Here is a 144,179-nt window from a genome sequence, read left to right as displayed (position 1 = left end):
GCCATCAAAGGTATCATGAGGTACCTAAAGGGCATGGTAGCTATGTGCATATGTTATGGTAGCCAGGATGCAAGAGTTATAGGATACACTTACTCTGACAATGTAGGAGACATGCAAATAGTAGAAAGTCCACCTCTGGCTATGTCTTCATGTTTGCTGGAGGTGCTATTTCGTCGATGTTTAGGGTGTAAAAATGCATGCACTATCTAGTACAAAGGCAAAGTATGTTTTAGCCATTGAGGCTTGCAAGGAGGCTCTCTGATTGGGCAGACCTTGGTATTACTAATGTGGTTCTTGCACTGCATTCAGATTCTATGAGTGTTATTCAGTTGGCCAAGAATTTGGTCTTCCATGTAAAGACAAAGCACATTGACGTGTGTTACCACTTTATTTGAGATGTCATTGAGGACAAGTCTATTAAGTTTGTCAAGATCTCACAGTCAAGATCTCAACCAACCAAAATCTTACAGATCAACTCACTAAAAGTCTCTCAATGGAGCATTGTTAAGCATTTTTCCGTAAACTAAAAACCCCTAGAAAGACATTAGATAGGTAGGATTTTTGTTAGCTTAGTTATTTGTGTGCTTGTTTGTTTATTATTGTGTAGTTGGTTTTTTTGTGTTTGTCTACATCAGAAATTGTTTTTATCATTTTGTTTGGATTTTTTGAGTGTGAAACTTGATAGCATTGGCTAAGATTAGGACAGATTTGAGCAAGATTTTGAAAGTGTTTGCAAATCATTTTGAAATATGTATATTTCCTTGTCGATACTCTTATATTACACGAGGTTGTACTTGTTTAATGCACTGCACTCGAGGGTTGTCTCTTGATTTTTATCAATTATTTCCATGTCGTGGATTGGACAAATTTGAGCAAGACTTTGAAAGTGTTTGCAAGTCATCTTTAAAGACGTATATTTCCTTGTCGATACTCTTATACTACGTGCGGTTGTACTTGTTTAATACATTGCACTCGAGGGTTGTCTCTTGATTTTTATCAATTATTTCCATGCTTTGGATTGGGTTAATGCACATTTTGCACCATCATTGAGCACTAGCATGGCATGATGCCCATTGTAGCTATATGTAGTAAATTTTAGATGCACATGCACTTGAGAGAGCACCTTTCAACTGTGCACGCACAGTTCTTTATACGCATGAGAGTTGGGATGTTCATCACTAAACTAGGAATCTTTGATTGAGTGGGAAAGGTGGTTGGGTGAGTTTGAGGGTCGTAAAGGATGCCCTTAGTTGTGAGATGGGTTGTTTTTCTTAGTCAACATCGTGAGGACCATTATTTTCTTGAGAGACTATGAGAGTTTGGGGGGTGGAGCGGAGTATAATATTTTTTGTCCCTACTAAGTGATGAGATGTGAGGTCAAGGATCTAAAGTAATTAAGGAATTGTGTTTGCATCTTGCATGACGCATGGGCACATGTGGATAGGTTAGGCACTATATTTCCAATGCATCCATATTTTTTGGTGTATTGCATGGATTGTGTGACTGCATGGCATGGATTCTTGGTCTTTCACTTCTTCAATTTGTATGTATGGCTGAGCATGGAGTTTATTTTCAAAAGCATATTTATAAGTCTAGGACATAATACATGAGCAAAGGCAAGTACATTTGAAACAAAAACTAGTTTTCGAAGGCTCAAAGGGTGTGTACACCAATGTGGTGGATTGTTTGCCATGAGTTTGTTGGTAGTTCAAAAAGTAAAACAATTTCTGCTTTTGAAGTTGCTCAAAGATATATTCTTTCAGAGCTCTTGTTGAGATGTTTTGAAGCCTTGGTCAAGTCTCTCTTAGGCTTTGAAGGTTGTCCAACTATTAGGATGGTAGATACTGGAAGATGACTAATAATTGCAGAGCAGCTAGAAACTCACTTGAATGAGTATTCGAGTCTTAAATCGGAAGACGGACTTTCTTTTAACTCGAATAAAGAAATGCCTAAGCAGTGTACAAACTTTGATGGAAGTGCTTAAATCTATGCTCCAAAGAAAAGTGGTGGAGTTCATATGCCAAAGGATGTCATTTGTCAAACTATGTTTCAAGAATTGGATGATCCTGTAATCTGCACCAATGTTTGAACACCAACTAATGAAGAATGGTTGCTAGATGCACATATTATTTCAGATACCTGAAGTGGTTTGAAAGGAAGGGAAGGGGGGGTGGAATGGCACCTGCATGGAGGAGTGATCGTCTATGGCGGGCACCGAGTGATAGAGAGCTACTCATGAGCAGGCAACAACTGTAATTCATAGTGAATAGCCATGCGAGCAACAATTATGGAGGAGGCCGACTGACACAATGTCGTAAGCTAAGATGGCAGTAGTGTGGAAAGTTGGTTTTGTTGATGGCATGAGAGCCTTGGACAGACCTGACATGCCATGCCATAATTCTCATGAATCGTCAACAGATGGTGGTCTGTTAGCTCCATGGGTGCTGCATCGTGCAATATGGATTTCAGACTGTGAACTCAATAGGAGAGTCAAAGGATAACATCATGTGAAGCCCTTACTATCCCTGGGGCAACAACAATGACTTCTCATCAAGATGTAGAGGAGTGGTTTCACAGTGAAGTTGGTGCTTGCAAAGGAACTTTAGACTCAAGACTAGATAGTAAAAGGACCTGCATATAGTAAATGAATAAATTTTTATAGTTAGCAAGTAGTAATTTTTATATTCAAACTAGGTTTTTAATTTTACTACATAGAAATGAAGCTATAACTAGTACTAAAATGACTCTTACTTAGTAAATGTATGAATTTTTTCTAGTTACCATGTAGGAAGTTTTGGATATAAACTAGTATTTTAATTTTACTAGATAAATATATACAAAGTCAAAAAAACAAAATAAGTGTCTCTATAGCAAAGCAAACAAATACTTTTTTAGTCATAGAAAACAATAATGTTTATATAACCAAGCTAAGAAGTTAACACTTGTTGCAAGCATGTTATGCTAGTGTGTTGTGCCTCAACCTATGTTGCCAAGTATAGGAGAGTTATTAGTGTAGCTTATGTCTCAATCTCCTCTTGCATGTTTTTCATCCAGAACACACTAATTCATGTATAGGTAATGATGGAATAAGCTTTCATTGTAGCCATTGTTTGCACCAAACATACTTTTGCAGTTCAAAGATGGGGTCTATAGAACATAGTGTGATGTAGTAGGTAATATGGAGATTTTATTATGGAAACATTAGAAATATGCAAAACTATTGGGACACAAACTTGTCAATTCAATTCCTGCATATCTATCTATTCATATTCTCATGTATGGTCTATGTTTGATATCTCAATAATCATACATTAATTGCATGCACTTTCATTTATCAAAATTGTGCATGCACATGGTATGTATTGCAAGAGAGAGATATTTTATACGAATTGACAAATGTATAACTTCAGTGAGAAGCTTGATCTTTGCAAGGCATAAAACTTTTAAATATTGCAAGACGCACATATGAACATGATTTCAATCCTTCATTTCTTTGCATGTGGATGATTAAATATGCATGTGCATGTATGCTATCCTTCTTTAATGACACTTGAACATTTTCATACTTGTGCAAAACTTAAGATAACCTCATCAATGAGCCTATTCAATGCAATCAAATGTAATATATTTACTAAATTAACTCACTTTGTCACACACACATAGAGAATTTTTAAGGATATACCATTACATAAGATTTGTGTTTGTGTGTGGTAGTGTGAAGGCAAACAAAAAAGGAAAACTTACTAATTTATGTAATGGTATATCCTTTAAAAATGTTTGTGTGTGTGTGTGTGGTGTTGTGTTGTGTTAACTAAAAACTTCTAAAGTGACGAGTATGCATGTGCATGTGCTAGAGCATTGCCCCTTTTTTTGTTTGTTTCGGGTATTTAGAAAAGGTTCATGTCTTGCATATTTCTTCAACTACTATATCATTTAGAGAAGTGGCCCAAAACTATCACAATGGCACTTAGATTGACCAATAATATTAGCTTTACAAGATAGGAGGTTTGGATTACATCCTTGCAAGATCTATCACAAGAGGTTGAAAACATTTTGGATTACTCACTATTCTAGCAACATAGATGAACCTTCTCTTTTAGGAAACTATCATAAGATGAGACAACACCTCATTATAAGTTGGCCAATCAAATCATCCGTATTGTTTTCACTACCCATACATACATGGAAATATACTTGCCATAGAATCCCATCAATTCATCTAATGTTCTTCCATAAATGTTGAGTCGGCACTTTTAGTTGCTTTATTGATTTTGTGTTGGTACTTAAACCTAGATAATCCTCATGCACTTATCTCTATTCTATCCTAATACGAAATGGTTCTTTTTTGTTAATAATTGAAGATGTGACTTGATTATTAAAAAGATTAACTTGATTACATTGCTATCACTACAATGACTTTTAGATATAACTAAAAAGCTACATTACTCAAAAACATTATAGAAATTCCCTTTGGATATAAGAGAAATCTTTGTTGAATCAATAAATGTTTGTCATATTTTAGACATTCCAAGCTCCGTTTGCATGGAGCTTATAAATATTTGTTGATTGTGAAGCCTAAAACATAAGAGCCAGTGTGCTAGCATGCCAATCACTTGTGAGCCTATGCTCCAAGATGACACCTAGGCTATCTGAAACCTAATTGCCCTTCCACTTGCACCAAGGGGTCGCATGATAATCAAAATCACTATGCAATTGGCCATACCATCAAGAACCCATATGAATATCACTCCCCTCAAAATTATAGGAGGTAATTGCACTCTTCCACTTTAACCAAGAGTAGGTGCTTATCAATTACATCTGGTCCCCCTCCAGTCATCAGCAGTTCACTAACCTATATGCTAATTCACATGAAGGAACACCTACTCACTACAACCTTCCAAACTAAATTGGCAACAATCAAGTGAGTTAGCAACAAGGTAATATTATAAGATGAGACCCAAACTCCTTACCTTGGACTTTGGACCTACACTTCTAATGATCATTGAAGATACAAAGTGCAAGCATGTCAAAGTAAAGGTATAACAATAAACATAGTCTTAGCACAAGAAAGGAGGGCAAGATGAGCATATAAGGAAGAAGAAAAAAGATGTGAAAAATAAAGAATGTTGATTAAAAGAGAAATCAAAGAAAAGAGCACACTCTCAGTGTACATTATGCAAAAGGTCGTCCAGGATGAGCTCATCAAGTACCTCGGTACCAAGCTTTCTGTGAGAAAGGAGAAGCTTGAAGAGAGGCATACAAAGGGAGAAAGCATGCTCGATGAAGTTGTTGCCTTGCACTATGGTTCAATACATTTTCTATATTTTCATGGTGCAAAGAGATGAGAAAGAGATCCAACTAAGGACCAATATCAATGATTGCTATTGAGACATTGTTAATGTACATGTCATATGAGAAATACGCCATTGAATAAGATAGTTCTACTCCCATTTCCTAGTCATCAAGCTCAAGTGGCTCTTACAGTATCTCCGTGGCTTGAAATAAGATAGTTGCAATAGTTGTTGGTGATTCTCTCCATGGCCTGATATAAGCTAGCTGCAACAATTGTTGGGTCCTATCTCATAAAGTCATACAATTCCTATCACAAGGCTCCTTTACACATGCACACCATTGCTATGATTCAAGATAATCCTTGCATTTGGATGAAAGACAAAAAGTCTGAAATTATAAGAAGTTTCTTCTAGTATTGAACATAGTCTCTTGGACTGGCTTGATTTGCTACTGTTCAGGTTGATAGATAGAAATCATGATGAAGCTTTGAAATACTTTGGAAAATTTTAGAGAAAACCTCTTCTCAGATGTAGTGACCTCATTGTCTACAAAAGTCATACCTTTGTGGCTGCACATATCTTTGTAACCATATCTTTGTGGTTACACATATCAAACCTACAAAAGGTGATTAGGAGGATAAACTCAAAGGGAGTTGAACCCCAAACACACTATGTGTGTCTACTAAGGAGTTTACCTACACAACTCAAAAAAAATATTTGTAAAGAGAGATACATGATTGCTTGTAAAAGGCAATCATGCATCTCTCTCTCTCTCTCTCTCTCTCTCTCTCTCTCTCTCTCTCTCTCTCTCTCTCTCTCTCTCTCTCTCTCTCTCTCTCTCTCTCTCTCTCTCTCTCTCTCTCTCTCTCTCTCTCTCTCTCTCTCTCTCTCTCTCTCTCTCTCTCTCTCTCTCTCTCTCTCTCTCGTGTACACTTTGAGTAAAAGCATGTGCCTTTAAATACACATACACATGTGGATAGCTCTCAACAATAAGCAATTATAAAATCATAGAATGAAGACTTTGTGAAAAAAAGAAAAATCTAATCCTACCATAAAATGAAGATAAAAATCTAATCCTACCATAAATCTAAATTACAAAAACTCCCTTTGAATATAATAGAAAACTTTGCTAAATCAATCAATGTTTCTCATATTTTAAACATTCCAAGCTTCGTTTACATGATGGAGCTTATAAATTTGTGTTAACTGTGAAGCCTGAAGCATAAGAGCCACTTGCGAGCTTATGCTCCAAGATGCCAACCACTTGCGAGCCTATGCAAAAAAAATTATAGTCTCCCTCCTTACTTTTAATCGGTCACGTGATTAGGCACGGTGTGATTAGGCACGGGAGTCGACATTAAAAACTTAATCGGTCACCATCACCACTCCTTGATAGCTCGGGTACTATTTTGCAATAAATTTCAAGATTCTTCTTTAACTATATTTAAAATATAGTGTGTCATAACAATAAAATTTTATAAAATCATAGAATGAAGATTTTGTGAAAAAAAGAGAAATCTAATCCTACCATAAAATGAAGATTTAGAAAAAGAAATAAGAAATTTCTCATCCTATCGTTAGCCAAAAAACAAATTAGCTTTTCTCCTTTACATTTTGGGGTTCCCGCCTGTTTCTCCAACATACCGCTTCTTTTTCTTTTTGTTCTTTTCACAAGATGAGTTTGTACTTTGCGCTTTGAGCTAGCACAAGGTGCAGGACAAGCAAAAGAAGCAATACTCTAGTTTTGTAATGTCCATTATCTCCAATCTCCATTATCGATCATCACTTGGTAATCTGCAGTCTCCAAGCTTAAGTCTGATCCAAGGTATGAAAGACGTATATCTCTCACTATAATAACGGTACAGCTCATGATAAACTTCTCTATCATGATAGTCATAATAACTAGTTGATCCTAAGAGGTTATACTAATGTTTCTATTGTGTTGTAATCTCATTGGTGTAGCTGTAATTTTGCACAGTGTGATTAGGCACGGGAGTCAAGACATTATAAATTCAATCCGTCACCATTAGTACGGCCACTCCTTAATAGCTCAGGTACTATTTTACAAGAAACTTCAAGATTCCTCTTTAACTGTTTTTAAAATATAGTATGGTTGTAAGAATGTCATGTCCTCATAAGCATAGCTGGGCATTGAGAAACTTACAGTCTCAGAAATTGAAGGCTATAACAAAATAATGGTGCATCTACTAACACATAATTAATGTACATTATAGAAAATGTATCAAAAGAAGTATCTGTTGTTATCCTTCACAGCGCAAGCATCTAATCATGAGTCTGAACTTGGCCATAGTCATCTAGGATTTAGAGCAAGTTACCTGGACAATGTACCTGAGTCCAGCATTTGCACTACAACATTTGATGTAGATTTCTCCAGGTTTGTTCTGAGGGAGTGAGATACTAGTCTTGGGATTGACTATTTTCACAACTGCATTCCGCACAACTGTTCCAATACCTTGCTTTAACAGGAAATGGATGCTTTGCAAATGCAGGTGCAAAATGGCTAGCACAGGCCTTGCCTCAGTCATCCCATAGCCCTGCACAATGTAATCACCCCTCTATTGTTGTGTCATCACCCCTCTAACTTGAGGGTTGTAAACTCTGAGCAAACTTGCTATCTCAAGTTGTATCTCTAAGCAGACTTGCTTGGAATAGCTTATTAATGTATGAATGATATATATAGATAAGCTTATCAATGTATGAATGATATATATAGATAAGCTGACTTGAGGGTTGTAAACTCTGAGCAGACTTGCTCGGAACAGCTTATCAATGTATGAATGATATATATAGATAAGTTGTGCAAGGCAAGCTCCAACTATGTCTACCAACAATATCTTCACATGAATTTTCACATGAATCTAGGCTCTTGAACATTCAAGAGAAAGATCAGCACTGACAAGCAAGGTAGCTGGTAGACCCCTCTTTTGCACATCATTATGATTACCTCAGCCCCATTCAAACCCTATAAGCTGGGCAAGGCATGTATGAAGAATATGTTTCTTCACAGATAGCAGGGAAAGAGATCAAAATTGTTAATGTTAAGTACAGACCTGCCCAATGATTGCATGGGGGACTCTGGCCTTGAATGCATCTTCAAGATCTTTGCCAAGGGGAGCAGATCCTGACATGAGCATTCTGATGCTGCAGACTCTGATCAACACATCCATTGCAGTGATGTGGATGCTACATTGCCACCATAGCAACTAGAGCCTCAACAGAGTATCTCTGTAAAAGACTAATGCCACCTGTAGTAATCTGAAGATGGTGAGTATCTCTACAGAAGAATAATGCCACTTGCAATAATCTGAAAACTATGAGAGCTGGTTTGTCCATTTCTATTGCTAGCCAAGGGTTGTGTGATTCATCACGGGTCATTGAAAATGTTGGAGATGCGATTGATTGACAAACATTACATACTAGAAAATCGTACCTTTGATATTCTTGACAAACATTACATACTAGTGGAAGTCCCTGATTCTCAAAAATGTGACCTGCAAAGCCAAAAGCCAAGGTAGGAGACATGCTTGCCATAGCAGGCCCTAGTGGAGCTACCAACTCCAGCTTGCTTGAGCTTCTGGCTAGCATGATCAAGCCCACTAGCCCCCCTAAGAGCATCATGGTGAACCGGCCGCAGCCCATGGTTGAATCCAGCTCCTTCTGCTTATTGGATGAACCCAAATCTAGATTAGATAGTGCATTAGCTCTCAATGTGGTGGATATGCTGCATTCCATGGCTAAGACACGGTTAAGAACAATCATTATAACTATAGGCGCAATACCTGCTCCTTCACTTGCGATAGTTTGAACTTGCACTTCATCAAAGCCACTGGAGTAGAGCCACTTGTCCATGATGTCCATCAGCTTCCCTTGATCCATTTTCTGTGCTGCCCAACTAGGTAAATGCCATGCCATGTCAATGACTTATCAGGATACATAATCATACTGAGACACACGATTACTGCTCAATATGCTGCTTACTTGACAATACAACTCCCGGAGCTGTTCTCTTGCTAGAATCACATGTTCATTGGTTAGATATCCAATTCATTGTCATCCTTCATCCCAATTCATTGTCATACTAGATTCAACTTAGCCACTAGAAGGTTTTGACATTTCCTAACATGGGAAAAAAAACTCTTTTCCCTTCATAATATAAGCATTCACCAATTCCACATAATATAAGCATTCACCAATTCCCAACATTGGCATTTTATTTTGGTTTATCCTTCATCCCAATCCATTCCTCCTTAGGTCCTTATTAACCAGGATAATACTATAGTCTGTCTTTTATTTTGAATTCTTTCTCATAACAAAACCATTTAATACAAATAGTTGGCAACTTACAGTAGTTGCAGATGTGGCAATTGATTTCAGTCCAGCTGTACAAGCGTGCACTTCAAATAATGTTGAAAAATCATAGCTATCTAGTCAAGCCATTACATCTGAGTAGAGCCATGATAACCAGTCCCCCAAAAAGTGGTATGCATAGGTAGTTGCAAGAAGTGGGAATAGCCTGCTCTACTGTGTCATGTAGTCAATCACCTATTGAAAGCAACAAAAATCTCTCCCAATTAATTTTGTATGGATCAGGTGTTTCGCATGGACTCAATAACCTGGAGATTAAGAAAGGACCACTCAAACCATGAGTCCGCATTTAATATTACATGTACTTCAAGCTGCCCTTTTTGAGATCCAAATTGCCGTCTCATTGCACTATATCTGACTGCTATAGTGACAGCCCTTGAAAGATAATCTGATGCCTGTAAGAGGATGAACAAACTCACAAATACCATTGCCCCATAACCTAGTTGCCGTGGTACACCAAATGGTACATACTTCCCCTCTTTTGTTACTGTTGCCAACCTGCAAGATATGAGTAAGTCACGCATGACACAGCATAGTAATTACCTTACCTACATTGTGTATGCCATAGTCATGGCCATTAGTCAGCAAATGTGCATAGACGATTGCACGTGTTGACACCTTTCTCAAGCCTCCTGGCCATCACTGCCCAAAACAATTAAATAAAGAAGATGATATTCTAAGTTGCATATGTAGACGGCCAGTGCCTGATGATAAAATAAAACAGAAATGCCTGACTCAGTGAAAAACTTGATCTTACTTTGGTAGATGTTAGAGTAGGACTATGTATGACAAACTCATCCATTGAAGGATCGAATGTTGCTGTAGTTTCCAACCCTTGCACATTTGATCCATGGCCAAGTTCTGTCTAGGCATAGCATCCTAAGATGGATTGTTAGCATGTAAGTGGTAACCACTTCTTTTGCTGCTCATCAATTGCCTGACGACTCTATAGAGCCTACATTTGTTCTTGATGTTGGCCATCATTTTTCTCCACCCTTAGAGTGCATATGTGCTCAACAAACAGAGCCGGGTTCCAACGGTTGGGAATTGAATTCACACCCAGATCCATCATGTCCTCATGCACAGGTAAATGAAAACAACTACATTCATCCAATTTTCATCCAGAGAGAACAGTTGTTATCGCACCATAACATCAAACTTCCTGTCGCATGCCCGGATGCTGCACCATCCTAGAGATTGTTTCAAGACCCATATGAATAGCCATACTTCAGTAGGATGCTGAGCTATAGTCACGGTATAGATCTCTTGCCAAGCAGCAGTAAACAGTCATGTATGGAACTAAGCCAGGATAAAACAGGCATGATTTCTAGACCTACCAAAAGATTTAGCCCCCATGCAGAAGCTGCCATAGTCTCTGGGTTAAGCTCATGTAAGTTCTCAAAAGAATCCATTACAATAGGCAAGGGTATTCAAACTGACACAATGAATTCTCTCAAGGACAATGACAACGACTATGATGATATGCATCATCCTCATCAAGATCATGGCCTCCACCTTGTACGCCTACTCCTGGCATGTGTAGAAGCAATGGCTTGGAGATAGAGACACACACCTTGCAAACTTACTCCTGGATGAACTGTTTGCGTGCACATCTCATTCAAGCAATGCCATCTAGCGGGTCACATGCTACTTTGCTAAGGGTCTCTCTGCACGTCTAGCCACGATGTGTGGTGGGCTTCTGAGACCTGTCACGTGGCAGCAAAGAAAGGAAGAACTCCTGCATCTCTATCACTGTAGCCCTTACCTTGCCTTCAGTTTCTTTGCTGCCAATGAAGCCATACAAAGAGGCAGCTGCATGCTGGTATAGTTGGAGCCTACTGATAAATAGGTTGCCCACATCACAAAACTCCACTACTTTTCAAGTCAAAGCTACTGGTAGATGGTGATCGATCGCTGCATGTCTCGCAGAGAGGAGGAGGAATATACTGTCAGAACTGCATGCAGTAGAGTACTTTGCATGTAGTAGTGATCTCAGTGCCCTTCCACTAAAATTGTACCCATGGGCCTACCTCATCACATGTGTCAATAAACATTCCATTTTTTCTTTTGCAAAAGAGCTTCATACCTATCTTGCAAGAACATGCTACACTGCATGTGTAAGCTCTATACGGTTATCTCCAAATACAATACATACTCTTTTAGTCAAGGACCTTCACACGAGTTGCAACAAAGTAAAGAGCCTATGCGACACACTTAAAAAAGCATTCCACTATGTTGAGCAATTGGAGAGAATCATGGAACAATTCAAATGTTTATCCTTATATTCAAATTCTACTAAATTGTCTTATTTGTCAAAGACTTACAAAATTCTCAAAGGCCAACGTATTGTGATGATATTGTGGGCAGTCTAGTGACTAAAGAGATACATAAGAAATCTATGGGCCAAAGGAAAAGTGGTCAGGTGTTTGAAACTTAGGAAGAAAGAGGTAGAAAATAGTATAAAGGGAAGAAACACAATTATGGGCAGTCACATAGCGAATTGAGGTCCAAGAGCTCATATTAAGAATACTTTTATAAATGGAAGTGAGAACGAAAGGATAAGAAGAAGGATATCAAGGATATTGACAAGAAATAGGAAAAACAAAAAGTAAAAATTGAGGAAGTGAATTCCTTTTTTGGTACATGAAGATTATGGTGGTGTGTTTATTTCGTCTTCCTACATGAGGAAAGCAATGATAGGATGTGAGATAGAAGCTATGGAGTGCAAGAGGCTTGAGAGAGAGAGAAGAATAAAAAGAGAGTTATGTGGGCACAAAATCAATGGTACTTGTATCCTTTCTTATGTTCGCTTATATATGACTTTATAGTGAGTACTTATACAATGAGTATCCAACTAGCTATATGTAATTTGTCTTTACCCCAACAACCTCCCAATTGGAGGTTGGTGTGCCTTTATGGGAGTGTGAGAAGAAATGAAGATACTATCCAATTCCCATAAGCACTCTACAATCTACAAACCACTCATAAGGTAAAGACTTTGTGAGAAGTTCTACGGGGTGCAAAGCACTCAAAAGTTAAAGTCTTTGTGAGAAGATCTATAGGGCTAATATCCCTATGAATCTTGAAAATATCAATGAGCTAATATCCCAAGGTCATTCTCTTTATCTGACTTATTTGACCTAATGCCCTCATTATTTGGCAAATTTGGCACTTTACCTACTAAACTATTATCATCATTGTAGGGTTTGGGCTTCCAAATCCATCGCCTTTTAATCTTTGCATGGCTTGATTGGATGCCACCACTCTTCTATTTTTATATTCTTTCATGATTGATCTATGATGGCTCACTTCTTTGTTGCCTATTAGTACCTCTAAGTCGGCTTCTTTTACCAGACCCAACCCTAGGTGGATCTTTACCATCATAAAACCTAGGTTTCCTATCAGCTAAGCTTCCAATAATTGAGATAGGCTCCACACAATAGCATGCATCAACTATGTTTTAGGGAGTCATCTCATTGATATAATCTTTCTTTGAATTTGGACCATCAAGGGTTGCTTAACCACTCCACTTCCCCCATCTACTCTAAACCAATTTCCATTTAGCTCACAGTTTGGAACATAGCATTGGTTGCACTAAGATGCAAGGGTCCTTGGACCTTTGGATCTTCGTAGTTAATATTGGGATTCTCCCTAGTATGCCTCTCATATGCACCTCTAGCATTGTTAACATTCAACTAATGCTGCCAATCCTTATGAAATTCAAGGGTGCAAGGAAAACTCTAAGAGTTCTCCCAACACCTTTCTTTCGTAACTTAGGGTTTCTCATCCTAATTGTGAAATTGTGTGTTTATTTCCAAGACACTAATAGAGACTTCATAAAGCACATATTTTGGCAATTGACTAACTTTCATTGGCCAAAGCTTTAGAATGTCATCAAAGGCTCTTGTGTACATTTTAATGGAGATATATGAATCTTGCGGAACCTGTGCAAGCTGTCCTAAGACTCATCTAGGAATTTGTCACATACTTCCTCAAGGTTCTGATTGACCCTCTTCGAATACTTTAATACCATTTCCTAGCCTCTCCCTTCAGGGTACTTGAAAACACAAGCATCTAATGTATATCATCAAACCCACTCGCAGAACAAGTTAGATCATATTCTTTCAAATGTAGCATTGGATCCTCATCTAGCAACCCATAAAACATTGGGAGAGACATAGAATAAATACAAGATCGTGTAATAAAAGTGATGGTACAATCATGGCAAGATACAAAGGATGATAATAACATAGTGCATAGAAAATACCTACATAAATCACATGATGAAAAAAGAAGAGGATGTGCGCTCCACAGATCCAAGGGCAAGCTATAGATCCTCGCCATCCGAAAGCTCTTCATTCTCATAGAGTAAGGCTCTCATGTCCCTCACGAACCCTCTTTTCTTCTTGCTCTTGAGATCAAGGCTAGGACGAGAAGAACAAACTAGTATAGACTATGATATTAACTACAAAGTATGGTTTTAAATGTAGCTCTATTGCTAAACTAGTATAGACTATGATATTAACTGCACAACTAAAATATGTTATTAACGTAAACTATGTTATGGGTCAGTTTTTTTTGCAGTCTTGGAGTTTTAATTGTGGAGCTCATAATTTCATCAACCTTGGATTGAAGATTGAAGATACTCAAGTAAGGGATGTCTTCTTCTACAAGCACATTAAGAAAATGTACATGTAACTATAAGTGTGCACATAGTACTGAAGGTTGGCAATTAGTGAATCGTAGTACTTATTTTAGATATGCTAAAAATGACATGCTTGGGATTACACATTCTTCTCTAGAAAGATCACATCCTAGTGAACCAAGGGACTCAAATGTGCAAGGAGATCATCTTGAGAACCAAAGGCACGAAGAATCATCTCCAATGCATGGCGAAACTAACATAGATGATTTAAATAGATGACGTAGGTGGTGTGATTGCTTTGCATATTGTAATGGTGGGAGGAGTGTTGGTCCACAAACTTTTTGTAGGCGCCAGGAGTTGAAGGCCAAATATGATGCACTAAGTATGCAAATTGGTCTTACTCCTTCTAATTCCTTCTAATGAAAGGCAACATGAACAAGGCAATGATCAAACTATCAATACTTCTATAAGTCCCCCCTTCAGTCATGACAACAACTTAATTAACCATGCTGAGTCTCCTCAAATAGATCCTTCTATAGACAATCACATATCTATTATTGGGCCATCATTATATCAACAAACTATACAAAAAATAATTGAGCTTCAAGCTCTTTGGGATGAGAACCGAATATCAATTAGTCCACAAGAGAAGATGCTCCAATTATTATTTGGAGACATGGGCAATCCAAGGGCTAGGGATCAAAGAGTTGAAGAGTGTAAGCCAAGTTTAAGTAAGGTATTAGTGCAACTACATGATACATGGGATGGAAACCTTGATGGAGTGAGAGTCCCAACATCTTGGGAGCAACTTGACTCTATGTATCATGGTCTTGGCATGGTCCAACCTGAGCGCTATAGGTTTTGCATGGGAAGTAAAAAACAATGATCATGAAATTGAACTTCTTACACCTAGTAAAGAAGATTATTATGCCAAAGATGTAGTCTTGTGTTCTTGCAAACAAAATATGCGAAAAAGAATACTAAAGCGTGATTGTATTGAATGTTGTGAAAAGTGTAAAAATTGCAATAAACTAAGGAGAGAAATGTTAGCTATTGATTATTTACCTCTAAAGAAACAATTAGAGCTTTTAGTGCGATCCAGGACACTTTGTCATGATTTCCTAAGCATGTGGCATCATAAAACAAGATGGTTAGGGAAAGATATCCATATGCAACCAGAATTCATAAAGTTTTGGGATGGAACAAAGTGTCATGAGTATCAAGATTTTTGGAATCCTGATGCTGAGTATGAGATGGTTGTCGCATGCAACAACCCTACATGTGGGAAAGTATATACAACTTTTCCAAGGTCTTGTTTTTCAATAGTTCTAGAATAAGCTTTTGACCAAGAGATGCAAAAGTATAATTTTGTTTGTAAAAAATGTCAACATCTCAACAAATGTAAAAAGAAAAAGTGTAGAGGTGATCCTCGAAACTTGGCACTTCTTTTACATTGGGATGGCTTCCAGCCTCTGGTACCACTCAAAAGGACTATGGTGTGGTTGAAATTAAGGTCCTTAATGGTGGGAAGGGTTCCATATTAGGCATTATTCCTATTTTATTCATACCTTTTAGTTGCTCTAAATTTATTCCTAATACTTCTGATGTATTTCAAACTTTTTTAAGACCACTTCTTAGTGAGCTACAAGACCTTCACATAAATGGTATGCAAGTGTCATACAACTACCCTGTAGAAAAGATTTTTGAAAATCCAATGGGACAATCAAACTTTTGTGTTGTTAGATCAATGCTAATGATGGTTACAGGGGATCATCCTGCACAATGCTAAAAAGGATCCTTCAAAGATGGTGGGCAATTCTTTTGTCGTAGAGACAATGCCCAAGCTACTCTTGATACTAGTAATCCCTCATTCTAAGGACGTTACCTTTACGATGGTAGTCGATATCAAGCAAGATATCCTCCAACCCAATGGTCCATGGGTGAAATGATTGATGCATTATCAAGTTCAAAGAGGGCATCCACACAAGCTGAAAAGGATGGAAAACTAAAGTTTGCAGGATTAGCTAGAGAGTCTATTCTATGGAAATTGTATGATTTGTATGGTTTTAACTTGTCAATAGAATTGGTATATGATGCGATGCATGTGTTATCTCTAAATATATTTCAAAAATACATACGAGTACTCATGAGAGCCATGTCCAATGAAAAGAAAAAGATGATAGATTTTTGTTGTGAAAAGGCTTATAATCTCTCTCCGCCCTCTATTTGTCATGTACGGTGGCCTCATAATCCAAGTAAGTACTATGAAAGCTTTAAGGCCAAAGAGAACCAAAAGTTCATCCAATGGTGCTTACCATATATTTTAGGTATAGTTGATGAGATACCAAAGTCAATTTTTGACCTAGGTTTGTTCCTCATAGTTATTGCACATGCCTTCTATAGTTATAGTCGATATATTGGTTGGTCAAAAGAATGTTTAGGTGTTGCACGTACTTTGTTTTTTGCTTGGAGAGTTTGAAAGGAAGAAGCCTTTGGTGCTACTTCTTCTCCCTTAGAACACGTTGCAGGAAATGGAGAACTACTAGATGACATATTGAGACATGGATCGCATGATGTGTATTGGTGTTGTGACTTTGAGCAAATGGTAGCATTATATATAGCGGTAAAGACTAATAATCACTTTAATGAAATATCTTATGTAAATTATTATAAGAGGAGATTCTTCACTTCAATATTTAAGTTATTAGAAATTGAAGTAGATGGGCTTTTGCCACATGAAAGAATGCTTATCCAAGTACATGCCTCTCTTGTTTTACCTGATGGTTATGCTTTCACTAATTACCAGACACCGTGTTGTTATTCATTTCATGAGAATGGCATTGTGGAGGATTCTTCAATTGAGAAGGCAAAGGAGATGTGGAAACTTTTTGAAAGAGATGATTCCCAATATCCTTGTAACATAATGATGCATGAAAAATGCATTTTAATCACAAAAAAGAGAAGAGAATGTAGACCCCTTTCATCAGAAGAACAAAAATATATTGTGCAATTTCTTGGTCTTCAAGAGAATGCACTAGTAGGACATTTAGTTACCACATATAGAAGAATTCTTTATAATGGAGAAATGTACAAGATCGCAGATGATGTCATGGTAAAAATTGACACTTTTTGTAGTACATTAGAAAGTATAGGTCATTGGAAAGCAAGACTCACTATTTTTTTTTCCATTCAATGGGATGGAGAGTATTACACCTTTTTAAGTGGAGAATATTACAAGCAATGCAAAACCATAAAAGAAAATGAAGAATGCTTACTTATAGATCTAATCATGGAAATGAGTGTACTACAAACTCAACGACTTCCATTTACATGGGATTGCATAAGACCATTGAGTTATTTATTGCATAAGTTTGTTCATTTACCTTTATATAATAGACTTGTTGCATATGAGGTAAAAGATCTAATTCAAAGAACAAGATTATTACAAATAGGGACAGTTGGTTGTATACCTCCTTGGTTGGAAAAATATGATATTGCGTTGGCAAGAAAACATGATGATATGGATGGGGAGTACATTCATGAAATGATAAGAGAGGTAAATTATGAAGAAAAAAGGTGCAAATTGTCATGGTTGAAGTGTGATCATAATAGAAGTACATGGAGAATTGATATTGATGAAGATATTTGGAGGGATTGGAACTTGTATAGTTTGTGTGTATGTGTGCATGTGTGATTATTAAAGAATGAGAAAATTTCTTGCTTGAAGAAGATTAATGTATGGATATAATCTCTTGTTTGAGGAATACTAGCATATAAAGTTGTAATTTTGATTTTAGCTTGTATCTTGTTTGATTTTAGCTTGTCTCATGGTTTGTATAGTTGTATATTGTATTGTTATATGGTGTTTTTCTTTAAAAATTAAAAGCCCATTAAAATCATTGAGAAAGAGAGAAAAAGAGAGTGTGATCATTGTAGTATCCTTTTTATATGATTGATTGATTCTTTATTGGTTGAATATTAACATAGTTTTTTTATTTAATTTTAGCTTATCTCATGGCCTCCCCAAGTCAACAAACTCTAGATTCAATGATGCAAACTATCATCACTATGCAAAAAACAATTGAGGAACTGAAATCAAAGAATGATAGTTCCGAACAAACAATGAGCATGAGCAAACCAGTTTCAATGCAAAGTAAAAGAGTCCAGTTGCCACCTCAAAAGCAAATCAAGAGTATACAAATAGGGGATGTATCTCTGATGAAGACTCCTACATATGACCAGATTTTCAAACCACCTAAAAGGATTAGTCGAGAAGACCAATATGAGTTTGGAAAACTATTTTTACTAAAATACTATCAAGATACGCAAAATGTTAGGTATTGTGCTAATCACAGGAAAGTGTATAATTGGGTCAAGAGCCATGAGATTGGCAATGATTTGTGGTTTCATAGTAATAAAGATGACAAACATAGAATTTTAGAGATCATAGATCAAAACTATGATCAAATTTTACCCCTTGAGTTTCTTGGTGCTACTTACCTTTGGAAAAAGGAGGATGTATACACTACAAGGATTTGAGCTAGTAGCGACGCCGATTAGTGACAACGGATAGCGGCATCACTATTGGCGTCGCTATTGGCGTCGCTAATAGCGTCGCTATTTACGTCACTATTTGCGTCGCTCCACAGGGAAAAAAAGCGGCCGAAACCGAGTGCGGTTTTTATTTCGCATTTGCGGCTTGTGAGTTTTGAGAGCGAGAGCGAGGGATAGAGCGGCCGTCGTGAGAGAAGGAGAGGAAGAAGACTTGCCGCCGCCGCCGCCGCCGTTATTCGCGAAGGAGAGGAGGAGCCTTCATCCCAAAGAGGAGCCGCCCCACGCTCGCCATATCTCATCGGTGAGTCTCCCTCTCTCTTTCTTTTGCTTGTTTAAGGTTTAAATCACTCTCTTTTGCTTGTTTAGGAGAGGAAATGAGAGAGAAAGAGAGAGGGAGGGGGAGAGAGGGAGAGAAAGAGAAAGAGAGGGAGAGGGAGAGGGAGAGGGAGAGGGAGAGGGAGAGGGAGGGGGAGGAAATGAGAGAGGGAGCGAAAGAGAAAGAGACGGAGAGGGAGGGAGAGTGCATTCTCTCTCTCCCTCTCCCTTTTGCTTGTTTAATGTTTAAACCACTTTCTTTTTTGCTTGTTTAGGAGAGGAAACGAGAGAGTAAGAGAGAAAGAGAGGGAGAGGGAGAGGGAGAGGGAGAGGGAGGAAATGAGAGAGGGAGAGAAAGAGAAAGAGAGGGAGAGGGAGGGAGAGTGCATTCTCTCTCTCCCTCTCCCTTTTGCTTGTTTAATGTTTAAATCACTTTATTTTTTACTTGTTTAGAAGAGGAAATGAGAGAGAAAGAGAGGGAGAGAAAGAGAGGGAGAGGGAGAGGGAGGGGAAGGAAATGAGAGAGGGAGAGAAAGAGAAAGAGAGGGAGAGTGCATTGTCTCTCTCCCTCTCCCTTTTGCTTGTTTAATGTTTAAATCACTTTATTTTTTGCTTGTTTAGAAAATCAGAGAGAAAGAGAGGGAGAGAAAGAGAGGGAGGGGAAGGAAATGAGAGAGGGAGAGAAAGAGAAAGAGAGGGAGAGGGAGAGGGAGAGGGAGAGGGAGAGGGAGGGAGAGTGCATTCTCTCTCTCACTCTCCCTCTTGCTTGTTTAATGTTTGAATCACTTTCTTTTTTGCTTGTTTAGGAGAGTAAATGAGAGAGAAAGAGAGAAAGAGAGTGAGAGGGAGAGAGAGGGAGAGAAAGAGAGGGAGAGGGAGGGGAAGGAAATGAGAGAGGGAGAGAAAGAGAAAGAGAGCGAGAGGGAGAGGGAGAGGGAGGGAGAGTGCATTCTCTCTCTCCCTCTCCCTTTTGCTTTTGGAGAGTGTTAAGATATATTGTGAGAGGGAGAGGAAATACGAGAGAAAGAGAAAGAGAGGGAGGGAGAGGAAGAGAAAGAGAAAGATAACATATATTGGAATGATAGCATATCCATGATTATGGTAATGATATCCACTTTACTTTTTTTATGGGTACCATTACATCGACTCCTTAAGGGGGCTAAAAATTAGTCATACCATTTATAAAGTCTAATTAGGAGATTTAAGATGCATGACAATAGACTTATCAATAATGGTATGCAATGTGCTTTGCCACGGGCCACGTACATTGGTGACTCTTTAAGATGGCTTAAAATTGGTCATGTCCTTCATAATGTCCAAGTAGGGGATCTAATTGTAATATGCATAATTCATTGTTTTGTATTAACTTTATAGGCATAACAAATTAGAAATCATGCCAACTAGTCAACGAAAGGACTAAAAGAAAATGATACCCTAGCTAATGGTCATTATGGTACTTTATCAAAATGAACCCAAAAGTACTGTTATAGAAGAAGAATCCCTTAAATTGAGTATAGGATATTTTCTCTCAGGTCTTATGACTATGAGTAGAATTGATTTAAATAAATTTTATTACTATAGTTGATAAATTTCATAGATGGCATTAATTTTAATATGCGATCCTAGGACAAAAAAACCACATTTCTAAGATGCTTTTTGTTGAGACTGATTTGTTATTAGACTAAGAGATCCTCAATGATGCTCATAAATGGATTACTTATACTCAAAGCCCTCTAGTGCAGTTTTTTACAATAACGAATAATTATCTACCAGGACAAACAAATCCTTGAGCATGATACAAGGCCGAGATATAACATCAAAAAATCTCTCAACTACTATGTACAATGCAAGATTTATGGTCAACTTGCAACTTGACCTACATCTCCATAAAGCTATCCATTTAAGCATCGTTTCCTGTAATGTAGATAAGATGGAAAATGAAGAAGGTCTTATTGTTCAAGATCGTGAGACGTATCTTAATCAGCGTGTTCCATGTCCTTGCTCTCAATGCAAGTTGGCAATTAGACGAAAACGCCGATTGTCTATAGAACACGTACGAGGATTTGGCGAGTTTCAATCTGAGATCATTGATCAGGCGATTGCGGATTTTCAGCAAACGGTAATTTGAAGTTAATATCAATCATGCATTGTACTCGCAAGCTAATTGAAAACCATACACAATAAGATTGGGTCTTGTTGGCAAATTTTCTATCGAGGGGGTGATGTCTCGACCCAAGGGGGAGTGCACCCTTTGCGGCCAATTAGAAGAGTTCGTGGACGTGCGATGGATGGATTGCAGGAGCCAATCCACCACTCGCAAGGCCCATCTATACCGTCAATGCCAGAGGAGACAGACAACCTTCCCGAGCTACCTACAATCTTGGAGCCTGAGATGGAGGCAATGATCGATGCATTGATTCCCATGGATGTTGAGACATCTGACCCGCTTAGAGAGGAAGCATCCATACCATTATATGATGGGTGCCAAGTATCTCGGTTGAAAACATTGCTTGCACTCTTAAGTGTGCAAGCAAAATACGGTTGGAACGATACGAGTGTGATTGAGTTATTCAAGTACCTTGCACATAGGCTTCATTGATTTATTTTTTTTACAGTATTATTGCAAACATTTGTGCTTTTTCAAGGTGTTTTATGATTTTTTTCAGGTTATTGAAATATCATATATTACCACCTGCAAATACCATGCCTGAGTCTCATGATGATGCACGACATGTTTTATGGAAGGTTGGCATGGACTACAATAACATCCATGCATGTATCAACGACTGCATACTATTTCGAGATGAATACGAGACTATGGAGACATGTCCAAAGTGTGGTGCTCACAGATATCGACAGGACTTGCAAGGGCAAACCATCCCTCAAAAATTTCTCAGACACTTTCCGCTCATCCCCCGCATAAACCACATGTTTCGCATGTCTGGTATGGCAAGCTTGACAACGTGGCATGTGCAGAATAGGTCCACGGATGGAGTTCAATAAATATCAGCGGATTCGCGCACATGGAGCCACATTGACTCTACCTTCCCAGGCTTTGTGCGAGAGCCAAGGAATCTTCGGCTCGGTCTCGCCATGGATGGTGTGAACCCATTCGGTCTGTGCTCAACTTCTTACAGTGTGTGGCCTATAGTGCTTGTCAACTACAACATCCCTCCATGGCTTTCTACGAAGAAAGGACATCTCATCCTTAGCTTGCTTGTCCCGGGCCGCTACAAAGTAAAATATGGACGTGTATCTTCGTCCATTAGTCGATGAGCTTAAGATTTTGTGGGAGGAGGGGGTCACTGTGCAAGATATGAGCAGGCGCGATGGTCGGCGATCAACCAACATTCGAGCCATTCTCATGTGGACATGCATGACTTTCCGGGATTGGGAGAGTGCTCAGGTGAGCAGACCTCCGTTCTCGCTGGTAATATCTATATTTATTTCATTCAATCAAGTATTTACTAGGTCGTGGCTCGCCTTACAGGTCTGGTTACCTCAGGTTATCATGCATGTCCATTGTGTGGGCCACAATTAGACTCCCGAAGGTCACGAACCATGAAGAAGATGGTATATCAAGGACACGCCGCTTTCTTGCCGGAGGATCATGAACTCAGGGAAGGTTTTCTTGGACAACTTCCAACACATATGAACGCTGCAAGCTGGTACGAGTTGAAAATGGTAAACCTGGAATCACATCCAAATGGAATGCGACGGTTCTCAGTTTTCTACGAGTTGCCATATTGGACCCACTTACAGGCCAACCACTTGTTGGATCCCATGCATATTTTCAAGAATGTGGGCAGCTTGCTATGGGACCACATCACAGGAAAGAGAGACACTATAGGGTCACGAATGGATTTGAAGGAGGTAGGTAAGATGGAGGTGCTTTGGTCACAGTCGAGTGCTAAAGGGGGAGTGCAGCTTCCTCGCGCTCCTTGGGTTTTGTCCACCAAAGAAGAGCACATTGTGAAGCAAGTAATCAAGTCTATCCGCACTCCGATGGGTATGATGCGTTCTCTCAGGTCCGTATCTTCTAAAGATGACCAATTGTCGGGGCTAAAATCCCATGATTGGCATAAGATATGTCAGGTTTGTGAACAGAATGGATTGTAATTAGCGTAGGCATTTTGCAATTTGAAAAGTGGCCATTATTCATAATGCTTTCTCATTTGTGGCAGTTTGTCCTACCGATCGCGATCGCAGGATGCCTTACTCCAGAAATTCGCGGGGCCATTTACAAGTTGTCGACTTTGGTGCAATGGATCTCACAGAAAGAGATTAAGACGTCCTCTATTGAATCCGCGAGGCGGGGAGCAGTGGAGACAGTCTGTCTCTTTGAGAAATACCTGCCCACTAGCATGCTCACGATACAAGTTCACCCTCTTGTGCATCTTATGGATGAAGTGGAGATTGCTGGACCTGTCCATACGCGATGGATGTTCTTCCTGGAGCACTTTATGAAAACCCTGAAAGGCTTTGTCCGACAACGAGCTCGTCCAAAAGGTAGCATGGCGGAAGGTTGGTTGGTGTCAGAGTCGTTAGCGCATATCTCACAATGGCTACCAACGGTGGAACCAAACAATGAAATGCTATGAACGCTGAAGGACGATGATAGACTGACTGGAGATGTGGTGGTTGGAAATGGGGTAGAAAAAAGAATGGATGCCTCAATAGAAGAGAAGGTGAATCGCTTTTGTATGTTGCACCATGCCTCCATGGAGACGTGGCTCGCCAAGTACCAGATTACAAGGCAAGATCGAGAGGAAGTGCGAGCTGAATTCTGACACAGTACGCGTCATCGACCGATTCGATATCCCGAAGGCATGGAGGAGATGCCGCGGTTTATGTCAACATGATGGTTGCATGGAGCCTTGACCGCAACATCCAGCGAAGGGACAGAGGTCTCAATGGAGGAGTGGGAGTTCTCGAGGGGATGTAGTCCAAAGGTGATGAGGGGTTTAGAATATGTCGTATCTAAATTTTATATGCGACATCTAATTTGAGTGTTTCAATATACAATACAAAATATATAGTGCAGCGTGGTCGCACGGACGGCATTTTCGCATGGAGCGTATTGACAAAATGCGCTCCACAATGGACTGTGGTGTCATGGCAAGGTTTAAGCAAGAGAACCGACAACGAGCAATGGATCCGAACACGGTTGTGGATGAGATGGAGTATTTTGGGAACTTGCAAAGTATTATTACGGTGGATTACCGTAGCTTCTCCATGATACTATTCGATGTGCAGTGGTTCAAAGTGGTACTTGGAGGAGTTGAAGCAACAGTTCGACGAGGTCCATATGGATTTCTCGAAATAGATTCCGAAAAAAAATGGACGGATTTGCGCGACACCTTTGTGTTGCCCGCCCATTGTGAACAGGTACATAGAGTCATTTGCTTGCTAATTGTAATACGACATGGTTTATGTCACAATGGTTTGAACTCGCTTTGTACGTGTTTGTGAACATATAATCTTCTATCCAAACCCCCGACAACCTCAATGGTGGTATGTTATACCTTCAACTCCTCGAAGTGCGAGAGTATATGATCAAAGCGATGGTCCAGGCATAGATGAAGATAATATGCAAATAGAGGGGTCGATATTACTAGGGGTGGAGGCCACCGCAAGCTTGGAGCCCGCATCGGCTAACAATGATGGAAATACAGTAGTCCAAGAATTTTTTGAGAACGAGGCAAACTCGTTCTTTTGTGGTGACATGTCTATCGACCTTCGAGTGTATGCAGAGTTGTGTCAAGAGATTAACATGGGACCATAGAATACTTCATTCTTGGAGAATTGTATTACTCAATTCGTTGTTTAGATCTTCCATAAAGGTACATAAGATAGCATTTTAAGAGGGATTTTTCAAAAATGATTTATATTACTGTGCTTTGTATAGTTTAAATTGATTATTCTAACACCATTTTTTAATCTGTGCAGGTGACATTTTCAGGATGAGTCGAGGGATGAGGGATGAGAAGTTTCAGGACATGATGGCACGCATGTCTCCAGACCAGCTCGCAAGATTCAGAGAGATGGCAGACCAGGAGCTGTCTCGTTCTTCGTCAGGGCGCTCTGCTAGATCTGCTTCAGCGCGATCAAATGCTTCAGCTTCGAGCAGACGATCTCGACGCTCACGACTTGGGCCAGAGGGAGAGACTGCATCGGGATCAGGGGGTGATGCTGTGGAGACACGGATGTGGTGTCTCCATCTCGTCGTTCAGCTGGAGCTATGTCACCTCCAGGATTTGTCACACCTGTGGGGACATCTACTCCAGTTACTCTGGCTTTTGCGCAGCCGTCAGTAGGTGGCACCCCTTTTGGTGGCACCCCCTTTTGTAGCACCCCTTTGAGTGCCACTCCGAGAGAGGTTACCCCCGTCGGTATATCGGATGTAGAGGGGTCTCCTGGATATGCCCATGAGTGTGGACGGAGATGGGAGAGGACCCATCTTAGACAGACTCCTAGGGGTTATGGATACCTGGTTGATAGTAGGTCAGGAGCCATCATCATGAATGATGAGGGGAGGAGGGTGATGGCTCGCATGAGAGAGTTGTGCCAACAAGTTTTTCGGCACAATGTCCTGGATCATTGGAAGAACATACCGGAGGGGAGCAAGGACTACATAGTAGCATCCTTGCACGAGGAGTTTCCGGTGCCAGCCACAGTAGATAGATTCTCTACGGGTTGGATGATGGATTGCATGCGTGCATACATGTCACATAGACGATCCGATGCACGCAAGGCAATCAAGAGTGGGGCTGCAAAGCCCGAGTGGTTAGATGCAGACGACTGGCGCCGACTGAGGGAGGAGGCTATAGATTCACCATGACGTTGGAGTCAGCAAACGGGAGGCGGCGAGGGCACGACTCGAGGCCGGAGTGGTCCATCATCTTGGGAGTGGCGGCCATAGGACATATTTGGAGGACTTTGTAAGTTTCTCTTATGTTTTGCTTGTTTGTTTTTTTGAAATATTCTTTGTACTGACAATCATGTTTCTAACAGTTAGCATTTTGTTTTCTTTGCAGCACTCCATTACAAATCGCGATCCGCAAGGCCTTGAGACTCGATATGCAGAGAGGCACGGTCTCAATGCATTGATCGATCGATTGTATAGACGCGGCGGCCCTGTAAGTCACTCATCTTTCTTGTCCGTAATTACCATGAGATATTTGAATGCATTAGTGTATGGTGGATTGATATGTTATTTCTTTTTTTGCAGAATCCGTTCGATGCTCCTTTGCGACGAGACGAGCTTTCGGGGGACGAGGATTTATAGCTCGCCCTTGGATCCTTGGAGCTCACACATCTTTAGTTTTTAGTCGCCTGATCTATGTAGACATTTTCTATGTATTAGTGATATCCTTTCATGATTGTACTAATCGCATTTTATGCGATCATGTATTTATTTCATGTATCAGTTTTATGATTTCAGTATGCATTCTTTTTGTTTGCAAGTGCTTTGTATGCAGTAGTGCAGAAACTATTTTGTATGGCTCTCATACAGCACATAGTGCTATATGTGGCAGGGTAGCTTGCTGCCCTGCCACAAAAAAAAAATTTCGTGTTACCGTCGCTATTTGCGTCGCAAATTTACTGCTCACGTCGCTATTGGTCTCGCTATGCGCGTCGTTAATTCACTGGTTGCGTCACTATATGGCATCGTCAATAACGACGCTTTTTGCAACGACAGGGGCAAATTTTGTTGTTTGTATTTTCGTCGCTTTAAACATCGGTATAAGGTCTATATCTTGTAGTGATATCTGTACTATCTTTCTATTGCTCAAAATCTCATAAAGAAACTCAAGAGGAAAATATCATCTTTGGTGGATATATCTTTGGTAAGCATACTTATTTATCAAAATTTTCTCACCATAGATTATATACATAAGAAATTGATACTAATTGGCACAACTATGTTTTTTTAATAGAAGAATCATAGCTTCGAGCAAGTAGATATGCAACAAAAACCGGTAAGATTTGCAATTTTCATCTCAAGTTTTATTTTTTCTATTGTATAATTTTTATTATCTTTATCTTTATTATAATCATTTCACTTTAAGTTTCTTAGATATATTTACCTTTCATTATATTTTCTTTAAAATTTTAGGATACAAGTGACGAGGTGTATTATCCACAACTTATGGTGGAAGAACAATGTATCTTTTCTGAGAATAGTGCAACACATGTATGTACATCGTTCACTCATTTAAATATTTAAATATTTGGAGTTTTTAGTTTTTTATGTTGACTTCAATTTTCTTGCTTGTACTAGTTGGAATCTCATAATGATGGTCCGCCTCTTGTTTCAATTTGATCTGCTTCTGAAAAATGTCCAAAAAATAATGAAATTGTTAGTATACCTTGGTTTCTAGTCTTTTTCCATTTGATTGTCTCTAACACTTAACCTATGTTTCAGGACTATTTAAACTCAGATCATAGTTTTATGGAGCTACTACAAGGAATTCCATCTGTATGAGGAATATATACATATATTCTTAATTTTTGTATACTTTTAATTTAAAAGATATTCCATTGTAAGTTTTACTTTTCTTGTATTATAGGATTCATGTAGTAGTGAACACTCTCTTCCACAAGATATGATCCAAGATCCTAAGGAGGTTGAAGTAGCACGGAAAAGTCTTCGTGTACGAAAGGTATGCTTAGCCATCTCTTGATATTTTATTTTAATATATGCATTTAATACATTATATCTAATTACAAAATTATTGTGATAAGATGAGCGAGAAAATGCAGCAAAGCAAGCAATAACAAAAGGAGAGTAAGGGCAAAAATAAGAAATTATCTAAGGTACTTCTTTGCATTTTTTAAAACTAAATGTGGTATAATTTAATTTTGTTAACTTTATTTTCTTGTCTATTCTATAGGCTCTCGACCATGTTGAGCCATCAAAAAGTGTGGATCCTTCTAATATAGAATTGCCATCAAGAACTTTCATCGGTAACTCAATGTTATTAAATATTAAGACAATAGAGTATCTAATTAACTTATGATGTAGTAGCACACTAATCTATGTTGTATTTCTAAAATGCAGGTTGTTAATGCATTTGAAGAGGAAGACCAAGAAACCATTCTCCTCAAATATTTAGACATCCAATCCATTGATGAGCTATATGCATCGTTAAAATCTACATATGGTGTTATTAAGAGAGATCCTACTTTTTTAGGAGGACACAATGAGCAAACATTGCCAACCATGAGAAAAGCTATCGTGGATTGGTTACTCTATAGAGAGAAAATTCATGTCACAAAAAATCACAATAAACCTTTGAGTATTGATGATATATGCATCTTGAATTGACCTCTTTATTAATGAAGATAACATCTTTTAATTCTTTCTATTATTTTAATTTATATTTTTTACCATAATAGTAATTCTTAAAACTATCTACATGATTGCAACTAGTCTTCTTATATATAAAAAATACTATATGATTAGTTCTAACTAGTCTGTTTATATAGTAAAATTTCACTACATGGATAACTAGAGAATTTTGAAATTCCTATATAGGAATATTTTACTATATCACTAACTTGTAAAGTGTTCCACTTTTACTAGTTGAAACTTTTTCTAGATACTTTGATAAGTATCTAGAAAATTTCTATTTTTTTTCTATATGGATAGGTGTCTAAAGTTCATTATGTTGGCTCTTCTAGCCTGTTCCTGGATTCTTTCAACATGTAGAGGGAGGATTACTTGCCCATGCTTGCAAGGTACCTACCTAGGTTTTGAAGATATGTTGCTACCATTGTTGGCAAATTAAGAAGTAGGAGGAGATAAACAAGGAAGAGGATCAACAACAGAGAGAGGTAGCAATTATAAGGGAGTCATCTGTGACAACAATTACACTAAGAAACAATTAAAGGCGACCTGATTCTTTATGGAAAAGCATTGATTAGTGTTTTAAAAAAAACAAGAAAGGCCTTTGAAAGTTTTTAAAGCCTTGGGAAAGCTCTAATGCTAGAAAAGCTAAAAAGCTTTTAATAAATGGAACTTGTGAGAAAACTTATAAGAGGAGGGTAATTTAGAGACAAAGGGCCCTTCTCTTGAGTTTCTGTCTTGCTTCGTAAGAGAGAAGAGAGAAGGGTCGCTTATCAGTTGGCAGGGTTTAGTGCATCGAAATTTCTACAAATTGATGCTAAGGGTTCGATGTTTAATCACATCCACTATGAGGTACGAAGCTCATAAGTAATTGTTCTTTCAAGTTTGTATTTTAAACCTTGTTCAAGGTTTTAAATGCTTTTCTTGGTGCATGTTTTCGATGTCATTGGGACTACAAGAGGCATAGTTGTTCAAAGGGATAATGCAGAGAGGAAAAAAGAGTGTGTGAGTATGCCGGAGAGAGAGAAAAATGAGCACCTATCCAACCTTGCCCAAATTGATCTCTACAAAAGACAATAGCAAGAGTTAGTATTTACATGAAGATATACTGAAAAAACAATAGAAAAGAGGAAACATAGAGAGAGAAAGAAAAGGAGAGAAATTTTGAGAAAATAAAAATGAGCGAACCATTGAGAGCACCAAACATCGAAAAAAAAGACCAAAACTAGCAAGGGGATGGACAAACTTTTCAAATGTTAGCGAGAAAGAATACTCAATTAGCGTCAGCGATTGAGGACCAATTGTATGGGCAAATGCAAAACATGAAATTGGGAGCATTGAGAGGAAGACCTTGGGGAAGAGGAAGTGGGGGACTTGTAGGACAAACCAACTAGGAAATTTTAGAAGGTGGAAGAGGAGGAAATGGAAAAATATAGTTCTTAAGACCAATTGTGACTTGTTTTTCTTGTGGAGAGATAGATCATATAAGCACAAATTGTCCTTATCCACCTAGAGCAGGAGGGGATATGTATCATCTACCTCAAAACCTTCCAAATAGACAAAATGATTTTGGGATAGAAATAAAGGACCATTTCAAATCCCAAGCATCAAGGCCAATAGAAGAAGAGAAAGGAAAAAGTGCTATTAATTTTATTCTTTCGAAAAAACAGAGTGAGGAAAATAAGACAGTTGATGTAATGCCTGCAATCAAAAGGAGGAGAGATGTAGAGAGAGATGAACCTAAGACTAGTAAGGCTGGTGAGCAAAGAGGACAAAAGATAAAGAAAGGAGAGAAGCGAGAGAAGAAAGAAGAAAATAAATCGAGAGCGCCTAGGAAACATTATCATGCTTCTAATATTCCATCGAGGGAAGGAGAAAGTGATTATGACCTAAAAAGAGATAAGATGGGAAAGAAGGCTGATATATCCTTTGCTCAGTTCATGAAGTTGTGCCCTAGGATGAGAGATTGTGGAAAAAAGTAGTGAATTTGAAATCCAAGGAAAGAAAGAGAGGAATAGTGAGAATCTTGAGTGTAGAGGAGTGACCAGATTTTTTCCATATTATTGATGCTTGGTATAAGAATCAGAACATAGGAGAGGCATATATTGATGGAGGAGCACAAGTTAGTGTGATTACTCAGGCTTGTGTAGAGAAGTTTCGACTTTGAATAGTTGAGGGATCAAAGTTTTGAATCAGGATTGTGAATCATACTAAAGTGAGGTGCTTAGGCATACTTCAAAATTTGAAGGTCAAGGTTTACAGTATGTCTATGAAAATAGGTTATCATGTTATGCCAGTAGGGTTGGGAGCTTTTCTTTGCCTTACCTTGATGAAACCTAAATGAGATTGCAAGCCAAGACATGTATTCCCTCATTTTGATAGATTTAGTGGATAGAACTAGGCCCAAATGGCTTTAAAGGGTCAAAAAGCCAAGATGGCCTTCATCACCACCTTAGGTGTGCATGTCTACACTAGCATGGATACAATCTCGAGAATGCACCATCTTTCTCTTTCAATAGAATATGCAGGAGATATGTGATCCCCACTTCACTTTTGAATATTGCATACCACCTAGAACACCTCACTCTTTGCTCGTCAAAAGTGTCAAGAAGATCAACCGAGTCACAATTGGCTCAAAAGCATTTTTAAAGTAAAAGTGTGGTATTCTACTTTTAGGACAACATTCTAAAGATGGTATTGTAGTGGATCCAAGAAAAGTGGCCACTCTCCTACAAGGTGTTTGCCCTGTTCCCCCATGTGTTGACACTTGCTTCCTAGGGTAAGTCTAATCTAATGGCATGTTGGGCATATTTAATTCTTAACACGTGTCACATTTACTTTGAACTTAGTAGCCCATGCAATGAAAGATATTCTCCACTACTCCACCAAATGTGATTTTTCTTCTCACCAAATTTAGTTCCATTTCTATAAAGCCCTTGTGCTCATCCCACCCAATTTGAATAAGGAATTTCATGTCTTTAATGATGCATTTGATATTACTATTTAAATGTGCTCGTGTAGATGGGATTGAATCCTCCAAATATTCTAACATGAGTCAATGAGTTTTCAATGCCAATGAAAAATACTCCATAAAAAGAATAAGAGTGTACTAGAGTCACCTATCCCATCGAGAAGTTTTGGTACTCTTTATTAGGTGAAGCTTTTGTTTTTCATCTAAAAAATTATGCACTTATATTTGGTCAAGCAAGGTTGCCTATTCAAACTACTGTGAGTGACCATGGCAAACATTCCCCCAATAGAGTAATCTAACACATGACAAAGCATTTTTGAAACTATTCATAAGAAGTCTTTCCCATAGTCCCCACAAGCCAATGGACTCAGAGAACTCTAACAAAACTAATTGCAATATCCTCAACAAAATAGTTGTACACATTAGAAGGATTAGGTTGTTATATTCTTTACAACTCTCTAGGCTTGTTGAATGTCTTAGGATGCCACAACCAACCTTAACACATTCAAGATTGCATTTGGAGTCAAAGCCCTCACCTTGCTTGAGTCTGTTGTACCCATTTATTGAATGGTAGTTATGAATTAGCTTGTCGGAAATTTCCTTTCCTTCCACCTCAATACACGCCAAGGTCAACATTTCCACTCTACATTGTTAATCATCTCCACCTCTAACTATACCACTTCCCCAACCTTAAATGACTTTCCCTCTCAATGATCAAAATGAGCTTTGCAAGGTTGGCAACCATGTCTCTATCAATACCACCCTCATAGACATACAATTGCCTCTTCCCTCCATTTACAACAAAGCACTCATTACGAGGCATGGAGGCATCACTCTATCAAGCCATAGGATTGATCACACTTTATGACTATTGGAGTTCCCACGTATGCACATATGGTGTCTCTCTTTCTTTATGTCTTGCTCCATCTGCCATAGCTCTTGCTTTGCTCTTGTTTTCGCTTTGTGTGCTTCCACTTGGGTTCTACCTTTCAACTAGATAAGTCTAATGATAGTAGCATTGTTCCTAGTAAGTCTAGTGTGAAAATTGAGGAGATAAATACCTTGGAGCATGAGTTTGATGATGATTATATCTTAGCAGCTTATTCTCTTGATGCTAGTCAGTTGGTTGATGCCTCATCCACTTTTTCTTAGTGCTGGCTTGATTTGAGGGCTTTTTTTCATATAATCCCACATAAGGATTGGTTCCATTCCTATTGAAGCCTGATATGTTCTGTGGGACTAGGAAATGACTTGGCATTGGATATTATTAGTGCTGGTGATGTTAGCTTCAAGCAACACTTTTGTTTTGCATGACGTGTGCCATGTTCCAAATTTGACCACAAGCTTACTCTCTACTCGATAGTTGGATGATGTAGGATATCATGTATATTTTGGTGATTTTGTATGGAAGATTACATGTGAAAATGTTGTCTTTCCTTGATGTGCCAAGGCTAGCAGCCTCTATCTCTTGGCTGTATCTAGATCTATTGACCATGTTTTGGTTGTGACTAACATCCACATGTATCTTTATGGCATCGTCGCGTTGGGTCAGATACTGGGTGTGAATACATCTCTAAAGCATTTGAGCAGTTTTGCGATGAGCAGGGTATTAAGCGTCAATTGATTGCCCCTTACACCCCACCCTAGAATGGTGTTGCAGAGTGCATGAATAGGATGATTCAAGAGAGAGTCCATAGTATGCTTAACCAAGTAAGCTTACCATAGGAGGCAATTATTACTATCACACACTTGATAAATAGATTTTGATGCATTGCTATTGGTCGTTAGGTTGCATAGGAGGTTTGGTCTAGAAAACCTCCATCATATATTCATTTGTGTGTTTTTGGACATGAGGCTTTTTTCTATGTTTCCAAGGACAAATGCAATAAGTTGAATCCCAAATCAATGAAATGCATCTTTCTTAGTTACAGGGATGTAGGTGAGATGGGCTATCATCTATGGGATCCGTGAGCTAGCAAGGTCATCCCTAGCCATGATGTTGTTTTCCATGAGGAGAAGATACATAAGCATCCTAAGCAAGTAGTTGTGGTATGCAAGTGATATTTCAGGAGGAGCCTCATGTTACCATATAGCCAACTAGACAGCTTGTAGCTAATGTTCTAGTGGCCCATGATCACGATGTTGGATAGGATGTACAATACCTATAGCCTATTTTTCGTCTTATCTATGACGAGGCCATGCACAGAGGCGATAATCACTCTTAGAAGAGAGCCATGTAGTTAGAGTACAATTCATTGTAGAAAAATCATACATGGGATTTAGTTCCCTTGCCTAGTGGAAAGTGTGCTTTGTGATGCAAGTGGGTGTACAAGATAGAGAGTATCCCTGGACACCCCAAGCCATCATATAAGGCCATATTAGTTGCATAGGGTTTTAAGTAGGAGCATGGTGTTGACTTTGAGGTGGTCTTTTCTCTTGTGGTCAAGATGACTACCATATGCTTAGTATTGGCTTTGGTTGTATAGTTAGCTATATACTTTTATTGGATGGATGTAAAGATGACTTACTTATATGGGAACCTTCATGATGAGATTTATATGCAATAGCCTAAGGGCTTTGAGAAAAAAGAGAGGAAACACCTAGTGTGCAAGTTAAGAAAGGGCCTTTATGGCTTTAAGCAAGCACCTAGAGAATGATATCACAAGTTTGATGCTTTCATGCATTCATATGGATATACACGTAGTGATGTGGATCCATATCTCTACATGAAGAAGGCTCGTGATTGCATCCTTATTATATTGGTACTTTATGTGGATGATATGTTGATTGCTAGAAAAGCTCATGATGAGCAGGATGCCTTGAAAAGTTAGCTCAACAAGAGCTTTGAAATGAAGAACATGGAACATGCCTCACATATTATTGGCATGTGCATTATGCACGATTGCTCTAAGGGGCTCCTTTAGTTGTCGTCATCACAGAAGGACTACATATAGAATGTCCTTGAGTACTTCCATATGCAAGATGTTAAGCCTAGTGGTTATCCTCTATCTCCTCATGTGAAGGTTACTCAAGCTGATTGTTTGCAGTTCGATGAGTGAAAGGCCAAGATGGCCAAGATCCTTTATGCATTTGCTATAGATAGTTTGATGTATGCAATGATAGCCCCTCATTTAGATATAGCATTTGTAGTGGGAGTTGTGACATGCTATATGTTTATACCTAGCCAACAATATTGGGATTCCATGAAGGTATCATGAGGTCCCAAAAAGGCACTGCAAATATGAGTATTTGTTATGGTGGTCAAGATGCTACAATTGTGGGTTACACAAACTCTGACTATGTAGGACATGCCGATAGCAGGGAGTCCACCTCTGGGTGTGTCTTCACTTTTGCTGGAGGTGTTGTTTCATGGATATCTAGGGTGCATAAATGCACGGCCTTATCTACTACTACTGGGGTAGAGTATGTTGTAGTCATTGAGGCTTGCAAAGAGGCCCTATGGGTAGGTAGTCCATATCTTGGTACATTGCATTTGAATTCTACGAGTGTTACTCAATTCACCAAGAATCTAATCTTCCATGCAAAGACAAAGCACATTGAGGTGCACTATCACTTCATTAGGGAGGTGGTAGAAGATAAGTCTATTGAGCTTGTCAAGATTTCGCCGACTTATAGATCTACTCACACAAAGTCTCTCGACAAAACATTTTTCCTTCCTTAGGAAGATGATGGGTGTAGGATGAGATTACCTCTATTCCTCACCCTATTGTACTTTACCTACACTTCTACTTTGTCATTTACTTGTTCTCTTGTCACTAAAGACACATTCACCTTTAAATAGGAGGTCATTTACTTGTTCTCTCCTCACTAAAGGCACATTCACCTCTAAGTAGGAGGTTGTTGGGGGTAAAGTGCCTATGCTTATGTCACCTTGTATTTACTTTCACATTGTGACCACATACTTGTACACTGTATATGGTAGGTGCCAACCATTGTCACTTTATTCTTTCAGTGACTATTGAATAAGGGAAAGGCTGGTCACATATTATGATTTCTAGAGTTCCCACACACACACACACACACACACTCTCTCTCTCTCTCTCTCTCTCTCTCTCTCTCTCTCTCTCTCTCTCTCTCTCTCTCTCTCTCTCTCTCTCTCTCTCTCTCTCTCTCTCTCTCTCTCTCTCTCTCTCTCTCTCTCTCTCTCTCTCTCTCTCTCTCTATCCGCTATAGCTCTTGCTTTCACTTAGACTCTATCTTTCAATAAAGGGTATAAGCTTTTATCCTTGTTTTGTACTTATTCTTTGCCAATACTACTATTCACCACGACTCAAGCAATTAATGGTACTTGGTTTGAATCTCACCCTCACCATAAGTGCAAATGACAACTAGTGTGCTACCTCTATGCATAATCAACTCTTTGTCTTGTCCTCTAACACCTCAAAGGATTGTGAAATCTAGCCTTTTATGCATGTCTTATGTATATGCAAGAGTATTGTTGACAACAATAATAGCTTATAAAATGTCCAACAAAAGGTAATCATAACAACATTAAAGCTAATGATGATGATAGATGATGGGGTTGAGGCTTTTATATATCTTAGTATACCTAGCCCAGGGGCAACCCTATTGAGCCTATTTAATGTGACCAAGTCAAGAGGAGACCACAAATAAGGAGGATGCTACAAGAAAGAGGGCGCTTCAAGACACGAAAAAGAAAGAGGTGGATAATATCATGGTGCCATCACTATCGATAAGGATTAACAACAGTGGATGTATCTACATGCTTAGAACACTTTATGATCATGATTACTCTTAGGATCTCTTATTCCTTGATGAGATTTACATGAGTAGCCTAAAGGCTTTGCAGAACCGGACAAGGACCACCTATTATGCAAATTGAGAAAGAGCCTTCATGGTCTTCAGTAGGCACCTAGGGAATGGTACCACAAGTGTAATGCTTTTATGCATTCATAGGGATATTCCCGTAGTGATATGAATTTGTGTTTATACATGAAGAAGGCTCGTGATGGTAGCCTTATGATTTTGTGAAGGGAGCTCTCTCGCTCAACCCTCGAGACCTACAAACCGCTTATTGGTTAAGCGTTTCAAGTCGAGCAGCCATGGCTACCTCTCACATAGCCAACATGCTCTCCTTACCTATGGGGTGTAGTGAGCTTACCTTGATGCTCAATCGAGAACCCTCCTCTTTCTTGCACACCCGTAGCTCCATGATCCTCGATACAAGCTCAAGCAACCTCAATCCCTCTCCATTAAGCTCCATCCTTCATAGCCGCGCAAGAGAAGAGAAGAGAAGAGAAGAAGATGAAGAGAGGAGATGGGGAGCTTCTTCTCCTCAATCCCTTACTCTCACAAACTCACTCCCTCACTCAAGCACACACAAGAATGCAAGAAGAAACGAAGAAGAAGAAGCTTTTTGCCATACACCAAGAATGAGCTCTCATTCACTTTTTGAACTTTATATACAAAACCCTCTTTCCCTTGAGCGGTCATCCCCTTTTTACATGGTCGGCTAGGCCCTTTTGTCCATTGTCCTCCTATCTTTCTAGCTTCCTTCCTACTGCCCATCTACCTTTACAATTTACATAGGAGGGAGCCTGGCTCTCTTTTACAACAATTTCAGGGGTGTCTTATATTTAAAAATGCACTTTTGCCTTTGACTTGATTTTTTAGGCTGCCCTTGCGCTCTTAGTTGTTTTCATTTCTATCTTTTTCGTTGCCTTCTATTTCCTCCTGGGCCACCTCTTTTAGGTCCCAACTTGCACTTTTTCACTTTTTCCTCTTTCTTCTTGTGCTAAGGTTAACATTACCCCCTCCTAGCTTAGTGCCAGTCCAATGGCATTGATGTGTAGTAGTTGGAAGGTGGGATGGGTGTAGCCAAATGGCTTTTTTTGAGTTTGTATACAAGCCCTTGTGGGGATGGTGTTAGATGGGATCGGCCCTTAAAATTGAAGATAAAGTTGGGGAGGGTCCTTTTTTGCTAATGGTGTTGAGAGGATTCGTCCTTTGAAATTGAAGATAAAGTTGGATGCATCCCTGTGTGGAGAGAGGCGAATGGGTGGATCCATCTTTAGAATTGAATATGGTGTTGGACGAATCCCTTCCCTGGCCCTATGTGGTGTGCCTTCTCTTGTGTTGTTCCAAATGAGCTTCTTCATTTACTTTTTGACTAGGGCTATTGCGGTCTGCCCCTAGTTTATTGTGCCTGCATGGTGACATTATCGTATAAGATGGCCCCTTTCTTAAGTGGGTGCTAGTTCCAAGACACTGGCCTTTTGAGTTGGTGAGGGTTTGATGAGGAAATGTGGATGTATGAGTCGATGTTGATGGGGTCCTAGGGGAATTAGGCTTGGGGTGAACAGATCATTGGTTAAGGTGGTGGGGGCCGGGGGCGTATTGCATGGATGATGGGGCTGCCGAAGCCGGTGGTCGGGGCCTTTGTTTGTACTTGGAAAGAAAAGAAGGTGCAGTACATGGGGGTGTTTGCTTTGTGGTCCGTGGTGCACATACTTGCGGAAGTGGGAGACGGGTCTAACCAAACCTTGGGTAACCCCTCGATGGTGTCCCACACTTGAGGACCATGATCGTGCGTCATTGTATGTGTGGTCCGTCACTTAGGGAGACATGTCTAGGAGAATGTCCTGCCCTTGATGTGCCCTAAGCATGTGCAGTGGGGGATGGGGCTAGGTATGGAAACCCTAGGTGTAATGATTGTGGCACTCAAGGTGCTTTTAGGGGGTTCAGTGTTTTCACTTTTCCTTTCTTGGTTTATTTTCCCTTTTTCTGTTTCTTATTCTCCCCTTTTTTTTAATAGATGATTATAACCGTCATTTTGATGCAAGGGGTGCTCTTAGGCTCTACCCTAATCTTCCTTGGACAATTCGCGACGTTGTCTTAGGGACTTAGTAAATAAGACACGGGTTTGCAGGTATTCCTTGATACTAGCCTTTGCATTGAGAGGTGTGGTTGACAAGAAAGGATGATTGCACCTCGTAAGTGGCTATCGCTCTTGTCATCAAGGATCCTCATACAAAAAGAGGAAAGCAGGGTTGCCCTCATCATGATCTAGCCATAGCGCAGCTATCTATTCCTAGGTTAATGTCAAAAAAGAGTGGGGGAAGGTGGGCTTTCTCAGCTGCTGGCTTTTGTTTAAGAAAAAACCTAATGTTCCTAAGGTAATTACAAGTAGTTATGAAGGTTGGGTCTGGGCACGAAGAGAAATCCTTGAGGAAGCGGTTGATGGATGGACGCAAGTCCCCTACTTTAAAGGTCGTGCATTCCTCAGGAGTTTCTGCGTTGACATTGTAGATCTTCGGGAAGTCATACTACATGACATGCACCCCCTATTGTAATCCACTCCATGTGTGCGAGGGTAGGGCATGTAAATAGGATCGTTCCATTCCTCCAGTAGCATGCTGCAGAAGGTCATCCATGCATCAAAATTGGTATCCCAAATCTTCATTCACCACTTTGGTTGTGCCTCGTAGCCTCGGATGGTTTTAGGGACCTAATAGACGTTATCCTGCTAGTAGTCCGCAAGTTCCCACCTCCATTGTGTGAGTACAATGCTCTGCTCCTCGACCCATCGACTCGCTAGAGTATTGCCCAAATGAATGATCCTTTCCACTACCTCCAGAGGTAAGACTCGGTCCAAGGCTTGTGGGTAAAGGAAGGAGACCTCGAAGGGCTGGGATTGGAACTCCTGTTGTTGCCAGATAGTCAGCTCCTATGGCTAGTTGATGGGATGGTGATCCTCGCGTAGTGGCATGGGCTCGTCAGGAAGCTGCTGCAGCCGTGCTTGCGCTCTTTGCTAGGCTTGCTCCAAGAGTTCCCTTATTCTTCTTCTTACAGCAATGACACGCTCATGAAACTAGGCATCCTATGGCTCTTCTAGGGATAGATCAAGCAAGGGAGGACTTGGCTCTTTGATTTGTGGTTCTTCTTCGAGTTCCTGCTCGAAGTCAGGCCCTTCCTTGGTCTCTTGTACTATTGTGTGTTGGATTGGGGTGGATGGGGCTGCTCTTGTTCCTCGAATCCAAGTTCCCTGAGCTCATTGATGGAGAGGCTGGCTTGTCGCAACTAGCTACGTTGTTGCTCCTTGGTTATGCCTATGATGATTGGGAGTGTGTGGTCTTGTAGGCCATACTTTAAAGCTCTGGTTATCAACTCCAGATTCTTTTTCATTCTCTCCATCGAATCCTCGCCTTCAACTTGTGTGACATGAAGCACTGTGCTCAAGAAAGCTTGCCTCTGCGTGATGGAGCACACTTTATTGGCCTCAATTCTAGATTTTGTGAGCACCCTCTCACACTCTACCATTGCCAGGCGCTCTGTCAACCCTCTCACTCTTTCAAAGTTGTGCCTCTCCCACTTCTGTGCCTTCTCTTCTAGATCTTCCTTAGCCCTTTCCATCTCTTGAGACATTATCATTACCACCTGCTGCTACTCATCCCACACATCCAACATTTGGGTCTTCTCTTTATCCCGACGGTTCTGCTCTTCGGCTATTCTTCTACTTTGATCAGCCACCACAGAGAACTGTTGGTGGCCCTCTACGAGCCTTTCTGATAGGTCTTCAGTAATTTGTGTGTAGCTTTCTTGTTAGAAATCGTGGATCTAGAGCATGGCAGATGCTATGGTGGGTGGAAGATGAGGACCAAACTCATGATGACATGGACAAGTAGAGAAAAACTATTACACAAGTGAATTAGGTTCCAAGATAGCAGCTTGGACTCATAAACACAATCTTGTGTAGGACTGACAAAGTCAAGACACTTAATTGAAAGTACAAAGTATCATGACATTGTATTCATTCCATATGAAAGTTATAGTCAAGTACAATGCTTTATAGAAGTTGGGTTGTCCCACTCTCCTCACTGTGCATATGGGATTCAGTACATCTCTTCCTAGAGTGTACATCATTTGTCTATTTCTCAACACCCCCCCTCAAATGATGAGTCCCTATACTTGCTGGCTTTTGCCCCCCCTACATGATAACATGGCCTGGGATACTAGCTCATAGGCAGCCTAGTCAAGTTAAAGCTTGAGACTTGACATCTTTGGTAACGGTTTTTACAAAGCAAATCTACTAAGGGAAGCATAGAGATCCACTATGGGAACAAAGTCCTTAGAACAATCTGTCAGAGTTGTTCATTGTAGTAGAAGTATCTTCTTCTTTTTCTTCATTCATGAATTGACCTTGGTGGTGGTCATTCTGCATCTACTGTGCTCTTTTCTTGTGAAAACGTTCACCGGTGATATAGCCCATCTTACCACAGTAATGACATGTCATCTGACTTCTATTGTCGATGTTGTGTCCTCGACCTCTTCCTTTGGGTCTAGTAGCTCCTTTGGTGTATAGGAGATTTTCCCTTGAGCTGGTCTATTTTACATCTTTGCTTTTAAATTTTCTTTCCCCATCAAGCAGTGAGTGCTCAATGTCTTTGAGTGAGAGACTAGGAACATTACTTAGGGTGGACACAAGGCTCTCATATGGATCCTTATTTACACTTACAAGGAGTACAGCTATTGCTTCATCTTCATCAATATTCTTCTTAAGCGTTACAAGCTGGGTTTTTAGGCTCTTGAACTGTTAATGTGTGTGGTCATAGAAGCACTGTCTTTGATATCTAGTTTATAAAACTGCATGAGTACTTTTACCTTTGAGTCCTTTGCTTGGGTACCAAACATCCTGTCAAGTTCCTCTCAAGCAGTTCTAACTTCTCTAATCCCAGAGATATGATGTAACACATCATCACTTAGTCCCCAAGAAATGATGCCTAGTGCCTTGTTATTTATCTTCTTCCATTCTTTTGTTTTGAGCTGGTCTTCTTCAACGAACCCATCTTCATCGTCTTCCTTCTTACTATATGCATCATCTTCAAACATCTTAGTAGGAGGTCTTACCACGAGAACTCTCGGGCAGTGTCTATCCTTTTACAAGAAGATTGAGATTTATACGAGATGTTATCAATGTGACTTTAAATCATCACACAGACTGAGAATAATCTTCGAAGCATGAATCATAAAGTGAGTTACTTCTTGAATGTGCCAACAAGCACAAGTGATGGGGCAATGTCAAATCCCACTATATAGTCTCAAAAGATACTATGGTTTTGAAGATGATGATTCTTGTTGCTTGATGCTTGATGTTACACCTTCAACTTTGATTTCTCCAAATCTTCCAAAGCTTGATGATTGGTTGGTGAAGTATTTACTAAACACAGAGTGATTACTCAGTTTAGAGTAATAGGAGCTTGAGTGTGCCATGAGGAGTGAGAAAATGAAGAAAATTGAAGCTTTAAGTAATCTTGGCTATGGCTTCCTGGATTAGGGTTTTGACCAATGCCTGGTATTTCACTAATTGTAGGAGCTATAGTGGATCATATTCAAAACTTTTTTTTACGAAAATGAAGCTCTCTTTATGCTCGATAAAAGACGTATGATCATCATATCGATTGCTACAAGATCATCATGCGTAAAGCACATAAACACAAATAGGCGCGATTTTAGATAGAATTGATTTTTGATAATGCTACATTGAACGATGAGCAATGTCAAGCTTTGAGTCTATAGGAGGGAGCGTCTTGATATTAGGAGGATATTCTTAGAAGGAATCTTGTAAAGATGTTGCCTCTAGAGAGAGATCCAAGTCCTCCATGAAGGGTATGTCTTGCAAGCCATATGTTGAGTTTATGGTAGCATCTAAGAGAAGTGACAATGCTGAGCTCCAGAGATAGGGCAATGTCCAGTTCTTATGTGATACAGAGAAGCCTTGGGAGTCAAGGAATAAATCTTTAGAAGGGAGCTTGGAGAGACATGCATTGTAGAGAAAGTTATAGAAGCTTGAAAGGAGATAGGTGCAGACCTGGCTATGGCTACCAAGGTGGAGCAAGTGGAGATGAGTTGAGAGATAAACTCATTGAGCTGACTTGAGATTTAAGAGGGATTGAGAGAGTAGATAAGGGAATCATGCCATGCCCGATTGGGCTCTGATACCATGTTAGAAATCATGGATCTAGAGCTGGCACATGTTATGGCGGGGTGGAAAAGATGAAATAGACAAGTAGAGACAAACTATTACACAATTGAATTAGGTTCCAAGATGGCAGCTTGGACTAATAAACACAATTTTGTGTAGGACTGACAAAGTCAAGAGACTTAACTAAAAGTACAAAGCATCATGACATTGTATTCATTCCATATGAAAGTGATAGTCAAGTACAATGCTTTATAGAAGTTGGGTTGTTCCACTCTCCTTACTGTGCATATGGGATTCAGTACAACTCTTCCTGGAGCATACATCATTTGTCTATTTCTCAACATTTCTAGCTCTGCCAGATGCAGTTTTCTTTCAATCATGGCCATGGCCATTAGTCCCTCCACTTCCTGCTGGGCGTTTCGCAGGTTGTCCTACATGCTCCTAATGGCTTCTTCTATGGCCTCTTCCTTCTCCTTTGACGCAACTACTATCTCTCTCTCTAGCCTTCCTTGCTCCTCCATTGCTAACCATAGCCTGAATACCAGGGCATCCTTCTGCTCTTGGCATTGTTCTTCTAATTTTTGGTCTCCTTCCTGCTGGCTCTCACGTAGTTTTGCATACATTGCTTCCACCCGTGTCATTCGTTGCTAGAGCTCAGCATATTGTTGGATGAGCAACTTGTGGCCCCACTGTTCCGCCACTAGGTCTTGGGCTTCATCCTCTAGCCTTTGCCTTAGGTGATCTTCATTCTCTTGTACTTGCTCTTCTTTGGCACTGAGTTTCTCTTTCAAATTTCAAACTTCTTTCTGATGTTTCATGGCTTGTCGTGTTATCTCTAGCCTTAGAGCCACGGAAACTTCTCTTGCGGCCTCTAGTTCTACAGGTGCGGCCTTCTTTTTCTCCTTGGCCTTCTCTAGATGGATTAGGAGTTTAGCTACATAGGCATCGTAGTCCGTAGCTGGGGGCATTGTAGGTGGTGTTGTGGTGGTGGATGCTTCCAACCTTTGCCTTTTTGGGTCTTGCCTAGACTCCATGCCTGCTACAACTGACCTTTTGGCTCCTGCCCCTGGCACTATCTCTTGTACTTTCATGACCAACAATTGCATCACGGACATGAGCTAAGTGGTGTCCATGATGGCAGACGCTAGCTCTTGTGTTGTGGAGGTGGTGGTGGCAGTCTGAGGTGTGAGAGTTGAAGGGAGGGGATGGAGTGGGGCCTTGCCCTTTCCTACAACAATAGGTGCCGCTCCTGCGCTACCGCTTGGTTTGCCTTTGTGCTGTGGGCTTAAGGTGGCCATCTCTTTGGAATCGTGGGTCTCCTCTACAGACCTGTGCATGGCCTCTTCCATGTCTTCATCCTCCTTTCTCCTTAGCTCCTCAACCTCTTCTTCCACTCTCCTTCTCCTCTCCTCCTTAGCTCTTTGTGATTCTTCTCTCACTTTCTTCATTTCTTCCTCCTCTTTTCGCCTTCGTTCTTCTTCCTCCCTTTTGGATTCTTTTTGAGCTCTTTTCAACTCTGCCCTTTCTTCATTCACCATCTCCTCTCTCCTTTGTTGTTAGGGCTTTGTGGCCTTCTTCTCTTGTGCCTTGGCCTCCTTCTAGGTAGCCTTGCGCTTCATGCTCTCCCTAGTTGTGCTGATGGTTCTCTCATTAGATTGCTCTATATCAGGGTGGAGCGATTGTTGGGGTGTCTCTCCTACCTCCTCTTGAACTCCTTCTACCTCCTTTATGGCCTCTTGGATGACAGTCGTTAAGAGTCCACTGAATCTGATCATGGAGGCCTCTGAGGCAGGCTTCTTATGCCCTGATCAGGCCGTTGAAGCTGGGGACTCCCCTCCTGCTGTGCTGGTGCTACGCTTGTGGCTAGGACGACGGCCGAGATCTTGATGGTTTTTAAGACAAACCCATTCCAATCCACTTCTTCAGGGGACCTTGCAGCTATGCTCTCCAGTAGTGGCATGCCAATCCTATTCATGAACGCGTTGTACCTATATCCTGAGAAGAGGAGGCATGGGCCATCTTTTCTTGCGTCTTCACTTCTGGGTTTGCGATGTCTGATAGAATTATCACATCCACCATGTGCACATCATTCTTATTCACACCCATCATTACATACATGTCTCTTCAATGGCATTTTTCTTTCTTGGGGGCCAAATCTAGGGCATTCTCCACCATTGTAGCACTTAGGGGCACCTCCACTTGGCGTTCTTCTCCTCCTATCCTGACTGTTACTGTGCCACAATTTATTGCATCATTAAAGCTTCTCAAGAATACGCACATGTTGTAGTCAACTGCTTGCCCTAATTTCTCCACGTACTTCTGGAGGGCACATTTTTCCACTAGTTGCTTTACAACCCAAGATGGCTTCGTCTAGGTTCAGTGTATGTTTTAAGGTGAAATGGCTAAATCTCCTTGTCTTGACACTCAGGGTGTACCTAGTCTGCTCTTCTTTCGTGAATGGGAGCTTGCCACCTTTATCTTGCCCCGCCATTGTGGGTACCTTTCGTTCATCATAATCCAACATTAGTATTCCTCGGATGACTTTTCAATAAGTAGGAAATCGGTTTTGCTTCCATGAAGAGAATGAACAAGCTGAATTAAAGACATGGATTTTTCGAACAACAACCTATTCATTCCAAAACATTTTCTACATTTCTTCCAACTTTTCTTTCGTGCTTTTAACTCTAATTAAGGCTTTTTGTTTCCTTCTTTTTTCCTATCACCTTACCCCCCTTTAATCACCTAATCACCTTACATCCTCCCCCCTTGGGAAATGATGAGAATCGTAGAAATCAGGGTTGGAGAGGCAATCGTAGAAATCAGGGTTGTATTCCAAGTGAGCATGACAATCGAGATTACGAGGGGTAATACATACTTGGGTAATGTAAGTTAGGACATCGATTAGAAAATTACCCAAGTTAATGCGGCTAGCCACATGTAGCTCCTCTTCCGTAAGGATGTGATCAATGTAAGGGTGGGCCAAGACCTAGTCATCTAGGTGTTTGTTTCGAGTGATGGCCAAGACCCTGAAAGAGATTGGTGATATGTAAGTTGGGTCATAGTTAGTTGTTTTAATCGCGTGTCACTGCTGGAGACGGAGGTTACACCATTTTTGAAGGAACGATGAGTGAGAGTCAGCGAGGCAAGTGAGTTCCTCAAGCTCAATGGGTGATCCAGGCCTTTGGGGCTTGCAGTATGATGTTATTAGCCATCTGATGAATATGTGCTGTTTTGAGATTTCACCATTATTGATCAACTCCTTTGCGACCTTGGGGAATTTTACGGTTATGAACTCGTATTCTTCCCAAGTGTAGGATAAAGAACGAACATTAGCGGCAAGGGGTTCATCAAGCAAGTTGAGGTCAAGTCTTTCATAGCTCCTAGTGAACGTGGTGAAAGTGTTGTCCAAGAGCTTGATGCAAGCCACCAAGTCATCTCCTATATTCTCAGCAAGATCCTTGGCGACCATTAGGAATGAACATCGCTTGTAGGAAGGTCTAAGGCATGTCGATGGTTGCAGTGGAATTGGGCTAGACAATGATGGTTCTAGTGGCAACGGACTTGACAGTGGTGTGTCTAAGGGTAGCTCCGTAGTGTGATCCATGTGTCCAGTGCTGCTTTGGGGTACTGAGGGTGGCTCCAGTGGCATAGATGGTGCATTGCCCTCTAAGAATCATTGCAAGGCCTCCCCCCCTTTAAGATGAACACCTCCTTCCTTGTGCATCATGAGTTTGCTATTATTGTAAAGAAAGCATGGAGTAATATGATTGTCAATGCTAAATATTCTTTAAATAAGTGGAAAATGTGCATAACTGATGTAACCATTTTTGTGAAAATGGTGGTGTGATGCCCACCTTCCTAATTTAAGGGGTGATGAAGCTTGTCTCTAAAAGGAATAATAGGCTAAAGATAAACCAATGGTGGCTTCTCACCATTTTGAATGCTTCTCATAAGGTAATAGTTAAGATGATAGCTTTGTGTATTAAGTTTGTCCTCACTTGACTTATCAAAGGCAATACAAGTTATACTACATAGTAGGAAGATTTCAAATGATAGAATATAGTTTCTGGGTGTTGATGTGGTTATTGATGAAGGAAGGATTTTTTGCTTGAAAGAATGGATCTAGATAAAGACTATGTTAGGATTAGTTGGAGTTTGTTCTTAAAGTTTTTCATTTATCTAAATTTGGTCTAAACTTCTATATTTGGCCCACTAGTGATCGTAGCGCTTGATCCTGCAAATTTGAATGCTCGCAAAAATACTATCGACCACTTTCATGGTCTAAAAAAGATATAAAATAGATAATTGTACCATTTTTTGAAGGAATAAGCATGGATAATGCAAAATCATTTGCCCGTTTTCAACTTTGAGCATTGTCAACAATGCTCACAAATAATGATGCTAAAAATAGTTGGTCATGTAAAGTTGTTCTAAGTCTAACCTTGAAAAATTATAACCCTTCACTACTCCAAAAAACCTATCTTCTCCCCACAAGAACCTTAAGCCCCTTGGCCTAGAACCTTAACTCTCCAAAATCCTAACCTTTGTCTTCCCAAAATTGTAACTCTTAAGTCCTAAAATACCCCAAACAAAGAGCCTAAACTCTCTTACTCAATTTCAAGGAAGGGGCTTCAAATATGGAGGAATGTCTAGAGCTAAGCATTATATTTGTGAGTTTAAAAATCAGCCATCGATTTATCAATTTTGTCAAAGAGAAAATAAAAACTTAGAGCATGCATTATGGAGTTGCAAAAGAAGTGACATCCCCAGGTCCCTCCATATTATTAAGGTCACAAAGTTAGCTAGCCTACATTATGTGGTCATGTGGAAATTGGCCCTATTAGGTGATAAGGGTGATCACAATGATGAATCTAGAAGAAATTGGGATGTATTCAGAGCATTTGTAGAATTTGGGTTGCTACTAGAAATGATATACTTTTTGGTAGGTCTATTAGATATAGAGCTTCCATTGCCAACTTTGTAGAGTATAGTCTTTCTAAACACAAATAGATATTTTTATTATGCCTCGAGAGATGCGAGGTGCACGGTTTGAACTCACACACTTGTATAACTCACTATGCCACAACCTTGTTGGCAAATTTGTATAGTTAAGAAAGCACCTAGCAGGTGCTATATTGGGTAGATGAGCTAGAGATTTCTCACTTGTGAGTTGAGGTACTTTTTTTCTTTTGGTAATGTGAACTTATCTTTCAATAAATACTAATGATGGTCTACTTAGGATTTGAACCCACACACCCACAAAACTCAACCCACACACCAATTGCGTTGAGCTAGGACCCCATTGGTTGGTATATATATAATTTTATTTCTTGAAATCTAATATTAATAACTACCTTTATAAAATAAATATAATTTTACTGCTTGGTTGTTGCATCATATCACGTGCACATGACCAACCACAGTTGGTCAATTACAGTTGCTCCGTTAAAAGCGCAGTTTCACCAGATTAGAGCACGTGCGCACATGACTGTTGGTTAGACTCCACAATTAATGGTATCGCAGAGTAGGAAAAGTAGGAAACGACTACAAAAACCTAGTTTGCAATCAATACCGTGGCATTGCACAACTGCGTGTCACCTCTTCCACATGCAAGCTTTCCTCCACAATAGACCAGCGCTACTCTGCTCGACTACAGCAACACCTGCCATTCTAGCCCCCTCCAAATCCCCTAGTTATACTCTTACTTTGCCTCAAGTCATTTTTCATTCAGAGGCCTACCTCAATTCCCTCTCCATTTGCATTCCTCTTGCAGTTAAGCACACCGTCCTAGGCAATCCTACACATGGATCACTCCCTCGACATGTACCGAATGCTCGCATTCCTAAACACATTTGAAGCCGAGGACACGTCTGCACCTTTCACATTCTTGCATTGCATATACTGGTGCTTGTTTGTGTTGTTCCCATCAGTTACAGGATCTGTGCATCAATCAGCAACATATTTTCAAAACAGGTGGGTCTTCCCAAGACAACACACATTTTGGCTTGAGGTTCAACAATCTGTTTGGATCCATGAATTGGATGCATGCGACCTACTCTTTTGCAAGTGGTTTAGATTTTATTATGCCTCCTTCCAAATGCTTCCACAACTCCTACAAACCTCACTGGCCAAGACAAGGGGAAGGAGATTATGTTCGCGCACCAATTGAGCCAAAGCGTGCTCTCAGTTGTGCACTTCTTCGACTTGCGCACAATGACTCCACACATCATATCGCTAATACCTTTGGCATGGGTGAGTCCACAGTGCACAAATATTGTCACATTATGGTCGATATTCTTGCCACAAAGCTTCGGGCAAGCATAATCGCCGTTCCATCTAAGGCACAATTGTAGAGAATCATTGCAAACTTCTAGGCGCTCACATTGCTACCCAATGTTGGTGGTGCTATTGATGGCTTGCACATCAAACTTGCCAGGAAGCCTAACATAGAGGACATACCGGCACAATATCGGTGCAGATATCATTTCCATTCTATTCTTTTGCAGGCCATTTGCGATGCGCAGAAGTGCATATGGGATGTTTGCGTTTTGGCTTCTGGTGGTACCAACGATGTTGCACATTGGAAAGCATCGGCTATTTACAAGCGTTTCAAAACAATGAAGTCTTGCAAGAGCCAACCATGCTACTTCATGGAGTTCGTGTGCGCCCTTACCTCTTGGTTGATTTTGGGTATGGGGCATGTGCACACCTCATCAATCCCTTTAGGGAGGGGCACCCTCCAACCGCCACTGGAGATTGGAAACAGTTCAACTGCCACTTGTCAAAGGGACAAGTGAGAATTGAAAATGTATTTGGAATGCTTAAAAATCGGTGGCGCATCCTTAGAGACATCAATGTGGACCTGAATCATGTCCCCAAGTACATTGTTGCTTGTTGCGTTCTTCACAATCTTCTTATGAATGACATGTGAGATGAGCATCTAGAGGATGACTTCAATCCTCATTTGAATGATGGCGGTTTTGTGTGCAATGTTACAAGATCTGAGCATGCTCAGGGTCAAGCCTTGCGGCAAGCTATGCACCAAGAGTGGACCTAGCGCATGCAAATATCTTGACTCTTGGCATGCCTTACAAAACAACAATTTTAACATCATCGTTTTTGTTGTTCCAACCTACATTTTGAGGCAGTTGTTGATGTTGCATTCTTTTTCAATGGAATTGTAGAAGTGTAACCATTTCTTCTTTTTTTTTCTCTTGGTGTAACTTGATTGTCGTAATTCCATAAGTGGGTTTGCTATAACCATCTCTACATTCATTCATGATCGATACAACAAACACTTGAGGTAATGAACAATGATACTAGTAATCATGTATGACCAACAAACATTTAATCAATTCAACATCTACAAATACCATATTTCAACTCATCAAGGCACAATGAAGTGACAGAGACTAAGTCTGGGAAACACAAACAAGTTGCACAACATGTGTGCTTATTTCCACCCTAAGGTGTGTCCTCTATCTACTCATGTTGATCACTTGATGTGGATGCGTGATGAGGAGCCAAGAGTTCTGCCATCCTAAGCTACATCTCCAACCTTTTCTTCTCCAATTCAATGGGTCGAAACTCAACTCACTCCAAAGCCAATGCCAAAGCACCAACAGAATGCTCCATGGACATTCCCAAACCGTTCAATGCTAGTACCATCTTTCGCTTCTTTGTCTTTTGGCCCCTTACCGTGTGTGTGACAACTAGGCCCGGAATTGGCTCATTGTTGTCGCCGTCTGCCATTGGTGTGTCTTGGTCATCATTAGTACCCTCAACTAGAGGGGGAGGCACAGTAGCATCTTCATCTCCTTGTGCATTTTTCTCATCCACAGCAAGAGAAACCACTTCAGGAGGGATGTAGTCTTGGCCCGAGAAGCCATCATTCAAACCTCTCACCTTCGGCATGCCTCCAAGAAGTTCTTCCATCCTATTGAAGAACTCCCACCTAAAGGGCTTCACTCTTGATTGCGTCTCTTTTTTCTTTCTTTCATAAATGTTTTCTTTAGGTTTTCCCACTTGCATTTGCATTGACTATCTAAGAAGTCTGTGTCGCACCTGCCATGCAAACATCACACATACTTTAGTGGGGTCCATTATGATTAAAGCAAAACAACAATACAAGAAGAAGATATGGAGATGCACCTGGAATTGAGGTCTTGTGCAAGGTCTACCCAGTGTTTAGCCTTGAAGTTACCCCTGTTAAGGGAAAACCACTTGTCTGGTGTCCAAATTTCTATGCTTTTTCAAGGTGCCTCAGATGTTGCCACTTACACTACACCACCTGTTATGGGAGCGGGAGGGGTCGCTTCCATAGCCCTAGTAGTGGGAGCTTGTGACGCCATGGGTTGCATGGGGCTTGGTGGCAAGGGTGAGAGTGCTCTTTGGGTGATGGAGGGGCTTGCACCACCCATGGGATGCACCAAAGAAGGGGAAGAAGGAGGTTGCACTAATAGTGCCTCATGCATCAAGGTTTGGAAGGTCAAGCCAAATGGCAACACTCCACTAGAGGATGCCTGGGTGCTCTCCACAATATCATTGCCAAAGCATGAGCCAGACAATTGGGTCCCATTGCTTGTCATACCATTTGACATGCTTGTAGCAGGGAGAGGCCTAGACATCATAGGAAGTGGGGGGCAAAACGGAGCAAAGGCACGAGGACGAAAGAAAGGGTTTTGTCCTTCCATTTTCGAGCAATCCTACAAGTACTTATGATTGTGTTAATTGATGTGAAAATATAGAAATACTTGATGTGTTTTCTAAGAAAATATAATTCAAGTACCTATATATTAGTTAAACCTTTATCATTAGTTAAAGTCTACCAAAAAGCATCAAGTTTCAGATCATACTCAAAATGCTAGCCATTATAATTCTAAAATAGAAGGCGTAACAAAACTTTGGCTATCCAGCTCTTGCAAGGATATCTAAACCCAAGTTAGTTAAGATTAAAATAAATTACTATATAAAACTCAATCACTATTAATACAATGTTGATGGAACCAGCAAAGACAATGTGATATATCCCCTCCATTCTAAATTTTCTCATCAAGGATTGAAATGCCTTCAACGAACCATTTTTGTTATCATCAAGTAGCAAACCAAAGTAAGGAAAAAGGAGGGGATCTAGTTTAAATAAGTATCACTCATTACCTTATGAGGAAATGAGATTTGAGAACAACATTTTAATTTCCATAAATGAAGAAACTATCACATCAATCAATAATAACATTTCAAAAACTAAACAAAAATCCTTAACCAATATCCATGACATAGTAGTTGCTCTTTGCAATTTTCACAAAGGGCACTCTCACATTAAAAAACATCAATAAGAAGTGGATACTCTCAAAAAGTTTGTCAAAAATCAGCTGTAAAATTAATTGAAAGCTAAATTAAATAATGTTAGATCCAAAATCAATTGTCTACCAAGAAGAGCTTATTTGTACACTTGACATCCATATGAGATAGCATACTTACATCCTTTATGTTAAAGCCTAGAAAATCACGGTATAAATTTAATTAAAAAACAAAACAGAATTGTTTTATATCTAGAATCAAGTCTCTACCAAGAAGACCTTATTCATATATTTGACATTTATATGCCACACCATATATCCGTATCTTCTCTTTTTTATTTTTCTAATCTTTGGGTACATGATTTGCAAGATTTCAAGTAAGTAGTAATTAACTACCTAAATGAAACATCAGTGCTCAAAATTTACCTCAATCAATTGAAGAGCTCTAAAGATGTCATGATGTATGCATATACGTATTTCTCAGACCTGAAATAATGTTGCATGCATACGCATTTTCTATGTTGATTCATCCGAAAATCTTGAACCTATCAAAATCAGTCACACATGTCAATTGCTGATTCATTTGAAAACAATGGTGGAAAGCTGTGAAACTATTGTTTCCATTAATAAGAACTGTCGAAAACTGATTCATCTAATAACAATGGTCGAAAGTTGATTGATAACAATGATCGTGCTTTTGCTTCTCATCAATGCATAGCTTAATTCTGTGAATAATGACTATTATCTTAGAGAGAGAGAGAGAGAGAGAGAGAGAGCATACCTTTTGATTGAGACGATGACACGCACATCAAACGCAAGAGTCATGATGATCGTGCAAAGTCCTGCACGAGAGGAAGAGACAGAGAGATCGCACCCAACGATTGGGTACGTGTCATGCACGTTATCTGATAACAATGATTGTGCTTAATTCTATGAATAATGGCTATTATCAGAGAGAGGTCACAGAGAGAGAGAGAGAGAGAGAGAGAGAGAGAGAGAGAGAGAGAAGGCATACCTTTTGATTCAGATGGTGACACGCACATCAAATGCAATATCCTGATGATCGTACAAAGTCCTGCACAAGAGGGAGAGACAGAGAAATCGCACCCAACGATTGGGTGCATGTCATGCACGTCATCTAATAACAACAATCGTGCTTAATTCTATGAATAATGACTATTATCAAAGAGGGAGAGACACACACACACACACACACACACACACACACAGAGCATACATTTTGATTCAAACAATGACACACACAACAAACACAATATCCTAATGATCGTGCAAAAGTCCTGCATGAGAGTGAGAGACAGAGAGATTGCACCCAACGATTGGGTGCATGTCATGCACCTCATATGAGAGAGAGAGAGAGAGAGAGAGAGAGAGAGAGAGAGAGAGAGAGAGATTGCACCCAATGATTGTGTGCACGTCAGAGAGAGAGGGAGAGAGATGGTACCTGTTGATCACGATCGTGGACAAGCAATCAAGGGCGATGCTTGCAAATGAGGAGCCTCTTAAGATTGAAGATGGAAGGGAAGCGTGCAGCGGCCTCACTCCTCTCGGCGGAGATGGAGCGGTGGAAAGAGAAGCGGAGGAATCTGTGAAACAGCTTTTCATAGCAACGCATGGGAATCTGTGAAACAACTTTTCATAGCAACGCATGGGGATTCGACACGTGGCGATGGAGTATGGTCTAACTTCTACTTGCGTGGTATAACATGGGCTCTCCTCATGGTAATCCGACCTGGACATGGTGGACGGAGATGCCCAAGAATATCCGAGCCACGTAGGAGATGACATCATCACAGGTGGCCATAACATGCCCAAAGTTGGTCATGTGTGCGGCGTATCAGAACTCATCGGGGTGATGATGAGTATCGATTGATATGAGACGAAGTGATCTGGAATGTGTTAGGTTGGTCACTTGTCTCTCTGTACGACGAGAGAGAGAGAGGATTCTGCAGTGACTAATGGTTTGTGTATTCCGTTGATGAGGTCTCCTCATGGTGTTGTTGCTGTCAAGCCCATACAGGAACACAGTTGGTTCAACATCATCACAGCATGGAAGACAGTTTACCAGCCTGCTCTTCGAGTGGCGGCAACACGGCATCCATCGCTCCCCCCCGCTCGGTCCCTTTCAAACCCCTGCACCACCTGCGGGATCGCGTCTTGAGCTTCGCAGACTTCCTGCTAGAGCACCTCACTGAATGGGGCGAGGTCCAACCTCCATGGCCGCCGCCTCCTCCCATAACTTTCTTGAGCTCCGATCGTGCCATCCGGGGTCGCTTTCCACACAGGGTCGTCTCCCTGTCTGTGCTGCCGGTCTTCGCCACTCCACTGGCACGTGATGGAAGTGCCAAATTGAATGCTGGAAGCTTGTCCTCATCTGAAGTGCATCCTTCTTCTCACCTTGCAGATACTGATGGTGCATCTTTATTGTCTTCATAAAATATGCATTGTCGTACAGGTGTAACCTTGTGAACAGTTTCTCACCTGAAAATTCCTCTGGTCAGAATGAAATCCGGTCCATGATGCCTTCACCTACACCGAGTCCATGCCCTACCGATCCATCCATTCAGCGATGGTCCCCTATCTCACATCCCCAAGCACACTTGTTATGCGAAAATCAGGCCTCTGTGGATGCATTATTGACACTGGATGTGACTGGTGCATCAGGAGTCCCTCCTAAAACCCCTACCTCGCCTGTAGTTCATGGAGGGAGCGAGCATCCTGTGGAAACTGCATCAGAGTGTCCTCATGCAAACTTGGTGATGTCCCAACCGTGCCTTTCCATGAGCAGCCAGCCTGACGACTCTACTCACTGTGTACTGTTAGAGCGGCTTGCTGCTTTTGACACAACTGCTACATAGTTGACTGATACACATCTCATGTGCAGGGGAAATGCAGCATCTGTCACAGTCCCTAGCCACAATACATGTACTGTGGCTAATGGCACGAACAGCCATTATCAGCAGGTGATGGACATTGTGAGCCAGAGCAAAGAGGAGGAAATATTGCAAGAAGCGGGGGAGGTCAACATGGCAGCAAATTTAAGGATGCAGAAGGTCCTTTTACGAGCCATGGGAGCCATAAGCAGGAAGAAGACCTTGAGGATGGAGAGCTGTCTGAAGAGTGGACAGCTAATGATGTTTCAGATTCAAATGATAATGACAAGTCTGTTGTGCAGGAAACATTGTCGTTGGATGAGTGCAGACAGCAAATATCTCAAGTAACTCAAAGTACTCCTCCCCAAGTTGGAGGACAGGTGAATATGTTTAGTATTAACGGTGAAGCTGGTCAAGTATTTGGGCTGCCCAAACGGAGGCAGTAGTTGTGCTGCAGATGTTTCTAAGAAGGGTGGAGGTCACTTAAATATACAGAATGAAGTGAAGAGTATGGCCACACGTTCAAATGTGGAGCATGTTGATATAAAGGACCCGAAAACTGGCGAAGTATCAAATAAGGTAACAGCTATTAAAGGGATTGTGAACATTAAAAGCTTGGCATCAGAGGTACCCTCCATGCACTGTGTTTTTATCTGTTTGCGGTAAACAGAAAGCCTTATAAATATTATTGCAATCTCTATTATTGTACAATAGTGGAAGTTATGTTTTTGTTTGGGTAGACTGGGATGTGATTCTAAGCATGTGTTTGTGATAGTCATCAACATCTAACGTTTGCTGGTCATAACTTATCTGTTTGGACAGCAAGGAGAAAATAACCTGTCAGTGGCCGTTGAAGGGGAAGGGGCTTCATGGACAACAGATGCTGGTGATGGTCGAGTTTCGACCATTGAGGTATTGCATCAGAAAAGTTTGTGTTTGTTTATGTTTAACTGGATGGATTTCAAGGGACTTTCCAACGAGATGATTAAAATTAAGTATTGTGTGCCACTTGCCACTTAGCCGAAACAAAATGGCATCCTGTAAATCAGGTCTTGAAATATCAAAGCTGAGCAAGCAGCATGCCAATTGTAAACACGTAGAGCTGCAGGTTCGTTACAGCATGAGGAGCAAACAGCAAGCTTCAAAACAAGAATGTTATGTCTACAAGTCCTGAAGCCTAAAACAGCTGTGCTAGGGCTCAATGGGGCTGGTTAAGCCAGGCAGTGTGTGTCAGCCAAAGTCTAAGGTGATGGGCACGAGTGTAGAAGCTGATTTGATAGCATGGCTATTGGTGCATCAGCAATGCAAAGGTGGCTGTTACATTAGACTATTAGTGTTACAATATTGGTAGAGACGTGGATGCTTGTCAAGGCCTACATGAGAGCCATCAATAGACTGAGCTGGATCTTGGATGGAAGCTTGCAGCAAATGTACCTTGCACATGATTGGGATTGGAGCATCTTGTGGATAACATTGGGCATGGTTAGCTGATGAATCATTCTTTGACTTTTGACATAGAATATCCTACTTTGTGTTGAGAGTAGCAACATGAGGTTTTTGACATAGAATATCCTACTTTGTGTTGAGAGTAGCAACATGAGGTTTTAGGGGTGCAGTGCTATGATTATCATCACCCGAGAGTAGATGCAGTGCTAATTTTTAGTGCACCTGATGACATGGCTGGTTGAGCATGCATGGCGGCCTGGTTGGGGTCAGGTCTACACTTGCGTGAAGGCAAATTTGCAGGTGATAGGAGCTATGCAGGTTTGCAGGATGTCTGTATATTTGTCATGATGAGCAACGGTATTTCCTTATCTTCTTTGGGCCGTGCCAGTTTCTGTTGTCACCTTCTTGGAGATGGCTGCTTAGATGTTCAGTAGGCAGGGAACCGGTATAGGAAAGCAAGAAAGAGGCCAGAATCTGTCTATTCAGGTCATGAACAGGCTGCCTTGAATAGGAACAGTCCACACAGGTGAATAGTAGTCTGGCAAGGACCTCTTACTCAGATCTGGATAGAAACCTAGTTTGCAGAGAGCAGGTGCATATGTCACTAGCATGTATCTCTAGGTGTGGTGTACTTGGATGGTGTGTCCTGCTGAAGAACTGCCGATTGACCTGCATACAGTGACATACCGGCACATTTTTTTAAGTATAGCTAATGTGAGAACGAGACACAGCCATATATATCTACGTGTGTGTTAAAATGTGTGCTTCAGGAATGACATTGGATTTGTGATTTTTGCCTTACACTATTTTGGTGGATGGAACTGCAGGCAGTTGCAAAACCTAAGCGCATATTGACAGCTGCAAGGAAGAAGAAAAAACAGGTGAGCCACTTGTTGAGTTAGCAGTGATTCGTCTTTGATATTTGATTATGCTTATATACCGTCAGTGTGAATGCCAGAACATGGATCTTGGGCAATGTGAATGTGAATGTACTCTTAGGCATCCTTCCAAGTTTTCTAACAGATCTTGACCTTTGACTGATGGTGTGATTGTAGAGGGCAAAACATAGGAAGAAAATTTTGAAGGAGCTGGCAAGTGGCACTATAAAACTTAGATTCCAGCCTCCAAAGGAAATTAAAAATGTGACTAAGCATTGCGAGTTTTATATCAAGGGAAGATGCACAAAGGTATTGAGAATACTCTGAGTTTCTTATTGAAGAGTTTCTCAGAGGAATGAAAGTTTGATTGTGAGCTTTCAAAAGTATTCATTTGTTTTTGGTTAACCTTTAGCTAACTTCCTATGTTTTTGTACTGTGCCTTTCTGATTCTTCCTTTTTGACAGGGCAAAGATTGCTTATTTTCCCATGATGTTGTTCCAAAAACAAAGAGTGAGGTAATTACTATTCTTATTTGATACATCAATCTTTATACTTTTTGAAAATAACGTGAGCTGTTGACTTTGCTTTTAATTGTGATTCAGAAATGCAAGTACTTCATTAGTCGGTGCTGTCTTAAAGGAGACGATTGCCCATTCTCTCATGATCTCAGTCTATTTCCTCGCAAATTCTTCCATACAAGAGGATACTGCTTGGATGCAGACTCCTGTCGTTTTTCACATGAGGTAAATTGTTTTCCCCTGAAGCTCTTAATACTTTGCTTTGATCGATCGTTACGTTTCCAGACTAAATATGATATTGATGTGGCAGCCGATAAGTGAGGAAAAGAGGCAAGAGTTGCTTAAAAAAGTTGAACAGGAAGAGCGGGATCACGAAGAGGGTGGGCCAGCACAAAAGGTTTCTTCAGTTGGCAAAAGTCCAACAATGTCCATGGGACATCAAGAGTCACAGAAACTTATGCCTTCAGTCAATTCACAAGGCACTTTGAGTGACATGAATTCCCAGTTCTATAATACTGGTAGAGCCCAAGAATCTTCCAGGGGAATACCAGTTTCAAACATGGATGAAGTGTATTTGGCATCTGATAGCACAATAGTGACAACAAGAACAGGCTCCTCATTCAGCTGTGAGCCTTCCACAGGCAAAGATTTCTTTATGCATGCTAGGCCGGTAGACAGCTCAGGGCATTTATTCAACAAAGATAAGCTGCTGCACGTTACAACCCCATGGGTTAGTAAAGAGGATGACAGACTGACTGGATACCAAAGGCTTGGATCTCTTTCTGATGCGTCTGTACACAAAGCACAAGTACCATGCGGGACAATATGATGCCATGGTTGGACAGGGCGAAACCTGGAGAAAATAGCATGCCACTAGTTGGATATCCCTTTTGCCCAGGGTCCCCTGGGTTGTCCAGGGCATGGGATTCACAAACCAAAAATAAAGATGTCATTACATTTGTTAGTTCAGACAACCCGAGGACAAATGGATTCTCAACTGATATGCCTAAAACCCTGGACCCCAAACTTGGAGCGAGTGAGGCTTCTTTGAATGCTGTACAGTTCATGGCGAGACATAATTTTGTATCAAAGAACGTTTCTGATCTCTTCAAGGATGCCATGTCGGAGGATTCTGACAGATCAACAACAAAAGATGCTAAGACTGCTCGCGAGCCTCCTTTGAACACTGTACAGTTGATGTCAAGGCCAAAAGCTGCTCTGGGAAACCCCTCTGATCTCTGGAAGGATGTGCTGCTAGGGGAATTTGGCACATCAGTAACAGATCTTACTACTTCGACCAACAAGGCTTCTTTGAACAGTGCACACTTGCCATCAAGGCCAAGCCCTGGCATGGATAATTCTGATCAGTGGAAGGATAACTTGTCAAGGAATGTAGTGCCAGCAGCAGCACCATTACAGCCTCCTTTTGCAGCATCAAGACCATTCTCAAATTGGTCCAGTGAAAAATCTGACATGCCAAACCCCAACAAACGGCAACATTTAGATGATTTGTTGAGTCAGATTCTAAAGGGTTGAAATGGTTGTGATGGCATGATGTACGAATCCACTGTAAAGTATGAGATTTCTAAATCATGGTTTTCTTTGCAGTTTTTTTGTGATTTCATTTGGAGTTTTTGGGTGATGGAGGAGTGGATTTTGAATTGAATTGATTTCTCTAGTTGTTTATGGTGGACACTCGTCAGCCTGGGACTCTCAGAGGCTTATAGTCACGCATGTTAAATGTCTCGATGGCTTTTGCTTTGCTTATGTCTGTAGGGACAAAGAGTTCTTCGAAAGATCTATCAAACAACGTGAGCATCACATATTTATAGGCGTAAAATCAATCAAGAACCATGTTCTTTGTCATCAACATCTGTGCCTTTGCTTCTCAGAGGGTTCAGTGAAGGTGGTGTGGACAGGCGTCAACACATGTGGTCTTCCCCAAGGTTTCAAAGTTAGTATGCATCAATAGCATGTCCAAGTTAGTTGTAGCCATAATATGATCCATAGTGGCTCATGAGAACTCAGGTTTCAAAGTCAAGGCACAACTCTTTAATAATTTAAGCAGATGAATTACATAATTGTGACTTTTGGAACTTGACAACAACACATGATAGATTTAAGTGACTAACTTTTCTAACTTAGGATGATAGATTCTAATATGAGTACCACACAAGTAGCGGCCAACAAACTTAAGGAAAATTCGCTATTTATCCTCCAAATATTGAAAATATTTGTGTGATGCCAAGTGGCAAATACTTAGGAAATGATGGGCTTGCTTCATCCTAAATCTGGCTCAAGTTTCACAAAAGCCTTCTCAAATTTTTGCGAGAAGGCAAAGTGCCCTTCCAAAAACATATTCTTGCTATCGTTTTTGCAAAAACGTGAAAGAATTGGTTGAATTTGTGAAAATTCTTCATTTATGTGAAACGAGAAGGATATATGAATGGTTCAACAAAAATATTTCTTGAATCTTGAAGTCTTAATGGCAAGTGCACCCCAAGTGCTTGGAGTGGACTTGCTTTATCGAAATGTTGAACCAACACTAAATGCCATGTACACATTGGACCTGAAGAAGTAGGACCCACAACTCACCTGGACCCCAGGGCACTAGAGTACTCTTGGAACAATTTGTTGAAGCACTAGGTAACGACGACTAAAAGAACCCCCTTGCAACACAAGGGCTTGCACACCAAGGCAATGCCCTCTAGCTAGCCCCTGCATCTACCCTCTCATCCTCCACATGGCTTGCAATATTCTTCAATTATTTTGTGGTGGTCATGACTATCATCATTGAATATAAGGTCCATGTAATTCCATGTAACTCAAGGGGGTAAGTACCCCATGACATACCAGCTCTCATAGCATATAACAAAAAACATTGTGACATGCATTTACAATCACATGTTACCAACAAAAAAAAAACCAAAAGGGCAATGCTCCTATGCACACTTGTGTGCACTTGTTTATTCTTTACCAAAAAAAGAATGGCAATTTGTTTGTGCAACATCACATCATGCTAATTATATAAACTCTTGGGTGCCATCCTAAAAGTGATAGTGTAATGATTGACACAACCATGAGGTCGTGAATTCAAGTCTTGATATGTGTATTACTTGTTTGGAAACCTATGTTTATATGTTGTGTTCATGTAAGTTGGGGCTCTTTTCTACTTAAACACTTGGTTGGTCCTTTGCTTTGGTAGGTTCACTTAGAAGGAGGTTCCTTGATCAATCTCAATTCATTATTTGGTTTGCAAGCTTTCTTATCTACACATAAGAAAAATGCTAATATGCTCTTGTTGATTTTGTTGGGTGATATTCATGCCTCCTCCTTGTCGGAATTTGAAGAGAAAACAAGGCCTAGATGCCAATTGATATTGGGTTTGCTTTGGTGGGGTTATATTGAAATTGAAGAGACAAAAGCATTTTATTTTTGTCATGAGGTATCTAAGCACGCTTAAAAACATGGAAGTTTTTGGAGTGATGATGGTAAGGGAGAATATAATTGAATAAATGTAGTTATTTAGTAGATGAGCAATTGGATGATAATGGAGCTGGATTGAAAGGTAGAAAACTTATGTTTCATTTGAAGCATAAGCTCATAGGATCTTTATTTGGAAGATCAAGGTGGGAGATGACTTTGCCTTTCAAGTAGAAATTGTTGGGGGTAAAGGCGCCTATGCCTAGTCACCTATGTATTACTGCACTGATAGTGCCCACATATTTATACATTGCAAGTGGCAAGCATCCATCACTGTCACCTCATTCTTTATTCTTTTAGTGACATTTGAATAAAGGGAAGACTAGCTATACGTTGTGACTGTTGGAGTTCCCACATCTTCTCTCTCTCTCTCTCTCTCTCTCTCTCTCTCTCTCTCTCTCTCTCTCTCTCTCTCTCTCTCTCTCTCTCTCTCTCTCCACCATAGCTCTTGCTTCCGCTTGTATGCTTCCAATTCAGGCTCACTCCCTTCAATTGGTATCGGAGCCAACCATTCGAGGAGCTTCTTCATCCTTTGCTTTAGCCCAGATTCAAAGCTTCAAGTCCAGGTTTCATGGTAACCATTGTTTCTTTCTCTCAAGGTATGCATTGAGTCTTTTCTTTTTCTAGTTTAATCCAACTTGCTCCATGCTTGTTGAGGAGCCTCCCAAGGCTTAGCTAACCCTTGTTAGGTGCTTATTGAGTCGAGCAGCATCCATTTTGAATGGATATAGAGCATGCTGTAGAAGTCGTAGACAATTATGTTAGCTTGATAGCACTGTCATATTTTGGCTATAACTTTTGTATATGATAATTGATTTAGGCGTTTTATAGTTAGAAACGAAGAGCATGACAAGATCTTCAAATCCAAGCACTCGTAGAGTTAATTCTATGCATCTTTCTATTCTCTATTTCACATAGAACAAAACTATTTTGGTTTGGATAGCAAACAATAAATTCCATAATGCATGTTTGGTGTTTCGAGGATGCTATTTTGGTGCATGGATGGTATGGTTACACTTTTAGAATGATTTGAGCACATATTTATCTCAATTTTATCAGAGATTTCATTGCTATAAGAACATATCTGAATGTTATTTATCTAGGAAAAGTAATGCTTCTTATTGCTTGATGCTTCCAAGGCTTGGTATTGATGCCTGAATGTTTACTTAATACTTGGGGATGCTTGACATATGTCTTAGAACGCATTTGGGCTTGGATTGAGCTCACATTCACTCAATTTTGACTATCGTATCCTTGCTATTCACAATGGACAACAAGCAGTTGTTTGATAAAGATTATGCTCATTGTGCTTTGAGGCTACTTTGGTACCACATATTGGATGTACCGACACTTTGGTTGTCATGTATGCCTATGGATATGTTTATGATATGCTCCTAAGTTGAGATTGAAGCTTGGATGCTTTGATATTGACTTTCACTCATGTCCTTGGATTCTACAGTTAGAATCTTGTAGACTACTTGGGTTCAATGCTTTCAGATGTTTGCTCTATGGATCTTGGATACTCAGATGTCATTCACATGATGTTTTGAGATTTGCTTGCTCATTTGCTTTTGACTTTTACTTCAATGGGAGCTACTCGACTTTATGTACTGAGCCATATTGACACTTGGATGTACTATAGAGCATTTGGTTTATGATGTTGAGCTTGAGCTTATCACAGTGAAACAGTGGGACTCATTCTGACATGTACATGCTCTCTTGATATCTATTGGATGTAGTTACCCTATTGTGGGATGATTTGATCTCTTGGCTTGGACTTGGTACTTATGTTTGCTGTCACGGTGTTGCCAGTGGTATTTATATGCTTTTGGGTTATGTATTGAGCTTTTACTCAATGGGTTATGCATCTGGCAGTTCTCTTCATTTACTCGTAAGACCTACCCTATGCATGATGTCTATGCCTATGTATGGTTTCTAACACGCTACAATTGTGACAATCTTCAGTGCTGTTTGTTCCTAGTGTCTTCCTTCTTGGTTGCTCATAGTTGGTTATTGGTATATTGCTATAGTTTATCACAGCAGCCTATCATTTCAATTTTATGCATTCTATTAGAGAGTAGTCACTTGGACTTGATAGTTGTTAACCCTAGTTTGAGACGGTGGAGAAAAAGAAGTACAAGAAAACTCCAAATGCGGACACTAAGGAAGAAGCAGGAAGGGCAACGGCCAAAAGCGCAAGGGCGGCCTCAAAAGCTAAGTCAAAGGAAAAAGCACATTTTTAAATATAAGGCATCCATAAAACTTTTGAAAAAAAGCACTAGGCTCCCTCCTGTGCAGGCTATAAAGTCTAAACGGACATAGGTGAAGGGCTAAGGCAACTAGAAGAGAATAGAGAAAGAGGACCTTGGCAGATGCTCGGTCATGTAAAAAAGGGGATGGGTGCCCAAGGGATTTAGGGTTTTGTATATAAACTCAAAAAGTGAATGAAAGGCTCATTCCTTGGTGTGTGGCTAAAGTGGTCTCTTTTCTCAATGCCGGCATAGATAATTGTGCAATGGCTAGGCTAATGATGTGCGCTGCCCTCCTATCCTCTTTTTGCGTAGCCCTTTTAGGGGATATGAGTGATAGTTGTTTCACGAGTTGCAACCATCCCTTCTTATCCACCACTTCTCTTAATGCTTGACTAGGTCTTAAAGGATACATCCAAACTAGACAATTTCTTAATAGCAAATCCATTAAGCTGCCAAACCCTCCCTCTCATATCTCTGATAACGAGGACTAAATATTTTTCTATTTATTATTAAAAAAACAAAGAAAAAAAAGGAGAAGAAGAAGAAAAGAAAAGAAAGGACCAAAAGAGAAAAGGCAAAGAAAAGAGAAAAGCAAAGAAAAAGAATAAGAAATCATTAGAAGGAAATCATAGGGGAAAGCAACTGCATGATCTCGCTCCATGTAGGCCATAGTCACTGCACCTAGGGGTCCTCAAGTTAGGAACGTTTGGTGGCTTTGGTTGGCAGGCTCCGTCCCTAACCTCCTAGCTCATTTTGATTCTCCACATCATGCTTAGGGCACATCAAGGGCAAGACATACCTAGGGAGGTCACCCTCGCCTATGATTAGACTTATCTCCCTAAGCCACACTACAATGATGCATGAACCAGGTGCTCAAGTGTGGGACAACACCACATTCTTTGATTGAGGTTCAACCCAACTCACAACTCCATTGGCACTTGCACCATGCACTACACAGAGAGGTAGATATACCCCTTAGGAAGTGCACAACTTTGTCTTGTAGGTTAAGAGCGTATCGTATCAACCTCAGAGGGCACCCGTCCAACACCATCTTCAATTTCAAAGGACAGATCCGTCATTTGCCATTCTCTCCAAGAAGGATCCGTCCAACACCATCTTCAATTTCAAAGGATAGATCCACCCACCGTCAGCGTTAGGGAGGGATCCGCCCCAGCACCATCATTAATTTCAAGGGAAGATCCATCCAACACCATCCTTAGCAAGGGCTTGTATACAAACTCAAAAAGCCATTTGGCTACACCCATCCCACCTTCCAGCTACTACTCATCAGTGCCATGGGACCGGCACTCGCCTAGGAGGGGGTAATGTTAACCCCAATTCGAGATGGAGAAAAAGAAGTCCAAGAAAACTCCAAATGCGGACACAAAGGAAGAAGCAAGAAGGGAAATGAACAAAAGCGCAAGGGAGACCTCAAAAGCTAAGTAAAAGGCAAAATCACATTTTTAAATGCAAGGCACCCATAAAACTTTCAAAAAAGAGTGCTAAGCTCTCTCTTGTGCAAGTTGTAAAGTCTAAACAGACATAGGTCAAGGGCTAAGGCAACTAGAAGGGAATAGAGAAAGAGGACCTTGGCAAGATGCCCAGTCATGTAAAAAAGGATATGGGTGTCCAAGGGATTTAGGGTTTTGTATATAAACTCAAAAAGTAAATGAAAGGCTCATCCCTTGGTGTGTGGCTAAAGTGGTCTCTTCTTCTTCCCTTCTTCTCTCCTTCTTGCTTGCTTGTGTGTGCTTGAGAGAGGGAGTGTGAGAATGTGAGGGAGTGAGTGTGTGAGGATGAGGGATCAAGGAGAAGAAGCTCTCCATCATCTCCTCTCTTCTTCTTCTCTTCTCTTCTCTTGTCTTGCGCGCGGCTATGAAGGATGAAGCTTGAAGGTGGATGCTTGAGGTTGCTTGAGCTTGCATCTCGAATCGTTGAGCTACCGGGTTGCTTGAGGAAGGAGGTTACTCGTTTGGGCATCAAGGTAAGCTCACTACACTCTTGTAGGATCCAAGGTGCTAGGTGAGAGATAGCCATTTGTGCTCACTTGAAATGCTTGAAGCAATAAGCGGTCCGTGGGTCTTAGCGGTTGAGCGTGAGCTCCCAACAACAGTCTTTTGCTTACAATTTGTGGATAGCTCATTTCTTTGACAGTATCTCTAGTCTCCCACTTGATTTAGAAGTGGTTTTGGAGTTGATTTGCAGGGTATTACAACAGCCTGTCTTGCCCTTCTTTATACTTGCTTGGTCTCATTATGGCTAGTGGTTCTCACGAGAGTGCTATCTTCAATATTGAGGAACTGGATGGAACCAATTACCACTATTAGAAGACCTAGATATGACATGTTTAAGTGCAGAAGTTGTAGGTTAGACCACTCAAAAATGGGAATGCCAAACCTGAAAACATTGCAATTGAGGATTCGAAGGAATTGGATAAGCTATGCAAGTTCACAATCATTTTATCACTCTTTAAAAGCAGGTTCACTACAATGTTAGAACTAAAAATTAGAGTTCACATGAGCCTTGGACATAGATTAAGAATCTTTATGACAAGCAGAGTTATACATCTCAAATGTATTGGCTGAAACAGTTGATGGACCTTCTCATGAAGGAAAGGACTTTTATGCCTACACATTTGAATAAGTTTCACTCCATCATTAGCCTTTTAGCTTCGTGGGAGATTGAGTTCAAGGATGTTTTGCATCCTTTATTTCTGGTTGGTACTCTACCTGAGTTATGGGGCACTTTTCGTAAGGCTCTATGTGCTAAGGATGGACTGAAATTGAAGATGTTGAGAGTGCCCTCTTGATAGAAGAGGTGAATACAAAGAATATGGATGCTGCCTATTTGTCCAACGCATTGATTGTGAGAGGTTAGCATGATGGAAATGGCCATGGTAGAGAATCTAACAGGTCTCAGAGTATAGGATATGTGGACAGTCTTGTGGCCATAAGTCCGGTCTTACTTGTCATTATTGTGGGAAAGCAGGTCATATTTGGCTCCATAGTGCCATAAAATGGGAGAAGACAAGTGCAAGGAAAAGAGAAAGGGTAAAGTGTAGGACAAGAATGATGATTGCAACTTTGTGCCTAGAAAGTCTAGTGTCAAGATTGAGGAGATTAATGTAGTGTAGCTTGATATATTTGATGATATTATCTTGGCAACTTCTTCTTTGGATGCTTCACAGCTGATTGATGCTTTGTCAGGATATACATAGTATTGGTTGATAGATTTAGGGGCTTTCTTTTATGTGATCCCTCATAGAGAGTAATTTCACTCCTATCAAAATATGACTGGATCTGTCTGTTTGGATAATGACCTGGCATTGGAGATAGTTGGTATTGGTGATTTCCAGCTGTGTTTTGGTTTAGGAAACATGTTCACTCTTCATGATGTATGTCATATACAAGCTCTCATGAAGAGCCTTATCTCTATTGGTACCTTAGATGATGCAGATTATGTTGTCTCTTTTGGTGATTCCTCGTGGAAGATTTCCGTTGGGAATCTTGTTATTGCACATGGTGCTAAGTCTAGTACCCTCTATCCTTTACTTGTATCTGGGTCACTTGACCATGTTTTGGCTGTGGCTGTAGTTCCACACATATCTCTTTGGCATCATCACCTTGGACACATCTTTGAAAGGAATGAAAATGCTTATCAGTTTACGGTAGCTTCTGCCCTTAGACTATAGGTGTTTTGAGGTGAGCCTTTTTGCGCTTGTTCATTTGGATGTATCTGGACCTATGCCATGTCAGTTGCTAGGTGGTGGGAAGTACTTTGTCACATTCATCAATGTTGATTACTCACATAAGGTCTAGGCTTACCCTATTAAGTAGAAATTGGATGTCGTCTACCTTTCAGTGTTGGCTTGCTCTTGTTGAGAATTAGTTAGGGTATAGACTGAAATGTCCAAGGTTAGATAATGGGGCGAGGATGTCTCAAAATTTTTTTGAGTGGTTTTGCGATGAGAGGAGTATTAAGCGTTAGTTGATTGTCCCCTACACCCCTCCCTAGAAAGATATTGTTGAACGCATGAACATGACGATTCACAAGAGAGTTTGCAATATGCTTAGCCAATTAGGCTTACCCCAACACTCTTGGATTGAGGCAATTATTATTGTTGTATATTTGATTAACATGTCCCCTTGCATTGCTATTGATTTCCAAGTTGCAGAGGAGGTATGCATTGGAAAAACTCCATCATATGGTCATTTTCACGTCTTTGGTTGTGAAGGCATTCTACCATGTTCCCAAGGACAAGCGCAATAATCTGGATCCTAAATCCATGAAATGCATCTTTCATGGTTATGGAGATGCAAGTGAGATGGGCTATTGCCTATGGAATTTGTAGGCTTGCAATATTATCCACAGCTATGATGTTGTTTTCCATGAGGAAAATATGTATAAGTAGCTTGAGCAGGTGGTTGAGATACGTAGGGTGATATTTTAGGAGGAGCTTCTTGCTCTAGTATAACCAACTAGACATCTTGCAGTAGCAACTGATACTCTAGTGGCCCATGCCCCACCCATTGTGTAGGATCAACATGCTTTGAGACACTCTACTAGAGCTAGACATCAACATGAGTGTTTTATGCCCTCCATAGATTATGTTATGGTAATAGATGTAGGTGAGTCTCTTTCTTATGATGAGGCCATGCACAGAGATGATAGTCCCTTATGGGACTGGGCTATGCAGTCGGAGTTTGACTCCTTATAAGCTAACCATATGTGGGATTTGGTTCCTTTCACTAGTGGTAAGAAGGCACAACCATATAAGTGGATATACAATCTGAAAAGTATCCCTGGATGCCCCAATCCCACTTTTCTCTTATGGTCAAAATGATGACCGTATGCTTGGTACTAGCATTGGTTGCTCAACTAGATTTGATCTTTATGTAGCAGTCTAATAGCTTTGAAGAAAAAGACAAGGAACACTTAGTATGCACATCGAGAAAGAGCCTTTATGGCCTACAATAGGCTCCTAGAGAATGGCACCACAAGTTTGATGCTTTTATGCATTCACAAGGATCTAGTTGTAGTGCTATGGATTTATGTTTATACATAAAGAAGGCTTGTGATGGCAGCCTTATGATTTTGGTACTCTATGCAGATGACATGTTTATTGCTGGGAGAGCTCATGATGAGCTAGATGCCTTGAAAACTCAACTCAAGAATAGCTTTGAGATGCAGGACATGGGATAGGCCTTGCACAATCTTGGGATGTGCATCACACGTGCAATCGCTCTAAGGGGCTTCTTTATTTGTTACACAAAAGGAGTATATCTAGAAAGTCCTTGACCGGTTTCATATGCACGCAGTGATAAGCTTATTGGCTATCCTCTGCATTCTCAAGTGAAGGTTAGTCATGTCGATTGTCCATAGCTTAATAAGAAGAAGGCCGAGATGGCCAAGTTCCCTTATGCATTTGTTGTGGACAATTTGATGTATGCCATGACAGCCACTCATTCTAATATAGCATTTGTAGTGGGAGTTGTGGCATGCTATATTGCTACACCTAACAAACAGTATTGGGATGTCATCAAGGGTATCATGAGGTACCTAAAGGATACAACAACTATATGCATATGTTATGGTAGCTAGGATACATGAGTCGTGGGAGGTACATTGACTCTCATTATACAGGATATGTAGATAGTAGGAAGTTCGCCTTTGGCTATGTTAACTCTTAGACGAACAAGATGGAATATCCGAAAAATCTAAAGCACAAGACAAGGCCAAGGCAAAAGTGAAACGGAAGACGAAGGCGCGCCAATAAGAATCTGGAAACACAAGAAGTGTAGAAAAGTCCTAAATCAAGGAGAAAGACGCATAAGAAAAAGCGCAAGTCAATACTTTTGTAAAGGAGTGCAAGGAGCACCATGATTTATTTTAATAGCGCCGGGCTCTCACCCCGTGCAAATTGTAAAGGTAGATGGGCGGTAGGAAGGAAGCTAGGAAGATAAGAGGACAATGGGAAAAAGGGCCTAGGCCACGACCGGCCATGTAAAAAAGGGGATGATCGCCCAAAAGGGATTTAGGGTTTTGTATATAAAGTTAAAAAGTGAACGAGAATCTCATTCTCGTATCTTCTTCTTCTTCTTCTTCTTGCTTGCTTGCTTGCTTGAGCTTGTGCTTGAGAGAGGGAGTGTGAGAGTGTGAGGGAGTGAGTGTGTGAGGGTGAGGGACCGTGGTGGAGAAGCTCTCCACATTCTCCTCTCCTCTTCTCTTCTCTTATCTTGCTCATGGAAATGGAGCTTGGAATGTGGAGCTTGAGGATGGAGCTTGCTTGAAGCTTGCACTTGGATCGTGGAGTTATTGGAGTGCTTGGGAGAGGAGGCAACTTGATCGGGGGCATGGAGGTAAACTCACTACACTCGTAGAGATGGATAGCGCGTTGGTTATGTGAGAGGTAGCCATTAGTGCTCGACTTGGAACACTTGAAACAATAAGTGGTCCATAGGTCTTGGCGACTATCTCTTCACCTTTGTTGGAGGTGTTGTTTCTTAGAGATCCAAGGAGCAGAAATGCGTGACCCTCTCTACTATAGAGGCTGAGTATATTGTAGCCAACCACTAAAGCTTGCAAGGAGGTCTCTAATTAGGCAGACCTTGGTTCCACTGATATGGTCTCTACATTGTATTCAAATTCTATGAGTGCTATCCAATCAGCTAAGAATCCGGTCTTCCATGTGAATATAAAACACATTGAGATGCAATACCACTTCATTAGAGAGGTCATTGAAGACAGGTTTATTGAAATTGTTAAGATCTCAACTGATCAAAATGTCATAGATCTACTCATGAAAAGTCTCCAAGTAGAGCATTTTGCCTTCCGTAGGAAGTTGATGGATGTTGGATGAGATGATGTCTTTCTCATCTTGTTTTACTTATGTACGTTTGTACTTTGTCACTTTTTTCTTGTTCTCTTCTCACTAGGGGCACATTCGCCTTTAAGTGGGAGGTTTTTAGGGATAAAGGTGCCTATGCCTAGCCACCTGTGCATTACTACACTGATAGTGCTCGCACATTTGTAGATTGTAGGTGGTAGGAACCCATCATTGACACCTCATTCTTTATTCTTTTAGTGAATTTTGAATAAAGGAAAGGCCAATCACACATTATGACTGTTGGAGTTTCCACATCTTATGTGTTTCTCTCTCTTGCTCTTCCTCTTCCTCTTGCTCTTCCTCTTGCTCTTACTCCTTCCACCATAGCTCTTGCTTCTGCTCACATGCTTCCAGTCTGGGCTCACTTCCTTGTTCAGAAACTCCCCTGTTACTCTAGCACATCCATGGATGGTGATGGAGAATATGTGCATGTAAACAAATAATATGATATTTTGAGTTAAGTTTGATATCAACTAGACTATTCCATGCTTAGCATGTCATCAATCGTTTAATATACTTGTATCTCTTTAAGAAAGTAGTATAAGCATGTTACTCTTGTACATGAAAACATAGAGTCACTAGCATAAAATTGGGTCCTTTAGTAGGAATATTTAGAACATTGTGAGATGTTGGGGTATTTTTGATGTATTAGACAATGATTCCCTAATAGAATTCAAAGACATGACTTATATTGCCATTGTACCTAGTGGGCTCCACGTATTCTAAGCGGAGAGTAGGCTATGGAAGTCACCATTCTAATGGAGAGTTTCAGATTTGTAAGAAAATGAAGGCCTATAGGCAACAAACAGAGGGTTCTCTAGTGAGAAAAAGGCTTCCCAAAGAGTAAAGAGTAACAAACAACAAATAGAAGACTCTCTTAAATAGAAAAAATCAATCAATGGAGAAGAAAAGGCTCTCTCAAAGAGCAAGGAGCACCAAAATGTTATTGAAGTGATAGAGTAGCCTCACCCATTGAGCAAAATACCAAGTCATTCATCAAATTTGTGGTGATATTAATGTGGTTGTTATTGTCAATGCTAGATTGTTTGAATATAATGAGCAAGTTCACTATTTTGGGCTAAAGTATTTTTTGCCATTTTTGTAGCAAAGTGGAGAGTACCAAGGGTGGATTATCTAATATATAGTTTTTTTCCCCTTTAGCTTTGTTGCATTTTAGATTGGTAACAAACCCTCTCCTAAGGAATATAGAGTGGAAGGTGTGTGATAGCTCTTCAAGAGGATTACATATTCATGATGGGCAGAGCCTTTATAGGTCAATGTTTGGCGATGATAATGCTATATCTTGGAGGCTAAATAAGCAATAGACGTCTATTATATCTTTGCCAAGTTTTTGGTATTTCTTGTTGGTTTTCCTAAACTAAAGTCCTTAAGTGACGAGGAGTTGTGGCTTCATGTGTATAGCTTTAAGATGACCTGTGGGAGCTTTCCCTCAACCACCAAGACCCACGGGCCGCTTATTGCTTCAAGCATTCCAAGCGACCTCTCATGGCTATCTCTCACCTAGCCGATGCACCATCGAACTTCTCGGGGTGTAGTGAGCTTACCTTGATGCCAAAATGAGTTACCTCCTCCCTCACACAAGCCGGTAGCTCCATGATCCTAGATGCTAGCTCAAGCATCATCAAGCCTTCTCCACCTCCAAGCTCTATCCACCATAGCTGCGTGCGAGACAAGACAAGAGAGAACACTCACTTACTCCCTCACACTCTCACACTCCCTCCATCAAGAGCACACACACAAGCAAGATGAAGAGAAGAAGAGATGAAGAGAAGAAGAGAGGACTCTTGTTAGCCACACACTAAAGAATGAGCTTCCCCCCCTCATGCTATTGAACCACATATAGTATACAAACATCCCCCACCCAAACATCACAAAGGAACCACATTATAGTCACAAAATGTAGGCACCTTACACTATTGGGGGGGTACACTTGAATGGTCTTTAGATTGTGCCCAAACATGGTGAAGGAAGGTCATCACACGATTAGTCCTTGTTGCTAGACGTAGATTTTATTTGTTGAGTTGGTCTCCATCATTTTGTTGCCCTCACATTCCCACTTTGTGGATGCTAAACTTTGTCATTTCTTTCTAGTATCCTATTAAAAGTATTTTGGCTATACTCTAAACCTTGATATTGAAGCCAACCCAAAACACACATATAAAATACAAGTACCGCCATTCAAATAGTACTGAGGGATCATGTTCTAATTTCCAAAACCAAGTACTCTTGCATTGTTGGGGTACTCTTAAATGGTCTTCAGATTGTGCTTAAATAGTCCTAATATGCAAGAATTGCACTCCTTGAGCTATTCAACCATATATGTAAAAAAAAACACATTAACCCCACTAGCACAAGGGGATGCTGATTGTGCAAAAAAGTAGTCCCCCTCCCCCCTCTACATTGTTTAGGCACATATAATATACCATCATCCGCATCCAAATAGTGCAAATGGACCACATTCTAGCTGCCAAACAAGGTTCCATCATGCTATCGGGGCACTTGTAAATGGTCAACAAAATGTGCTTCAATAGTGCAGAGAGGCCATCCTACACAAAAAATGGCACCTCATACTATTAGGGCATAGATGTAATAGAGCACATTCACCCCAACAGCATGAGGGGATGTTATTGTGTGGGCCAAGCAACCCCCCTTGGGCTATTTCAACATGTACAATATACCAACACCCCCACTCGAATGGCATGAGGGGACAATAATGATTGCTAGGATTGTTCATGATGAGCTAGATGCCTTGAAAGGTCAACTCAAGAAGAGCTTTGAGATGAAGGACATGGGACATGCCTCACATATTCTTGGGATGCACATTACACGTGATTGCTCTAAGGGACTCCTTTACTTGTTGTAGAAGGAGTACATTCAGAAGGTCCTTGGGTAGTTTCATATGCAGGATGTGAGCCTATTGGTTGTACTTTCCATTCTCATGTGAATATTAGTCTAGTCCATTGTCCACAATCTGATGAGCATAAGGCCGAGATGGTCAAGATCCCTTATGCATCCATTGTGGGCAGTTTGATGTATGCCATGATAGCCACTTGTCATGAGATCACATTTGTAGTGGGAGTTGTGACATGCTTCATGGCTACACCTTGCAGATGGCATTGGGATGTCTTCAAGGGTATCACGAGGTACCTAAAGGGCACATAAGCTATGTGCATACATTATGGTGTCTAGGATATAGAAGTCATGGGGTTTCCAGGGTGCAGAAATGCATGGCTCTCTCTATCGAGGCTGAGTATGTTACAATCACACTGAGGCTTGCAAGGAGGCTCTCTGGTTAGGTTGTATGGTAGACACTGGTATTATTGATGTGGCCCCTACACTTCATTTGAATTCTTTGAATGCTATCCAGTTAGCCGGTCTTCCCGCAAAGATGAAACACATTAAGATGTGATACCACTTCATTAGAGAGGTTGTTGAGGACAAGTCCATTGATCTTGTCAAGATCTCAACTGACCAAAATCCTACAAATTTGCTCATGGCATAGTGTTTTGCCTTCCTTTAGGAAGTTGATGGGCGTTGGACGAGTTGATGTCTTTCCTCATCATGTTGTACTTATGTACATTTGTACTTTGTCACTTTTTCTTATTCTTTCCTCACTAGGGACACATTTGACTTTAACTGGGAGGTTATTGGGGGTAAAGGCACATGTGCCTAGCTGTCTGTGTATTACTACACTGGCAATATCTACATACCTATACATTGTAGGTGGTGGGTGCCCATCATCGTCACTTCATTCTTTATTTTTTCAATGGCATTTGAATAAAGGGAAGTTTGGTTATGCATTGTGACTATTGGAGTTCTCACATCTTGTGTCTCTCCCTCTTGCTCTTGCTCCTTACACCATAGCTCTTGCTTCCACTCACGTGCTCCCACTCCGAGATCACTCCCTTTAGATAATCTACGTGTATGGGATGGCCATTCTATATTGAATATACCTATACCTCAACTACAAGAGATATGATCTATAATCACTATAATAATATATGCTATGATTTGGAGGCTTTGCAATCCCTCACCGTTCAATTGTTAGAAGTCACCCTTGTGAAATATGGAAATATTTTTCTAACATCAATTATCAAAATCGACGAGTGTCAAATCATCAAGAATAAAAAGTTAGAAAGAGTGATTATGGCTATGATAAATAGGGCATATGATCCTTCCACTAGGAAAGATGATCCAAAGTAGTTTGTTGCATAATGCAAGACTAATATATCTTCTATGCTATCATCTCAAGTATGTCCAACTTTAGTATATATGGGAAGGAAGTGAACATTCATTTTTCACAATCTAATTTTCCTTTTAGGTACCATATGTTTCACATTCCACAAATAAATGTAATATTTTACATTGGGTTATTTATAAGACTCAAACACTTGAGATTAGCAACGAGCAAAGAAATGGAAAAATGTTACATATTCAAGGCATGGGAGAATATAACATCGAATGCCATCCATCATGAAAAAAGTGTGTTTAAAATATGTGAAATTTTATAATAAAAAGTCATGCCATACTATGGTGTATGAAAAGTGGATTAAAGACCTTGAAGTGCATGTATAATGTGTCAAAGGGTGTATGTATTACATGAGCTCTACAAATATGCTCATCAATAGGTACTAGAAGAAAGCTCTAGATAGGTCGTTGAGAGACCCTAAGTTAAAAGTAGTGCTCAAGATTCCACTATATAGAGTTCATGTCTATGTACAATGCTCTATGCAAAAGCAAACAGAATATGCTATTTTTGTACATATGCTTTGCATGGAGTCTACAACCTAGAGCAAAAAAGGAGAATCTATAAAAGCACTTGCAAAAATTCTCCTTGGAATTGGCTTATGTGGAAAAAATGTAGAGATTGAGAGAGATGAAAAAAGATCAAAGAGTGGAAAAGATGTACCCATAGAGCCCTCCATAGGACATATTAAAGCAAGAAGATTCCTATTTCCACCATCCCAAGACAATGACCCTCTACCTCATTAACATGACAACAACTATCAATGTTGATATCATATGAGGGAGAATCCATCAATTCTATAGTTTAATTAATGGAAATACATCAATAATGTAGTAGTGGACCATGGAGACCAGGGACATGCAAAAGCACACAAGGCAAATGTTTGGAGATCTTTGGATGCAGTATTCAAATTTTGTGATAAGAAAGCATTGAAAGGACTGATCACAACACCTTCTTGAAGAGTTTAAGAAGTCAATGATTGAAATCTAGATAGGCTAACAGATAACACACTATATGGCAATGAATGCCTTGATACATACAACTTACTATATTATATAAGTAATTTTGCAAATATATGTATACTAATAAGTGTATTGTATGTTGCAACACATCATCTACACTCACGCTCCATGGTTTGTGGTCTCTTAACACAATCAACCCAAGAGATATGGAAAACTCATTACCAAGCTTGCTCGGGCTATTTCAAATCTACAACACATGGTGGAGGGTGAGAGAGGTATAATAACCTAGAAGAACACATCAATTGACTTACAAGAATCTTATTCATAGAATGAAGAGGAAGTAGTAGCTTAAAACATCTAATGTCCACCATGCATTGGCACATATAAACAAAGAAATTAAAATAGCTACTTGGCAGCAATTTAATGCTCGATCTAAACATACAATGTGGCAAAAATAGAAAAGAATGAAGTGAATTTTTTTGAATATATACACACAAACTAAAGAGATGTGATACCACTAAGAAAAACAAATCAATACACTTTTCAAAATACATCAATAGAGATAATTGGAAAGAGCTTGATGAGCTACGCACGTACACCATTATATTATATTTGTCTAAGTAGGTGCACTCAAATGCTATTGTGACTAAAGGTGGTGTTGATGATTAGTGAAAAAAGATATGTGATATTTATGACAAGCAGAGTCTTACTTCACAATTGTATTAGTTGAATAACCTTGTGGACCTTTGCATGAAGGAGGGTGGTCCTATATGTCCACTCATTTGAATGAGTATTGGAATACATTAGATACTAGGAATGAGAAGGGGAACTTAACCGTATCTTTTGAAATTTTGTAAGGAAAGCTAAAAACCGTGAAAACCTAATATTCCCTATATAGGTTCCAAGTGCATCATCCCTTCCTAAGCCCTAGACATGATTCCCTTTCCATTTGCATGAACTTAACTTCATACATAACTAGTTGCAAGACATTGAAACACACACAAGGAACTTGCATAATAGTTTTCAATATCACCTTTTAAAAAAGTCACTTGAACTCTCCTAATAATTATGTGAATTGATAAAACAAAAGGTTAGAAATGAGTACTTTTGGATTCTCGATGTCCACCACCACATCACACTTCCACAAATTGATAGTTTTTTGTCCATTTGAACAAAGGATGACCATGTATAAGATCACTATGTAATCATGATTCTAGAACTTTAGTGTGTAGCCTCAAACTCCTTCTATTAGGAGGTTGCATAGTGCATGGCATCATTATACATCAAAGTGAGCGTTTCTACTAGTGCAAGGAATCACTGTTTTTCTACATAAGAATCCAAAAAGTAATATTTGTCCACTTCATCCTTCTCTTCAAAACTGTCATCCATATCAAGAAACTACGCAATGAGAACCAGTAGAATATTTTACAAGTTAGAGAAGAGGACATAGTCAAAGTTGCCATGGAAAATGCACGAAGAGCAAAGGTTAGGACATTGCCTTCCTCCTCTATTACATTTGTCTCCTCTTCATTGGTGATAGTTTCTATATACTCTCTTTGTATTCTCTCAATTTCTCATTGTGTTTCCTCCATGTTCTCTACTTGTGGATCTATCTCCTCCACAAAATAAGTGCCCTTGCATTGTTGAGGTACTCCTAAATGGTCATCAAATTATGTCCATCAGTGCAAAGGGAGGGCATCCTACACAAAACACGATCATCAAATTATGTCTAATAGTGCAAAGGGAGAGAATCATACATGAAGCAAGGGTACTCCTCGTGTTATTGGAGGCACACATGTAATAAAAGACATCTATTCGAATAGTGCAAGGGAATGTTATTGTGTTGGACAAACCATCCCCCCTGACACAATTTCAGCATATATAGTGTACAAGCACCCCAACTCGAACAACATGAAGGGACCACATTCCAATTGCAAAAATAATATCCCCTTGGGTTATTGGGGCATTCCCTTGAATGGTCTTCAAATTATGCCCAAAAAGTGTGAAGGGAGGCTATCCTTCACAAAGAAAGGATACTACTCTCATGATATTTTGCAATACAAATAATAAACACATTTGCTTCCAGTAGGGTGAGGAGAGGTTGTGTAGAATGAACCATCCCTCTCATACTATCGAAGCACATACAATTAACAAACACTCCCACCCAAATAGAATGAAGAGATCACATTCTAGTTGCAAAATGAGGTCCTCTCGCATTATTGGGGCACTTATGAGTGATCTTAAAATTGTACCCAAACAATCTCAAGGAAAACCATCCTACATGAAGGAAGGGCACTCCATCCACTACTAGCACACATTGAGAGGAGGGAAGCAATGGTTGGATGTGATGTAGAAGCTATGGAGTGTAAGAGGGTTGAAAGAGAAAAGTACACAATAGTTTAGTAGATTGATACACTTATTCTTTATTATCTTCACTTTTACATGACTATGTAGTGTGTAATTATGTAAGGATGCTTTCATAACTAGCTATTGGCCTTTACTCCAACTATCTTTACCTTGAAGGCCAATCTGTTTTTATTAGAGTGTAAGATGAAAGTGAAGATCCTATCTAGTGCCTTCTATCAGCATGCAGTGCACAAAGCCCTCAAAATGTAAACTCTTCACATGATAATTTCTATATGATTATCATCCATATAGACCTTAACAAGCTCAATGCGCTTGTCCTTAAGCACATGTTTGATAAATTATACTTTAGCTCAATATGCTTCATGTTTTCATGAAAGACAAGGTTCCTTGCCAAGTGAATTTCAACAAAACCTATAGTAGACCTTCGAGAGTCTACACTTCCAACAAAATCAACATCTACATATCTAAGAACAGATACATCGCATCCTTTCAGAGCATATGTACATAACTCTCATGACGTTGAAGTATCCAATGATCCTCTTTACTACATCCCAATGCTTCTTACTAGGGTGTGCTATGTACCTACTAACAACTTGCACTACATAGGCGATGTCTCGAGGTGTAGCAACCATGGCCTACATCAAGCTAACAACCATAAGTGCATAAGGAACCTTGACCATTTTAGCCTTCTACTCATTTAGCTCGGGGATATCCTCTTGGCTAAGTTTCAAACTTTCTTTATGTTTTTATTACAAAAGAAACATTCCAAGTCCTTCTTGCTATGAGACTTACTCCTTGACTTGCCTTTATCATGACAATTCCCCTTGACATTTGACCTTTCTCTCATAGTTGGGCGTGCATTAGAGTTCTTTGGATATGCATTGGTATTTCTATTCACCTTTTGAATGAGAAAACTACTCTCAATATTAACACTCGTAGGACCACCTACATGTATTGAATTGCTAATGGTTGTCTTGAAATTATTCCAACTCTTAGGAAAGATGACCAACAAGAACATAGCCTTAATCAAATCATGATATGTGATCTTTTATGTTTAAACTCATTGAGATGGTTGGACATAAAAGTCCCTTTCTCCATGTGGAGATTAATGAGTTTTTCTAACCAATAGACCTATGAAGCAACACTCTCCTTTTCATATAAATTGCATAGCTTTTGCCAAAGCCTGTATGCACCCCCTGTCATGTCTTTTACATGAAAATACAAAATGTTGAGAGTTTCAATATGATAGTGCAACATTCCAACTCATCCACTTCTTCCCATCCATGTATATTCATGCCTTTAAGCTTAACGCCATTGCGTTTGATTGGCTTTACCCGCTTCTTTTGAATTGATACATTATATTTTCTCTTTCCAACTAGAAAAATGGATGAAATCCAACTTTTCAATGTTGAATAATGCATCTTCATAAATAGACGAGGAGGCCATAATGACTACATATGTTTTTTGTATTAAAGTACTGAGATATGCTCATTTGCAAGTCCAAAAGAGGCAACAACTGATTGCAATCTGAGTCCTATTAAAAGACAAAAAGTTGCAAATCCAAAAGAGACCACAAGTGACTACAACCCAAGTGTCCTACAAAGATAAAAAATTGCAAGTCCAAAGGAGTTCACAAGTATTTGCAATTCGAGTGCCTTGTTGCCCTTCGCAAAAAGACAAAGAATGGATAAATCAAGACATCAAGCCAACCAAAAATCATGCACATTTGATGTTCTAACACTCCCAATGGCATATGGAATTTTTGTAGTTTTTTCATATTTTTTCACCTATTTTCTAAGCATTAACATTGGTCTTGTATTTTGCCACAAAAGTGGTTGCAAGCTGCATTAGTGGCTTAGGTCCTATTTCACTATATTTAAAATAACATATGCAAATGATACCAAAATTGGATGGGAATTTACCAATATTGTATGATAGTAGAATAAAAGGCTTGGAATAAGTTTCAAGTGGAAACTTATTTTCTACAAAAATTGGATGTTCAAAAGTCCATGAAAATTGATCAAAACAACACTCAACAATGCTATTTGGAGCTCTTAAAAAGTTGATAGTTTTTATCTAATTGCAATTCTCTTAATGGAAATGCATACTATACATACCAAAGTGTTTTTAATGAGAGTTTTACCCCAATTAAAAGTTTTTTGAGATGATTTTGATTAGAAGCACTTAACATTTTTCATTTTCTACTATTGAAAATTGTGCCAAAGTTGGATATAGAAATATACATTTTGTAGCTTCTTTTAACCCTTTCTATTTTTTTCAAGTACTATCTTGTGTTGACCATATTTTTGTAAAACTATTTTTTCTTAATCTTTCTCATTCATGAGATATGGTAGAGGGTCCAATTTGCAACGAAAGTGGCTTTTCTACTCTACAAGACTAGTGTTAAATAGCGATCCAAAAAGAATTGCATATGAACAAATGTTTGTGTCTTCAATGTAACTACTTCCCTTGCTGTAATGTGAATAGAATGCAGTCGAACTAGTTTTTCCCAAATAACCTTCTAAAAAACTACTAGTGTGAATGGGGTTTATGAAGCAAGGGGGTTAAGCAAGGGTTTAACAAGCCTTAGTTTAAATATTTTGGCTTAAAAGTCTAACTAATTAGAGAAAAGGAAACTCATTTTTTCCTCATAGATTTGACATGTTCACCTTGCAACCTGCCTTTCATGGAGTCAGTTATTATAGTTAAACACATTGGTTTTCAAAGCGATTGATTTATGGAACTTCAAAGCATTTCTATCAAGCTAGAACAACCAAGATTTGAAGTCTCTATCTCTTATCTATTACTACCAAAAAGAGAAGCATGGCCTATACTTCCAACCAACAGTACTCCCTGAGTTTAGCAAGCCACTTGCTTAATCTAATAAGTTTGCCCTAAGTTTAGCAAGCCCCCTACTTAATCCAACAAGTAGACCATGAGCTTAAGCAACCCTTGTGCTTGCATTCATTGAGTACATTGACCAAAACCTCTTCTTGAGCATTCCAAAACCAAGTTGTTTTTGCCATGAATCCAACCATTGTTGGATGTTTGACAATTTCATCATGCATGAAAGTCACTAGAGAAGCTCAAATCCTCAATTTCGACAAAGCTTGACTCCTTTCACTCCTTGCTCCAAGCACAACCTGAAGCCACTGTGTTTGAAGACCAATTTTATGTTCCTCTTCAATACAACAACCTCTAAATCACAATCATGTTCCCTCTTAGTCTACAACTACTATATTTGTGAGCATATTAAATTGAGGTCCCGAGCAAGTCTAGCATATTTGATAGTGGTCCCGAACATACCAACCTAAGCTCTCTCCACATTTGCAATCTCAAGCTAGCAAATAAAGTCTATAGACCAATCGCTAGATTTAGCCACAACTTCCTAAATCTTGTGTGAATGAGGAAAATTAACAAAATGAATGAGCTTTATCGTGCTAATTTTGTAAGGAGAGGGAGAAGATAATGAGATAATGGAAATTGAAGTGGTTTTAATCCTCAACAAGGAGGAATAGAGGAGATTGTGAGGCCAAACAAGATTGAAGAGGTGAAGATTCTAGCTAGAATGAAGTAGAATATGAATGGAGGCATAAGACTCTACTTCCAATAGCCTATACTTTATGGCTTTTTTGCCTAGTAGTACAATCCCACCCTTCAATATCCTAAGTCGTGAGACAAAGTCATGTTTTGGAAAGAAAACCAAAAACACCACCAAATTGTGGTGATGTAATAGCCTTTGGGCCATGTCTAGGGTTTTGAATACAATATGGACTTTATCCCCATCATTATTGTATATATATTGTATTGAATACAATCTAGTTTAACACTTCTCATTTACTGTAGCTCCAAAAGCATTAAAAGTTGGTGTTTGACTAACTAGCCTCTTTATCTTAAACTAAAGGTATTAAAGATTCTTATCCACCCTATCATCACATTCTATCACCTTCTCATCTTTATTGGACTGCCAAGCAATGAAGAGGGTGGGACTCTTAAATAAGTAGCTTCTTGGGTGGGGGGGGGGGAAGGGGGGGAGGAGAGGCAATAATAAATATTCTACTCTTGGTGTCATCACATGGACTCATTAATGAAACACTTGCCACTCAAAATCATGATTGTGCCATGTGGCACTCAAATTAGCAAGCTTGCAACAAGTCTTGATGCACTGGTTTGCATGATCACTTGTGAGACAATAATCTCATTCCTTGTAAGATTCCATGTCTTGGATAGCTTCTAATTTTCTATCTCAAGAATCTCAATGCGGATGCATATCCATAAAACCTCCATGGGCCAACACTTTTTAAGGAAAGTCTACCTTATTAATATGTAGTCATTTTAGGGACAAGAAGTTGCAACCCACCGTGGATCCATATCACTATGGGAATATCCTTGTGAATGCATAAAAGCATCGAAATTGTGGTACCATCCCCTAGGTGCCTGCTTAAGGCCATAAAGGCTCTTTCTCAATCTACACACTAAGTGTTCCTTGCCAGGTCCTGCAAAGCCCTTAGGCTACTCCACGTAGATCTGATCATGCAAGTCCCCATGAAGAATATCTGTCTTAACATCCATATGATAAAGATACAAGTCAAGCTGAGCAACCAAAACTAGTATTAAGCATAGGGTAGTCATCTTCACAACAGGAGAAAAAACTTCATTAAAGTCCACACCATGCTCCTAGTGGATCCATCTCTAACTGCAAGACTTGGCCATCCACGTCAAGACCATGTATGTAACCTAGAAATCCATTGTACCCATCACCAACAAAGTTGAGTAAAGATGTCACATCCTTAAATGGGGGCATAGGATTTTCCAAAGGATTTGTTGTATAGATCTCTCCATTGAATCGTAGATCTAAATTTTTTGGCTCCTTGCATCCTAAACAAGTGTTTTTCATTGTTAGACAAAAAGAAGGCATGTTTTTCTTATAAAGAGGTTAGTATTCAAGTTGAACCGATATGAATATTGTAAATCACTCTCCTTCTTCCACCATCCACTTCTTTCGTTTTCTAAAATTGTAGAGAAAATATGTTTTTTTTTCTCTTTTGGAAGAAAAATATTGATAGATAACCATTATTAGTAGAATCTCAGTGCCATTTATGATTTCAAGCAAGTGGAAGAGTACAAAATAAAAGTGAGAAGCAACATGCAAGTAAATGAATTCAAAATGAGAAGATAGGAGAAGACAATGTGAAGAGTTCTCATCTATTAAAAATATGAAAGATCTACATGATAGTCAAATTTTTTAGACATGAGCCATTGAATATCACCTTCTCTACATTAGTGTTTTTATTATTTATTCCACCAAAAAAGTTATGAGATATCTTCATTTGGGAATAACAAAAAGTGAGAAAGATATATGAAAATTTAAATATCAAAAATATTTTCCGCTTATTTTTTTGAAAACTTGGGATTCTCTCTCTCTATTCTAAGTTTTCAATTCTTAAGAAGCCCATTTTTTAGTCCAAAGTAAACCCAATGGATCCATTAATGTCGAACACATAGGTTTCGAACTTGGTCGATGGGTACTTCTAGCCCCATTGCATTGGGTATGATAAATTGGGACTTTTTTTGCATAAAGAGATGCATAGAAATAGCTACTACAAAGGGTCTAGCTTAATCAGAAGCCCTTGAATGAGTCATAAGGGTGTGGTAGAGGACCTTAATTGAAGCAAAGTGAGTGGTCACATAGCATATGCCTTGCTCACTTGGTATAGCAATGTGCACCATATTGTATGTATATATTCTAGTGTAGATTGAAGACTCAATGGATTGAACCAATCATCTAGCCTGCTCTTCATGGAGGGTTCCATTAGTGTGATGAGATCTAGGGGTATTTTCTTATTTTTGGACATGCATCAATGTTTTTTTAAATTTCAATTGTGAAAATTTCTTACTTGTCATTTTAGCCTTTAGAAGTGGTCATTAAGAAACGCATTGATGCAATTCCAAAATCACTATCTTCAATTGGATGACTTGAGCCATCCCCATCTTGTTTGTTGATTGCTATTATCTTTCCCTTCTTTATTAATCATGAATAGTGAGTTGGTCTATATGATGAATAGAAGCATGCCATTATGCAAATTATGGGTAGTGTGATTAATGGTAATGATGAACAAATTGATATTGTGAAGGTTATTTGAGTCTTGTCTCTTTCAAGGTTACCCTTTTTTGAGCCTTGACAAGAACAACACTGCCTTCAATGAGTTCGTCGATAATCTAGAAATTGAATATTGTATTACACAAGTGTCCATTGAGACAATCTTAGGGCTTTTTGGTTCAAAATAATTAGGCTTGGGTAATTGGCATAGAAGGTAAACTAGTAGGTAATAGGATACATAGTTTCTACTACCATATCTTTTTGCCAAAAACTCATTTTGGGTCTATTGCATTTGGTCCAAGCTCTACAACTCTACAAGTATGTGGAACAAGATTGCTATGAAAGTGAAAATTGGATGAACCCTTCAAAACGTCCATATGTACTTGCATCATATACTAAAGGAGATTGTATTGAGCAATAGACTAGGTGAACTTACTAACAAAATATATTTACTTTTAATAACTTCAATCACTAATGAAGTAAACTCTTGAAACCCTTGGCTATTGGGCTAGGCAAACAAGTCAAATGAGTTAAAACATCAACATAGTTTATTCTAGCACCCCCAAATAAATTGGATAACCATTCTAGAGATTATCTCTCCTCTAATTGAGAATTCTCATTGATGTGGACCGAATAGAAATAGAATTATAATACATGGAGAAAAAGAAGACATGCTTGTAACTAAAAACAAAATTAGCAATGGACTCTTAATATCCTAGAATCCAAGAGACTACACATATTGTGGATGCAAGGCTATCAAATCTCAATGTCTAATATAGTTTACGATTCAAAACCAACTCAATGAACCTCACAGGATTGCAAGTGTTTGTAGCTACATGATGTGACACGAGAAGAACTTTCAGATCAATAAGTGTGTGATTTAAAATGCTACTAATTCTAGACTAATAAGAAGCTCGAGACACTTTAGTATGTGACCTAGATACTTGAGATCATGACCTAGACCATCACATTGATAGGAAATGCATTGACCCTAAAGCCAATTTTATAGAACTTTCAAGCTCCAAGAAACCTTTGTACCTAACTATCAATCATTATGTCATGCAAGCACTTTGCCAAGAGTAAAATATACAAAGTGATTTTTCAAATTCACTTCAAACTTACAAGCAGAGGATGTTAGTTATGTTGATACTCTCTCTCCCTAAATTTCACAACTAGTTCAAATAAATTGATTAGACTAAAACAATATTAAGAAGTAAACATCTATAAAGTAAATGATAGAATCTTCTTACAAATGATAACCCCAAACCCAACCATCCCAACTAATATAACAAGAGTGCATAAACCTCACAAGTAAAGTACGAAACATTTCTTATAGCAAAACCACCTTGTACTATAACAAATCTTGTCAATGTTGAATACCTAAGGTAGTTGCGAGGGTTTAATTGGAAACCCTTGCATATTGTTGCCTAAAGCTTCTCAAACACCAAGAAATGGAACATGAAATCCTCACCAATGGAGCTTTCTTATGCATCTTAATGCCCACAAGTTAAGCAACAACAACCCACTAAGAAAATCCAAGTGCACCTGATTTTCTATGTGTTCAAGAACAACAATATAAATATAGATACTTCAAGCCCCTTGTAAAAACTTCTCTTCCAATCACAATGGGGAACATGGTAAGAATAAAGTGCAAAGGCAATAGTAACATCCGAAGTAGAAGTCCAAAACATGGATGCTTTTACCAAGAGCAAGAATGCTTCATGAGGTACTTAAGGGAGAATATGCAATTGATCAAATGCAAGAACCTACTTAAAAGGAAAGGGCACTTACACAAGAGCCAATCAATAGGTCCTCCAATAATAGTTCAAATATAACAAACATCAAGCTCAGCCCATATCGTGTTGACATTAGGCACAAACAAAAAAATTTATAAAATATGTTTGATTGGATCACCTTCAAAGTTTAAAGTAATTAACTTGACAACATAACAAAAGCAAGTTAACAATGAAGTTCAAGTTGGATACTATAGAGGTAGCCCATTAACATCAACCCTTGTATCATAATACATACAGCTAGTTCACTTTACTAAAAAATTGCAAGAAATATGAATTCTTTTTCTTATTATAATTTAGATGGCCCTTCTTGTATCTTAAGTCAACTATAGTGACTCACTCCTCAACTTACAACTCACATGTATCTATTGCATGCATTGAAGCTGTGATGTATTGAGGATGCTTATATTGTACAATCAAGCACAAGGTGCACGTGTGTGCAAGCACATGTGCGCACGCACACACATGTATTACATGTGTGTGTGTGTGTGTGTGTGTGTGTGTGTGTGTGTGTGTGTGTGTGTGTGTGTGTAATATCATTTTTAGGAAACTGCATTTCTATTCCTACAGAGAAAATGGCAAACTCTGGCATTAAAGTGTTTATGACATGTCTTATCACTCTAATACTGCATGCATATAGATTCCAGCTCTTGAGGCTCCAGACGTCCAAAGATATGATGCTCTGAACTTGCTTGAGGTCATAATCATTTTGAATCAAACTCTTTTCTATCCCCCTACTCATTTCAAAAAATTGAAACAAATAATATACAAACGTTTACATACAGATCTAAGCTCTTGAGATTTGATAGAGCTTAAGATCCTCTCCATACATTAAGGAGCTCCTGAAATATCTCCATTATTAGATCACGGTCAGCATGTTGTAGGAAAAGGTTCAAGTCTTCAGGAACATCGAACACTTTGCCAAAATCCAAAAGGTACTTTAAGCATCCTTTTTTCAGACCAGGTAGGTGATAGATCCAGGCATCTTGCAGCCTTTCAAGGACATTCTTGGTATCTATGTCTTCCAACAAGCTTTCTTCACAGGCTTCCTTTAGATCTTTGATGTCATACTTGTCAGCCGCTCGAAGAAGGGCAGCTCTGTGTTTTTTAAACTCATCGTAACGAATCTGTCCGTAGACATAGCTTAAAAGGGCCTTACAAGAATCAAGGGACATGCCATCAATGTTAACAACAGATGACTCTTCTTTCAGATCATGACTGAACATGCTCTCAAAAACAGGGGACCTGGCAGATAGAATGGCCTTATGAGCCCCTACACTGCCATCTTGTGTCTTTATTGTGACATCACAGTGTAGCTTCTTGTCAAGCATGTGGTTAAGACATTTCAAAGCCCCCTGACAAGCTTGATTTGTTATGCTCCCTTCACTTGACCAAATGGAGTAATGTTCACCTCCCTGCAGAAATGATGTACTGATTTTTAAGTCTACAAGTCCTTGTTGAAACTGTTAAACATTTCATCATTTTTGAAATCAAATACTGATTAACAAAGGCTGTCTAGTTTCAACACAAGACTAGTAATGATGAACTAAGGAAAATTTCCAACTTACATTTACAGATATTGTTTTCAAGTCAAGAAATTCCACATCTATAATAAACTTTGAATAAAACTGCAACTCCACAGCCCACACAAAATCATCGCTCGTGCGTAGTAACTTGTCAGTAACTTCTGCAAGAAAAATGAATGCACATAAATTTGGCAGCCTTGAAACAGGTTTTAAGGAGTAAGTACTTTGCAGTTACAAGGAAGCCATACCTACCTAATACCTGCCTCCATAGCTTACCATGACAATCAGGTCATGCACAAGCCAGACAACACTTCAAATGGTGTTAGCAGCAGGCAATACAACTTTAAAAGTGTGCAGGCACACTCCAAACAGCAGGCAGCAGCAGTAGTTAGCCATAATAATTGGCCAGTTTGGAAGATCGGTTTGCTCAGCCAAGGAGAGAATCATTCAAAATCCAGCCAGCCAACAGTTGAGATCAGCAAGGTAATGCATCCCAATAGGCCACCACAGTTATTTTGTTCCATGCGGCATTCAGTTGTCCATGACTCACAGCTTTCGTGGACAAGCATGGAGATCTATAATTTCAGGTATTGACCTTAGAGCTTTCATTTTTAGACCATAGATGAAAACAGCAACCTTCTTCGATTCCTCTTTCTTAGGGTGAGGTTGAGTTTGCTAGACAGCACAGCGAAGAGGCTATCATTTATCTTTTCTCAATCATTGAACAAGAGAAAAGAGGTAAGCCAAATGAGTTAGATGATAAAGAGGGATACTCAAAATTTAGCAGAAGTCATTCTCATTCTCACAAATTATGCAAAGGTTGTAAACTGATTAATAGTGTAGACTCAAAATTGTTTTAGAATCTCAAAGTGAGGCTTCTATCAGCATTACAGGCAATCTTGCACAATAAGGCTTGTATTAATCGGGAGAAACACTGTATAAGACAGGGAAAAAAGCATTAGGCCATTTGGCTGGTCCTAAATTTAATGGAGGGAACACCCAGTCCTCAAGGGGGGAAGGGACACTTTGGGGGGCAGAGAGACCCACTCTTTAGGAAAGCATGGGCGAGGGGGGTGGAGTTAAGCAGTTTCATCATCTCTTGCTTGCGAGTTTTGTCCATCATAGTTTGCAGACACTTTTTAGGCCATCACTTTGTGCCTACTCTACTTTCTCTCATCTCATACATGTTTATGTATACATAGGCAGCCCTCCCACACTTCACCACCTTTCCTAACATGCTCATGCAAAGACATTCAAGATCTGTATCTCTGCTTTTGTCAGCTGTAAGTTGTGTTTTTTCCTATCATCTTCATGCCTTGATCCATGCCACAATATTTCTGCCATGGAATCACTGCATTGCTGTCCATTTCTGACATGGGATTAGAGCAATGACTTCTTAGAGCCACGAGTATGACTTAGGGGATTGTGTGGATTGGGACCGTGAGGACCATCAAAGTAACGATCAAAACTCAGGGGATTGTGCGGATCGAGACCATGAGGACCATCAAAGTAATGACCAAGATTATGAAGACTCATGTGGATCGGGACTAGGAGGACTGTCAAAGTAACAGTTGGGAAGGAGCCCAGTCACAATCCATCCTATTATCCTCATGGTCACAGCTCTAGAAACAATGGTCTTCACGGTCTTATCATTCTCTCCCTTCTTAGTCTTCAAGGGCTACCAATCCCTAATTCGAGGTTATCACGCCCCCTATGTAGGCGCTTGTTCTACCCTCTCTACCCACATTCGAGAAGTTGGATGGGATGAACTACCCTCTATGGTCATGCAAAATCGAGTGCATCCTTAACACTTTTGACCTTTGGGAGATTGTGACTTTCCCTATTTCCTGACCTACCATGGATCCTTGTGTTGGAGCAACCTCGGACTTAGTAGTTTTATGGGATCATTTGAATGCCAGATTCCACTCTCTTATTTTCTTGAGTTGTGCAGATTTTGTGCTAATGCATATAAGATGCATTTATACTGTCGTAGATGTCTCAAAGAGATTGGCATTTATCTACTAGGTCCAAACATTCAAGCATCGCATATCCCTTGAGTTGAAGCTACAATAGCTATTTGTCACAAATTCCCCTACAATGAAGGATCACATCAATAAGATGGAGGAGGTTGGGATGACCTTGTATCCCTTGGTAAGATCGTGTCTTTGGAGGACCTAGTTGTGATACTTCTCTCACATCTCCCATCACCGAAGTATATGTATTCTACCCCCGTCCCCTCACCTCTCCAATGAAGGACACTATCACTTGGAAGGAGCTAGTCTCGATGGTGCTTAAGCAAGATGTGCATCATAGGGAGATAGGTTCTCATGGAGGTAGTGCATATAGTTGTGCCTTTGCGGCATCATCTCCAAGTAAAGGACAAGCCAAGTAGAAGGAAGGGAAGAAGACAAAGTCTAAGAGTCATCTCAGTCTCTGATACAGATTCTAAGGGGAAGCATAAAGAATATCCCAAGTGTCCACACTATGGGAAGACCTCACACCCTAAGGAGAAGTGTTGGAAGAAATACCCTCACCTTCATTATTCGAGAAGCACAAGATGGAACTACATCATCCAAAGCTCTCTCTACCTCTACTTCTCACTCTACACTGGCTATTATGTATGAGTCATGGATGGAGGAGCCTTCTTTAGTTGTCTTGCCTTTTGGAGGCCTTGGCTCACAACAAAGCTTTGAGTTATACGACTCCTCGAGTAGATTGGCTCCTTGAAGAAATACCCTAATGCAGAAACATAAATGAAAGCGTACGACAAAGCATAAACTCAACAAAACACAGTTAGGGTTAGGGTAACTCAAAGGCAATGAACACAATGGAAATTTGAACGAATGACAAAATACTGAATATACAATGCTCGTGCAGCAAACATACCGTGCAAGGAATAAAAACTATACCCCGAGCTCTCGTGTCTCGTGAACCGAGGAAGAGGCAATGAGCAAGAGAGTGTGTGATACTCTTGATGGATCCCAAAATGCAACAAGGCATCCTCCAAGATGTTGGACAACAATAAATGTAACAGAAAATGGTGCCTTAGTGTCAGACAGGCAAGAGAGAGTGAAAAGCAACAAATGCAACTCTAGGAGTAGGATGGCATGCAATAGAGCACCAAGGAGTGATAAACACAAGAAAAAGTGTCAAACACAACCTTCTAGAGAGATCATTTGCAATTAAGGATAACATTGGAGCAACAAACACAGGTGATGATGCCGTCAAGTTGAAACGCAAGGTAGTGGAAGGTGGGCGATAACTGGCAATAGCTCCTAGGGGTAAGAACCACAAAGAAGAGACTAGAAACAGGCATTGGATAGGTGTAGGCAATGATGGTCAGCTTCACTGAGATGTCCTCCATGAATGGGGCGTGGGCAGCAAAGCTAGAGGGCTTGAAACCTACAAAAATGAGATTGAGCTGAATGGAGGGCAGCTTACCTATTTATAGAAAGTTTCAAGACCTCGTACTGCGCACCATTTAAAACTCTCTCGAACCGTTTAACATTTTAGGGTTTTCATTAATTAAGCATTTTTGGGGCCATTTAAGAGGCTAATTCAGCATGTAATGCTTACTTTAGCTCAACAACTCCAGGATCTTCATTCATCTAGGAGTAGTCACTGTAGGTGACATTTCTTCGGTGCCTATTTGTGGCATTGGCACCTTGCCTTTTGTTACCTAACCATCTATTGAACTCCATTTTGGAAGTTCTACATGTTTCAAACTTGGGCCTCTCCTCTCAATTTATGGCGTTACTAGACTTGGTATTTGAGTTGAAGTCACCAAGCAAGCCATCTTTGTTGAGAATTGATCTACAAGAGCCATGCTTGCCATAAATTGGCAAGAGAGGGGGCTAACTTGTTCCATTCCCCTTCGAAAGTGTAGGGTCCTTCAAGGAAATTGCCCATTGCTGCACCCATTCCTAATTGTGCACCACCCATCCCACAAGTTCTATCCCATCCCCTACCAACTCCTCTGGTGGTTCCCTTGTACCCCCCATGGAGCCGTGGAAAAAACTTCGCCATGGAGGCTACAATGTGCTACACCTATACTTGGCGGACCATGGTAGCCTAGCATTCACTAGATTTATCAAGAGACAATAGATAGGGAGGAGCCATCATTAGAGCTTGGAGATTTCTTTCATCTAGCCTTTCACAGTTGAAGAGAAGAGGAGGCAGGTTCTTCAACAGGTGGCAGCCTCTTCTCTTCAATCACTACCTGAGATCAGAGTCTAGCCACACTCTTGGACAGAGGACTTATTTTCCTCGGGGAGGTTCTCCGTGTAGGTTACTTTCTCGTTAGGAGATTGATTTGCTTTTCAAAAGCTATTGCAGGAGATGCAAAGGCAGAGACTACAGGATCTCAGAACTGCCGGAGTTATGGTAGAGACCATGATAGAGAGAGCCCCTCTCAAGTGCGGGACAGATAAAGCCACTGCTCAGACCTGTGGATTTCCTACTTCTCAATTGCAAGTGAAGGTGTCCTCTTCTTTCAAGTTTGTAAACTTTGAAGACCTTTTCTCAATTTGTGAGGTATGATGAACCTACCTCCAAGTGCCAAGTAGATGATCACTAGACATTACATAACATATGTAAAAGGTAATAGAAGAATTTGGAAGCAGCAGTTCTACTAGAGCTCACCCCTACATATCCATCACTTTCCTCATTCTCCAGCATATGGACTTGTATAAGCAGTACCAATTCAGCAGTGTCTTCCCTACTTCTTAGTGCTACTGGAGGTGTCCTCTTCTTTCTAGATTGTAAAGACTTAACCATGATATATCATGACTAACTGTCTGAGGTTCACATGTCCCAGTCATAGTTTTTAACATGTACCTAGCAAACATATCCATATATACAAGCACAAAAGTATGTTTCAAGAATGCTTGGCTGCTCAAGGCTGAAACATATGTAGCCCAAAACTTGAAAGGCATTATACAATACATTAAGCAATACATATCTAGCTAGCAATAGCAATGCACTTGCAATGAGAGCTTCCATTTCATATAACAGTGTGTATAGAGCCTATGCAAATGCTAAAAGTGGGGGTAAATCTCTCTAATATTCTTAAAGGGGCATGACATTTTTAAGGCCCAAAAAGGCAATTACGTTTGGCCCAAAAATTCTTTATCTTTTCCATGTTTGAATGGCCAAGCATATGAATATGCAAAAGAATATGGTCTCTGTTTAGATAAACTCAAATCAATCACAGTTATGATTCATTTTCCTGTGGATTATGAATAGGCATCAAAAGAGCTTGGAAACAGCAGGCCTATTACACCTTAATATTTGTCAGTTTTATTGTTCTCCAGTAACACGTCCACTTAGTAACAGTATTTACACTTTACAAGGTTTTGCAAATGTTAGCAGGCTGTAGTAAAGGTTGAAGAACAAACAGTACATGACTTAGTATGACAAATGAGGAATTCAGAGTTGTTTGCAAGAGAGCAAGTTTCCTACAAGTAGATATTTTTGAAAACTTGGTTAAATACAGTTGGAGATTTTTCATCAAATTGTAGTAACTTGCAGAGTGACAATGGGCAAAGAAAAAGAGAATGCATTGGTTGTCTTGTACAGTGACAAGGTAGATGCCAGTTGAGATGGATGGTGTGCCTTTTTCAAATGTTTGAAAAGTGAGAAGAATCAAGATTAACAGCACAAAGGCTCTGTGTTTTGACGAAGTTTGTTTCTTGATCATAATTGCAATTCAAAGTAAATAATTGTCTAGAGGAACACTTTGCAAGCAAAGAAATCAGAATAATCGTCCTTTCGTTCCATCAAAGAAGCCTATTGAAGCTCTGCTTGTAATCCACTGACAATATGGCACAGGTCATGATCTTGCGAAGTGTAGAACTAAGGAGGGTGCCAGCCTTGGATAGCCATGATAAGAGAACATGCAAAAGCAGGGTGCCAACCTTGGATAGCCATGATAAGAGAACAAATAAAAGCAATTTTGTTCCTAGAGAGAGTGACCTCATATGCTCACATAGGATGTGCCAAAGTGACACCTTAGTGGTTGCCAGTTGGACACAATCAATGTGTATGTGTCAATGTCTTTTACACAAGTCACATACAAGTGAGCACATATAGACAATATATAGAATATGCCCTCATGTACCAAGAGGAGCACACTACCAACACTAAGAAGTCTGAGTTGGTACATGGCTAACATACACACGCACAAGAGAAACACATGTTCAAATCTGATAATATGAATCTAGAACCTCAGGCACAAGGCCATAATGGCGACTAAATATTGAAGAGAGACGCAAGAATGAAGCCATGAAGCCTCCCACAAACAACACACAACTTTCAAGCATCTGCCACCCAGTCACAAAGAGACTAAAAAATGGCAATCCACCCTGCTTCCATACAAGTATGATATCTCTCTCTACCTCTGAGCCAGTATTCATCCCAATTTATCTGCAGCTGAAAGAAAGTCCCTCAATCCTCATTAAAGTTGTCTTGAGTTTAATCCATCCAGACTAGAGAGCATTGAGAATCGCTACAAGAGTCTCAAACAAGCATCAAGCTTGAAATTCCTGCAGAATTAAGCACAATTGCATGCTCAAACTCCATCTTTTGCACGCATTGCTTCCCTTACATTGGTCTTATTATAATGCATGATGGTACTTACTGTTTTATAATGCAAACAACCACCTTGCTACTTACCAGTAAGTTAATGTTCTTATCATTATTAAAATCATGTTAAAGTGAAATTCTTTTAAAATGGTGCATTTTTCCTGGTGCACCTGGATGTGCTAGGAGCCGATGGTTCCCACCAAGGTTGAGTACACGTATGACAAATGAAACAATCGGTGGCTGCTCTCTAGATGTGCGAGATGATTCTGGAAAAAGGCGTATATGAAGCAGCCTATTTTTCTCAATTGACAAGTGCCTGAAACACAAACCTACTGTCAAGAGGGGGAAGACCAATGCTGCACCAATATTTAAAATAGAGAAGAGTTCAAGAAAGCAACAACATAAACAGGTATTTCATGAACCCATAAAGCTTAGGCAATTATAACTGCCAGATGACATATAAAAACCCATTATGCGCAATTATAACTGCTAGATGACATATAAAAACCCATAATGCTTAGGCAAGTAGTACTACTTGAGAAGATATTCCCAACAGCTTTTAAAAAAGAGATTATAACAGAGAACGACTTGCTCCACAAAGTTCCGACATGGTGGAAGACACTTCTGACAACACGAAGAAAGGCTATACAAGCTTTCCACTGCAGCTAAATGATGAATTTTCTTCCCCGAAAAATCAATTAGACAATCAGCTAGATTTAGATGCTGCTTGATACAGACATCACAATCCAGACACATGTTCTGCATCTTCATTTCTTGACATGAACAGCTCTTAAATTCGAAAGGAGACAACTAACATGCTGTAGAAATATTATGGCATAAAGCCATTGCATGAAGCCCAAGAAAAGGAAAAAAAGGGAAGCATGTAAGATGCACTTCTTTTAAGAAGATACCAAAATTGCATCCATAAAAGGTTTGGTGTGTCACTTTCAAAGGCTTTACTTAAAATGAAAACTGGTCAGCAGCACTGAAATGTCAACATTGAATGCCAAACATGAACCACAAAATCAAACATATTGCCAACATGGTTGTTGACTTCATCAGTCACTATACTTGATCTGGTAAATACCAGTTTTTCCAATAACTTTATTATGCTGGAAACTTTTGACAATGCCCAGGGTGTTTAAGGCAACTCTCTACTGTTGGGCCACATCTTGTAAAGAATACGGAAAAACATGATATCGAAAATCATGTCACTATCTACTAGCAAGAGAGAGCATATTGCAACAATTGTGAAACCTAGTATCCACACATTATATACTGTGAATACTAGAAATCCTTGCATCGGCAAGTTATATGAAGGTCTTGACAAAATGACAAAGCCTTCTTGCTAGATTTTGGAAGAGGTGAGACACTCAATGAGTGTGAGACTCCAGAAGAAGGAAGATTTTCTTCTTGATAATGAAGAAAAAAAAATGCAAATGTAAGGTGTAAGTCCCCTACCTACGCAAACCAAGCACATACCAACCATGTCCACCCTTACTAAATGCACCTAACATGTTCACATGGTCATACACATGCGCAGAGTCTATTTAGACATAAGGGAAATCTGTCTAGCATTCTCCCTTTCAAGCCATGGGCTGACCAAACCTATGACAAATGCGAGACCTATCATGAAGGACTTTTTATGCAAGGCCATGACTAATCTGATACCAGATACTAGAACTACTGAACTCAGAGAATAACAGAAAAAAGCACAACACATAAAAGTGTAGAGTGAAGGAATAACTCAATGAAATGGAGACAACCTCCAAATGATCCTGACGCAGCACAGCACCAAAGCTCGGATGTCAAAGGATGGCACACAGTCAAAGAAGTAGAAAACGCAGCTGCACCGGCCCTAGAAGAGTGGGGTGCAATTTGGAAAACACAGCTGTCTGGATGATCTGGGAAGCTGATAGCAGCACGAGCAGGCGAAAAGGCAGGGCAGCACATTGTCCAAAAGATCACATTAGCTAGAGAAGTCACGACAGCAGCAAAGTGCAGCTGTTCCAATGCTGGAAATGCTGGGAAGCCAGCTGGAAACAGGTCACCTGTGGCCAAAACAAGTCAAGCCAGCAGGGTGGACAGCAAAAGGCAATTGTTTGGACAATGGTAGCTGGCTGGCAGCAGGTGGACAGCAAGGGTGAAGGTCCAAAAAATGGCTGGAAAGATCTCTATTTATAGACACATGAGCACACCAACTGTCTAGAGTGGTGCCTACGTACTCTCCGTGGCAAGGAGACACTTTTCGGCCTTTTAAAATTTGAGTTTTGGGGATGTTTTAATGAGATGAAACAGGGGATTGAAGAATATTAAATTTTTGTCACTTCACACCCCCTCTCAACCCAAACACTTGGGCCAAGAGGGCCAAGACCACAAAGCACAACTTGTACAAGAGATCTCGCCCCAAAGTGACTACAGCATGGGACAAAGGGTGCACATTGTTTGCCCAATGGCCTACCAAGACTACAAAGGTGACAAGAAATTGCCCACCCCAAAGTAACCACTACACCTATCAAGGTTGCACATCGCTTGTCCAAGAACCTACCAAGACTATAGAGGTGATGTTAGAATTTGCCAATTCTATGGGCAATGCCCAATGTTTTTGTTTGTTAGTTTACAATGTGAACACAACTAAGTTAATAAGTTGAGTCACCACATTTGGAGTCGGTACTAGAGTTAATTGACTTCAAATGAGCTTGGGATTATGGTCTATCTTAGACCTAAGGTTGTACTTTCATTCTATCACTTCAGTTCAATAAGTACACTGTCGTTTTTCAGCTCACGCTGTCTATTGCTCACTCTTGCATTTCTCTCTCCTCCATAGCTAATGCATTTCCAACATTTGTTATCAAAGCAATACACGCACGGCTTCCATCCAGCCACCAGCTGATGCCGCTTTTCCGAGGTCCTACTGTTCAGCCACCAATCAGCTTGTCAACTCATGGAGAAGGAAGAGGAGCTGTTGTGAGCTCTCAACCCGTCAGCTCAGTTGAAAATACAACCAGCTCAGCGCCTGGCCTGTGCACTGTGCTGCTTCGTTCTGCCGCCTATTGAATCACGCCACCTCATGTTGTCCAGCACCTTGTGCAACCTCCTGCAGCACCGCCGCCTCCATTGCTCAACTCCACCGTCACCCTGCTTTGTAGAGTCACCGCCTGCATGTTCTCTGCCTATGCTGCTATGCAGTGTCGCCACAAACGCTTGTTGCTCACGCCTCTCCTACCACTGCGAGCTCAGCCCTACCGTATGCAGCCTACCGCCATCTCTACCCTGCAACCTCCTGCCTCTGACACCAGCCGAGGTCCTTCAGCCACCCACTCCTATCCAACTTTGTCGGGTCTTACAATCACTGATATAAAGTACCACCTCAGATCACATCTCAGCCAATGTGCTGCCTGAAATTTGGGGCTTTTGCCTAATTCAAAGTCCTATGTGCACATCTTCACCAAAATTGCCAACATTGTACAATTTCCTCCAAAATTGTGCAAGAAATTTGGGGCTTTTCTGATTTTTTGCTCCAGCATGCATCCCAAGAGCATTCAGGTTTCTAGTTGCTGTTGATACACATTCTAAGACGACATTTCATCAGATTTTCAAGCTGTAAGTATAGAATATCCTCAATTTCTCAGACTTTCTTCATAGAAATTTGGGGCTTTTGCTTGGCATGCATTCCAAAGCAGTGAATAGGTGCTGCAACAACATTATCTTGCTGCTCATGACAGCTTGGGCAGAGAAATTTGTACAAATTTGGAAAATTGCCGTGAAATTCGGGGATTTTCACCATTAAGTTTATGAATTTAATATTTCGCATGCATTTCAAGGCACATGCAGTGGTACAGCACTGAATTGCTGTAAATTGCAGATTGGATGCTGTTTTGTGTAGTGTGGGCACGCTTTTCAAGGAGATTGACAGTTTTAACAGTTTTGTGCTTGCACTAGTATCCCATGTTGAGATTTTAGTACTCCATTGAGTACATTTCACACTTCAGCTTGGAAGTATCTGACAGCTGAATTTGTGCATTAATTTGCAGCAATATCAAATCAGGACACTCCGGATCACAACAACATTTTGGAAGTCCTCACTTAAGAGGATAAGCAAATTGGGTGCTTCAAAGAGATTGACAGTTTTGTACTTGCATTAGTATCCCATGTTGGGATTTTGGTACTCAATTGAGTACATTTCACACTTCAGCTTGGAAGTGTTTGGCGGCTGAATTTGTGCATTAATTTGCAACATTATCAAATCAAGACACCTGAAATCACAGCAACATTTTGGGGGTCCTCACTCAGGAGGATAAACTAGATGGCACCAACTATCCCTTGTGGAGGTTTATGGTGCACAATACTTGTTGCAAAAAATAGAGACTAGGAGAGCTTGCATCTCAAATGCCTCAAATGCCTCAACATGGTGCTTGAGGACAGCGAACTGCCCTTGCTGCTACCCCTGCTCCTACAACAGAGCAAAGGAGGTGGGATTTGATCAACTTAGGGTATAGACCCGCCCATTCAGCATACATCTTCCCCTGTAACATGAATTATATATGCCCAATGCACTAAGCATCATCGAAATGATACAAATCAAAATATGCTGTCCATTTCGCCAGCCATGAATCGATGTTCATCTCATCACATTCCTTCTTTTCCCCTTTAAAGGTGTAATATTTCCGCTCGAAAATATTACTAAACCCGACTCCCCGCACGCCGCGTAAAACTCGTGCAAGGTTATCTTCCGCATTGTATTTACCGGCAGTCAATCCATACCCCGCATGTGCAAAAACGAGGCCTCCGCATTGTGAATTCGAGCCCGGGGTTTCAAAACTGCCTAACCGCGGGGAAACACCCTTCTTTAAGGGGGAAAAATGGATAATTATGATAATAAAGCAAATTTTTTTACTAGTTCCCCCCGCGGATGCATGGTTGGAGGGAAGGGAATGGGAGGAGGAGGAGATGTGGTGAGTTGGGTGTATGGGGGGAGGGCTATGCATTAGCCACGTGGTGGCTCCCCTCTCCCCCCCCTTGGGTTATAAAACCCCCCCCCCCCCCCCCCTCCCCCTTAGCCTTAGAAAAAGAGAGAAGGCTGCGTGGAAGAAAGGAGGATAGGCTGCCATAGTTGCCGCCGTGCTACGTGAGGGTCGCCGCCTGTCGTGGAGGAGCGCCAAGGTCGCCACCAGCTGCCGACGCAGCCACGCTGCCACCATCACAATCCTCCTCTCCATCATTATAATCGCCCTATCGTCGTTAATATTCTCCCCCCCTCAAGCATTACCTTAATCCCATGTGGATCCTGGAAGGTCAGAAGCTTCTTAGAAGCTTCTCTAAGAAGCTTCTAAAGGAACAAGGCTTGGGCCTTGTTCCTATGCACCCTCCCCGGGTTTTAAAACGGGCTCATAGAAGCCCCAAATCCCACAAGCCTGCTCGTAAAAAACCCCAATTCCTGCAAGCCCTCGAAAAGCTCCATTCCCGCAAGTTCTCGTAAAGCCCCCATTCCCATAAGCTTTTTCGAAAAGCTCCATTCCCGCAAGCTTCCTCGTAAAAGTCCCATTCCCACAAGCAAAGCCCCATTCCCACAAGCCCTCCCATAAGCCCAAATCTCACAAGCCCCGGTAATTTCAAAGATCCGCATTTCGGTGAAGGTATCTCCTGCGTACGAGGGAGAAGGGCAAGATCTTGAGGCTGCTTACCAAGGTTGGAGGAAATTCACCAATCGCGTAAGGGTAAAGGCAAACCGGAAGTCCGTAATCACGCCTACGATGGCCCCTGAGAAGTCGCAAGGCGCGCCTACGGGAGGCTCTTCTCCTAACATTCACCTAGAAATCCCCCCGAGCCCACAAGCCCAGGTTTTACGATTTTGATTCTACGCAAAAATAATGCATTAATTACGATAACTTTCATGGAATAGGAAGCGCCTATGCATGTTCAAATTCACCTAGCCTAGTTAAAATGCAATTGAGAAAAAATTGCCTATTTGATCGATTACTAGAATTAGTTAATGACATGCAATTGGGTCATTGGTATTTTCAATGTGATGAACGCAAATTGTCTATCCATCTTACAACCTTAATAGTATGTTGCCTTATCGTGCATTTCAAAGTGACGAGCTTAGAACACCTATTGCCCATCATTATAAGGGTGAAATTATTAAGTGCACCTTTAACATCTTCATTGTAACGATTCATGAGGAAAAGTCGTTAACACCCGTAGGATATAGCAGAGCACGAAAAAGATTCTATGGACTTGCATGTGGCATGTGCTTGTAAAATGAAATAAGTTAACACTAGTTTTAGTTTTGCGTAAACTTCATTAACTACGCTGTAGCTAGGAAAAGGTTGCTTGTTACATATTCGTCATGCGAAAAAAGTTCATTTATCAAGAGTCGCATTTAGGAAAGGTTGCATGGTTTATTAAAGCATGAGATTTTAAAGCATAGACAAAAAGGGTTGTAGGCATGATTTCTTGATGAAAAACCTAATAGGCCTTATGTAAGTTACTCTCCTTTTTATCATGCGTAATAACCTTAGTAAGAAAAGTTAGGGTTGTTGCAAACCTTTTGGTGCGTAGAAGTAGTGATTCGCATGTTTACATGTATTGTGACGTTTGCAAACAAGTTTAGCCTCTCTAGAAGAGAATCTTCCTTGCCGCAAGACAAGTAGATCGAATTATCTAAATCACCTAACTCGCAAGGGATTCGTATAGGCATGGTTCAGTCGATACGATAAATACCCCAAGTGCTAACCAAGGTTTAGCACGTTAAGGATTCAGCCTAGTTCACACTTGTTGCCAAGTCGAAACCCTCAAACCCAAAGGTCCTACCCACATTCACGGAATGTTTGGGTCAACTGGACGCTCATACAAATAACGATCTAGGGTCTCTACCCTAAGGATTGACCGACTTATGTTATAACTCGGTTTGAGTTTGAAATCCCTAGGACCAACGGCCTAGTGCAATTAGGATTGGGTTGGGTAAGAAGACACCCTAAACCCTGGTTCTTGTCTAAACATAATTCCTTGACTAGAAAACGCCGTTCAATGGGTGAAACAATCCCATGGAATAGATGCGACACTTGTGCAACAAGTTACAACGTTGCATGGCCTTGTAGTTTGATCACAAGAGAGTTTTGCCATTCCTTGGAATGAGGTTGGCATGTTCTTGTGCAAGTTTAACTTGCAAGAGGATGGGTAATCATCCTGTTACATCACCCTCCTTGGGGACAATTGCCAAGTTAAGGGAAGATATGTATTTGCTTGGAAGTAAAGGACCTATCAAGTTAGACATGATCGCCAGGATTTACTGTAAATTTATGAAACCTAAGGTGTTGGTTAAGTTGGGTTAACACGGTATGGCCCTACCCCAAGGACAAAAGGGTGAACAAACAAACCCTTTGGGGATCTTGCCACGTCACAATTGATCCCGGATTGAATGCTGGATGCATTTGGAGAGAAGGAATCACTCCTAGCAGTTGGCCAAATAAACAACCACTGGTTTGATTGTGCTTGTAACAGTTTAAGAGCACTATTTACATTGTTTGCTCAAGGAACTAATTGATGGAAAGTTAATCAATGCTTTAGGTTGAAGGCCTGAAGGGAGAGGCAGCATCAGTTACCCCCCAACTGTCTGCCTGACCCTAACCAAAGGGGTTGTTAGCCGTGCCGGGAACGTGGCCTGAACCCGCCGCGTGAGGTCTCTCCGTTGGGCGCTACTTGGAGCAGGAGGACACTTGGGTGCCAGGGGGGGCTCTGGCTGTAAATCCCTTGCCTTCCGGGCCCTGCACAAGAGGCCAACGTGACTCGGGATTGGATCTCGAGGCCCGCATACTAGTATACGGGCGGAATCTTGGATTAGTAATCCCTGTGGATTGCTGAATAGCCTTCGGGCGGATTATGGATAGCCTTCGGGCGGATTATGGATTAGCCTACGGACTAGACTTTATGGATGTATTCCAAAGATAAATAAGATAACCTGTTGAAAATGAACTTGTTTGGCACTGTTTTCCTATGTCAAGTGCTAAGATTACGTGAAGGAACCAGTGTCTAACTGGCTAATTAAGAAAGTTGTTTTATGCGTGTCCAACTAATTGTGGTAGGTAATTAGACAACTAAAGCAACGTTGAGGAAAGTGCGATGGATGTGGCCATGGGTCCGTCCTACGGATGGGTGGTCCCGGTTGGCCGAGAACTTTTCTCAATCGAAATGGACAGCAATGAGCTCTTCTCGAAGAAAATGAACGGCAAGGGCACTGACCTAGTGTTTAGGTTACTAGAATCCCAATTTATGTTGTTTTAGGGGAACGGAATGGGACTATGCCTTATGGACAGAGAGGTTGAGCCTTGCATCCCTCTCGTTTCCCATTCTCCTTGAACCAAGTGCAGCATGAATTCGCTTCGTCCCTGGCGTTTCTGCGTAAAGTAGTTCGCTTGGGGTTCGACGCTAGCTGCCGTTTAGGAAAGTGACCATTAGGGAAAACCCTGATTCAGGTCGGTTCTAAAAAGTGGGAACGGCCGAAACACTTCCGCTACGTGGCAGACGCGGGAAGTCCTAGATCGCAAACCCCGTAACATTCCATGGGAGTGCCAGGCGGAGCCTTCTAGACTCTCTTCCCGATAGACTGCCAAGATGTGGTCTAAAAGGGAACAGGTGGACACGTTGCAGTTGGGTATCAGAGCCGACCAACGAAGGATCTGTCTTTATAAGAAAACTTAATAAGAAGAAGTAAAGCAAATGTTGTTGTTAAAAACATTTCCTTACTTTCAATGCTGTCTTGCAGAATTATGAAGCATGGAACAGATTCTTAGTGTTCCAAGTCATGTTTATGACCGCGATGCATGCCTCGGATTATCGACGAAGGATCGATATGATGAACATCCTAGACCGCATTTATAATCTATCGCCTCTGTACGTGGAACGGAGATGGATGGGTGATTCAGGAATCTATTACACAACTGCCCACTGGTTTATGTACCTTCGAACCAACCTAAAGAGAATCAAGTGGTTGGAGGACCTGAAGATCGTGAAGCTGTTCATTTTTGTTGAGGCTCACGTAAACACAACTTTACATGTCAAAGGTCGGAAGGTCGAGCTAAACACATAGGTGTACGAGGAAGTGACCCGCATAATCCCTGCCGACAGGATCAAGGTGTTGGGACGCTACGAGAAGAATGGGTACCAAAGGAAAGGATACCCTAATCTTCCAATGACATATCGATTCCTGAAGATCCGTGACCCAAATCCATACTATTACCCAGTTCCCATAGCTAAATGTAACACAACCTTATTCTCCCCGAACTAATGTATCAATTTGCTCTACCATCCCAAGAAATATTGTACTCCGAAAGGGCTATGCCCATATGAATGAAATAAGACTTCTTTTTATCAATGATTGTCTTGTCTATGAGTATTGATAAAAAGTTAAGTGGTTAGGTTTCTTAGCTGAAAGTTGAATTGGGTCTGAAATATAATGGTAACGATTAGCGAGTTGTTAACGTTAAGAATCCTCTACCCACGCGCAACCCCAGGTACAGGTTCCCAGTCCGACCCCTACATCAAGTACGGCCGTGATTCAGGAGAAGAAGTTTCTTCTCAAGCAGATCAAGCCGCCAGGATTTGACGGAAAAGGAAGGACTGTCCAAGCTGATGCTGAGATTTGGATAGAGTCCATGGAAGATTACTTTGAAGCGGCCGGTACTGCACCCGCCAACCAGACAATGCTCGCCAAGCTGAAGCTCACCGGCGAAGCCAGGCTTTGGTGGAAACAATGGTGCAGAGACCAAGGGATCTCGGTTATCTGAAAAAAACTGTGCAAGGAAGATACTTACTACCTGCGTACCACACGCAGAAAATAAATGAGTTCTACGAGCTGAAACAGCTGGGTCTGACTCTTGATGCATACTACTCAAAGTTCCTCTCTCTTCTGAAGTATGCGCCACAAATGGATATGACACAACAGGTGTCGAAATTTTGTGCCGGATTAAACCCACCTGTGAATACCCGCCTCGAATTAATGCGCCCAAGAAATCTTCAGGACGCACTCATTCGAGCTGCGCCCATAATTCAGGAGGTGCAGGCCAGGCCAAGAAGTAACAAGACTTGGTCTTATAATGATCAGAACAAAGGAGCATATAGGTCCCAGACGAGGAGAGTTCAAGGTCAAAACCGGAGACAAAGAAAGAAAGCAAGGACCAATAATGTCAATAACTTTGTCCCTACCCAAGGTAATGGCCACAATCTCTGTTGTTTCCACTGCAACGAGCCGGTCATTTCAAAAGGCAATGTCCCAAACTTGGTGGAGGACAACGTCAAGCTTCTTTCCAAGGAACCGCCCATGGCCAAGGAGCCGCCACCTGAGGCAGAGGAAGAACCGCCTGTGTTGCCAACAAGGAAATGTGTGAAGAAGAAGACCCGACCATGGAAGCAAACCTTGAAAGGGCAACAGTCCATGCCGCCCTTCACAAGAAAGGCCCGAATCGCCAGTTTTCGGTGATTCAGACACCATCGGACTATCAAGGTAAAGGCTTCAAAACCTTGATTAATTGTGGCAGTACGCATTCCTTTATCTCACCAGCTTGTGCAACAAGATTAGGAATAGCCACAATAGAAGCATCTATCCTGCTTGTGGAATTAGCAAATGGTCATGAGGTCACTTGTACCAGGCAAACTGCTAAGGTGGAATTCTTTCTAGGAGGAAAGTCGACTTCGATCAGATTCAGAGTCATGAACCTAGGTATCCATGAGAGTTTGCTCGGAATGGATTGGCTTAAACCTAATGACGCCCACATTCATTGTGGAAAGGGCCAAGTTTCCTTTCGAAACTCTAAAGGGAAATCGGTCACAACTCAAGGAGAGACTGGAAAGCTGAAAATTCAATTGGCCAAAGCATCCCGGATTATAAAGGGAGTTAGAAAGGAATTACCTGTCTACTTGATTAAGCTTAATAAGCTAGATCAGAAGCAGGAGTCTAGTGAAGGACCTTCATGGCTAAAGAAGTACGCGGATGTATTTCCTAAAGAGCTGACAGAACTTCCACCTCAAAGGGAAGTTAATCATGAGATCAAAGCTAGTGCCGGGAGCTGCGCCAATTGCAAAGAGGCCTTATAGAATGTCCATCCTGGAAGCAATTGAGCTGAAGGAGCAACTCAAGGCTACATCCGTTCTAGCAGTTTGCCATGGGGAGCTCCAATGCTGTTCTAGAAGAAGAAAGATGGAACGCTTCGACTGTGTATTGATTACAGAGGGTTGAATCAATCAACGATTAAGAACAAGTACCATATTCCTAGAATAGATGAACTTCTTGACCGTCTTCAAGGTGCGAAGATCTTCTCCAAGATTTATCTCAGGTCTGGATACTATCACATAAGGATCAAGGAATAAGATATCCCAAAGACGGCATTCAACACAAGATATGGACACTTTGAGTTCCTAGTCATGTCATTCGGGCTTACGAATGCACCGGCCTCCTTCATCAGGTTAATGCAAGACATCTTTAGGCCATATCTTGACGACTTTGTACTCGTCTTCTTCGACGATACCTTAGTCTACTCCAAACAGGAAGAAGACCATGAACCCCAACTTCGCTTAGTCCTTAAGACAATGAGGGCACACAAGCTTTATGCTAAGATGAAGAAGTGTGCATTCTTCAAACGTCAGATTGAATATCTGGGATTCATCGTATCAGCGGAAGGAATATCATTGGATCCGGCCAAAGTCAGAGATGTTCTAGAATGGCCAATACCAATAACTGTCAAAGAAATATGCAGTTTTCTTGGATTGATAGGATGGTATAGGGTCTTTATCAAAGACTATGCTTTGATTGCAGCACCTCTGACGGATCTACTGAAGAAGCAAGCATCCATTGCATGGTCAACTGCCGAACAATCTAGCTTTGATAGATTAAAGCAAAGTTTAGTATCAGCATCTATCCTGAAACTCCCAGACCTCAATAAGGAGTTCGAAGTAGTAACTGATGCTAGCACACTTGCCCTAGGATGTGTGCTTATACAAGAAGGTCATCCTGTAGCATACTCTTCAAGGAAACTGAAGAGCCATGAGAAGAATTATGCTATCCATGATCTAGAGCTGTTAGCTGTCATCCATGCTTTGGAGATACTACCTGCTGGGTAACAAGTTTACCCTAGTGACGGATCATAAAAGTCTCAAGTGGATCTTTACCCAGAATGAACTCAATATGAGGCAACATCGGTAGATTGAAATGCTGGAGGAGTATGATTTTGAAATCAAATACCGGCCTAGAAAGGAGAATGTAGTTGCCGATGCACTGAGTCACAAGGCATTCCTTAATTCTCTAATCTTGCAAAATCCATCAACAGCTAGATCTCTAGCCACAAAGATATCCATGCCAAACAATCCAATACTTGAGCTAGCTAGAGAAGAAGCTTGCCATGATCCAACCTATTAGAAGATGCTAAGGGAGATCCCTATCAAGGATCAAGATCCGAAACTACAGGCTAAGTATCATGAATTCTCTATCAATAGTGGACTTGTCTACTATAGAACGAGATTATGTATACCGGCAAGCCAGTCACTCAAGCAGAAGATACTTTGGGAAGCTCATGATTCCCCTTTCTCAGGACATCCTTGCTATGCCAAGACCCTCAATGCAGTCAGAAAGAGCTACTATTGGGAGAGGCTTAAAGGTGACGTTCTCAAATATGTCACTGAGTGTTTGTCTTGTCAACGTATTAAGGCCGAACATGTCAAAATACCAGGAAAGTTGCAACCACTTGATATTCCCCAAATGAAATGGGAATTCATCAGTATGGACTTTGTTATTGGTCTACCCAAGTTCAGGGAGGATACAACTCCATTATGGTTGTGGTTGATATGCTTACTAAGATTGCACACCTTATCCCTGTTAAGACAAACTATAAAGCCTCAGACATTACAAGGTTGTTCATCAAGGAGATATTTAAGCTACATGGGTTGCCTAGAAGAATCATTAGTGATCGTGATTCTCTCTTCACATCACACTTCTGGAGAGCTATCTTCGAAGCCATTGGGACTCAACTCTATTTTAGTACAGCTTACCATCCTCAAACCGATGGTCAAACGGAGCGAGTCAATCAAGTCATCGAGGATATGCTAAGGGCACACTGATGCCGTGAACCAAAAAGGTGGATTCAATACTTGCCACTGGTTGAATTTGCCTACAATGCTTCTTACCAACAAGGTATTCAGATGACCTCTTTTCAAGCATTGTATGGGCATGACTGTCGAAGTGCTTTAAACTTCTCAAATCCAACCTTGAGGGTTAAAGTTTCAAGGCAGATGCTGGAAGAGATGGATGACCAAATGAAGTCAATAAGACAGGACATCCAAGCTGCCAAGGATAGACAGAAAGCATACGCGGATTTGAAATGTCAAGATAGAACCTTCGATGAAGGAGACGTGGTCTTCATTCGCGTACGCCCAAAGAAGAGTTCCCTATCCTTAAGAGATTACAAGAAGCTAAGTCCAAGGTATTGTCGACCCTACAAGATCCTCAAGTGCCTAGGACCCAATGCTTATAGACTACAACTCCCTGAGAACCTAAAGGTTCATAATGTATTCCATATCAGCCAACTGAAGAAGCATGTACCTAATCCTAGCCATGTACTTCATGGCCAATAAGTTGTAATGCCTAGCCAAGGAGTCCTTGAGCTACGACCTGACAGGATCTTCGATGTTACGGAGAGACAATTGAGATCCAAAACCTTGAGAGAATGCCTCGTCCAGTGGAAAGATTATCCCGACAAGGAGGATGCCACTTGGATGGATGAAAGCACTCTCAACCAACAATACCCCCAGTTCTTCTCGAGATAAGGACATCTCGATTCCTCCAAGGGGGAAAAAATGTAATATTTCCGCTCGAAAATATTACTAAACCCAACTCCCTGCACGCCGCATAAAACTCGTGCAAGGTTATCTTCCGCATTGTATTTACCGACAATCAATCCGTACCCCGCACGCACAAAAACGAGACCTCCGCATGGTGAATTCGAGCCCGGGGTTTCAAAACTGCCTAACTGCGGGGAAATACCTTTTTTTAAGGGGGCAAAATGGATAATTATGATAATAAAGCAAAATTTTTTACTAATTCCCCCAGCCGATGCATGGCTGAAGGGAAGGGAATGGGAGGAGGAGGAGATATGGTGAGTTGGGTGTATGGGGGGAGAGCCATGCACCAACCACATGGTGGCTCCCCTCTCCCCTCCCTTGGGCTATAAAACCCCCCCTCCCCCCCTTAGCCTTAGAAAAAGAGAGAAGGCTGCGTGGAAGAAAGGAGGATAGGCTGCCATAGTTGCCGCCGTGCTACGTGAGGGTCGCCGCCTGTCGTGGAGGAGCGCCAAGGTCGCCACCAGCTGCCGACGCAGCCACGCTGCCGCCATCACAATCCTCCTCTCCATCATTATAATCGCCCTATCGTCGTTAATATTCTCCCCCCCTCAAGCATTACCTTAATCCCAAGTGGATCTTGGAAGGTCAAAAGCTTCTTAGAAGCTTCTCTAAGAAGCTTCTAAAGGAATAAGGCTTGGGCCTTGTTCCTACGCACCCTCCCCGGGTTTTAAACCGGGCTCATAGAAGCCCCAAATCCCACAAGCCTGCTCGTAAAAAACCCCAATTCCCGTAAGCCCTCGAAAAGCTCCATTCCTAGAAGTTCTCGTAAAAGCCCCCATTCCCATAAGCTTTTTCGAAAAGCTCCATTCCCACAAGCTTCCTCGTAAAAGTCCCATTCCCACAAGCAAAGCCCCATTTCCACAAGCCCTCCCATAAGCCCAAATCTCACAAGCCCCGATAATTTCAAAGATCCGCATTTTTGTAAAGGTATCTCCTGCGTACGAGGGAGAAGGGCAAGATCTTGACTACGCAAAAATAATGCATTAAGTACGATAACTTTCATGGAATAGGAAGTGCCTATGCATGTTCAAATTCACCTAGCCTAGTTAAAATGCAATTGAGGAAAAATTGCCTATTTGATCGATTACTAGAATTAGTTCATGACATGCAATTGGGTCATTGGTATTTTCAATGTGATGAATGCAAATTGTCTATCCATCTTACGACCTTAATAATATGTTGTCTTGTCATGCATTTCAAAGTGACGAGCCTAGAACACCTATTGCCCATCATTATAAGGGTGAAATTATTAAGTGCACCTTTGACTAGACATGGAAAGAATAAGCGTATGTCGCATTTTAGGAAACATCTTCATTGTAATGATTCATGAGGAAAAGTCGTTAACACCCGTAGGATATAGCAGAGCACGAAAAAGATTCTATGGACTTGCATGTGGCATGTGCTTGTAAAATGAAATAAGTTAACACTAGTTTTAGTTTTGCGTAAACTTCATTAACTACGCTGTAGCTAGGAAAAGGTTGCTTGTTACATATTCGTCATGCAAAAAAAGTTCATTCATCAAGAGTCGCATTTAGGAAAGGTTGCATGGTTTATTAAAGCATGAGATTTCAAAGTATAGACAAAAAGGGTTGTAGGCATGATTTCTTGATGAAAAACCTAATAGGCCTTATGTAAGTTACTCTTCTTTTTATCATGCGTAATGACCTTAGTAAGAAAAGTTAGGGTTGTTGCAAACCTTTTGGTGCGTAGAAGTAGTGATTCATATGTTTACATGTATTGTGACGTCTTGCAAACAAGTTTAGCCTCTCTAGGAGAGAATCGTCCTTGCCGCAAGACAAGTAGATCGAATTATCTAAATCACCTAACCCGCAAGGGATTCGTATAGGCATGGTTCAGTCAATACGATAAATACCCCAAGTGCTAACCAGGGTTTAGCACGTTAAGGATTCAGCCTAGTTCGCACTTGTTGCCAAGTTGAAACCCTCAAACCCAAAGGTCCTGCCCACATTCACGAAATGTTTGGGTCAACTGGACGCTCATACAAATAACGATCTAGGGTCTCTACCCTAAGGATCGACCGACTTATGTTATAACTCGGTTTGAGTTTGGAATCCCTAGGACCGAAGGTTGCCGGCCTAGTGCAATTAGGATTGGGTTGGCTAAGAAGACACCCTAAACCCTACTTATTGTCTAAACATAATTCCTTGACCAGAAAACATCATTCAATGGGTGAAACGATCCCATGGAATAGATGCGACACTTGTGCAACAAGTTACAACGTTGCATGGCCTTGTGGTTTGATCACAAGAGAGTTTTGCTATTCCTTGGAATGAGGTTGGCAGGTTCTTGCGCAAGTTTAACTTGTAAGAGGATGGGTAATCATCCTGTTACATCACCCTCCTTGGGGATAATTGCCAAGCTAAGAGAAGATATGTATTTGCTTGGAAGTAAAGGACCTATCAAGTTAGACATGGTCGCCAGGATTTACTGTTAATTTATGAAACCTAAGGTGTTGGTTAAGTTGGGTTAACAGGGTATGGCATTACACCAAGGACAAAAGGGTGAACAAACAAACCCTTGGGGGATCTTGCCAAGTCGCAATTGATCCCGGATTGAATGCTGGATGCATTCGGAGAGAAGAAATCACTCCTAGCAGTTGGCCAAATAAACGACCACTGGTTTGATTGTGCTTGTAACAGTTTAGGAGCACTGTTTGCATTGTTTGCTCAAGGAACTAATTGATGGAAAGTTAATCAATGCTTTAGGTTGAAGGCCTGAAGGGAGAGGCAGCATCAGTTACCCCCGACTATCTGCCTGACCCTAACCAAGGGGGTTGTTAGCCGTGCCGGGAACGTGGACCGAACCCACCACGTGAGGTCTCTCCATTGGCGCTACTTAGAGCAAGAGGACGCTTGGGTGCCAAGGGGGGCTCAAGCCGTAAATCCCTTGCCTTCCGAGCCCTGCACAAGAGGCCAACGTGACTCGGCATTGGATCTCGAGGCCCGCATACTAGTCTACGGGCGGAATCTTGGATTAGTACTCCCTGTGGATTGCTGGATAGCCTTCGGGCGGATTATGGATAGCCTTCGAGCGGATTATGGATTAGCCTACGGGCTGGACTTTATGGATGTATTCCATAGATAAATAAGATAACCTGTTGAAAATGAACTTGTTTAGCACTATTTTCCTATGTCAAGTGCTAAGATTACGTAAAGGAATCAATGTCTAATTGGCTAACTAAGGAAGCTGTTTTATGCGTGTCCAACTAATTGTGGTAGGTAATTAAACAACTAAAGCAACCTTGAGAAAAGTGCGGTGGATGTGGCCATGGGTCCGTCCTACGGATGGGTGGTCCCGGTTGGCCGGGAACTTTTCTCAATCGAAATGGACAGCAATGAGCTCTTCTTGAAGGAAATGAATGGCAAGGGCGCTGACCTAGTGTTTAGGTTACTAGAATCCCAATTTATGTTGTTTTAGGGGAACGGAATGGGACTATGCCTTATGGGCAAAGAGGTTGAGCCTTGCGTCCCTCTTGTTTCCCATTCTCCTTGAACCAAGTGCAGCATGAATCCGCTTCGTCCCTAGCGTTTCTGCGTAAAGTAGTTCACTTGGGGTTCGACGCTAGTTGCCGTTTAGGAAAGTGACCATTAGAGGAAACCTTGATTCAGGTCGGTCCTAAGTAGGAACGGCCAGAATACTTCCGCTACGTGGCAGACGTGGAAAGTCCTAGATCGCAAACCCCGTAACATTCCATGGGAGTGCCGGGCGGAGCCTTCTAGACTCTCTTCCCGATGGACTACCAAGACGTGTCCTGAAAGAGAACAGGTGGACACGTTACAAAAGGGATTAGGCTGAATTTGAAGAGGCAACGTCCTCATGGCTTACCACTTTCTTTGGGATCGGAACCTACTATAAATGGCCGAAACAGACTTATTACAATAAGCTATTGTTGCACCTCATGCTCTTGAATAGCAAGTACTTGATGATGCCTTGTAGTATAACAAGAAAGGGCTGATGTAAATGCAAAAAAAACAATCCCAAGATAGCTATTGCAAACTCTCCAAGAGAGTAAAATGGATACTCCCTTACCTCAACATACTAGAAGGGCTACTAAACACATAGGATATCATGCAAGGGGGCTCATTTGGCTGATATTTCAGAAGTAGATGATTCTTATGATGAGTGTGTTCATGAGCTCACTGTTAGATAATGATGAGTTTTCCTCCTTGTAAGAAGCTCAGCAAGGCATGCATTGGATGCAAGCCATGCAAGAAGAATTGAATTCTATTGCCACCAACAATACTTGGAATCTTGTTGAGTTGCCACTTGGCAAAAAAGCCATTGGTACCAAATGGGCCTTTAAAGTAAAGTGCAAGGCTAATGGTACTATAGATAGGTACAATGCACATTTGGTATAGCCAAAGGCTATGCACAAAAAAATGACATAGATTATGAGGAGACATTTGCTCCTACATCTCGTATGAGTACAATTAGGTGTGTCATTGTTATGACTAAAAATTACAGTTGGAAGGTACATCATTTGGACATCAAAATGGCAATCTTGAATGGTGACCTACATGAGGATGTTTATGTGTTACAACCTCTAGGGTTTGTGGTAAAAGGCAAAGAGCACATGGTTTGCAAATTGCATGAAGCTCTTTATGGATTAAAACAAGCTCCTTGTGCATAGTATGCTAAGATTGATGCTTATTTGACCAGCAATGGTTTCACAAATAATCCAAATGCACCCACTCTCTACATTAATTAGAATGAAGGGGAGGACCTGTTGGTTATCATTCTATGTTGCTTACTAAACCAAAAGAGCACCAAATTGCAAATTTCAAGGCTGAATCGAAACATGCTTTTGTTGTGTCTAATATGGGATGTTCATACTACTATTTGGGGTTCAATTCACCCAAAATCAGCATGGCATCATCATGTTGCAATGGCAATATGTGGATAAGCTTTTGTGTAGGTTTAATATGCAAGATTGCAAACGTATGTGTACTCGTATGGAGCTACGACTAAAGCTGTCCATGCATGATAGTGAAGAGATGTCTGATGCTGCAATTTACAGCGAGGCTGTTGGTTGTCTTATTTACCTTTGCAACACACATCCTGGCATATAGTTTACAGTGTCCTAGGTGAGCAAGTTTATGCACAGTCCATAGACAATACATTGGCAAGTTGTTAAGTAGATCTTCAGATATTTGCAAGGTACTTAGTCATATGCTTTATTATTTCCCAAGGGCTTCACTTGCACCTATAAGCTTACAATGATTCAGATTGGGCTGATGATTCAGACACTAGATAGCTACTAATAGTCACTCTGTCTTTCTCCACTGCTCATGCATTTTGTGGCTAAGTAAGAAACAACTTACAGTGGCTACCTCATCTTGTGAGGCTAGGTACAAGGCAGCCTTCACAGCAACAGTGGAATGTGTATGGTTGCCTAGATTGTTGGCTGATCTACAGATTTCATTGGAGGATTCTACACCCATTCTTTCTAATAATTTGAGTGCTATTACAGTGGCAAGGAATCCTCTGCTTCATGCTCGCACGAAATAAATTGAGGTACATTATCATTATGTTAGAGAGAGATGCTATACAAGAGAGATCAATTTGATGTATGTTCCTACACAGGAAAATGTTGCTAACAATTTTACTAAAGCACTACCTCATGAAAAGTTTGAAACTTTTCGAAAGTCCTTAAAACTTACTACCCTTTGGTGATTGATCTTCCTGTACTTAGGTCACATTGGTACTACAGGGGGGTGTTAAAATTCGCCAATTCTATGGGTAGTGCCCAATGTTTTAGTCAATTAATTTACAATATGAACAAAACTAAGTTAATAAATTGTGTCACCACATTTAGAGTTAGTACTAGAGTTAGTTGGATTTAATTGAGTTAAGGGTTAGGATCTATCTTAGACTTGAGGTTGTACTTTCGTTCTCTCACTTCAGTTAAGCAAGTACACTATTCTTTTTCAGTTCACTGTCTATTGCTCACTCTCTCATTTTTCTCTCCTCCAAACCTAGTGTGTGTCCAATAAGTGATAGTTATCTTTTCCTCGAAAACCCAAGTATTTTATTTTTTGTAGCCTTTTCTTTTTATTTTCTTTTGATATTTTATCCTGATTTTTCTTAGTGTCTAGCACATGTACGAAAGCACCAAGGAAAAAAAGGGAGGGGGGGAAAGAGGAGGGGAGAGGATGATGGGATGGTTAGCTCACATGCTTATCAACAAGAGACCTACCCAACCACTTGCAAGGGTGTCAATGATGAGATACGGGATGGAAAGGGTGGTAGCAATCTAGTAGTGACAATCTGAGATCAATGGATGCTACTTGAGATCTCTGCTCAAAGGTGTAAAAGGGTGAAGCACGCTACACAATGCATGGTATTTACTTGAGAAGAGACTCATAAATACAAATATCCCACTTCTAAGTGCACAAACATAAACACAAAGTGTATACACACAAGGAGTATAGAGATACACACATGATCATGCAAGAAAGTCCACTTGATTGATGTCCTCACAAGGGTCTCATGCAACAAGTACACTTTTACAATAAGTATGAATCATCCATGCACAAATAGGAGGAAATGTTGGTGAGGAAGTACACACAAATGACAAACCAAACCCTAAAAGTAGGAGAAGAGCCGATTCTCATTCGACTAAATTGATGAAAACATTGTGGTTGATGCGCTTTCAAGGAAGCTCCAAACTTAAGTAGTTATCTTGGCTTATCACTTTGAGTTGGATGTCATGAAAGAACAATATGTTGTTGATTCAAACTTTGTAAATGTCTATTGATCAACTATGTAATGGCTAGAGGCATAAGCATTATGTTCTTAGAGATAGCTTTCTTATGATGCATGGTCGATTGGGGGTCACAAAGCAATTGAGACTAAAGGTGTTGATTGAGTCTCATGCTCCTCCCTATGCAAAGCATAAAGGTATTGTAAAACCAGCCTTCCATCTTTAATAGGGTGGTGTGAATAACCTGATTAAGCACTAAACAAGCATGAAATTCACATAAACTGAAATACAAATATTACCAATCAATCTTGGATAATAGACTCCCAATTGACCCTCAAATTTTCACCCCTTGGGGTACCTCTTTTGCTTCTATCAACATTGCATGAAGTACTGTCACGAGGACGTGAAAATTTGATGCTTTGCTTATGTTTAATTGACATTTGATTAAAGGATTAATCAAATGTGCAATTAAAAGATGCACATGTGTTGCGTATGTGAGGTGCAAGCTACTTTTTCACAATTGACGGCCGAAGCAACTGTGAAAAAGAGGTGAATTTTGGTGTCAATTTGCCCCTAGGACCATTAATTGGCCATTAAGTGTCAGTGGTGACACTAGGGACTAGGCATTAATTAATGGATTAATACTTGTCCAAGGGTCAATTAATGCATGGGACCACTTTGGGTTGCAAATGGCCTAGCCAATTAATTTTTGGATGGGATGGATTAAGGGCTGAATTAATTTTCAGAATTAATTAATTCTGAAAATTAATTAAATGGCTGGAAATTGCTGAAAATGGATTAAGAAAGTTGCCACTTGGCAAAACTTTCCCATGCAAGTGGAGGAAAGGCTAAATAGGGTTAAAAGGAGAGGGAAATCTCGTTTTTTCATTTTGGAGCTGTTGGAAAGAGGTGTTGGATTGTTGCTGCTAGCTTTTGGGGCTAATTCCCAGCCATTGGAGACCATTTTGGTCATGGAGATTGCATATTCTTGACCTTGGGAAGCTGACAATTGTTGCTGATGCACTTTCTCCTGAAGATCAAAGTCTCTGATGCTCCTATTGTTGTTGGTGCATCCGTGTGGGGCTGGTGCAGCAGGGCAGCAACTGATTTTGATCAGTTCTTCGCGACGAATCTCAAAATTTTCTCTCTCTATAGCATTCTCTCATCTCCTTCAGCCTATGCTCAGCCATTCTCAACAATTCTCAGCCATTCGGAGGAGATATCAGTCATTTTTGGTGGGCTGATCTGTGATTTCTGCAGTAAACCCTAATTCACAGCAGAAATTAGGGTTTAGCAGCCACCTTGGGATCCGTGCCAGAGATTAAAGGCTCAAGGGACTGAAATCAGCAGCTGATAATTGAAGATTATCAAGGGATTTCAGGAGCCAGCCCATCCTGAATTGATTTGGGGCAGCATTTGGCCAACCAAGGATCAAATTGGAAAAGAAGTCCTGGGTGAAACAAGGGACAAATGACCCAAAAGGCTTGTTGGACATTTATGACAGCAAGAACAATTGGTTAGCAGGAGGAGATTGAAGAATCTCAAGTTGTACTCCTTCCAATTGAAGGAAAGCTAAAGAAATACCGCAAGGGGCGCCAATTTTAGGGCCGACAGGGTATCTACTGTCCAAGAATGCTATGGTAACATGTGTATTTCATTTTATGTGCATTTATTTATTGCTATAATTAACTCTTAAATCGGGTTATTACCACCCATTCCAAGAAGGAAGGCTGGTTTCAAGTACATTGAGATTAGGCTCTAATCATCTTCAATTTCCAATACCACATGTTGTTGACAATGACCAGCAAGCCTTCTTATCAATCGCCCCTTCATCCAAGGATTATCATTCAATTGACCCTTAGCCTATCAATCCAAATCCAATTGAAATGGCTAGCTTCTTGAAATCTATAGCAATTCCTCAAATTCCAACTGTTTAAGTACTAAGCCTTCAATTTTCCAACATGGAACTTGAGGTGGCTGCTAAACCCTAATTTCTATTGTAAATTAGGATTTACAGTAGCAAATGCTCTGTTGTTCACCTCTATGACTGAAATCTACTATAAATAGCTGAGTATTACTGAAGGATTGCTTATAGAGGAGAGAGAAAGCTACAAAGAGATTTTTTATTACTATTGTGAGAAAGTGTTAGAACTAGCTGCTCTCTTCATGCTGTTGCTCAACAGCTTGGAGGCCTCAAATGGATGCCATCCAGTCCCAAATGGAATCTCTAATTGTTGCCCTTCCTATTGGAGCTATTGCCTATAATAGGAGCCTTCTTCACTGGCTGGAAATGGCCAAAACTGCCGGTACCTACTTGGATAGCACACTCTCATTCTCTCTCAACCTTGACAATCCATTGAATGGCTGAAATAACTCTCCACCAGTCTCTAAAAGCTTTTCCTTCACTTGCATGCAAAATTTTTGACAAGTATCAACCTGTTTTGCCACTTGATAGCCTTCTAAATGGATTTTCCAGCCATTTAAGTTAATTTTCAGACTTAACTATTCTCAAAATTAATTTCAGCTCTTGTCCTTGCCTAGAAAATTAAATGTGCCCATCCACAATTAAATTGGCTGGGCCATTCTGACTCCCAAGTACTCCTCTATATTAATTGACCCTTGGATTAGCATTAATTAATTAATTAATGCCTGGTTTCTAGTGTCATCACTAATATTATTGGTCAATTAAATGCCCTAGGCCAAAATTGACACTAAGTACCACCTAGTACTTGTCCTATATAACTTATTACAGCTTTTGCTTTTGAGACACACAAACATCTTGGGATCCTTGGCCCGTCATTGTGACTTAACCGACTTTCACATCACATGTGTACTTCACATGTGCACATTTCCTTCATGCTTGAGCCAAAATGCCAATACACAACATTAAAATTTCAAGTTCTTGTGACACATTGATACTACAACTAAGGTAATGAAGCACTTGTCTTTTTGGCTAGCTTTTGAGGCATGATGTTGAGTTTTTTTGCGCAAGCATTGTTCACTAAAAGGTCAAGTATGTTAGGCAAAAGGTTCCAAGGTTGTCCCATCCTTTGCTTATTCTTGATAGGCCTTGGCAGAGCATTGCTATGGATTTTATTTTTGATCTATTGAGGATACCTACTAGAAATGATGCTATTTAGACAATCATTTCCAGGCTCAACAAACAAACACATTTTATCCCTATTTGCAAAAAGAACAAGGCTGATTGTATGGCACAAATTTTTAAGCAACAAATATTTAAGTGTCATGGCATGCCAAATCCACTATTTATGAAAGAGATCCACGCATAACTAGAAGAGATTGTTTGAGAACATGGGCACTACAATGAAATTCTCATCGTCCTTCCTTCCATTGACAGATGGGCAGCCAAAAGAAGCAAATGCTCCAACATTGGATCTCTTGAGATGTTATGTATCATAGTATGAAACATAGTGGAAACAGTACTTGCCCCTTGGTTGAGTTTGCATATAACAATACTATGCACAGTTCCATTAGAAAGGCCCCATTTGAGATTGTGGAGGGTGAAAAGAAAGTTGCACCTATTTTACAAACAAAGAATAATATCTTTGAAGTTGACAGATATGTGGAAAGTATAGGTTTGGCTTATTAGAAGGTTAAACAAGCACTTCAAAGACCACAAAGAAAGTAAAAGAGAGGCTAATTGCCATAGACATAGAATTTATAGGCAATTGGGTATTGCTGCATGTTGAGAAAGCAAGGCTGAAAAATATGAAAGGCAAGAAACACTTGTATCTAAATCTAAATATACCCTAGTATGGGCCATTCCAAGCATTGAAAAACATAAGTGATATGGCTTATAGGTTGAAATTGCCTTAGCATGGAAAGATACATAATGCCTTTCATGTTAGCTTGTTGAAACCTTTCCATAGGATATGCTAGAGGATGTATCTACTCAAATTCAGCCTAAGTTTGAGGAATTAGATAAGGTTTTCATAAGTAGCAAAGAAAATTTTGATACGCAAGGAAAGTTAAAGTTTCCAAACGCTACTTGGTGAAGTTTTATAATTACTCACCTATGGATGCAAGATGGATGGAAGAGGGTACCTTGCAGATCATGCACAATTGTTGCAACTTTACCTCAATCAAGGCTCAATGCATTTCAATTGGAGACAACACTAGATCAAACCCATTCAAGTTTAGTAGAACGTGTCAGAGATCATAGCCTGTTTTCAGGCAGCAGCTGCACAGTCCAGCTGCACAGTCGGACTGTGCAGTCGGACTGCCACGTGGCAGTCGGACTGCCTGCAGCCGATTTTTATCAGGCTGCGCCCTATTTTGGCGCCCCATTCCAGGCAGTTTTTCGCCTATTTATTGCTGACGTTTTCAGCAGTCTGGCGATCATTCTCTGTCGCAGATTACAGACCGGTGCCGTGCAGATCTCTGTCTCTGTTCGCAGATTTCAGACAGCAGACAGTGCAGACTGCAGCAGACTTCGAGGTGGACAGCAGGTCGCATCGTCGAGGTGGAGACGTGCAGTCCAGCGCACTGCGCCCGTGTATATCTTTGTATTCAGCATTCTTTATACAGCAGATCTTCAGTGTACACTGTCTCTTTCTCTCCCTTCTCTCTCTGCGTTCTCTCTCTCTCAGTCCTACGCTTCCGCACCGCTGCACTCTGACATGGTATCAGAGCAGTGTTTGAGGGCTGACTGAGCGCAGAATCAACCTGAAGTGGAGTTTCCATCGCGACACAAATTTGCGTTTTTTGCGTTTAAGGGCAGACAGGAGGGTTGCGCCTTGGAACAAGGCTGAAACGAGTGTGGGCGCACAGGAAAGGAGTACAGGTGGTGGATTTGCTGCTGTTTACTGCTGTTTGACGCGGAGAAAGTTTGAGTTTTCAACCTAAAAGTGCAGGTTTTGCTTTTTCATCGCCTCCGGCGGGTGAAGAAGCTTCGGGACGCTGAAGAGCCTTAGCAGGCTGAGTCTACTCAGTCAGAGGGGGCTGCTTTTGCGTTTGAGAAGGCATTGCAGGTGAAGATGTCTACAGAGATGGACCTGGAGTTCCAGGCGATTATGGACCGGAAGGTGCCTGTCCTACCGGCTCTTCCTACAGATCGACGGCGACAACTACCGCATTTGGCGCGTTATGATGTTGGCCATTCTGGAGTCCTATGATTTGGCGGAGTTGGTACAGGAAGATATTGACCGGCCTTCGGTAAGAGATGAGTCCAAACTCTCTTCCGATGCTCGTGCGGAGTTGGCCAGGGCCCAGTCTCATTGGGACAAACTGAATGCCAAGATTCGATCCTTTCTCTTTCTATCATGCACTACAGCCGTGATCGCTCACATCGAGCACTTGACGGTGGCTCGTGAGATATGGCTGGAGCTTGATCAAATGTACAATCGGATGACCCTGATGAAGAGGGTTTCTTTGGAGGTTCAGATGCGGACCTTGTCCGTCAATAAGTCTTCTTCGCTAAGGGAACACATTAACAAGATAAGGCAGCTACAGATGCAGGTTCAGAATGCGGGGAAGCCGATCTCCTCCGAAGACATGGCGATTACACTCCTGTCCCAGTTGCCGCCACGATTCGGTACATTTTACTCTGCCCTTATTGCTTCGGGGCGAGAGTCTACTCTTCAGTGGGAGGAGTTGGTTCCTATGGTCTTGGACCAAGAGGAACAGTTAAAGGGACAGAATGCTTCCAAGACGGAGGCGTTGACAGGTCAAGCCTCTCAGAAGAAGGGGAAGGACCAAAAGAAGAAGAAGGGGGATAACAAGTCCAAGAAGGACAAGGACAAGGACAAGGACAAAGACTCCACATGCCATATTTGTGGAAAGACTGGCCATTGGAAGAAGGATTGCCCTGACAAAGACTCGAAGGACACCAAGAAGAAGGAAACCAAGGATTCTGGAGCGGTGGCTGCACCCTCATCAGCTGCATTTCTACACTTAGTTGTCATTGAGGACGCTTCACCGAATGCTTCTGATGCTGCGATGGCGGCTTCCCAATCTCGAGAGTGGATTATTGATAGTGGTGCCTCATGGCACATGACTCCTTCATCAGATGGTGTTGCCCAGCTGCGACCTTCGCATGGGCAGGTTCTCATTGGAGACAGCTCTTCAGTTTCTATTGCAGGTCGGGGTAAGATGCAGCTTATTCCGGATGGACGAGGTGGCACCCATACTTCAGAGGTTTTGCATGTACCAGGCTTGGGGTACCATCTCCTTTCAGTCCATAAGATTTGTTCCCTTGGTCTTCTGGTGGAGTTTGACAGTTCTACAATGCGAGTCCTTGATCGTGAATCGAGGAAGGTTCTATCATCTGGATATGAGGAGAACGGCATTTACAAACTGAAGTCTTCCACTGCCCTCTCCACTCTTCTTCTTACCTCACAGTCACAGTCTGAATTATGGCATGCTAGGTTTGGTCACCTGAACTATGACTATCTTCGAAAGGCGTCACGGGGACAGCTTGTTCGAGGGTTGCCGGATATAGTGGTGAGCCAGCAGCCATGTGTCTCCTGCATAAGGGGGAAGCAGCATAGGGATGCCATTCCCCACACCGCTTCGCGGCGGTCTACTTCACCGATGGAGTTAGTATCTACGGATCTATGTGGCCCTATGAGGAATGAGTCCCTGCGTGGGAGCTCGTACTTCATGCTGATCGTGGATGACTATAGCAGGATGACATGGGCCTACTTTTTGGCACTAAAATCAGAAGCTTTCTCGCACTTCAAGGATTGGCTTCTCTTTGAGGAGAACCGATCAGGCCGGAAGTTGAAGACCTTGCGATCCGACAAGGGAGGTGAATTTGTCTCTAATGAATTTGCTCGGTTTTGTGCAGATAGAGGAATTCACCAGGAGTTTGCCAATACGAATACTCCACAAGAAAATGGTATTCTCGAACGGAAGAACCGCAGTGTGATCGAGATGGCGCGCACCATGATGGAGCACCGACAGACCCCCCAGGTTCTGTGGGCCGAGGCTGTGGCTACTGCAGTCCACATTCTTAACCGATCTCCTACTTCGGCCGTGGAAGGGATGACTCCATTTGAGGCGTATTTTGGGTCGAAGCCAGATGTTTCTTACTTTCGGGTCTTTGGGTGTGATGCCTATGTTCACATTCCCAAAGCTCACCGTGACAAATTCGAAGCGGCTTCCCGCAAACAGGTATTTGTTGGCTACAGCTCCCAGTCCCAAGGCTACCGACTCTATGATCCCGTCAAGCGGGATGTATATACTAGCCGTGATGTGCGGTTTGTGGAGGTTCCGGCTTCTTCAACGGGTGAGGAGCATCCCGTTCTTGGAGATCCAGGGGAGAGTTTGGCTCCTTCTACAGTTCCACTGGAGCCTATGCCGTTTGATTATGATTCTGTTTCTGGCACAGAGTCTACTGTTCCACCGGATCCTTCTGAGGAGTTACCACTGGTGGACATTCCAGAGTCTTCTACTGATGGAGAACGACGAGGGGAGGTTCGGCCTCCTCCTCGCTGGGCCCGTGACACACTCCGTGATTCAGGGATCGAGGGGGTTCCTGAGGAGTGGGGACCGCAGGATGGTCCGCGGCGGTCACGGAGGCACCAGGCGCATTCTTCGGAGCTTGTGTGCTCCAATTATTGTTTGATGTCCCGAGTTATGCAGGATCGAGAGCCCACCTCCGTGAAGGAGGCTTTACAATCCGCCCCTTGGAAGAAAGCTATGGAAGCTGAGTTGGAGGCTATTGAGAGGAATGGCACTTGGTCACTTGTGCCACGCCCCACGAAGAAGAAGGTGATTGGAGTCAAGTGGGTCTTCAAGACCAAATATCTCAGTGATGGTACTTTGGATAAGCACAAGGCTCGCCTTGTTGCTAAGGGTTTTGCCCAGCGCCCAGGGATTGACTGTCATGACACCTTTGCCCCTACAGCTCGAATGGCAACCATTAGAGCTGTTCTTGCTTTGGCTGGCCATAGGAGATGGCCTGTTTATCAGCTGGATGTGAAGTCGGCCTTCCTGAATGGTGATTTGAAGGAGGAGATCTACGTTGAGCAGCCTCCTGGCTTTGGTTCTTCAGATGGGAAAGTCTACAGGTTGAAGAAGGCCCTGTATGGTCTCAAGCAGGCCCCGCGAGCTTGGAACGAGAAGATTGATTCGTTCCTCCAATCTCAGTTGGAATATCGGCGGTCCAAGGCAGATCCGCAGCTGTATGTTCACACTTCCGAGGATGGTTGTGTGCTGTTTGTATTATATGTTGATGATTTGATTGTCACAGGTGATGATGCACAGCAGGTCCAGGAGACAAAGTCAGCTTTACATCGGACGTTCGAGATGACGGATTTGGGGCTACTCCATTTCTTTTTAGGACATGAGATTTTTCAGTCTCAGAGGGGGATCTTTCTCTCCCAACAGAGATATGTACAGGAGCTCTTGGTGACTTTTGAGATGGAAGATTGTCGGGCCCTCTCTACTCCTATGGATCCGAACTGGAAGGCCACTTCCCACTCAGCTTCTCCTTTGGCGGATGCTTCCCGCTATCGACAGTTGATAGGGTCTTTGATTTGGCTTCTCAACACCAGGGTTGATCTATGTTTTGCTGTTGGGCTCTTGGCAGGGTTCATGAGGGAACCTAAGACGGTGCATTGGCAGGCTGCTCAGAGGATACTTCGGTATCTGAGGGGGACGTCTGATTTGGGGATTCATTACCCCGCAGGGACAGATGGGTCAGATCTTGTACTTGCAGGTTGGAGCGACTCGGATTGGGCCGGTGACGTGGACCACAGGCGGTCTACAACAGGTTACTGTTTTACTTTGGGTGCAGGTGTTATTTCTTGGAGTAGCAAGAAGCAGCCCACGGTAGCCCTTTCGTCTACTGAGGCGGAGTATCGGGCCGCGTCTTCCACCACATGCGAGGTTGTGTGGCTTCGGAGATTGTTGGAGGAGCTTGGGTGCCCCCAGACTCGTCCTACATTGCTGCGATGTGACAATGAGAGTTGCATTGCCTTGGCAAGGAACCCTGTTTTTCATGCCCGGACGAAGCACATTGAGATCCAGTACCACTTCATCCGAGAAAAGCTTCTGGATGAGACCATCACTGTGGAGTATTGCAAGACGGAGGATAATCTTGCGGATTTGTTTACGAAGGCGCTTCCGCAGGCTCTACTTCGGCAACATTCCAGATCCCTCAGGCTTCTACCCTGTCCAGGCTCTGAGAGGGGGTGTCAGAGATCATAGCCTGTTTTCAGGCAGCAGCTGCACAGTCCAGCTGCACAGTCGGACTGTGCAGTCGGACTGCCACGTGGCAGTCCGACTGCCTGCAGCCGATTTTTATCAGGCTGCGCCCTATTTTGGCGCCCCATTCCAGGCAGTTTTTCGCCTATTTATTGCTGACGTTTTCAGCAATCTGGCGATCATTCTCTGTCGCAGATTACAGACCGGTGCCGTGCAGATCTCTGTCTCTGTTCGCAGATTTCAGACAGCAAACAGTGCAGACTGCAGCAGACTTCGAGGTGGACAGCAGGTCGCATCGTCGAGGTGGAGACGTGCAGTCCAGCGCACTGCGCCCGTGTATATCTTTGTATTCAGCATTCTTTATACAGCAGATCTTCAGTGTACACTGTCTCTTTCTCCCCCTTCTCTCTCTGCGTTCTCTCTCTCTCAGTCCTACGCTTCCGCACCGCTGCACTCTGACAGAACAGGGGGTCCAAAGTATTGCCTAAGGGGAGAAAGCACTTCTACTCCTCTAATGATGGGCAGCTCATATATGTCATGGATCTCGAATATACTTTGCTTGCATCCAAGGTACTGTATGTTAAGAGTAGATTTGCCATTGGAATTACTCGTCAATGTACTTGCCGCTATAGTTTGATATGCAAATATGTATGGTTTACATCCACTATCCAAGCTATGAAATTATACATTCATATCAGTTATGTGTGATTTGCAGGTGATGTATACTTTACATGGGTATCATGTTATACATCTTTGCTATGAAACATTGTTTATGCTCGATTCTCACGTTATTTTGTCTTCGTGGTTAAAACATTGTTGGTTTTCTGAATGTGGATGCATTCCTTATAGTTTTGATAGACGTTATGATTCATCTATTTGGATTATGACTTGGTTTTGCTTGCTGGGAATTTCAGCATGCCATGGGCATGAGTTTGGTTGCATATGTTGTTTGACTATGATGCCGCATGCATTGCCAATGGTCACACATGCTTTTGCCACACTACAATGCAATCGAGGATGATTGCAAGGATTTAAGGGGGGAGTTCTATCACGAGGACATGAATTTTTAACTTATTTCTTTGGAACAATTAAGGTATGCACATGTGAATGTATGTTAAATTGTGGAATATAGTGGCAAACCCTAGCTTAAGCAATGGGGGGCACTAGAAAAAGTAGTGGTGGACAAGTGCTAGTGGATACTTGGTATTAGATCTTGGCTCTAGAAACTCAATGTGCCCTTTGAATTGAAGTCATGGGGCTTACAGAATCAAAACACTTAATGCTTTCAAGTCCAAAGGGCTTAGCCTTTAGGATTTCAAATGTGAATGGGTAGTGGACAATTCTTGGACAGGGCCAAGGAACTTTTAATTTGCACAATTATTATTTGCTAAAAATTCAGTTTCTAGAGGCTGAGAATGCACGGGCAGATTTGCCACTTGCCATAAGGAGAGGAAACACAACATAGAAGGCTGGGGCAATTGTGGGGGAGCATTTTGGGCTGACTGGAGGAGAGAGAATGTGGGTTGGTCAACTACTGTTAGCGGTTTTTGACTGCAAAGAAAGGTCATTTGCAGCTGGCGACCACATCTTTGGCATTTCTGGCTGAAGACGACAACATTCTAGCATTGAGCAACCTGATTCTCAGGCTGTAGACAGTGCAGGCAACTTCCGTTTGGGGCTCCATTTCTGACCCAAATTAAAGAATTTCCCCATCTTTCCTCCTTTCTCAGCAAATCTGACAAATTTCAGCACTGATTTTCTGTTTCATACATAATTACAGCAGCAATTAGGGTTTCTCAGCTTCCTTGGAATGCATGCCAAAAAATATTGAACATGCATGAAGGGTACTTGCTGTTATATTGGACATCTACAGCAAATCTGTGCAGAATTGGTAATCTATAGCAAAGGAGACTTGCATGCAATTGAAGGAAAACCAATTTGGTACCCCAAGCACTCCAAATTTAGAGGCAGGCTAGGAAAATTGATGCTGGTCATTTGGAGCAGCCAAAAGTTCCAAATTTGTAAGAGAATTTGTTCTCGGTTAACAAAGGAAGTGGAGACTCATGGGCAAATCTTTTGAGTTTGTGGCAAGGTCTTCTATTACATCCTTGGACATTGGTTAGGGCAGCGGAGTCCTATTTATAGGACTAAAGACTCTATTGTGCACATCATTTTGATCACTACTCTCGGACTCCTAGCTCATGGTGGGTGATGCATCTCTACACCGGGATGGTGTGGGCTGGTGGTATGGGACACCAACCCTTGGGATGTGGTCATGACCTAAAGTGAAGCTAGCCCCCAGGCTTGGGGGTGAGCCCCTTTGGCACTATGGTTGGGAGGTGAGTCTAATGTCCAACCCCTTCTATTTGTGAATATGGCTTGTGTCATGTCTCATGTGTAGGTTGGATCCTAGGGGGATGTTTCATTGGTATCATAGCCTCAACCTACAAATTGGATACAAGATTTGATGACGTGCACAAAACCACTATTGCTCAAAGAACCATGATGGTTAATGCCTGATAGGTGCACCTTTATCTTGTTAAGGGTGGTATGGGACATTGCTAGCGGAAGGGGTGTGCATCGAGGGCATGTATTGCAGGTGGTGGGTGTAAAACTGTGGAGTAGCTACTAGGGTTCACACTGAGGAAATACAAAGTGTATGTCCATGACAAAAACACGATAATATAGACACAAACGTACAAAACTCAAACCCTAAAAGCAAAACTCAAAAATCAAACACAGAAACAAACATAAGCAGAAAGAGAGAGAGAAATAACATAAACTCTGAAGTGAATGAATAATGTAAATGAATGTAAGAGTATGCAAGGTAGCCAATGGCAAAGTAGTAGTGTCAGAGAGTGACATCCACTGAAGACAAATCCCAAGTACTGTAACCAACAATTTGAGTGTCGGAGTGAGAAAAACTATCAAACGTAGTCCTAATGGAGGCTAGAGAAGAGAAAGTGGCAACAGCAAAGATGATGCTAGAGGAGGCAAGCGGCACCAGAAAGCTGTAAATGCAAGCTGGCAAGGAGTCACCTACTAGAGAAAGTGATCAACACACTATCGCCCAAGGCTAATGATACCAAACACAAGCTAAAAAGGCTGCCAAATGTGAAGGAGGTGCACTGCCAACTGTCGCCAATGGTCAAACACAAGCTGAGGAGGTAGTCTGGGGATTGGTGATGGCTAGTACAGCCAAATGCTAGTTAGAGGCCAGCAACAGTAGAAGAAGTCACCAGCAGCAACTAGAGCACCTGATGATGGAGTAAGTAGCAGCAGTCGCAAAGGTTGGACAGCCACACGGAGGAAGACTGATAGCTGAAAACATACACAAAAGATAAAGACTAAATGGGGGCAGCCTGTCTATTTATAGATGTGGATGGATCCTCCCAAATTAGGGTTTCATAGAAACTCTCTTGGACTGCGTCATGTTTTAGGGTTTTTTGTTAAATAAGCATGTTTTGGGGCTATTTAAGAGGCTAGTCAACAATGCATTTTATAGCTCAATAGTGGATATGATGGCAAGGTATGTTTCTATGATAGGCAAAAGATTCCAGGTTCATTGCAACCCTTGCCTATTCCAGATAGCCCTTGGTAGAGCATTGCTATGGACTTTATCTTTGAGCTTCCCAAAACACCTATAGGGGATGATAGGGTATGGAACATTATTTGCAAGTTTAGTAAGCAGGCCCATATAATGGTCAGGCTCAGTAAGCAGGCCCATTTCATTCCGGTGAGGAAGAAGATAAAGGCTGATCATGTGGCATGCTTATTTTTTCAACATGTGTTTAAGTATCATGGCATGCTACAGTCGATCATTAGTGATCAAGAACCACTCGGATGACCAATTTGTTTTAGACAGGGCTATTTGAAAATATAGGTACCACACTGAAATATTCTTCACCCTTCCATCCATAAACATATGGTTAGTAAGAAGAGGCAAACTCTCTGTGCAAATCCTAGCATACCTTCACAAGGCCTCCTACTTCCATTTTTGCCACTGTGTCAAATAGCCTTTTTTGCACTTAACAAATGACGCTCGCTTTGCCCTCCAAAAGAGCTTTCCTAGATGGTGCTATTCCAAAAGGGCTTGTCCGACCAACTTTTTCAACTTCTTAGATCTCCTTCTTGATCTATACAAAGGCAAAGTAGAACCAAAGTTTCAAATCTTTCAACGATTACAAGTTCACATAGAGATGACTTAGCTTCACCTATCCTGCTAAAAGATTTTCTACTTTTGGAGAAGTCTATCATCACACCAATCTAAGAGCTTTATTTCACATCTCGTTAAGATAGTAATTGTAAATAGTAATTAATAAATGATGTCTAGAAAGTTGCACAAAATGTTGAAGCTTAATTAGACAAATATACCAATCTTCCAAATTCATTGTGTACCCAAGTACCCCTTGCCACCATATTTGGGAGTCGAGTAGACCCATCAAGTTCACAAGCATAGAAAGAAACATAGAGAGATGGATATTAAGCTCATCTCTCAACTATTGAGCCAAAATGGATGCCTAGGATGAGCAACAAGTCGGATGAGACTCCCATTGCCAGACTAATGCCCCATACAATCAAACCCCACCATCCCACTGGATGGATGAAACTACCAAGGGCCTAAAGTCCTACTATGGTAATCAACTAAACGTGACACAAATAAAGCCCCTATGTCTTTTTTGCAAGACTCCTTAACCACCCTAGCCTAAGGGTACATTCACACATAGTCAATACTTGACTTGAAGCTATGACCAATGCACGAATAGGTCAAACCAAAGGCAATAATTATTCTTGCTTCTCTTCGTGATTAAGAACATGATAGTTTCAGATGTCTACAGGTGGATGAAAACACCAAAAAAATGCATATCAAGCCTCCACTTTGTATTGTCGAACTCCATCAATGAGGACGGTCAAGTCAAGGTGTGAAGTATTTGTCTTTGTGTAAGTTGTCATGTTTCACCTGGTGATAGCAACCCCAACTGTCCCTTATTTCTCATGAAGATCTTTATAATAGTGGGTATTTAATTTGTCGTTCCCTTTAAATCTCTGTTCAAACAAGACACAAGCACAAGCTTCTTTACATTCATGGGTGAAAATCAACCATGAATTACTTAGAATAATAACAAAAACCTGCCCAAGTGGCCCATATTAAACGAGAAAGGAAAAGGAACACGTTCCAAAAGCCTGCTTACTCAATAGAAGAGGCGGTCTAGGACACCGCGTACTCGGTACGAATTTTGTGCAGACGCACACAAGTTCCAGCTGAAAGGACGAACAACAGTGCACGGAAGATACAGATACACATTGGGTTGTGGCAGAGCAAAGGTGCTCAAAGAGCAGAATACAATTGCAGGAAGCCAATGGTAGTCTGCTTGTTCGCATCGAGAGGGGGCCCTTTTAGTGCAGAGAGAGTGAGCGACATGAGATGGCAAACAACATACCAATTCCAGAGCCCGAAGCGGAAAGGGTCGGATCGGCGATACGACCAGCTCATGTTCTCGATCTTCCATTGCGCGAGGCGAGCTGTGGTATCTACTTTCGTATTGCCGTCCGCCATCCTTCCTCGTCCGTCGCAATGCCTCCCCCGCCCTGCCGTGCTTTACTTAGCCGTGTCAGTCCATAGAATGTCAAAGACGCACGTGCTTTTGGGTAACTTTATGTAGTGTCTATTTTTATGACCCTTTTTTCACAAGAAATTCTGTGGAACATTTGAGGTTTCACGGGAAATTTTGGACTTTAACTGTGAAAATGAGAGTCTCTAAATTAAGAAATGATAGATCCATTCTAAAAAGCAAGATTTAGTTGATGTTTGTAGGTTTACACGCCTTCGACTTCCTTGCTCTTCCCCATGTCCACTTTGGCTTTATATTGCTGTCATCACCACAGCTCCCCTTCGCAATTTTTCACACAAGTAGCATCACCTTATCTCCCCCTCTGTCTTGCCCTCTCACCATAGCTTCTAGCTTTGTGCTTTCCCTTCACACAATGCATCTAGGATGAATGGCAATCCATCTAGGATGTCTCGACTGTGCTCATAAACATTGTTTGGTGACATGGCTATGTCTCTCAAGTCTAGGTCCACACCACCAATGTTGTAGATGAAAAGGCTTACTTTGAGGAAGAATTAGACGACTCCTTCATCACGAGGGTCTTTTGGCCATCTTCATCGAAGGCCTATCAAGTCGCCCACAAACAAGGAGGGGCTTCTAGCCCTCTTGGTCAAAGGCCTGTTGAGTTGCATTGTACCAAACATCCTATATAACTCACTCCATTTCATTCAAATGCTAGGGCTTAACTAGAGCTTGATGCTTCCACGCAATAGTGGCTTTCTCAGCATGTTGAATTTGATGCAAAGGAGGCTTTGGAGCTATCCATGGAGTTGGTTAAGACTACTTATTGGCAAGAACATATCTAAGGTCTTTGAAATTTAAAAATTGAAATGTGCATCATATAATAAAACCTTACATTAATTAGGTCCTCAACTGTGGGACAACACTCCAAGCTTGACCCATCTCCTAGCTACACTTACATGAGTACCTTGCACTGCATGGTAAGATAGACACATCCCTAGGGGGAGTATGCTAATTGCAAGTTTATTGAAGACCTAATGAGCATTCACCAACATCGGTTGCTATTCATCCTCTATAAGATCCTTGCATCAATGAAATCCTCATCCACATCCTCAAGCTATCATTGTAGAGCCACAATGACAATTCTATGGACACATGTAACAAGATCCTCATCAAGCTAAATCTAGAAACTTGTATTTCTCAAAAAATTTAGAAGTTTGTATTATTGAAGAGCCAAGCTCACTCTTGTGCAAATTGTATCACTTCTTGGTTAGGAGAGAGTCTAAGATTAAACCTCTAAACATGTGCATGCAAAGGGATAGAGTGCCCAACTTTGAGAGGAAAGTTTTGAAATTTGAGTCCATGTATGAAAGGTTGAACATAGAATAAGAGATCATTCTTATATATGAAAACTTTGAAAGCTCTTCCTCTTGCTCCTATCCTATCCATTTTGAGCATTGTGTGTGTGTGTGTGTGTGTGTGTGTGTGTGTGTGTGTGTGTGTGTGGAGAGTGAGGGACCATCGGAGAAGCTCTTCTCCACTTCTTGTGCCATGTTCTTCTGATGCCATGAGGCATATTCCACGGTGGATTCCGTGAGGTTTTACGGTGGATTCCGTAAACTTAGATGACCGGGGCTCATACGCAAAGAGGATTCTTTGTGCGAGAAGTTGATGGGGACGCCTGTCCTTTTCGGGCGTTTCATTAATTTAGTGTGTACATGGGTGATTCCATAGCGGGTGATTCCGCAAAATGCATATTAAATTAATAAACGTTTATGAGTTTAGAGTGTGCACTCGTAATAAATTAAGGTTAGGATTTATTTCTAACCAGTTGATTTATTTATGTAGCTGAAGACTGCTAGGTATTCACTTTTGTCGGTTTAATTGTGTTATTTTACTAACGATTGTGAATGCTTCAGTTGATGTGTAGAGATAGCAGCAGTGGCGGAGGAAAGCATTGGAGTCTAGCGGGTTTTCGACTATATTTTGATAGGCGCCACGCCTATATTTTGATTATGTCTATAGAGACATCGATTATTTATTATTATTTTGTATGCGCTTATGCGCCTGGATATGTTATTTTTATTTGGACATTGAGAGCGCCTGGATATGTTATTTTTATTTGGACATTGAGATTGGGCGTGCCAGACTCTTTGGGCACCGTCCATTAGCTTTATTTTCCTATTTTTGGTAGAAAGCAAACTCAAAAGCTAAAAGCTTGTCATATTTTTGTAATTGGGCTATTTTTGAGCAAAAAGATTGGAAATATATATTAAATACATGCTTTGTGAAGCGCTCACACAAGGCATGGGGGAGATTCAACCCAATTTGTCTCTTGTCTCATGTCGTGCTTGTTTTTACATTGGTTTTTGTGCTAAAAAGTAGAGTGCTTTGTTCTTGGGGACCTTTGGGAATTCACTACGTGAGCTACCTGCGTCCGATCTGCGCACCAGTGGTATCAGAGCGGAGCAGAGATCAAGGGCTTCCAATCGCTACCAATCTCGGGCGAAGGCGGAGCTCCAGGAACAAACGGCCTCTACAGTCAATCTCGTCGCAAACCGTCGATACAGGCAGACTTCTGGCGATCAAGAACCCCTGTTTCCACTCTCAGATCGCGAAGGACCACTCTCTGTCGGCGGAGGACCACTCCCTCATCTTCATGAACAAGTCGTGATAAACCAGTAAGAGCCATATCTATTTCTTCATTAAAAAAGCTTAGTTTTAAGCTTAAGAAGCTTATTAGCTTCAAAACGTCGAATCGAGGCAAGAGGAGGAGCATCCCGAAAATCGCGCGGAATCAAAAACGGCCCCCCCCCCACGATCAGAAAAAAATGGCGCCTTCTTAAGCTTAATTTATTAAGCTTAAGTCATCAAGCTACTCTGCAAGTTCTACTGGGCAGACAAGTCTGCAAACTCTCGGTCACGCACTCCAGAAGACAAGTTTCGCAAGTCGACACTAATCAAGTACTGCAAGTCCTGCAAATCGGCTAAGTCCAGCAAGTCAACAACCCTGCAAGTCTGCTAAGTCTGCAACTCTGCAAGTCAGACTAAATCAGAACTGACTAACGCTCGAAACTCCTAGAAGACTTGTTCGTTTGCAAAAACTCAGAACTGGAAAGTTGTTCGCAGCAAGCTGTTCTACCTATCTACAAGTTCGTTGAAGTACTTTCAGCAAACAGAGACAGAAATATTTCAGAATTTCTGAAAATTGAAGAAGAAAATACCCAAAAATACATAGCCTTGTAACCCCAAATTTGAGCTACGCTCATCCCGCTAACTGATTTTGAGTGAGAAAGGTTTGTTGAGTTTTACAGGATGACTACCCCACATATGGATGATCCTATGGCTGAAGACGACCTACCCGAGCCTACCATGGAACAAAAGCTGGATCTTATCATGTTGCAATTGGACGAAGAGCGAAGAGCTAGGCAAGCCTTGCAAGCGCAATTGACAAAGCTACAAGGAGCATCCACTAATAAAGAAGAACCTCAAGCTGAAGATTTGATACGCCGTACCATCGACGCCACTCTTGAAGCACAAACCATTCGCAAGGAATCCAAGATAAGTAAACGAAGTTTCAAGTTTCGCACTTTCAATGGCATAAGAGAAGGAAAGACTGTTTTATCATTCATTAGCCAGTTTGATGACTATTTCCATGAGGAAACTTATCCCGAGAAAGATAAAATCAAGTGTGTTACTAATCATCTGATAGATAGAGCATCACTTTAGTGGACTGTCGTCCGCAAGAGCATAGAATGTCCTGCTACATGGGAAGATTTCAAGAAGAAGTTCATGCAAAATTTTCTTCCACCGCAATTTCATGAGAAGGCAATCAAGCAATGGGATTTACTCCAACAACGCGACCGTGAGCCTATTCCACAGTATACAGAGCGTTTTTGGAATGCACTCCTATAGCTACGCATGCTTGAAGACGTACCAGAGACGACCCATAAGCGGAAGTACATGTCTGGACTTCTTGGACATTACTACGCTGAGGTGAATATGTTCAAGCCTGCTACCCTTGAAGATGCCATCTCCTTAGCTCACGACACTGAAGATAAGTTACGTGGAAGAGATCGACGACCACAGCCATTCCAAGCAAACGGTAATTATGGATCTAAACAATTCAATTCAAATTTCAGAAGGTTTAATCCAAGTCGTTTTTCATCACCATCTTTCCGCAAGAATTGGCCTAAACCACCTGCATTACCATCCACTGTCAATCCAAATCCTAAGCCTATCCAACAAGCAAATCCAAATATACCCAGACTCCCAGCCATTGCAAATAATGTGACCAAAGCCAAGCCCATCGTATGCTACAAGTGTCACCAGCCAGGCCATCTCGCAGCAAATTGTCATTCAAAGAAGCCATCAGCACACATCAACTACCTTGGAGCTATGGACGAGGACGAGCATGAGGATATGCCAGATTTCACTGAAGAAGAAGATGATCCTACTACTACTTCCGACACTTTACCAGGTATGCCTACTTTACATTCATTGTTGACTATGAAATGTATGGTGCATGGAAAAGAAAGAATTATATTGCATGATGACGGTAGTACGCATGACTTTATTTCAGCAAAATTGGTAAAGGAATTGAAATTGCATACAGTACCTACGCACTATCGCATAAAAGCTGCATTTTTAGGCACTAGGTACAATGGCACACAAGAAGTTCAAGATTTAGAAATTCAAATTGGTCCATATATTGAAAGAAGAAATTTCTTAGTTGTCCCATTACAGTCTAGCGACATTATTCTAGGAATGCCATGGAGACACCAACATAATCCTAATATAGATTATTCCATACACACAATGAATATAAATTTTCAAGGAAAATCTATTACATTATTTGGTATGCATGCATCTCATATGTTTCCACTGCTTTCGCATACTCAAGCAAAACGTGCACTACGCAAGAATACTAAATCATATCTCATTTGGGTGAATGAATTGCACGCAAAAGAAACTCATATGCACCCTAGGCATAAGGAATTTCTTGCATATTTTAAGGACTGTTTTGCAAAAGACCTACCACCAGGTTTACCTCCATCACGTCCAGAAGACCATAAGATTGACCTAATACCTGGCACACAACCACCTTGCAAAGCCCCATATAGGCACAATCAAATAGAGCAAAAAGAAATCCAGACTCAAGTAGAAGAATTACTAAATAGAAGTTTAATTCGACCTAGCAGTTCTCCATTCGGTGCACCTGTGCTCTTAGTCAAGAAAAAGAATAATACTTATCGTATGTGTATTGACTATCGAGCATTAAATAAGATCACTGTAAAGAATAGGTATCCTATACTTAGAGTTGATGACCTTATGGACAAACTGCAAGGATCTTCTATATTTAGTAAAATTGACCTTAAGTCTGGATATCATCAGGTGAGGCTAGATAGATCCGACATATTTAAGACTGCATTCAGGACACAGTTTGGCCATTACGAATTCTTAGTTATGCCATTCGAATTAACTAATGCACCTGCCACTTTCAGTAGAATGATGAACCGTATTTTTCTAAAATATCAGTATTGTGTGATTGTTTTCTTTGATGATATTTTAGTATTCAGTCAAAGTGAAAAAGAGCATTATGAGCATTTATCATTAGTTTTTCAATTACTGAAAGAAAATCAATTATTTGCAAATCCTGACAAGAGTGAATTCTTTAAGACAGAAATAGAATATCTAGGTCATATTGTATCAAAAGAAGGAATAAAAGTTGATCCTAAGAAAATTGACGCAATATTGCATTGGCCTATTCCTAAAAATGTACATGAATTACGCTCATTCCTTGGTCTTGCTAGTTTCTATAGGAAGTTTGTACGTAATTTCTCATTACTTGCTTTACCACTGACCAAACTTCTTAAGAAAGGCATTGTTTATCAATGGACTGAAAACCAGCAGAAATCTTTTGATTTACTCAAATGTGCATTGACCAACGCCCCTGTCCTACAATTGCCTGACTTTAACAGACCATTCTTTTTAGTTGTGACTGATGCTAGCGGATCAGGAATAGGAGCTGTGTTAATGCAAGATAACCATCCAATAGCATATTCTAGTTCTAAGCTGAAACCCTCTGAGCTTAAATATTCCACTTATGACAAGGAACTCTTAGCAGTTGTTCAAGCATTAAAACAATGGAAGCATTATTTAATGGGTTCAGAATTCATGATAAAGACTGACCAGCAAAGCATTAGACATCTACTTAGCCAACCCCAAATTTCTGACCGCCATATCAAATGGGCTTCATTCATTCAAAGTTTCCATCCTATCATTCAATACCAACCTGGAAAAGAAAATGTAGTTGCCGATGCATTGAGTAGAAGACCTGCAATTCATAACATTTCTATCATATCTTTTGATTCTTTGATTGCTATGAAAGACACATATCACCAGGATATTACTTTTCATTCTGATTGGCAAAAATTAGTTCAAAATAATTTCATTCCTGTTGATTCATTGTCATATAATGATGGATTTATGTTCTTTGAAAAGAGACTGTGTGTTACTATTCCATTCCGATCTTTTGTTTTAAATGAAATTCATTGTCCCCCATATCAAGGTCATAGAGGTATCATTTCTACATTACGCATGTTAACTGAAGATTTTTATTGGCCGCATATGGATGCAGATGTGTCTAATTTTGTTTCTGAATGTCTGATTTGTCAAAGAATAAAAAGACATCATGGTAAACAGTATGGACTATTAATGCCTTTATCTATTCCATCTAAACCTTGGGAACATATATCTATGGATTTCATTACTGGCTTACCAAATACTAAATCTAACCATGACATGATTTGGACAATTGTAGATAGATTTAGTAAGCAAGCATATTTCATTGCATGTAAGAAAACTTTAACAGCATCACAAGCAGCACAGTTATTTTTAAAAACTGTTTTTACTAACCATGGATTGCCGAAAGTGATTATTTCAGATAGAGATTCTAGATTTTGTAATAATTTCTGGATTACACTGTTTTCAAATCTAGGCACAAAGATTGATTTTTCATCTGCATTTCATCCAGAAACAAATGGACAAACAGAAGCCACAAATAGCACTATTTTAGATCTTTTACGTGCATACACTATCTCTAAACCTCAAACATGGGATACTCATTTGCATTTATTACAGTTTGCTTACAATAATACACCGCACACATCTACAAAGAAAGCACCTTTTGAAGTTATTTATGGACATAGATTATCTACACCTGTTGCATCTTTGTCTAATAGAATACAAAGTGCCGATGATATTGCTGTTATGCATAACACTATTTTTGATGAGGTAAAGGATATGATTGCTAAAGCCCAACAATCATATACCAAACAAGCCAACAAGAAAAGACAAGCCATGAATTTCAAAGTTGATGATTATGCTTGGCTTAGAATAGAAAAGCGTAGACTGCAAAGTGTAGATAGACATCCAGTTGTCAAATTAGCCCCTAGATTCTACGGACCATTTAGAATCATTCATAAGATTAATGACAATGCATTCAAGTTAAAACTGCCATCACATTGGAAAATTCATAATACCTTCCATATTAGTTTATTGAGACCATTTAGAGGACAATTACCTATCCACCCTGTCTATGAAAACCCACCTTTACTAGAGGAAGAGACTGAAATACTTGAACCAGAAGCCATCATAGACACTGACTACATGACCACTAGAACTGGTCGAAGGTATTCTAGATATCTAGTGAAATTTAAGAACCATCCTGTAGAAGAAGCACAATGGATGCACGCTAGAGACCTAAATGCTTTCCCCACTCTGTTAGCTCCACATTGAGCTAATAGCAATTGAGGTCAATTGCTATCCCACCCCGGGGGTATGATGCCAGGAGGCATATTCCACGGTGGATTCCGTGAGGTTTTACGGTGGATTCCGTAAACTTAGATGACCGGGGCTCATACGCAAAGAGGATTCTTTGTGCGAGAAGTTGATGGGGATGCCTGTCCTTTTCGGGCGTTTCATTAATTTAGTGTGTACATGGGTGATTCCATAGCGGGTGATTCCGCAAAATGCATATTAAATTAATAAACGTTTATGAGTTTAGAGTGCGCACTCGTAATAAATTAAGGTTAGGATTTATTTCTAACCAGTTGATTTATTTATGTAGCTGAAGACTGCTAGGTATTCACTTTTGTCGGTTTAATTGTGTTATTTTACTAACGATTGTGAATGCTTCAGTTGATGTGTAGAGATAGCAGCAGTGGCGGAGGAAAGCATTGGAGTCTAGCGGGTTTTCGACTATATTTTGATAGACGCCACGCCTATATTTTGATTATGTCTATAGAGACATCGATTATTTATTATTATTTTGTATGCGCTTATGCGCCTGGATATGTTATTTTTATTTGGACATTGAGAGCGCCTGGATATGTTATTTTTATTTGGACATTGAGATTGGGCGTGCCAGACTCTTTGGGCACCGTCCATTAGCTTTATTTTCCTATTTTTGGTAGAAAGCAAACTCAAAAGCTAAAAGCTTGTCATATTTTTGTAATTGGGCTATTTTTGAGCAAAAAGATTGGAAATATATATTAAATACATGCTTTGTGAAGCGCTCACACAAGGCATGGGGGAGATTCAACCCAATTTGTCTCTTGTCTCATGTCGTGCTTGTTTTTACATTGGTTTTTGTGCTAAAAAGTAGAGTGCTTTGTTCTTGGGGACCTTTGGGAATTCACTACGTGAGCTACCTGCGTCCGATCTGCGCACCATCTTCTTTTTCTCTTTGTTCACCACCATCACTTCAGAGAAATCGAGTTGAAGCCACAAAGTAACAGATTGAGAGGTAATACTTGAATCATCGAGACACTTACAAGCCCATCGAGCAACAAACACTATAGTAAGATAGGTAACTAGGTGAGTTGTGCAGTTGTTTTCTTAATAGATGGATAAAGGAAGAAATTTTTGTAGCTAAGTGAGAGATAATGTAGCTAACACGGCCAAATATCTTGAAATACTAAGAGTTCGATCAAAGTCTCATTGTTGCGCAAAAGCCCAACACAAACTCAACTTCCAATTATTATTGTTCTGTTGTTTCTTTTATGTGATGATCCTTGTTGTCCCATCAACATTTGTTGTGCCCCAATATGTTACTAACCACAAACCCATTTTGTCACATACTCATTTACTTCATCGTAAATAGCTTGGTGCATTGGATTGGATTTGGCACATAAAGCAATGTGCAGACCTAAGGAAGCTATGCATCTGTGGCATTATCTGTACTTTGTATGGCATAGTCCATCACCATAAGCAAACCTACACACTTGATTGCTTAACTCATACCAATCCATGCCTCAAAATCCAACACCTTAATCTGGGTATCTTTCTTTATCTTGACATTCAGAACATGGTTAACCCTTGTTTAGAATTTTGTGACAATGAAAGATACTTCAATTTAAGGTACAAGATCTCAAGTCATGGGTTACACAAGCTAGGCATTTATCATGTCATATAGAGTATTGCCATCATGAGAGATGCATAACTTCCTAGGGTCTACACATCACACTCCTATAAGCCAAACTCAATAGTTAATTCCTTTCTCTTGCCACTGTGTTGCTTCATATGGAGGGTCATCGCGCTAACAACTGGAAGTTTGCTTTTCATATGTCAAAAGCTGTAAATTCAAGATTTTCCCCAAAAGAGAACAACATCAACAACTATAAGTATGCCTAAAGATTATTACATAACATCACACATATTCTCTAAAAGCAAAATAATAGCTATACATTCCTCAAGATAGTATATACGTTTTAGAAGATATTATAGATAGAGAATTGAGTTGTGATGACAAAAAACCCCTACTTTTCATAATTCAATATCTTGCATGTGAAAAGAAGTGAATAAGAGTGCGGCATGAGGGATTTGCATCTCCATGATGCTGGTTCTCTTGATCCAAAGTGTGATGACCCATGACATTCCTTCTAGATTCACCATACGTCTTTATGTTGCCAACTACAAATCTCTTTTGTTGAACACTTTTTTGCTGGCTTCCATGAGCAGTACTAGATGTAGTCTAAGTCCATTAGGAGATAGAATCTCGACCTCTTAAAAGAATCATGAAAACTTATGAATTTTGAGTCATGTTGACTCAGTCTCTAAATCTATTTTTGTGAGATATATGTGTAGATGTAGCCTAAATGTAGGTGTAGACTATGTGTAGGATGGATATTGATCAATCCATAAAGCATACTAATTTCTTGAGCACACTATCATTATGTCTTTGCCCCTTTTGTACGTATTATTAGCACAGTAGTGCGCCATTGGGTATCCCTCATCTTCATCAACCCTCAAATAATGTTTGATGAATTGTAAATCTTAGATAGTTGACAATAACTTGTTCTACAAGCTATAAAGTAGTAATGAAGGTGCTCCCACAAGTTGGTGATTACATGTGTGTGACATCTTGAGTGTTCAAGCTTTTCTAGATGATAATCTCGTCTACTAGAGCTTTGTTAACATGATTATTTTAGTGCTTTACAATTGCTTATTAGAGGAAAATATTAATATTCGCATCTTGCATTGCTTAAGGGATAGATAAAGCAAGTAGTTGAGGATGAAGCGCATCCAATGATGCCACATGAAGCTAGTCATATAGATAGAAGGGGCAAAGCAAAAGATATGATAGTGTGCTCAAGAAACTAATATGATCTATAGATTGAACAATGTCTCTATGATGGAAAGTGTTAAGTAAGGAAAGTCTTAAGGTAAGGTTCAAAAGTCTCAAAGCTAGGTCTCAACTTTATATGGCTGTGGCTTTGTCAACGTAGCCAATAGTAGCACTATTCATATGAGCTTCATGTGTTATGAAAGGTAGTAGAGTTGTATGCCATCCTTTATATATCTTTATATTTACAATAAATTCTAGAGTCTCCAAACTTTATAAATGCACCAAACAAATGAATACATTATTAAATCATTAACCTTTAGGTTTTAGACATTAGTTTAGGGAATTCCTCAATCTTAAAAGCTCAAGATTTGATCATGTATACAGTAATTGGTGCATTTATATTGTTTGAGAGACTTTAAGATATTTTGCAAAAAGATATAGAATTTAATAAGAATGATACAGAAATCTATGCCTATCATTGTGGAGAAAAAAATTTAATGAATACTTAAATTGTTAGACATGAAGTTACCTTTTTGAAGTTGATTTCATTAAATGAAGCACTACAATGGATTATGCTATTACTCTAGAGGAGAGGGAAGATGGAGCTCTTCTTAGTCGTTGGCCTTAAGGAAGCTTAGTTTGAATACAATTGTCAAATTTTTTTGAGAAGCAATTGTCAAAGTAGAAAGCTCAATTGGAAGTTAAGGATTAACCTTGTCAAGGTAAGAAGAGTTTACACGGTCTTCTCCCCCTTGAACAGGATAGTCTACTTGCAATCCATATATTGCTAGGGTCAAGATTTTCAATGGACAGTGGCTACAATAGTGTTTGTAAGATTATGATAGGGTACGATACACATAGACGATGGTCTAATTTATTGCTACATAAGGCTTCAATGATTAAGTTGACTAGTAAACAAATTTGAAGTAAGGTTTGTTGCAAATATATAGTTAGTAGCAGGACTAGCATGTTATGAATCACAGCTACTACTACATCTAATTTTATAGAATTTACATTCATGGTCACACTTATAAGGACATTTCTAGTTCTAATAGAGTCCAACAAACACAAACAAAAACCCTAATTAGAAAATAAAAACACAAATCTTAAATAGGAACAAAGAGCCTAAGTCACAAGCTAACAAGTTTATGCAAACAATGTATTTAATGAAGGGAGAAGTCCAAGTGGAAGCATGAGCAAGCGGAAGCAAGAGAGATATGAGCTATGGAGGATGGAGCAAGAGAGTAAGAGAGAGAGACACAAGATGTGGGAACTCCAATAGTCACAATGTGTGACCAGTCTTCCCTTATTCAATAGTCACTGAAAGAATAACGAATAAAGTAATAATGATGGGCATCCACTACACTTGCAATGTATAGGTGTGCAGTCATGGTGCACATATCAAATACATGGCAACATAGGTACAAGCATCTTTACCCCCAAATACCTTCCACTCAAAGGTGAGTGTGCCTCTGGTGAGGGGAGAACAAGAAAAAAGTGACAACTAGAAATGTACATAAAGTACAATAGGATGAGGAATATACATCATCTCATCCTATGTCTATCATCTTTCTAAGGAAGGAAAAATGTTCCGCTAAGAGACTTTTAGTGAATTGATTTATAGAATTCTCATCAATCTAAATCTTGACAAGCTCAACAGGCTTGTCCTCTACCATCTCCCTAATGAAGTGATAGTGCACCTCAATGTGCTTTGTCTTCGTATGGAATACTAGATTCTAGGCCAACTAAATAGTACTCATAGAATTTGAATGCAATGCAGGAGTGGCAATAATACCAAGGCCTACTACCAAATGGCCTAACCATAGGGCCTCCTTACAAGCCTCAATGGGCTACAAAGTACTTAGCCTTGGTAGCAAAGAAGGCCATGCATTTCTACACCTTGGACATCTAAGAAATATCACCTCTAGCAAAAGTAAAGACATATCCAGTGGTGGACTTCCGATTATCTACATGTCTTGTATAATCAAAGTTGGTGTAACCCACTACTATAGTATTTTGGCCACCATAGCAAATGTACAGATACCTTTCATGGTGTCCCAATGTCGTCGGGGCCAAGTGTAGCCATATGGTGTGCCGCAATTCCTATTGCAAATGCTATGTCATAGGGTGAGTGGCCATCATGGCATACATCAAACTACCCATTGTGGAAGCATAAGGAATCTTAGCCATCTTGGTCTTTTGCTCATATGATTGGGGACAACCAACCTTTCACCTAACCTTCACATGGGAAGGTGAAGAATATCAATTGGCTTAACATCATGTATATGAAACCACTCAAGCACCTTTTGTATGTGTGCCTATTGTGACAAGTAAAGGATCCCCTTAGAGCGATTGCGCATAATGCATGTAGCAAGAATATGTGAGGTCTACCCAATGTCCTTCATCTCAAAGGTCTTCCCTTGAGCGGAGTCTTCAAAGCATTCATCTCATTACGAGCTCTCCCAAAAATCAACATATCATCAATATAAAGTACCAAGATAATAAGGCTACCATCATGGGCCTTGTTCATATAAAGACACAAACCCATATCACTACGAGTATATTCTTGTGAATGCATGAAAGTATTGTATTTATGGTACCATTCCCTAGGTACTTGCTTAAGATCGTAAAGGCTCTTTCTTAACTTGTACACTAGGTGTTCCCTACCCTTTTTCATAAAGCCCTTAGGTTATTGCATATAGATATCCTCATGTGAGTCCCCATGTAGAAAAGCCATTTTCACATCCATCTAATAAATATCTAAATCTAACTATGCAACCAAGGTCAAAATCAATCATAGGAGAGTCATCTTGACTACATGAGAAAAGATTCATCAAAGTTAATACCATGTTCATGCTTAAAACCGTTAGCAACTAATCTGGCCTTGTATGCTAGCCTGGGGTATCTAGGGGTACTCTTCAACTTGTACACCCACTTGCATGGCAATGCATGTTTCCCATTGGGCAAAGAAACCGGATTTCATGTATGGTTTTTCTATTGGGAATTAAACTCAGCTTGCATGACCCTCTCCCAAGAGTGACTTTTACCTCTATGCATGACCTTCTCATAAGTGAGAGGCTCACTAGACTAATCCATCACCATAACATAATCCATGGAAGGTGCAAATCGATTAGGCTAACATCTATCTCTAGTAGACAAATAGGTTTTGGGGCTTATACATCATGTCTAACATCATGGTCATGGGCCACTCGAGTATCAATTGTAGCCTGTCTAGCTGATTGTACAATAACAAGAGGCTTCTCTGAAAGATCACATTGTGCATCTCAATTACATGCTCAGACTACTTATGCATCTTTTCCTCATGGAAGACAACATTATGGTTGTGGATGATCTTCTGAGTTTGCAGATCCCATAGACGATAGCCCATCTCATCTACATTCCCATAACCAAGGAAGATGTATTTTGTTGACTTAAGATCTAGCTTATTGCATTTGTCATTGGGTACATGGCAGAAAGCCTTAGATCCAAAGACTCTAAGATGCGCATATGAGGGAGGTTTGCTAGACCATACCTCATTTGTAACTTGATAACCAATAGTAGTGCATGGGGATTTCTTTATCAAATCTTTGGCAATAGTAATTGCCTTAGCCCAAAAATGTTATGCTAGGTATTCATGACTAAGCATATTGTGGACTTTTTCTTGAATGGTTCTATTCATGCACTCTATAACACCATTCTAAGGTGGGGTGTATAGGGCGATCAACTAACACTTAATACCTCTCTTATCATAGTATTGCTAAAATACTTTAGAAACATACTCATCTCCATTGTCAAACGTTAGGAATTTTAGTCTATAACTAGGCCGATTGTCAAGAAGAGCAAGCCAAAGCTAAAAGGTGGATAAGAATTCTGATTTCTACTTAATAGGATATGCCCAAACCTTATGTGAATAATCATCAAATGAACATAAAAAAGTACTTTGCGCCACCCAATGACTAATAGGGCATGGGATCACATACATCAGAAGGCACAAGAGCCAAGGGGTCACCCATGCACATAATGCTAAACTTCTTATGAGAAATGCATGTATGCCTACCATAAAGACAACAATCACAAGAATCAAAATGTTTGTAATCAAGAGGCAGAAGATACTACAAACAAGTAAGCATGTTCATTTCCTTTAAGAACATGTGCCCAAGGCAACGATGCCATAAAGATACATATGGTATATCAGCCACATCCAAAGCATGGTCAAGGGATCCAAATATAAATAAATGATAGAGGCTTCCATGCTTGACACCTTGAGCAAAAACAAGATCCGCACAGGTAATCTTCCATGCGGAATCACCAAAAGATACATAATAGTTTGCATCATCCAACTGCTCAGTAGATAGAATGATTTTAGTCAAAGCCGATACATGACGTACATTATGTTGTGTAAAAGAGTTGCTAGAAAGAAAGTGTAGTTGTACATCCCTAATGCCAATAATATTCAATACCAAGTCACAA

The 144,179-nt window shown here is 40.7% G+C and overlaps 2 protein-coding genes across 5 annotated transcripts; one reads left to right on the top strand and one right to left on the bottom strand.

Moving 5' to 3' along the window:
* The first annotated feature begins 53,636 nt into the window (after positions 1–53,636).
* LOC148015578 (zinc finger CCCH domain-containing protein 65-like) lies at positions 53,637–59,084 on the top strand. 3 transcript variants are annotated; one of them, XM_087665907.1, is made up of 8 exons: positions 53,637–54,550; positions 54,679–55,246; positions 55,490–55,579; positions 56,941–56,994; positions 57,169–57,300; positions 57,456–57,506; positions 57,594–57,734; positions 57,820–59,084. In XM_087665907.1, the coding sequence occupies exons 2-8, from the start codon at positions 55,178–55,180 to the stop codon at positions 58,336–58,338; spliced, it is 1,056 nt and encodes a 351-aa protein (XP_087522033.1). In that variant the 5' UTR covers positions 53,637–54,550; positions 54,679–55,177; the 3' UTR covers positions 58,339–59,084. The 3 variants fall into 3 exon arrangements, with proteins under 3 accessions (XP_087522033.1, XP_087522034.1, XP_087522032.1); XM_087665908.1 differs by having other exon boundaries at positions 53,637–55,246; positions 58,278–59,084; XM_087665906.1 differs by having other exon boundaries at positions 53,637–55,246.
* Positions 59,085–86,182: 27,098 nt separating this feature from the next.
* LOC148015577 (BTB/POZ domain-containing protein At1g21780-like) lies at positions 86,183–129,145 on the bottom strand. 2 transcript variants are annotated; one of them, XM_087665291.1, is made up of 4 exons: positions 128,951–129,145; positions 93,898–94,043; positions 87,188–87,303; positions 86,183–87,034 (listed from the first exon to the last, which is right to left on the bottom strand). In XM_087665291.1, the coding sequence occupies exons 1-4, from the start codon at positions 129,064–129,066 to the stop codon at positions 86,432–86,434; spliced, it is 981 nt and encodes a 326-aa protein (XP_087521417.1). In that variant the 5' UTR covers positions 129,067–129,145; the 3' UTR covers positions 86,183–86,431. The 2 variants fall into 2 exon arrangements, with proteins under 2 accessions (XP_087521417.1, XP_087521416.1); XM_087665290.1 differs by having other exon boundaries at positions 86,185–87,034; positions 87,188–87,306; positions 128,951–129,144.
* Positions 129,146–144,179: the final 15,034 nt, after the last annotated feature.

Source organism: Lygodium microphyllum, chromosome 24, assembly GCF_053477565.2.
Source record: "Lygodium microphyllum isolate KBCC chromosome 24, Lygodium_microphyllum_v1.1.10, whole genome shotgun sequence".
NCBI lineage: Eukaryota > Viridiplantae > Streptophyta > Polypodiopsida > Schizaeales > Lygodiaceae > Lygodium > Lygodium microphyllum.
Note: the sequence above shows the minus strand (reverse complement) of the source record. Positions and strands in the feature narration are given on the sequence as shown.

What these genes read in the sequence shown, in the direction of transcription:
- LOC148015578 (XM_087665907.1), top strand. Translation starts at nt 55,178, where the DNA reads ATGGCCACACGTTCAAATGTGGAGCATGTTGATATAAAGGACCCGAAA. An exon ending in GTCGAGTTTCGACCATTGAG is followed by an intron (nt 55,580 to 56,940) that starts GTATTGCATCAG and finishes ATGGAACTGCAG; the next exon opens with GCAGTTGCAAAACCTAAGCG. An exon ending in TTCCAAAAACAAAGAGTGAG is followed by an intron (nt 57,507 to 57,593) that starts GTAATTACTATT and finishes ATTGTGATTCAG; the next exon opens with AAATGCAAGTACTTCATTAG.
- LOC148015577 (XM_087665290.1), bottom strand. Translation starts at nt 129,066, where the DNA reads ATGGCGGACGGCAATACGAAAGTAGATACCACAGCTCGCCTCGCGCAA. An exon ending in CGCTTCGGGCTCTGGAATTG is followed by an intron (nt 94,044 to 128,950) that starts GTATGTTGTTTG and finishes TTTGTGTTTCAG; the next exon opens with GCACTTGTCAATTGAGAAAA. An exon ending in TCGGCTCCTAGCACATCCAG is followed by an intron (nt 87,307 to 93,897) that starts GTGCACCAGGAA and finishes TTTTTCTTGCAG; the next exon opens with AAGTTACTGACAAGTTACTA.